The sequence below is a fragment of the Dasypus novemcinctus genome, chromosome 6 (assembly GCF_030445035.2).
Source record: "Dasypus novemcinctus isolate mDasNov1 chromosome 6, mDasNov1.1.hap2, whole genome shotgun sequence".
Taxonomy (NCBI): domain Eukaryota; kingdom Metazoa; phylum Chordata; class Mammalia; order Cingulata; family Dasypodidae; genus Dasypus; species Dasypus novemcinctus.
In genome coordinates this window covers 71,279,149-71,423,327 of record NC_080678.1, presented here as the reverse complement: position 1 = coordinate 71,423,327, position 144,179 = coordinate 71,279,149, and positions in this window count along the sequence as shown.

The following is a 144,179-nucleotide window of genomic DNA, read 5'->3' as shown; positions in this document are numbered from 1 at the left end:
ATATTGTGCTACCATCACTGACACTCATTACCCTTATGTTTTCATCATCTCAAACAGAAACTCTTTACCCCTGAGTTACAACTCTCTCTTCTGTTCTCACTCCCAAGGTCCCTGGTTATATTTACCTTTATATTCATATATGTTTAAATCTTCCGTTTCATAGACAATTCATCTAAGAGAAGTCTTATCACCTAATATAGTTGATATGACATTGCTGAATTCATATAATTTGGTTAAGTGTTTGGTATATGACAGCATTTCTGAAGCATGTTTCAGGAAAAAGAAGGGCTTTAAGTTGCCCTGTGAGAAAAAATTTTCAAAGTTCATGTAAAATTTGAAGAATCTGCATTTTATATTTCTTTCTTGGAAAATCACAGTCCACATTAGCAATTTCAAAGCTCTGAAAATTTCTACAGAAATGAAACCTGCATAGTTTTGTTTAACCCAAAGTTTCTCAAAGTTACTACTCTTAGGACTCCTGTCTTTGACTAATTATCTATTTGCATCTCCCCCAAAATAATGTCTTGTGTATGCTGCAGGCTTTGGAAACTCATGGGTTTAAGAAAAGCTTAGCTAACTCACTCTTTTTATCTCACATCTATTAAGGTAGAAGACGTGAGCCCTATTTTTGTTTAATGTTTCAGGAACTGCTAGGGAAATTCCAGTTGGGAAGATGGCAATTTTATCATTGGGCCCCTGCAAGCTTGAGGTTCTGCGTGGTAGCTAAGTGCTTGGGAATTTTTCAAGATTTTACCCAGTTGCTAGATCCCCCTCTGCCATATCCAACGACCAGACCTAAGCCAGTGAATGACTCCCAGCCCAGAGTACTCTGTACTGCTGAAGGCTTTCCTTTCCAAGCACCCCTGCGCCCAAGGGGAATGAGACTTTCCAGTCAAAGAAGCTGAAGAAAGACTCCTTCTCCAATTTCCTGTTTCATTTGGCGGATGATGTGCCAATCGCTCCTGTAACATCTTAGACTGTGTGATGGTGGAGGCCATTGCTAGAAAGTAGACCTTGTGTTAGATGGAACTGTTCTCTATGTTCTGGGCACAGTTGCAATATGCTTATCTTTAGGCATGCAATAAGGAGCCTTGAGGTTTAACTTATGCTGCCTAGTGCTTCTGAAACAGCTTCCAAACAGGCACTGTATAGAAGCAACCTGAAAACAATGAAGAAAGTTACCAGCTCCCTGTCAAGTGATGAGATATGATCCAGACATGATGGTCATGCTTGTGTGTCAGCATCATTGGTTGTCACCAAACTAGTTGTCTTGAGAGACCCTGGAAAGTCCCACCAGCTCCCATGATAAGGCTAGAAACTTTACCATGGAGAGTTTCATTTCTCTGGGTAAAGCACTTATCACTCTCTTTTATATGTAAATACTGATCATATTGATTTCACCAAAACCTTGGAGCAAACAACTGACCAAATTATTTTCTTTAAGGATAAGAGGCCTTGAAAATGCCGGACCCTGGGAAAGAACTGGGCATAGGAGATACAACAGAGCAAAGGCAAGTGAACTGCAGAGTGAAAAGAAAGTAGATTGCTATGGGTGAAATTGAATACACTTGCATCTCCAGAGAATAAGAGGTGCAAATGTGTTTGTTCTTGTCTCACTGAATTGCCTATAAGTGTATTCTCTCTCTGGTCTTTCACCCTCTTCCCTCAGGATCCTTTTGGTCTTTTTGAGCTATTTGATTTTACCTCAGACTTCAGGTTCCCAGGCAAAGGGTTCCTTTTGGAGCTGGAGGAGCCATGCCATGATCTTTAGGTCCATCCAAGAGAAACAGTGTCTTTGGCTAATACTGACATTTCCAGGCAGGAGCATAAAACTGGAAATTGGTTTAAATTATTTTTGTCTGTCTCCAGAAAGCAGAACTGGGACAAATGGGTAGGAGTTGCAGGGAAGCAGATTACTGTTCTATGTAACACACCACCAAATGTGGAATGATGATGAGCTAGCTCCCTGTCACTGCAGGGGTCTGAAAAGAAGCTATATGACTGCTTGTTGCAGGGACATTCCTGTACGGAGTTGTGCTAGTTCTGTTGACTTCAACTGTTTCTTTTAAATGAACTCTTACCCACAGCCCCAGTGTATAAAAAAGAAGAGTTGCTGTGGTTGAAGTTGTAAACAGGAACCTGGAGGCCTCCCGCTGGTCCCTCTTTCCAATGGCAACCCCTGAATGCTTGACATTTCTTAGACAGCATTTGTTAAACGCCTTACTACACTCCCATAACCTCTGCCTCTTTTTAACTTAACCAGACTCTTCCAGGAAGAGGTGGAAGTGAAGAGCGGGAGGGGAAGAATCTGATGAGAAACCTTTACTTTCACAGATCCACATAATGCTAAGGTGAGGAGCGAGCTCCATGATCACTTGCTAAATATGCAGGCCCCATGCAAGCTGCTTCAGTTGGGAAAAGGCCGTTTGGGGCAGAGTATTGGTCCCACTCCCTGTAAACCTTTGAAAGAGCAGACCCTACCCGCCCCCCCCCCAACCCATTATGAGTTTTTCAAGGCAATTTGATGTAATGGGATGGAGCATCACGCATTTTGGGAGATTGGTGTTAGATATGTTCAAAGGATCATCAGGTTAAAAGGTACCCAAACTTGCCTGGGCCCATCCTCTCACCATAAAAGGGAAAAACCAATCCCTCACAAGCACGTGGTTGATTATTAGCCATGTGATGAAATGTTACTTCCTGTGCAGGACATTCAAAATTCTTGAGAAACTCTTTCCCAATCTGTGCGAGTTACAGTTTTAGAAAATGAAGGCCGTTGTTTTCTTCCTCTGTGTTTGTACTCCCCCTTCCCTCCATTTCCTATTGTGGGGGTTGCAATTAGTAAAAAGCAATTTACCTGTCCTAATAGATTTTTTGTCCAAATACACTTTTCTTCCACGGTCTTTGCATCAAAATTTTGCTTTCCTTTCCAGATAATGCAACTAATATGATTATCCATGTGGGGGCGTGTTTACTATTTTCAGATCACATTAATGTTAGTCATTTAACAATCTGCAATATTTTGAAATGGACATGTCTCACCATATCCCAAGGTGGAATTTTTTTCTCTGCCTGGTGCTCTGGTTGATAAGGACCTCCCATGACCATGCCCTTTAAGAAACATAATCTGTAGGTTGTGAGGTTTGGACAAAAGGCAGCGAAGGCCACACTATCAGTGGATCTCTAACTCTTGCTCAGCAAATGACAGCGTATACTTCATTGCATATTGGATGCTTCCTGAACTGGCGGCAGACTCAGAAAGCCTGAACTGCTCAGACTGAGCAACTGAGACTGAAACTGAAGCCATCAAAGGTGGCTTTTTGGGTTTTCCATTCTAGTTGATCTGATGGATAATGGGGTGCTGTGTCTTTTACTGATTACACATTGGAACAAACGCCTGTTTTGTGGCAGGCACAGTGCACAGGGGTGAGAGTGAAGACTAATAAGATATCATCTTCACCTTCAGGATGTTTTCAGTCTAGCAGAGAGACAGACATGTAAATAAGTGATAGATACAAAGATATACTGCAGATCAGAGAAAGCTCTCTAAGTTCTAAGAGAAAGTTCTCTAAGGGAATGTGGGGGAGGATTGATCGAGGGGTGGGAGAGAGAGGAGGAATGTTAGAGAGGAAAGAAGAGATGATTCTTGGACTGGGGATAAGTAGGCACTGTCTGGGTAGGAATAGGAAGCAAATGAAAATGCACTGGGGCATGGAACAGCATGATGCTTTGGGAGAACTTGAGAAGTTTGATGGCAAAGATGTAAGTTGGAAAGTGAAGATGAAGTGTAGGGGCCGGAACACAGAGCCCCTTGCGGGTCCTGCAAAGGGATTTTTATTCTACCTGTAAGCAGTGGGTTACCATTGTTTAGGTTCTAAGTGAGGTGGTAACTTTTGAACCTTACTTTTTAGAAAGGACGTTTTGGTATCTATGTGAAAAATGGATCTGAAGGTGCCTAAACAGGAAGCAGAAAAACTAGTTGAGAAACTATTAAAATATTTCAGGAAAAACTTAAGAGTTGCAACTAAGGCAGTGGGAGTGTGGATTATTAGAGGCATTTTTAAAAGGTAAAATTTCCAAGACACATAGTAGATGGAGGAGGGGGTGGTGTTAAAGTCCAATAAAGACTCTGAGATGACTCCCAAGTTTCTGGTTTGAGTGACTATAGGTGGTATGGAGAGAAGGGGAATAAGAGCTCATTCAGTTTTGGACATGTAATTTGAAAAGCCTGTGGGTTACCCAAGTGGAGAGGCTGGTATACAGTTGGTTATGTGGGTTTGATGGCTCAAAAGATAAGTCAGAGATGAGGAGAAAAATATGAGAGCCGTTTATACAGAGGTGGTAGTTAAAACCATGGCAGAGGATGCCCATGTCCAGTGAGAATGACAGAATGCCAAGGAAAGAGCCTTCAACTCATTGACTTAAAGCAGAGGCCAAAGCAAGGGGAGCCAGAAAGGGCAACGGTGAAGAGAAGACGATGGGAAAGCCGTGTCACAAAAACATGGGAAGAGGGTCTGAGAAGAAGAGATTGGCCAACAATGTCTAATACTTTGGGATGGGACACTGAGATGAAGACTAAAAGCTGCCCACTGGAGCAGACAAGTAGAAATCTTCACACAGAGTAGCCTCCCTTGGGCAATGGGTGCTGAGGACAGATTGGAGAAGATGGGAAGCACAGGAAGTGAGTAAATGGAGACTGTGAATGCTGGCATTGCACTTAGAAGGCTTGGCTCCAAAAAGGAGGAGAGCACATCACTAAACTATTTAAGCCTATTGATTTTGGCTGAAAACTATTACTCGACTTAAAAAGTTAGTGCAGGGAAGTGGCTGTGGCTCAATCAGTTGGGCTCCCATCTACCATATGGGAGGCCCTGGGTTCACGTTCCGGGGCCTCCTTGTGAATGCAGGCTCACCTGCATGCAGAGAGCTCCCAGCCCGCAAGTGTCATGGAGCGCCACTGGCCGGCAAGCACCACGGAGAGCCAACTCAGCAGGGTGACGCAACAAAAAGGGAGACAAGCAAAAACGCAGAAGAACCCTCAGCAAATGGACACAGAAAGCAGACAGGAAGCAAAAAAGGCCTGGTTGGGGGGAGGGGAATTAAAAAAAAAGCTAGTGCAGACTAATAGCAGAAAAATGGTTGTAGATTTTTAAATAATTGTGACTTCCAACTGTGTTCTAGGCCTTGATCTGGGTACTTTTATTTTAGTCTTGAGTATTTTACTTTTATCTTGCCCTTTGATTTTCCTCTGTGTTTTTGGGTACCCTTGGATTGTTTGCCTCCTCCATTGGAATCCATCTCTGTTGCAATGGGGCTTGCTCTTTGAGGCCTTTTGAAGTCTGGATGCAATCTCGTAAATACAAGACTTTTTCCAAATTTGTGAATAGAAAGTTCTAATAATAAATTACTGAATGTTAAATCTCAGTACATAATATTATTAAACCCTAAGAAATCATTAAAGAACTCAGACAAGCATACTGTCAAAATGAAAATAGGGGTAGAATCAGGCACTGTCAGGGGCGCAGGGCCATGAAAGGTATGAATTTCTTCAGGATGTAGTGGTGCCAGGCATGTCACACAGAGTTAGCCAGATCCTGAGTTGTTTTTAATAACATATCCTAAATCCAGTGTCTGCTAATTGTATTACTGAAGAGTTGTAATCACCTGTTTCAAAGAGCTAGGAGCCTCAGATGACTGAAAAATCGAACTGCAGATGTGACAGTCACACAGGAGACACACCTTCCTGAGTGCAGAGGTGGTGAACTGAAAGAAGTAACAGGCGGAACAACTGTCAGGGTTTCCAACTTCTCTAACTGGGAAGGAGTCATTAGGTGAATAAATAGCGCACTCCCACTCAAACCAGCAGAAGCCAGAATGACCCGTGGGTAGATCAGGAATAGTAATGGAAGTTGTGTTTCCGTGCTGAGTTTTTAATAGCACTTAGGCACTTGGTCGACTCTAGACACTTTGTGAAGTAGGCCAAGTTTAGTTCCTTCAGCATCCTGCTTACCTCCCAGAGAACTGCTTTTCTGTCAAAGCTCAGAATAAGAACCAGGCACTGAACTAAGTACATTGAACATATTCACTTGTTTGTATATTGTAGCCAACGTACAGGTACTATTATTATCCCCCAATTACAAATGAGGAAGCTGAGGCTTGGAGGGTTCATTGCCTAGAGCAAGTCTACATTGCTAGGTGATGTCAAAGCCAATATCCATATCTAGATGTGTCTGATCCTTATGTCTATGCTTTTAATCACTTAGAAATAAGGCTACACCCGTGATAAAATCTTTGAGTTTTGTGCTCAGTTATCTGTTACTATTTCTTAAAATGTTACTCCTCTCAAAGGTTTTTGTGACTGTAGAAGTCTTTAAGAATATCTATATTCTTTTTTTCCTGCTATTTTATAAACTTTATCTTGAAAGAGGTTTTAGATTGCAGAAAAGTTACATCAAAAGTATAAGGGATTCTCATATACTCCACTCCTCCCCTCCTTCATCTTCCCCAATTAATAACATTTTATAATTGGGTGTTACATTTGTTACAATTGATGAATAAATATTGAAGCATTGCTACTTACCAAGGTCTTTAGTTTACATTATGGCTTACACTTAATTCCTATGCCCTAAAAATGCCTACATTCCACCTATAATTCCTGCCCACTCCCCTCATAACGTCTGGCCACCACCATCTTTATAACATTGTTACATATTCTTCCATTATTACAATATTAATAAGTTTACTTTGTCCATGGTTGGATTTCCCCCTTGCATCTGCTTATTTCTTAATCTTGAGGATTTCAGGATGGCCATGCCTGCTCTGCTTCAGATTGAGAGGGGGCTTACTTCTTATGGGGCAGATGGAAGGAACTATTTTGCTTGCAGTTGTAGTTACTGTCCGTTATTTGGGAAGGGGGTTGTCCATCATTATCATTTGTTAGTTGTCCTGAGCGAGTCTGATGATCTGGAGAGTAGGTGTTGGCTGCAACTCTTCTGAGATTCAGGGCTCAACTGACATATGAACAGACTGAAGATTTAAGTCTCTGAGACATATATTTAACGTTAGAGTGCTAATTATAAGCTCAATAAAAGGAACAGAAGAATCATGTGTAGGAAAATTATAAATGAGTCTAACTCTGTTGCAATAAATAGTTTGTCATATATTTCAAGGTAAGGCCCACTGACAGGGTGCTGATTTCAAGGGATTATGTATTTTGCCTAAAGTATCTGGATGGCTCTAGAGCCCTCAGGAGCACTCTTATTTGAGGCTTTGTTCACAGTGGCAGTTAGTGAGATCTGCCTAAAACATGCATAAGTCTAACCTCTGAAATGACCTCCCAACTTATTTTGAAATCTCTTACCTGTAAAAACTCTTCTGTATTTGATGTTTCCCCCTTTTGGTCAAGGTCATTTTCCAAATGCATTGCTGGTTGGTGCTTGGTAATAATCCCTCCGTGCCAGGGGGCCTCACCCCCAGGAGTCATGTCCCATGCTGGGGAGAATGCAGTGTGCTTATTTGCTGAGTTTGGCTTTGAGAGAGGCCACATGTGAGTAACAAGGGAATTTTCAGGAGATAACTCAGGCAATAGTTATTACTAGGCTGTTTCAATTTTACAAGAATAAGGTTACATATATTGATATTTTTTTTTAGGGCTTGAAATAATATATAGCACAAATCACCTCCTGCTTTGATACAAAATACATTCATGAAAACATATGGAAATCAAAGGCATGGCTATCAAACAAGAAACTTATATGCGAGATGGCTAAAGAGTGGGAACATTCCTAGAAAGTTAAAAAATAATTATAAAAATGTTAACTATGCCTTTCCTTTTGGATAATATATATGATTAGAATATATTTCTATATTATATATATATATAAAGAAGAATTTCATCATGCTTTTTAATTTCTTCTTTTTCATCATAATTGAACACATAATCAACCCCTCTTCCATTTAGCACCCAATTGAGGTTAAAGACTTACTACTTTTAACACACCTGAAGATTTCTATTTTTGTCTTAAATTTATTAAATTGATTAGATTCTGCTTATTTTCACTAATCACAGACATTTCTTTTTCTATTTCCCTTTCATTTTTTTGTTAAATGTAATCAAACACTCAAACAATTGTATGAATCTCCTAGTACCAAGATGGCACTGCTGTGAAAATGGAACACTTACACAGTTTCACTATGGGAAAGTTTCCACTGTTCTTTTGTCAGTGGATGGATGAATGTCTGAACCTGCTGTGTGAAAAACAATTTATGAGTATGAGTATCTAAGATATGAAAACGCAGGCTGTAAGAAAGTCGAATATATAAAAGTTAAGGACTACAAGTAGATCCATTAAGCAATTATTTAAGAAGGGCCTATTATGTGCTCAGCTTGTGACTAGATTGCATGTACTTTTAGGATACAAAGGGATAATATGGCTATTTTATTTAGCTGACATAACAATTTAATGGGCACCATGTACTCCTCATTTGGCTGAGTTCCCTCGGTGTCCATCATTTATATCAGACCCATGAATCCCCTTTGCACATCTATCTGCAAAGACAGTGAAAAAGGCTTTGCCATCACCAAGGGGAAATCTTGCTTTTACCATCTCTAGATAGAAGGAAAAACTTGCTTATGATGTCACATTATTTATTTTAAAGAAGGCATTGACTAAACACAATTGTGACCCAAGTGGTGATAGGAATACCTTGAAATCTTTCAACACCCCCCTCATTGATCATTCAGTTTGGCCAAGAAAGACAGCAATGACTGAACATGAGGGGCCTTATGATGAGATTGTGACTTCAGACACTCCCAGTGTTAGGCTTGTGCGAAAAGGAAACCAGGAGGAGGAACTGTTCGCCAGTACCCATTGAGAGAACCTCCTCACCCACGCTTCTATAATTACCAACAACAGTTGCAGCGCAACCCAAAAACATAAACACGCTGAGTTGGCCGAAGCCCAAGGGCTGTATTTATAGCCTTCATCGACCTACTAATAGCCTTAACACCCTCTTTGAAAAAGACCCCAAATTGGGAGCAGGAAAAGAGGAGCCATCTCAGTTGTGAGGTGAAGCAACATCTCTACACCTCCAGTTTAACATGGTCCCTGTATGAACAGCCGCTGAAAACATGCAGGCATTCTGAGAGAGTCACGTCTCAAAATAAACATTTTCCTGGGCAAGCCAGACAAGAACATAGAGCCAAAGGGTTTCCAACTCAGACTTGGAAATTATAGGGTTTAATTGGGAGGTGTGACAGTGGCACGTCATCTTTGCTTGGATGTTTGGCCTGAACTGTGTTTGTTCAGGCAAGACAGGAAGTGGCTGAGAAGTATAATACAGTGGAAAGACTAGGGGCTGAGGAATCAGACAGCCCCACGTTTAGTTGGGTAGTTTTGAACAAGTTTCTTGACCTCCCTGAACCTCAGTTTTCTCTTCTGTGAAATGGGAGTGCTAAAAATACCTAACTTAGAGGGGGGTATTAGAATCATAAGTGGCATGTAGACCCTCGAATGGCTTTTTATGAACATGATTATTAATAATGTATTATTATTATAAATAAGGATCTCTGAGAAACTTGGCCCATATACCCATAGTGGATAATTCTGTCATGTCTTTGAGATGGCTCATCTTATTTTTAAAAAACTATAAAGAGTTGAAAGATATTTTTAGATGTTCTTCTCCTACATAATTGATGTTAAACCTATTTTGGAAAGTTGAAAATAAATTAATTTTCTCTATATTTCTATATTTTCAACATTCCAAAGATAACCTCTATTTATATAGCATAGGTTCCTTTTCTTTGCACAACTGCACTGGTAAATGACATTATATCTATTTTAATGTTGAGTAAAACAAAGCTTTTAGAATTTATCTTGGTCTGTCATTTGATCTTGAAGCTAGAATCAGAAAGGCCATTTTGTTTAGCATCCTGTCTGCTAAAAAAAATACCATGCAATGGCTTGGCTTAAACAATGGGAATTTATTGGCTCATGGTTTTGAGGCTAGAAGTCCCAAACTGAGGCATAGGAAAAGCCAAGGCTTTCTTCTAGAAGACTGTGGTCTCCTGGGGCTGACAGCTAACGATTCTTGATCCTTGACTTTTCTGTCACATGATCGTGCACATGGTGGCATCTTCTCCTTTCTCTTCCAGGTTCCTTTGATTTCCAGCTTCTGGCTGTTTCTGGTAGCTTACTTCTTCTGACTTTCACTCTGCTTATTAAGGACTCCTGGATTAAAACACAACCTGATTCAGCTGGGCCATGACTTAAGTGAAATAGCGTTTGAAGAGATCTTATTTACAACGCGTCCACACTCACCAGAATGTGGACCCAAACCAATAGCATGCCAAACTGGGTACAGCACACATTGCATTCCATCTTGTCCCCAATATCATCTAAAATATCCCTGACACATCATCATCCACCTCTGCTTAAATCCTTGAAGACCTGGGACCCTGAAGACAGTCTATTCCATTTGGGGGCCCACTTAAATGGTTGAGAAGTTCTTCCTTCTGTTGAATCCAACTTGGTCACTCTCTTTCTCTCATTTATTGCTCCTGTTTATCCTTGGGAACAAATGATAATTAACTCTTCCTTCTACATGATGGCCCCTCAAACTTCTGAAGTATGACACTAGGGCTCTCCATGTCCTCTCCTCCCCAGGAGAACATTCTTAGCTCTTGCACATAGCCATAGGAAAACTCCTCATCCCTTGCTCAGTTAGCTTCCTTCCTTCTGTTTGTTTATTTTTTTGTTTGTTTGTTTTTTGAGCATTTTTTTTCCACTTTTCTTCTTTCCTTCCCTTTCTAGCTCCCTTTCCTTCTCTGTAGTGGGTTCCTTCTAAGTTTGTAAACTACATGTAATTTCGTTTTTTCCTCTGTCTCTCAACAACTTTTGCCCCTTTCTTTTCCTGAATACATTTAGGGAATACAGGCCTCGGTTTTGTTTTTATATTAAGCCATGCTCAAAGTGGTTTGGCAGAAAAACTGCAGCCAAATATCATGTAGGATACTCCAAAGGCAAAAACAAATTAGTTTTTAATTGTTCAGCTTTGGGTTTACTATGTGAGTATAGATGATTTCATGTGCACTTTAGTGCATCATACACATTTTCACACGAACACACACAAAATCTTTAGCTTCAAAGTCCTACAGTACAGTCATTATACCAGAATTAAACTGATACTCACTTTAGGAGGGTTCTTCTAAGTTGATCCTGTACATAATAATAGTAACAACAGCAGCAGCAGCAAGGACAGATATTACTTACAGAAAGCTTGCTATCTATTAGGCACCTTGCTAGATTATTTATCTTTTGGGCACAAAAACCTAAGGGACAAATATTATGATCCTCATTTACAGATGAGAAAAATCAAGACCTAGAAAACTGACATATACCTGCCTAAGGTCCCAGGGCTAATAACTGGCCAAAGTTTGGATGTCAGCCTGTGGATGGCTGATCCCAAAGTCCAAGCAACTGGATTGCAAGTTGCTGCAGTTTGGTCTGCTGAAGTTAAGGACAGTCCAGATAGAAAGGGCAGGAGGAACACTGCAAAGATTCAATAAAGTATGTCCTTACCATGTCGAGCTGGAAGCAAGGCATAGGCACCAGGGACAGAGACTGAAAAACTCTGAGAGACCCTGAGAGAGTCCTCAGGGCAGGTGTGAGAGACACAGTCCAGAGGACAAATCTGGAGAGGCTACTGAAAAACAGACCAAAGGAAGGGGCTTATCTGTTCACCTTGAGCATGTAGTAAACACACCCATGATTGGGCTCAATTGTTAATGTCAGCATGTACGAACTAGAGGTATCCATTTCCAACCAGTGGGGTTGATGGTGGGTGCAATAACAACTCATTCTTATCTGGTCTTTAAAGCCTAGTTTGCTAAGGGTTCTCTGGAAAGCTTGGCATTTACCTAGTATGCAGCAATAACTGAGCTTAAAACAAAATTTTGTGAATTAAATCACACTTAAAATGAACTAGGATAGCTATATACTTAATCATATACCACTGTTAATTATTTTGCAAAGTGAAGAATTACTGAGAAATCATTTCCAAATTCCTTTTAAACCCTAAATATAAATTTTCAGATTTCAGGGAAGGTCTTGTTTGTATTCCATAGATTTCCGTGTCTACCTCAACATAGTAAAAACAATATTCTAGCAAAAAGGAGCAGCAACCCCTATGTTAATAATTTATATTTTACTGTTGTTTCCATTTTCAGTCTTTCTCATACATTCTCAAATCTGACATGAATTTAGTAGTTCAAGCTAATATAAGCTGAGTGTTTTGCAGTTTATGAAATTGTTCCCCATAACCACTGCCTTTTAACAAAAGAAAACAATGAGCCTCAGAGAGAACTAACCTAGGTTACCCAGCTAAAAAAATGTTGAGGTCAGGATTTTAATCCACATCTTTTTATCTGGCATATCGTACAACTCCTAAAAGATCAAACACTAGATGATTTTTGAGCTATTTTGAGGGGAATGGTAATTGACATTTAAAGATATGTCTCCTAGCAACCACAGGAGTTTCATGGAGTTCATTTGATCTTCAACAAGATTCACACTCTGAACCAGGCTCCCTAACAAACTCTTGTCCTGTCCATGTTCCAGAGGCCATTGTGCGACACAGCATATCTTGCTATTTCTGAATGGAGAGAGAGGGGAGATGACTAATGGGCATGTCATCAACCAGAAATAGAGAGAAAATTCTTGCCCATTCTCTGATGCTGAACTGGCCAGTGTACAGTCAAACCTCTAGAAGACCAAGAGCAAACCCCAGTTCACAACCCCAAAGGGAAGGGAACCGTGAATTTCCCATGTTTTCTCTTAAACCCTCTTACACCCCAGGTACCATGCTCTTCTAAATAATCAGTTCTTTTCTGTGCAAATCGAAAGAAAGCATTACTTGCTCTTTTAGTAACACAATTTTGGATATTTGAGTATGGCTTTTCTTGTCCCCTCTCTCCTGATGTACCTATTTCCTATTTCTTTGTATATTTATTCATTTATCTTTGTACCAACCCAGTCAGCACAATAAAGACAAGTTTTCTAAAAAGGGAAAATACTACTGCAATCTCACCATGCTAACATTCACCATTTCCATTTGGGGCTCTTTTCAGCAAATTGAGTGTGCACATGCAACACTCTCTAGTTTCACTCTTACTTAGCATGGATAGAATGTGGTGGCCTGCTTTTGTGTTTCACTTAGAATTAAGATACAAATAATTCTCATGCTTTAAGCACACTTTCTAATACTTTTTCACTCATCCTGAAAATGTAAAGGTGAACGTAAATGTAATTGGGACAATTGAAATTTGTATTAATACAGGAGTTAATGCCACAAAGATAAGAACTTTGGGAAAATAAAAGATTGAATGAGGTGAGATTGTCATTTGACTAGGACAGGTACCTCCCTTCTCCACATTAACAGATTACAATACTGGCACAGGGTCATTCACACACAGGGAGGATCCTGCATAAGATGAGAGCACATTCGACAATCAGCATTCAAATCCTGCTATGTGCCAAGCACAGCCAGAGGCACAGTTAATAACTGACCTTGTTTCCTATTCTTGGGAAGTTCAGAACCTAAAGGTGAGGGCAGTTGTTGAAATAAAATTTCAATGCATTTGAAAGGATACCAGAATAGATCCAAGAGAATCCAGGAAGTCTTCCCCAGAGGAGGGGTCACCTGTGGGAGTTTGTTTAAAAATTGGTGTATTTACTACTCTAGGAATATTTTGTTGAATAACATCTGTAGCAGTTTGACATAGTTATGAATTCCAAAAATAGATATTGGATTATGTTTGTAAACATATATCCATACAATGGGATATTATTCAGCAATAAAACCACTTGTAGCAGTTTGATATGGTTATGAATTCCAAAAATAGATGTTGGATTATGTTTGTAATCTCATCTGTACCTGGGCATGATTAAATTATGAATAGGGCTTTGATTAGGCCAAGTCATTAGGACACGGCAAAGGACAGAGTTGAGGGTTTTTGACGTTGAAGTGTTGATGTTGGAATTTGATGCTGAAACCTTAAGCTGGAGCCCCAGGAAGTAAGCCCACAGAGGAAAGAGAAGCAAGCCCCAGACAGAGAGCAACACTGAGCCCAGAAAGAAGGAAGCCCTGGGAAGAGAGGAACCCTGAACCCAGAGAGAAGCAAGACCCTGGAAGGGAGGAACCCAGGAAGCCTGAACCCTTGCAGACATTGGCAGCCATCTTGCTCCAACACATGCAAATAGACTTTGGTGAGGGAAATAATTTATGCATTATGGCCTGGTATCTGTAAGCTCCCACCCCAAATAAATACCCTTTATAAAAGCCAACAGATTTCTGGTATTTTGCATTAGCACGCCTTTGGCTGACTACTATAACTTCTGTGTTCATTTTCTCCATCTTCTATTACCTCCCAGTTTATCTCCCCTCCTTGTTTTTTCACTCACATGGCTCCCATTCCATTGAGGAAAGATGGTCTCATTTCACAGATGGGTGGAAAATAATAGTCTAAACATTGTATGATCTGCCTAAAAATTCTGTCTTTCCCTGGCTTCTACTCTCCCTGGGGGCCCATTAAGTGTTTGTTTTTTTTCATTCTTAAAAGCCTTCTCCCCCCAGTTCCTGTCTACTGTGAACTTCATGTAGAGCAAACAGAGACACAGATAATGTCAACACAGAGCTTAGGGAAACCAAGTGGGCGATACTATCCATAGAATGTTGAATGAAAAATTGCTGTGGATTAGTATATAATTGATGACACTTCCAAGTCTGTGAATCAATTGCTTTTTCTCTTTGAGGCCTTCCCACCTCCAGAGGTCAGAGAAGATGAGCTTTTAATATGCGTTTGCTGACTCAATCTCTAGAGGAATGTGACTGCAGATCCAGATCTATAATCTCTAGCCAGGACATCCTGAAGTCAACCAGGTAGCCTTCATTCTCCTGAAGAGCAATGAGAATACTATCCAGGTGTCTGAGGAGGCAGGAAAGTCTAGAGAGATGAGGCTGGGAATGTTCATATTGACCCCGTCACAGCTCCCACTGGAGTCTCCCAGTACCTGTGCAGCCACCAACACCCACGTTAGCTCATGCTTCAAGTTCCCTCATGGGAATGGTCTATTTCCTTCAATGGCTTTTCTCTGCACAAAGCAGCAAAGGCTAGTTTCACTTATCAAGGCGTCCGGGAGGTGAAAATAACCCATTAGTGTCGACATGTGCCTATTTCCAAGAGGAAGTGATTCAGATGTGTGACTCGGCAAACATAGCTACTTGCCACCCTGCCCACCCCTCACCAGACTCTCCTTCAAAGATCTTTCAGGATGCTCATGAATTATTGAAACTTGTGAATGTTAAATTCTCAAATGGAAAGAGACCATTGTCTTGCTATCTTGCCTGACTCTTTCTACCTGTAAATGACTTTCTGGTGCCAGAGCACTGCCGCGGGGCCTGCTCTGAGCTAGTTCTGCGTCGGAGCTTTGAGTAGAAAAAGGCACAGACAAGCTCCAAATGGTTCCACTTGTGCCCTGCAAATTACCCTCAGATCATTTAGTGATGAGCTGGGAGATATGCTGGGACCCCTTCAGAGGACCTGCACCCATGTTCCACATGTGCAAATGCAAGGAGCTATGCCTCCATCATCTGAAAGTATTATGAATTCTTTGCATACATTTTGAGGACCCATTTGCGTCTAGACCCATGTACTATATGAGAGACTCCCAAAATACCTTCAACACAGCATGTGCATTTTGCATATTTATTGAATTATTTAAAATGTGAAATTACATTGTTTTTTGATTAGTGAATCCTGTTGTTATACAGTTATAACTCAGTGCACGGATACTCAGCAAATGTTACATGGGAGAGAGGGAAAGAAAAAGATAGAGACACATACGCACAGACACAGAGAGAATATGAAATAATCCCGCAAGAAGACACTATTATCCTGATGTTAAAGACAAGTGTTAATTAGAGCTTGGAAGAGCTAATTAACTTGCAAGATGGAAAAGGCACTGTGAAAGTAGATAGACCTGTGGGATTTCCTGGCTCTATCACTTTCTAGTTAAATGATTTTGGTCAAGTTGCTTAATTGCTGTAGGTCTCTTTTCTCATCTGTAAAATATATTCCACATAACTACATGCATTTAATGAAAAAATGTATGCAGGAAAACCTAGCACCACACTTATCACATAGTAAGCTTAATAAATATTGTTGGCCATTATTACAACAGAAGTTCACACCACTGAGTATGTTGAGAAACCAGTGATCAGAACCACCTCTGACCTGAGCCTGCTCTGGTTCCACCGTTGGGCTGCTTCTATGAGGCCACATGTGCAGCCATCCCTACTCTTCCTCTCAGTGTCCAGTTCTAGGAAACCAATGCATTGCTGCCTGCTGAATCACTCCTGACATGGATCCAGCAGTGAACAACATGTGCTTCCAAGGCTGCAGTTTGCCTGAGTTTTTTGCCTTCCCACAAGTTCAGGAGGAAGCTGAGGAAGTCACTGGGCCTGGCCACCAGGATTGCTCAAGAGGAGCCCAGCGAGGACTCCAAGGGCTGCTCCATGCCAGGCTCATCAGTGGGACCTCTACTTGGGGAATAGGGTGAGGTGGGGAGGTGAAAGACCTCTTATAAAATAAAGCTTAGAGAAGGAAATGGGAAACCCAGAAAATCCTGTTCTGAAAGCCAATCCATTCCTGTGCATGTATACCTGTTGTAGGTGGGGCTCTTGGATTAAATTGCTTCAGTTAAGGGCCTTGGATTGAGAAACTAGGGTCTTAATCATTTTACTGGAATCCTTTATGAATGGAGGAATAAAAAGCCACAGATACAGAAGAAAGTGTCAGAGAGAGAGAAGCCTCCAGAAGTTGGCAAACCTGGGAGAGAGAAAAGCCATAGAAGGAGCAGCCAAAGCTGAAGCAAAGAGGCCTAGAGGAGAAGGGGGAGAGAAGCAGACACCACCATATGCCTGATTGCCCATCGTTGAGCTCAGGGAGATAGCCTGGAGGAGAGGGCAGAGACTGGCAGAGCCGCCGTTGTGCCTTGCCACATGGAAGGAGTCTGGGATCATCAGCAACTGACCTTCGGGGAGAGAGTAGCACCTGATGCCTTGATTTGGACATTTCCCCCTTCCTCAGAACTGTAAGCTTAAAAGTTAAGAAATTGTAGAAGACAACTCAGTTTTAGTATATGGTATTGGCGGCCTTTAGCAAACCAACAACTCTTCACCTCAACTACAGGGCCATGGATATGTTCTGAGTCTTCTCCTCTAGCAGCCATGGAAAATACCCAAGGTTTCCCTAGGCTGCAGAGAAAGGCAGTTAAAGTGATCCTGATCACAGGTGGGGTTTGAGGAGAAACAAAAGGATGAGAATTTCTCAAGCCAGAATGACAGTGGCTGATATGGACAAAAGTCTGAAAAGGCAGTTAGAGAAAAGATAAGGAAAGTGGCAAATTATGAAATGGGCAAGAAAGAAACAATGAATTTATCACCTTAAAAATGGCACTGTTAAAAATATGTTCTTTATTATTTCTGCCTAGCCTGTTTCCAAGGGAAGGCTTTGTGGCTGCCATTTAAAACGAAAATTCGTTTGGGGGAAAATGAAATGAGGTATTGTTTACAGGCCCATCCTAAAGTGTGAAGGACATTCCAGTCCTTGGAGATTGGCCCCATGGCTGTTTCCAATATGCAGGTCCCTAAATCCCTAGATACCACAATGCTGAATTAAACCTTGGTAAGTACTTTCTCCAGTCTCATTTTATAGAGGAGGAAACTGAGGCCTAGGGAGGGGAAGGAACTTTCTAACAAGCACAGAGTGGTGTGTATCAGTCAAGGTCCAACTGGGAAATAAAAACCACAGTGAGTGTTGGAAACAGAGGGAATTTCATGCAGGGAATTGGTTATACAGGTGACGGGGATGCAGAGAACCCACCAGTGAGGCAGCCTGGGATTGCCCACAGCAGGAAGCCACCATCATTCCCAGGCTGGAGAAGGAAAGGAAGAGAGGGCAGAATTGCCAGAGCCCAGGGTCTGGACTCCGGGCAGAAGCTGGACGCCCGCTGCTCCTGACCTGTGAGAGTTACCTCCATAGAGGGTGCAAGCTGCAGACTGGGATGCTGAGAGGTGGGAGGAGAAGTGTATTGGCTTCTCCCTTACTCCCACCCTCCAGTCTCCTACCAGTACCTCCCATTGATCAACAGGAGACGTAGTGGGGAGTGTGGGATGTGACAAAAGCATGAGAAAAATCTATGGGCAAGGAGTGAATCTGTGGGCTCAGGCCTATGACTACTACATCTTTCATCTGACGATCCTTTCCTGGGCACCCTCTGGGTATTGCCAACCGTCCAGGATTCTTCCTGGTAGAACACACTCTTTTTGGGTGGCGGTCATCAGAGCCAGACTCTGGGCTTCCTTCTCATATGAAAACTATGGGGGCTGTGTCTTATTTTGCCACTGAATGCATTCCTGAGAAAGGCTTATACAAAATGGAACTCTATTCAGAAATGCAAGTATTTTCTAGAGCATTTGTTTGGATTTCCATATATTGAAGTTTTTTCTTTTTCATTTTGGTAAGACCTTCCCAGAAAATGGCATCCTGAATCTTAAAACTTAGAGTGGAAGTATTGCCAAGAAGTGGTTCCTGGTTTTAAGGCCTTTAGCCTTCTTAAAATAGCCACCAGCACCCCTAAGCTAGTCCAAATCTATATACAATTTAAACAAAACCCATGAACTTGTTATGTAAATGCAGCTTCCCAACAGGTCTCCAACCTTTACCTTCCAAATAGATTACAGCCTCAAAGAGCTCTGTACATAGGAACTCCAGAGTTGACACTTACCAAGGGCAGGGTCGAGTTCCAGAACATTTGACCCGAGGCACTGACCAATGGAAAACCAGAGCATTGTCCTGGAGGACCCCTTGCTTGGCAGGAGTTGACTCTTTAGTTGCTGCATTTCTGGATTGGTATTGGGAGTATGGAAGTAATCAGTGCAGTGGCAATTTGCTGATTCAGAAGTATTTCAATAGTTTGATAACCATTATGATTGTCTTAGTGGATACTATCTGAATAATCAACATTGCCACACGGTTCTTGAAACCAGGGTGCTGACAAAATAGAAAGTCCTTTTGTGTGTCCCAGAGCAGCTTGTCCTAAACTGCTAGTTCTGGGCTTGCCTCTATAATTCTGTTTCCACCCCAGGACCATTACTGGGTCCAGAACAGCAACATCTCCAACTTATGTCAGGTCTCAATCCCCAGCTCACAGATAAGTGGAGCTGGAGTGAGGAAATAGACCCCCAATGCTGTTTGAATGAATGAAAGTTTAAGAAGCTCTCCCTCCCTCTTTGCCAAGATTTTTTTATGTTTTAAAATTTTTACTTTTTTACTTTTTCCCAAGATCTTCCAGAAAAAGGAGAACTTTTGCCCAGACAGAGCAAGTGTGTCACAAAGTTCTGCTTTCACTGTGTGTTAAGTGGAAATGATTAAGCAAGCGAGTAGTAAGAGATTCCTCTCTCCATTTCCTCCGGGTTGGGGGCAGTCCTGCTGTGGACCTGCACACTCAGACTGACAGTACAAACTCTGATGATTTGCGCTGATAACCCCAGGATGCCTTGCTTATCTGTCATCACTGCTTATCCACAGAAGGTTGCTGAAGGAGCCACTTCCTGGCCTCATACGTAGGTGTGAAGATGCTGGTGGGGTGTGTGTGCCCAGGACTGACTAGAAGTGTTTGACGGAATTGGTGGCCCTTGTTCCAAGTGCCTGTGGCTTATGACATTCTGCCTTTGGACTAAGAGATCTGGACGAGGCTCAGAAAGCTTCTGCCCCTACAACTGCGACAACTGTCCCCACCACCTACCCCATTTGCCAAACATTTACTCTGTGCTAGGATAAGGTTTGACATCTTCAGATGTAGTCAGTAGGCCTAAGAGAGCTCATTCCCCCATTTTACAGGGGAGGAAACGGACCAAACTTTCTCAGCTCTGACAGCGTCGTGTGGGGTGACCTAGATGCTGACCTCAGACACTTTCTAGCTGAACTGCCTGGAATTTTGGTGCGTTGAGCTTTAGATCAGGAGTTGGTAGACCTATCAGAGATTCTCAAACCCAGCTGCATTTTTAGAATCCCCTGGGAAACTTTCTAGAAATACTTACAGTGGGGCCTCTCAGTGAAATCAGAATTGCCAATGACGCAGCCTGAGCATTTTTGTTGTTGTTGTTGAACTTCCCAGGTGATACTAATGAGCACTGTAGAACTACTGCTTTGGACTAGTTTTGACCGCAACTATATGATGCGGGGTAGATCATTTACCTTACTTGCCCTAACTGTAAAAGGGACTTCGTGGTGGCAGCAGCCCATCTCCCAGAGGCGGGAGAGGAGCTCAGGGGCTACAATCAAAGAAATCTGGGGTTTTGGGTCTCACCTCTACCAGTAACTAGCCGTGTGACTTTGGGCAAGTGATTTAACACTTCTTAGTCTCGGGTAACAGGTAACAAATGATGTGGCTATTGTGAGAATTAAATGAAATAATTCAGAGTGTTCACAGCTGACACATAGTAAGCACTCAATACATGTTAGCTATTATGAATGTTGGAGAGTTCCCTGAGTTCTATGGAGAAACCTGTCTACACTCAAGACAGATGTAGCCTTGTAATGATTTGGTATTGTTACAGTGACTTATAGTTCTCAAGTCCTCAGAAATGGAAACTAGAGCCTAAATCAAGGAAAGGGGGAAAAAAGCACATATCCAGGGGACTCAAAGCCAAGAGATGTTTTTTGGCAGGAAAGAAGGATTGGTCTGATTGATTTCTTCAGGCAGAATAGTCAGAAACCAGTCAATGAGTAGCCAAATTTCCCTGGCAGTTAAGTGGGCTTAGGTGGAGTTTCAATGAACCCCCTCACACACACAAATCCCTGGGCATTAGATGAATTTAAGTGAAGGCCACCAGCTGGTATGGACAATGCCCTCTGGGATTTGTGTTGGCTGCAAGGCAAGGAAGCTCCAGCAGCTCAGGAATGACGGCGAACCCACTGCCCAAATCCACAATGTGTTGATGCTCTGAGCTCCCCATGGGTATAAAGTGTAGCTACCACCAGCCAAAAACATTACTAAAGACTCTGCAAGGCGAAAGCTAACCAATTGCCCTGGCTCCTCAGAATCCTGGAAATTAAATAATCTGGCCCAGTATAAGAGGCGGCTAAACCCTGTCCACTTGGAAAATGAAGTCCATTTAAGAAACTCCCAGAAGTAAGAGCAAAAAAAATTTTTTTAACAAGCTTGAAACAAGAGAAGGATAAACTCAGCCCTTGTCTTTCTGTGGAGGTCACAAATTTTTTTTTCCAACACAGAACTTGATTTAACCATAATAAGAAAGCTGAGTGGTTTTTCCCTGGGCTCTTGATCTCCTGTTGGCAGGGTTGTATCATGTTGAAGAGACTACAGCATGGTTTCTGTGGCAGCTAAGCTCAGCTGTCTTGAGGTCTTATCCATGGGATCACAGTCTGAGAAACCTCAGGACTTCAAACCATGACACCCCATACTCTAGGAAAAAATGAAAGCTAATGCTACCACATGGGGGGAGGCAAGAATAATAGAAGTTCTCCTCTAATCCAAATTACCTATCAATTCAAAATTTGCCCCTTTTTTAGTGATTTATAAGTCTTAAGCAGGTTCTGAATCACTAGTCCTTGTTTGGCCTGGAATGATTAACATAATTCTCCTAGGATTCTGCTGCAGGAATATTTCAGGGTGGTAAGCAGGACGGGCTATGGTACTATAAGGTGGGCATCCAGATTCCTCTTGGACCCCAGTCAGGATGGGACTCTTTCTTTTCTTTTTCCCTAAAGCTCAGAGCTAGGGAAACATCATCCCTAGTTTCTCAGTTCAGCCATTGTGTTGAAGGATTCCACCAGGATCCCGTGTTCCAACTTATTTGTCCTTCCTTTTCAGGAATGGACTCTTTCTATTAAAAGAAGATACAAGGCTCCAACCACTGCAGAATGGCTGGCAATGCAGTCAGCAAAAAAAAAAAAAAAAAAAAGACCAAAGGCATTCTTTTTTTTTTTTTTTAAAGATTTATTTATTTATTTAATTCCCCCCCCTCCCCCGGTTGTCTGTTCTCTGTGTCTGTTTGCTGCGTCTTGTTTCTTTGTCCGCTTCTGTTGTCGTCAGCGGCACGGGAAGTGTGGGCGGTGCCATTCCTGGGCAGGCTGCACTTTTCTTTCGCGCTGGGCGGCTCTCCTTACGGGGTGCACTCCTTGCGCGTGGGGCTCCCCTACGCGGGGGACACCCCTGCGTGGTGCAGCACTCCTTGCGCGCATCAGCACTGCGCATGGGCCAGCTCCACATGGGTCAAGGAGGCCCGGGGTTTGAACCGCAGACCTCCCATGTGGTAGACGGACGCCCTAACCACTGGGCCAAGTCCGTTTCTCCATCTTTTTATTTTTTAAGATTTTATTTATTTATTTAATTCCCCCCCTCCCCCGGTTGTCTGTTCTCTCTGTCTATTTGCTGCTTCTTGTTTCTTTGTCCGCTTCTGTTGTCGTCAGCGGCACGGGAAGTGTGGGCGGCGCCATTCCTGGGCAGGCTGCACTTTCTTTTGCGCTGGGTGGCTCTCCTTACGGGGCGCACTCCTTGCACGTGGGGCTCCCCTACGCGGGGGACACCCCTGCCTGGCAGGGCACTCCTTGCGCGCATCAGCACTGCGCATGGGCCAGCTGCACACGGGTCAAGGAGGCCGGGGGTTTGAACCACGGACCTCCCATGTGGTAGACGGATGCCCTAACCACTGGGCCAAGTCCATTTTCCCAGGGCATTCATCTTAAAGAAGTCATTTCTGGGTCAAATACTAGACTCCCATCTAGGGCCTTTCAGAATATATTTAGAGAACAACTTCTAAGTCATACCTAATTGATAAACACTTGGTTCCTGAGAGCAATCACATTAGCAGAGACTGAATCTAATGGCTTCAAATAGTACAAAGGGTCCTAAAAGGACAACACCTGGCCTGACCTGACAGCCCTAGACAAGATCAACATGGAACACCTAGAAGAACCTGGAAGAAGAGGAACCACACTGGGCCATGGCAGTCTGTCCCTGTAAATGCTGGCTGGTGGTCCCTGCCAGGCCTTAGTGGGGCACCTCTGAGTTTATATCAGAGCCCACCTGATGTAAATGAAGCCCAACTGTCACTGCCTCTTCCTTTCCGAGTCTTTCTCTGCTATGCACTAATTTAAAACTCTGCCTGTACAAAACATACCAGCACTATAGGTCACTACTGATGGTCCTGCAGGTGGGCTGAAAGGCTATTAGATAAAATCTGTTAGACAAGTTTCTTCTCCTCCTAATTCCTTTTTTGAAATGCCTTCAATGAGAATTTCTTTTCCTGTGATTCTTCCCACAGAAGTTCTCAGCCTGATTCTCACTGTCTCTCTCCACCTCTCCTCCTTCCTCCTGAATGTTTTTTCCCCTATAACCTTATTCTGAAAAGTGGTTTCCCACAATCTCATGAAACTACAGCATCAGGCTGGCACTCAGCCCTCAAGATGCCTTTCTTCTCCAGTAAAGGCTCATCAAAGCACATCCTGACCAAGACAGCTCTCTCCCTCTGAAGGGGTTTCCACATGAGCTACAATGATCCATCAAAACAGGCAGAAATCTTTGCTCTTGGAACTTACTTTTTAGTGGGGCAAAAACAAAATTTTATCATATCTCCAAATGTGTGTATGTGTAAATCATTAAGCAAATCTATGAAATTCTCACTGCAGAATGTGGTTTCAGTCATTCTCAACAAGTCCAGGCATTTTCTTCTGGTTGTTCTTCCCCTGTGAAGTGGGGATGGTTGGGGGTAGGTTCATCTGGGGTGAGTCCCACAGAAGTTTCAGGGAGCATGCAATATTAGGGCCAATCTCTTGTAGATGCAGTACTTACAACAAGCATAGGCCCTGGAGCAGAGTGGCAGGGCTCAGCAGAGGTGACCATCTGGTGACCATCTCAGTGGCAAGGGGAAGACAAACACAGGGAGGGGCTACAAAATAGGGAGTCAAGAAATCTGGACCAGCAAAAGTTAGAAGTGGTGGGATGGGCAATGGGAAGTGGTCCAAGGCAATACTAGAAACAGAGATGACTTCTCAAGCAGGTGTATGAGGTTGAGCAGGTTTGTTTGAGGAGCTTGAGTTTGGGTAACACATTCCATAGCTGAAATGTCCCTTCCCCTCTTATTCTTCCCAATCACTCCAAGTCTTTCTCCCTGAGCTTCATAAAGACAGGGATCTTCTCTGTTTTGCTCAGAAAAGTGCCTTGGTAGCCACTTAATAATTATCAGTGATGGATTCAGATACCATCTCCTCTGAAGCCTTCTCAGCCCACCACAGATTCATAATTTCTTCTTCTGACCCGAAGTCCTTGGTCACCTGCAGGAAGCTATTGCAGTGTGCCTTGGTGTCACAAGCCACAGAATCTTGGCCTCTTATTAAATGTTACTAAATGCTTCAAAGCCACTTAAACTCTCTCCATCTTCAGTTTTCTCATCCACAAAATGGGGACATTCATTAGTTTCGTAGTGAGAAACACATGAATAATATGCTGGGCATTAGTAATTATCCTGCTCTGCCATTTGATGCTTCTTTTGTAATTGCTTTGGATTATTTAATATTTGTAACAATAACAGGAATATCCTTCATTTATTAAGCAACTACTCTGCTACATACTGTTGTTGGTACTTACTTACATTATCTTTCATTGTCAGATGCTCTGTGAGAAGCAGGTGTTATCATCCTCATTTTGTAGATGAGGAAGTGGAAGCTAGGAAAGGCTAAGGGAATCAGTCAGGGTATACCTGTTGTCAGTGCTAGAGCTGGGGTTCAAGTCCTAATCTGTCTGTTCTTTCTGTCAAGCTGCTTTGCTGGCCTCCTAGCTTAGTGTGTAAGGTCTTCTAAACCTTAACTCTCTGTCTCCTACATTATCTCTTCCCTTGCTTCTTTGTATCTAACAGACATCAATATATTTGCTAGTTTTTAACTCTAACAAACAACAACAACAAAACCCAAGAAAACAATACCTGGCTAGTTTGATGATCTGGAAACTCATTTGCTGACTCTGAAACTTTATGATGCTTTCTGCAGACTACAGCCTCTTGGCTCCAAGAGGTCAAGTAAACTAAAAGTATGAATAAACTAAAGAAAATGTTATATTCTTGCATGATAGAATTATAAGAAACAAGGGGTGCTTGGAGGAATGTCCCAGGGCATTTGAGATAACTGTCCATAGGACAAACACTTTCACTGGCTGGACTATAGGTCTGGCTGGGTTGGCTAGATGCTCTGCCTGGCAAGACAGGACAAGAAATAAATCAATTACCCAGTGCAATGGTATGTGCTATTTCTAAGCTGCCTAGCTCATGAGTACTGCACAATCCACCAGCCCACTCTAACTTGTCACACCAAAGGCTGCCTTCTTAGTAAACAGTTGTCCACACTTCTGTTCATTCTGAGTCATCACTTAGTGTTCGAGCTGAAATGCCAGCGCATTCCTTGGAATACACCATGCCATGTGAAACCAAGAGAGGTGGGACTGGGGAAAACTTCTGTGTCCTTCAAAGGAACCCATGCCTCCAGCCAGTGTTCTACAAGGGATGGTTGCAGGGCAGCCCCCTGTTCACGGCTACCCCTTCCTCTAGGTACCCTCTAGCTAACCCACTCTTTTTATAGTTAAGGAAACTGGGATTGAACTGGTTTGGTGACTTGCCCGAGGTGACAAGTGCTATTATGACCTGGCTCCTACCATGTCTACATCACTTCCCACCCCATCCCACACACATATCCTTTTCTCCAATCAAATGAAGTCATTTTAGCACTTGAATGTGCCACATTATTCCTTTTGTCTGCCAAAGCTGTCCCCTAGATCTGGAATTCTGTTTCTGCTGCTCCATGGGTGGTGAACAATTCATTCCTCAAGACCCAACTCAAGTAGTTTTTCCTTTCAGAAACCTTTCCTGACCAGTTGTCATTCCCCAGTAAGCCCCTGCCCTGATGAAGCACAGTTCTTCATTCTGTCCTTTGCATTACCTGTGCTCTGTTTATATAACTGCCTCATCAGCCTGGCTTACAATAGCTTGTTAGAAATCTGCTTTCCTAGGCCATGGAGTCAAGGATCAGTTGGGATTGTCTGCAGCTGCAAGTAAAAGACAAACAAATAGAAAACAGCTAAACAACAGCTTAGACAAAGGAGGGATTTAATTTTTCTCATGGAGCCAGGGTTGCCATGACAACTTTGTGCTATCATTAGGAATCCAGGTTCCTGCTAGACTTCTGCTCAGCACCCTTTATCATGTCACTTTATCCTCATGGCTGTCACCCAGTGGTCACAAAATACCCCACCATATCCACATTCCAGTCAGGGAAAATGATAAGAGTGACGGGTAATGAGGTAGTCACTGAGTTTGTTCCACTGTAGGAGCTTTCCTGAAAGCCCTAGTTAGTGGTCCTTTCTTATAGGCCTTAGGTCAGAATGGGGTTACATGGCCACCCTTAGTGGCAAAGAGAATAGGAGATATAATTATAGTTGTTTGATTGGAAATATTGCAGTTCACAAAACAATCAGGGTTTATTAAGGCAGAAGAGAAGAATTGGTACAGGATAAGTAAAAACAGTATCTACCATATGCAGAGGTTGTATCTCATGTATTTTTTTCTAGTTGGTGCTTAGCATAGCACACAGCACATAGTAGATACTCAATAAATACAATTCTGATAAAGAAGGGAACTGAAGTTTCCTGACCCCAGTCCAGAGCTCTTTGTACTGTGTGACGACACATCTTTGGGCTTTCAGACATGATGTGAAGCCGTCTCATCTTCCTCAAGTCTTCCAGATGGCTGGAAAGGGTTTCAGATAGATGCTGGCTTGCTCTATCTGGGAACACTCAGCTTAGCAATGCCTGTGAGCTAGAAGAAGGGGAAAGAAATGCCCTTCTGGATATGCAAAGTTGCATGTTATCCATGGGTTAAAAAGAACATGTCAAAAAGACACAGGTCAAAAAGAACATGTTGGTCCTACATCACTTCAAGAGTCTCACTACAGGCTTGGAATAGCTCCCTCCTCTTCCTCATTCTGTTGAGAATTCTTCAGCTACAGAACTAGGCCCAGCCTTGGCTCCTCTAAGGCAAGTCACTACTTCTCTATGTTATATTTATTTCTAGCTTTTCATGATTATAAACAACTTTGCAATGAATATCCTTGAAATGAAATCTTTGAATTCATTCTTAAATTTTTTTTTGATTAGGCTAAATTTCAAGAAGTAGAAATAATGAGTGGAAGGGAATGCTCATTTTTAAGGTTTCTGATGAGCATTGTCTAACTGCCAGAAAGTTTTATGCTTTATGCTTCTATCAGTCATGTATAGAAAAGCCAGCCATCTACCAGCAGCAGTTCCTCTCCTTCTGAAGGCATCAATTGTCAGGCAGTCATTCTAAGGGTCTACAACTTCCTTCCTTTCAAAATAATAGCCCAGTAACTACCAACCCGAAACAAAGATGAGGGCAACTGATGCTAACAGGCCTTGATGCCATTACTTGATTATAAGTTTCAATCTGAAATGAATGAGAATCACAGATTCTGTATGTGTCAAGGAGACATTCATTAAAAGCTTGATAAGTGAGCTCTGACATGGTCCCCTGGGCCCAGCTGGAGCCGTAGGGGCTCATTCTTGACTCCTTATTGTTCTCCAAAAAGTCATCAAGTCCAGTCAATTCTACCTCCTAGACACCTCTGTGGTCTGCCTCCTCTTCCTAATCACCTTTTCAGTGCCACTGATCCTGTCTTAGTCAGGTCCTCATCTTTTTCCCCAACCGACTGCCTTGCCATCCATTTCTTTCCTTCTACCCCTTCAATCCATTCTCCACACAGCTCCAGAATGATTTTCCTAAATGCACATGACTGTCACAATCCAATCTCATCCCTTGTTTTTACACCTGTAATTATAACCTAGCACCTCCCCCCAAGTGCTCGATTCCCTCTTTTCCATGTCCAAAGAGAACTTCAAAAGTGTGATTTATTGCCAGGAAGCCCCTTATCCACAATTTCCTATTTCCTTCTCTCCAGGGAACCATAGACTTAGAAACCATTGCAAGGGTAAGGAAATGGGAGACCTCATGCCCTTGTCATCAATTCCAGGAAGCCTAGAGCACACCCTCCTTACAGCCCAGGTGAGGGACCCTTTTACGTGTCCTCATAGCACACTGTCCATACCAGCTCTCTGAGTTGTGCCTGTTTGTCTTCCCATCTTCCTCAACTAGTCTGTAAACCCCTTGAAGGCAGGGGTGAAGATGTCTTCATCTTTCTATCTCTGCAAACTATAATAGTGCCTGACATATACTACATCATTGTTCCATGGGTATCTATTGAACTAATTAGTGAATAATTGGTTTTAGATTGGAGGAAGCCTTAGCGCTGGTTGAGAAAACCCATTGGTAATGACTCTCTCCCCACCACATGTAGACTGGAATATCAGCTTCCCTCATTCACATCCATGTAGCCTGGGTGCCTTCCCTTCAAAGAAAACTCCCTGAAGAGCTATTTTAATCAGTCCGTTTCCATTTTGATAGACAACACCTCTCTTTTTCTGCCCTATCATTTTATTTTTGTGGGAGAACCAAGCCAGGGAGTAGATAATGCAAACTCACACTTGTGTAACATGGCAGTATTTGAGAGCATATTTGCTTCAATAACTATTTTAAAAATTGCTATCACCTATTGAGGAGCTTACTATGTAATGGCCTGATTTAACCCGTTCCATGCATTTTTTTTCTTTGATGCCTTACATAACCCTAGAGTTTATTTTAGTTTCTATAGTGCAATTCTTGCCACTGATTTACAACCAAAAACCTGAGCGGTGAAGAGGTTAGAAATATGGCAAATGCCATTGACATTTATAAACAGCTCCATGCACAATCCAGCTAGTGGCTTCTGTACAGGAACCCCGAAGCTGGCTGGGTGGGGGCCCAACTCAGGCATCCTAAGGAAACAGCTCCCTCTTTAGGCAGACTCCAGGAACAGCAGGGACTCCAGACACACAGCTTCCAAAGCATGCTAAGCACCTACCGCTTGGAAGAACGTTCCCAGGTACCTTGTGGGCCCCTTCGAATAGCTTGACTTAGGGTGGTGGTGGTGGTAGGGTGTGTGTGTGTGTTTTCATTAAGAGCTCATATTTTATTCAGGACTGTGCAATTGAAAATTGGCTTTGGTGACTAGAGTTAAGTTTCACATTATCTCAACTCTGTGACTTTGGAATTTCTGACTGTGAGGAAATATGATTTCTTTTCCTTTTCTCTCCAACAGGATGAATAATAAGGCAGAAGAGGATTTGGAGATGAAAGCAGAGGCTGTGGAGGGAAGCAGCCTGCTCCCCCCCTTGAGGGATACGGTGATCTCTATGAGCCTGATCCCAGGGTAGGGGCCCTTTGTTGACAAGAGCAGATGGGGAGGAGGGGCTGGGGTGTGGGGCCCTCGGAGCAGACCCCTCACAGCACCTGAAGTGCAGCCTTGGAAGGAGGGGGAGTGAGAAGGTCAAGGAACAGAACGGGTCATGACCTGAGCAAATATGAAGGCCCAAGAAGAAAAGCACAGGTGGAGTTTTCCCTTCTGCACTTGAAAGCACTTGGTTAGATGTTCATAGAATCTATGATTTGGAACGATTTTGAGGTTACCAAATCCACCTCCAAATTCTGGTCCTAAATTCTCATCCACAGCATCTGAGACCAGCAGTCCTCAAAGAGTCCATATTTACTTTCTTTTAGTGACAACTTTACGATGTATACACTGAAACGATTTACTGTGTGGAGAGCTCAGAGTTCATAAGGCTATAGCCAGGAAACAGACTTTGCTGTCAGGGGCCCTCAATGACACGGCTTACAGCCCTTTTTTGTACCAGAGTGCAATGCACTTCAAAAACCAGATCAGCAACTGATACTAACTCCTCTCTGAGGCCACCTGGATGGCCCGAGGGTGTCCACATGCCCTTCCAGTGATGCAAACGCGTAGTGGAATGTGCCCTCTTTCTCACTGACACACAGGCTGCGGAAGGTGAGAGTGAACTTTAGACTCTATTGTATATTACTGAGCAAGTTCCTTTTATCTCTGGGCCTCACCATTCCCACCTCTGAATCAAGAGGTTTGACAAGATCAAGTTGTACTCTACAGTCTATAATGTGTCCAGGGTCCAGCCCCTCAACTTGTCTTGGACCACTGCTCCTCTTCTGTGTGCCATATAGGGCACCCAACAAACATTTTGTTTGAACAAAAAATTCACAGCTAAAAACATGTTTGAAAACTGCTGGACCAAATGATACCTGCTGTGATTCACTTATTCCACAAATATTTATTGAGCACTTGCTGAGTGCCAGGTACTGTTCTAATGCCGAACAAACAATGGTGAGCACAAAACAGATTCCCTTGTGTACCATAAGTTATAATTCTATATCAGGGACATTTGACCTTGTACCTTGGACTTAGAGGCCATATCCTCATCCCCATCGGTGACCGGGATCACATACTTCTGCAAATACTTAATGGGCTGCTTAATAGTTGTGCCACTTCCCTGACACCTGGTTGTTGAATATATGGTGTTCACAAAGTCCCAAACACAATTTTCCATTTATTTCCCAAGAATTAGGTCAGTTGACCTGACAAAAGACATGTGTATGTTTTCTTCAATGATTTGCATATTCATAGGAAAATTCTTTTGAAAGGTATAAAAATGTTATCAAGACAAGTAAACCTTACCTGATGGATATTCTTTATTGAAAAGAATATGATTTCATGGAAAGAAATAACAAATGTGTCATAATGATTTGGTTAGCATATTATTAGTGAGGCTACTTGTAGGTATTTTGGGGGAAAAAATAGATTCATCGAGGCCCTGCTCTATGGCATATATTTTTCTGGGTGTGTTCACATGCCTCTTTTGCCTCATTTAATTAGTCACACCTCAGAGCAATCCTGCAAGAACTATTAACCAATTTTTAGAGATAACAAAACTGAAGTTTAATAGCTTTCCGAAGTTCACACAGCTAGCAAAATGTCCAGATTCGAAATCCACATCAGTCTGATTCTAAAGCCTGTTTTTGCTCTTCTCACCACATGGCTCAGCCTCCCTGCTTGCTCAATATCATTTGTTCCTAGTTCTTTGCAATCACCTTTTGGCACGTTGCTGAGTAAATCATTGGAAAAACCAAGTGACATTGTATCATTTCAAAGGTCACTAGTGGCTTCACTCACCCTCTTTTCAACAGTGAAGGAGCAAGCATGTACATTCCCTGCTTCGGGACTCAGGAATTTAGGAATTCCAACAAGTCACCATTCCCCTCTGGCCTGTAGATATTTTTACCTGTTCTAGTTAGCTAGCAAGTTTGGGTTACATTGAGGATACAAAGCTTTTGAAAAATATGATCATATAACAAAGCAGTTGAAGTTTCGCAAAAAAGAATAATAGTTTTTTTTTTCCCTAGATTATCCCATTTGTGTTTTTTCCCACCCAAATAAATCAGGGATGATTGAACACTAGTGAGGTATCTCCTCAAGATCTTCATAATTAAGACTATTCATATATAATTTCCTTGAAAAATGATGTAAAATCCAGATAATGGTGATTAATTATCAAAAACAATTTTCTTACTGAATTTTTCTTTGTAAGCAAAAATAGGCTTCTCTCTTCTAATTCTTATATTAGCGTACATACTCAGGTGACTTCCAATGCAAACATTCTGTTTTTACACTTGAACATTGTCCCACATTGCCCTTTCCCCTCTCCAATTTTTAAATTGCATTGTAAAAATCAATGGGAAAAACCCAGGATAGTCAAAACAATGTTGGAAAAGAAGAACAAAGTTAGATAACTCACACTTAGTAATTTCAAAACTTACTACAAAACTACAGTCATCAAGATAGCGTGGTACTGGAATAAGTATATAGATCAATGAAATAGAATTGAGAGTCTAGAAATAAACCTTACATTTATGGTCAATTGATTTTTGACAAGGAGTGCAAGATGACTCAATGGTGAAACCATTTCAACAAATGGTTTTAGGATAACTTTATCCACATATAAAAGAATGAAGTTGGATGCCTACCTTACACAATATTAAAAAACTAACTCAGATGGATCTTAGACATAAATATAAGGACTAAAACTATAAATCTCTTAGAAGAAACTCAAGAGTAAATCTTTATGACCTTGGATTAGGTAATAGTTTCTAAAAGTATGAGAGACAAAAGAAAAAGAAATCAACAAACTGAATCAAACCGAAAATTTTATATTTCAAAAGACACCATTAAAAAAGTGAAAAGACAACCCAAAAAATGGGAGAAAATATTTGCAAATAAAGGAACTTGATAAGAGAGTTGTGTCCAGAATATGTAAAGAAGTCTTACAACTCAACAATAAAAAAACAAATAACCTGATTAAAAAGTGATCAAAAGATTTGAATAGACATTTCTCAAAGGAGATATACAAATTGCCAATAGGCACATGAACAAATGCACTACCTTATTAGTCACCAGGGAAATGCAAATGTAAAGCATAATGAGATGTCATTTCACATCCACTAGGCTGTTTAAAATTAAAAAGGTAGATTATAACAAACATTAGCAAAGATGTGGAGATTTTGGAATCTTCATACATTAATGGTGGGATTGTAAAATGGTTACATTATTTTGGGAAGCAGTTTGGGAGTTCCTTAAAATGTTAAATAGAGTTACTATATGATTAAACCATTCCATTCCTAGGTATATAAGCAAGAGAATTGAAAATATATGTCCACAGAAAAACCTGTATAAGAATGCATAGCAGCATAATTCCTAATAGTTTAAAAGTAGACATAACCCAAATGTCCATCAACTGATGAGTGGATTTTAAAAACCATCTTATTGAAGTATAAATTACATGCCATATATCCATACAATGGGATATTATTCAGCAATAAAATAATGAAGTACTGAGACATGCTGCAACATGAATAACCCCCCAAAACATTACGCTAAGTGAAATAAGTCAGGGACAAAATGTCACATATTGTATAATTCCCTCTAATATGATATGCTCAGAATAGGCAAATCCATAGAAACAGAAGATATATTAGTGATGGGGGGCAGGGGTAATGGCGAGTGACTGTTAATGGGTTTGGGGTTTCTTTTTGGGGGGTGAAATGTTCTGAAATTAGATAGTGGTGATGGTTGCATAACTCTGTGAAAATACGTAAAACAACTTGTAGCAGTTTGATATGGTTTTGAATTCCAAAAATAGATATTGGATTATGTTCGTAATCTGGTCTATACCTGGGTGTGATTAAGTTATGAATAGGGCTTTGATTGGGCCACGTCATGAAGGCATAAAAGACATGACAAAGGTCAGAGCTGGAGGTTTTTGATGTTGGAGTTTTGATGTTGGAATTTGATGCTGAAGCCTTAAATGGGAGCCCCAGGAAGAAAGCACACAGAGGAAAGAGAAGCAAGCCCCAGGAAGAGAGGAAACCTGAGCCCAGGAAGAAGCCAGCCCTGGGAAAAGAGGAACCCTGAACCCAGAGAGAAGCAAGACCCTGGAAGAGAGGAACCCAGGAAGCCTAAACTCTCACAGACATTGGCAGCCATCTTGCCTCAACACATGAAAACAGATTTTGGTGGGGGAAGTAACTTATGCTTTATGGCCTGGTATCTGTAAACTCCTACCCAAATAAATACCCTTTATAAAAACCAACCAATTTCTGGTATTTTGCATCAGCACCCCTTTGGCTGACTAATACACCACTGAATTGTACATTCAGTGGCTTCAAAAAATGGTTTTAGGATAATTATATAGTATATGAATTATATCTCAAAAAAGCAGCTTTTTAAAAAATCAGTAGTAATATTTTGTAACAAGTATGAGTGAAGCATATATGACATAGCCCAACCATATCTGTCTTCTATTCTTCTTGTGCACCTAACTAGGTTTTCTTTTCCAGAATCCCTTCCACCTAAGTATGGCCAGGTGACTGGGTTCTACCCAGTGGAATATAAGCTAAGTGAAATACATCATTTCAAAGCCTGGCCTATAAAAACTTTCTAATAAAGAAAGCTCCAAGAAAGCAGGGTGATAGAGCCATAAGGTGGATGAAGCCCGAGTCCCTGAATGAATGTGTGGGGGTCAGAGTTCATTGAACTATGACATGAGTGAGGAATAAATTTGTATTGTCTTTAGAACTGAGTTTTGGGGGTTGTTGTTTTTTTTTTTTTAACAACCCTTAACTTGCCCTAACCAATACAATAAGTATGAAAGTTATGATTCAGGATCTCTGAAAATTTTCTTAAGAACCATTTATCATTTTTAACGTATAATACTAACCTTATAGAAATTGAAACATTATTGGAATTCTTTGAGGACAGGCTTTACCCTTGAAAATCTTGTGTACAAAGACAATCAAATTTGTCTGCAAAGCAGTTGGATAAAATCACAAAATGACTGGTATCTCTAGTAGTAGTATATAAATATGAAAACATTTCAATATTTTATAGTATTAACTTCCACATCAACTGGAAGAAGTTCAGATGTGGTATTTATAATTCTTGTAAGGTTGTATACCATTGGCACCCATCCTCACCAATATTCTGCCGCGGTTACTTAATAATTTCCAAAAAATATTCCTAGAAACTTTATGTTTTGTACCCCCAAGTTAGCATCAATAAGGTCATATGATCAGACAAAAAAAATCTTATTAGCAAGTGTTCTGTGGTTCATAATAGGAAAAAACCCATTAGTTACTCATCTAACCCCACAAATTGTCAAAGTTAACAAATTTCATATTTAACTCTAGTACTTTTTAAAAAACCATCTTATTGAAGTATAAATTACATGCCATAAAATTCACACATTTTAAGTGTACAATTCAATGATTTTTTTTGTAAATTTGCAGAGTTGTTGAACCATCTCTACCATTTAGTTTTAGAACATTTCATCACCCAAACAAGATCCTTCACTTTTGTTTGCAATCTCTATTCCTTTCCCCAGCCCCAGGCAACCACTAGTCAACTTTCTATCTCTATGGATTTACCTTTTCTAAGCATTTCATACAAATAGAATAGAATCATACAATATGCAGCTTTCGCACCTGTCGTCTTCCATTTAGTATAAGGTTTTTAAGGTTCACCCATGTTGTAGCATGTAATAATAGCCACCATTTATTGCTGGGTTGTATTCCATTGTGTGAATACACCAGAGTTTGTTTATCTACTCACCAGTTAAAGAGCATGTGGGCTATTTCCATTTTTTGGTAATTACAAAAAAAAAACCCACATCATAAACATTAGTGTGAATATAAATTTTCTTTTTTTTTAAGTAAATGCCTTTTGGGTAAGAGCAATTGCAGGATTGAATAGTAAGCATATGTTTAACTTTATAAAAACTGCCAAACTGTTTTCCAAATTGGCTGCACTATTTTGCATTCCTACCAGCAATGTATGAGAGCTCTAGTTGCTCTGTATTCTCAACAGCACTTGATATTTTCAGGTTTTAAAAAGTATCTATTAATTACTTTAATAGGTGTGTAGTAGTTTCTCGGTGTTTAAATTTCCATATCCCTAATGATTAGTGATGTTGAGCATCTTTTCGTGTACTTATTTGCCATATCTATATATTCCTTGGTGAAATGTCTGTTTAAACCTTTTGTCCATTTTTATTGAGTTGCTCGTTGTCTTATTGTTGAATTGTAAGATTTCTTTACGTAGTCTGGATAGAAGTCCCTTATGAGATATATGATTTGTAAATGTTTTCTCCCTGACTGTAGGTTGTCTTTTCCATATTCTTAATGGTCTTTTGAATCACAAAAATTTTTAAGTTTGAGGTCTATTGGTTTTTTCTTTTATGGACCATGCTTTTGGTGTTTTATCTACAAACTTGGCCTAACCCAAGGTCATAAAAATTTTCTCCTATGTTTCTTTCTAAAGTTTTATTGTTTTAGCTCTTATATTTAGGTCTGTGGTCCATTTTTAATTAATTTTTTATTTGGTGTGAAGTAAGGGTCCAAATTCATCTTTGTGTATCCAATTGTTCTAGCCTTCATTAGTTGGCTATTAGTTGGCTTCAACCATTAGTTGAAGGGATGATTCTTTCTCCATTTAATTGCTTTGGCCCCTTTGGTGGAAATTAATTGGCCATCAGTCTTTTTCTGGACTTCCAATTGTTTTCATTGATCTGCAGGTCTATCCTTATACCAATACTCTAGTATTAACTTTTGAGAAATACCTTTCTATCATAGAGGCAACTTTTTGATACTAAGTGTAAGCCAAATCTATCATAATCGCAAGGCACAATATTTTGCCCAATACCTTGAGTTTCTGGAACAATAACTGCTTTTTTATAGTTCCTTGCACAAAATTAGGTTTGAGCAAGGTGGGAATTAGAGATAAAGTCTAAATGTCTGGAGCTATGACTATGTCCTATTGAATAACACATTATTTCCTATAAACTACCTTTTTTTTTTTTTAAATGTCAGATCTATTTAAGATGTGAGGTTGGTAGAATGGGGCTTCCTGTTGTAGCAGAAGGAAGTTGAAGAAAGTGATGTTCTGGTTACAGAGAGACTTTTTCCTTCCCTTGTACAACCCCACTTTTAAAGACACTTTTATAATAAATTTCTTTTCTGTAACACTGCAATCTATAGGGCTGACAACAAGCTTGTATTATTGAATATAATATAAGAAGTATTACCAAATTTTCTACTTTGAGCAACATTTATATCACTATTATTGACTCTAAGATGCCATTAATTGTAAGATGTGCCATTATTTCATGTATCACCCAGAAAGAAAAGGATTTACAATTAAAAGGCACAAGGCCATCAATTGAAAAAAAGATGCATACTAATTTCAGAGACATAAAAATTGTAAAAATCATGCATCTTAAAACTGATGAAATATTGTACATTAGGGATAAATGTTACTCCTGAATTGTCACATTCCTAAGCAAGTTCTCTGTATAAATGTATTTTCTTCTCCTTTGTTTTGTATATATTTTAACAGTAAAATAAAATTTTATAGTAATTTCAATGATTTTTAATGTATTTCAGAGGACTTTGAAAGTGAGATTACATTTAGACAGCTTTAGACATGTAACAGTACATCTTTGTCTTGATGAATCATTAGCATTTCTTTAACCGCGGGGAATCTCATCTTTTTAATCCGTATGTATCCATACTGTTATGCCTACTAGTTTGTATTTTTATGAAACTATTTATCTAAACATCGGTACTTCTGGAATTGATCAATGATTTATAGCAATCCTGGGAGAGCATTCTTGAAATCTGGGCAATCCCAGAAAATTTGGGAGGTACTCTCCTGTACCATGGCCATTAGTCACTGGCGAGACTGCTAAGAAGCCACAAATTCAGCCCTCTGTGGAACGTACATTCCAAAGTGGAAGAATTGCCAGATGTGAATAGGGATTATCGTTGTCTCTAGGCCCAAATTCCTACTGTAAGGCTGGACTGCACGTAGGCAGTCAGAGCAGTTGCTGCTGCTGTTGTCGGGTCAGCCAAGGAGCATTGAAATCGTCCTCACTACCCCCAAATCTCTCTCTTTCTGGCCTGCCCCAGTGCCTGGTATCACTGCTTTGAGGTGAGGAACTACTCCAGAGAGTCCCTGGATGATACCCATTAGCATATAATTTATTTATTAGTGGAAAATAGGGTATTGCGGGGAGAGAGGAGAGGCTGGGGGTACCAGGTCATCTGGTTGTCATGAAGCTGATACATTCATGCAGTCCACTTTAAAAAAGAACAGGGGTAAGTGGGGAGCAAGAAACATGGGCAAAATTGGAACAGCAAAGCTCTTCAGATCCTGAAGCTGCTCTAGAGGACACCTCAGCGCTATCCCTCATGGTCTGCTTAGACTCCTCATGTCGAATCTGCTTCACTTTGCACATCTCTCTGTTCCATGCTCACCATGAACTAGCCAATCTCCATTGGATCCTCTAGTCCAAGTTCTGAATAAGCCAGAGTTCTTGCCCTACTACATCAACCTAGTTGGGAAGAGCCCTTCCCCCCTGACCACATGATGGGCCACTGGATGGGCCATAGCCAGCCTATGGATGGTCAAATCTTGGGCCAAATGCTACCTTGGACTGATCAGTGGCCAGTCGATGACCACTTCCATCCCAGAGCCGTTTCCCTCAGTAGGGGGCTCCAGCTAGAAGGAGATATTGAGCAGGGTGGACACTGCTCTTGTCCAGAACTGGCACTATCAGAGAGATTGGGGAGGGGGATAATAGAAGAGGCTGGCACAAGGAGAGGAAGCAGTAGAATAGGCAAAGAAAGGGTACCATAGATAAATTATCTTTGAGATACTGTAAGTAAAATGCTTTACAAACCAACAGCTCTGAAGACTCCTTTCAAGACTAAGGAATTTTTACAGGTATGCCATTTTGCATCTGGACAACACATAGCAGCTTGTATTGGACAAAAGTTTTTCTTGTGACAAATGAACATAATGTCTTAGCCTGGGATCCCGCCAAAGCAGAATCTCAGACCAAGTCTTGTCTGCAGGTGGTTTGTTTGGGATGTGATCCCAGGAAGCAGGTGAGGGGCAAGGAAAGCAAACAGGAAAAGAGGAGAATCACTGGTAGGATTCTTTTCGGATTCAGCCCTTGCACTTAATTTCTCCAGGGCCTTTTGAGGAATCTTGTGAAATACAGAGGGAAGCATTGATCCATTGGTCAAAGGGGCTCCACATTTCCATGTTTCCACATGAGTGTAGAGCGGCTATCTGTGAGCCTCCCACCTGCAGGTCAGAGAGGCAGTGACAAGTATAACCACAGTCTTGTTTGCACCTGCAGGAAGCTGGTCCAGGCCTTCAAGTCCAGTGTGGGGAGTAAGAGGTGAGACCACAGAGATTTTAAAGTAAATAAGAGACCTATGACGCATCCAGTCATTATCAGCTATGTTGGTAAACCTCTCTCTTGAGAAGGAAACACATTTTCATTAGTTCCTGGGTGTTTTCTTCCATTTGGCGTGCAGAAATCTTATCTTGATCAATTCCCTTCATTTCCAAGGAAGAGTACAAACCCACACTTTATTTGCCTGTTCCTGTTTGAACTTGGACTCTCACTTAGGAACGCCTCACACATACACACATACACTCATCAGAGTACTCATCACCCAGCCACCACTGGGTGCACGCTTCCAGAAGATGCCATTCACACATAGTCCATGGAATTGCACAGAGCCAAGGGTTAAAAGCATTGGCCCTGCTCAAAATATTTCTCCTGGATTTTCCTACTGACCATTTAGACATCCACTTTAAGGGGGAAAAAAAAAAAAAAAACATTTCCACCAGGAGGTATATATCCTCATATCAGTCCCATGTCCTTTTATTAAAATGCTGCCAGTCTTATTAAAATGCAAGCATCTCTGAATGAAAAGTAATCAGTCATTTTCATTTTGGTAAATGGAAGAATCAAGTTCTTGAAAAGGTGGGAGTGGGGAAGGGAATGAAGGCACTGAGTACCAGGGAAGGACAGAGAATGGGAGAAAGAGATAGCTGGATGGTGCCAAAGACAAACTTCAGTTACTTTATAGTTGGAGCTGAGACTGACCTTCTTCAAGCTAGTTCAGATCTAGCTCACTGAAGCTAGAGCAGTATAATTCCCTAAGAGTTCACGTTCTATACTTGGCATCAATCACATTGCTTCATCTATGCCGTTATGGAAACTTCAGAAGCTACATGTTATGAGAACTTCAAATCGAAGGGTCTTCTCCAGGAAACTCCCCGAGAAAGCCCTTGAACGTCATCACACATGAATATTCAAGGTTTCTGGAGCCATTCATAGTGTCTCAGAGTTCCTTAAGCAGGTTACAGTTTAAGGTCATGCTATTACAGATTCGGAAAGACACAAATGAACAGATAATCATGTACCAAAAGCAGGTTGTTGGATGCAAGAGGAGGTAAGAGCAGGATTAGAGAAATTAGAAAGATTATTTTAGAAACCGAGGAACCAGGCGTGGGCAAACCAAGGCCAAATCTGCTCTGACACCGGTTTTTCTAAAGTTTTATTGGAACACAGTCATTTACATATTGTCTATGGCTACTTTTGGTATAAAGGCAGAGTTGAATAGCTATTACAGAGACTATATGGCTTGTAAAGCCTAAAGTACTTACTATCTGGTCCTTGCATAATAAGTCTGTCGATCCCTAGATAACCTTACCTCTGTGTGTGCTCTTACTCCTGCTTTGCTTTCCTTACAGGGAAGAGATTTACCATTGTTTGGGAATCTCAATGAGGTACCATCTCTTGAATTTTCAACTGATTTATCCCAGAACAGGACAGTGAATTTAGACACACACTTGCCCCAACCTCTCCATTCGAGGACCTCTTCCTGGAAGGGCAGCAACATTTAATCCACCAGTCAGCAGATCAGGAGCATCAGCAAAGTGCCGGGCACAGCACTGGGTACTGGGAACATAAAGATGAGTAAGCCATTCTTGGCTCACATTTGGCAAGTACTAAATTAGGCCATTGTCTTATGTCAGCGGTGGCCATAGAGGCCACACAAGACAATTGTTGTCTGAGGCTTACTCCTTCTTCCCTTGTTCTCTCTCTCTCTCTTTTTTTTTTAAATCTCTCTCCCTCCCTTGTGTCCCCATCCTCCTTTCCTCTCCTTGCTTCCTTTCCTTGTTGCTTCCTTCCTCTTGCCCACATCTCAGGCTTGCCAGTGCCACCCAGTGGCTCTCACAGGCATTACTCAGACTTGCCAATTGCCCTCAAGGTCGGAAATGACTGCGGGTAAGTCAGGGATTGAGGGAGAACTAGAAGGTTCTAGTGAACCTTTGCAATACCGCTCTGGCTGCTTGAAGCACTAATATGAACTTTTAAAGTCATTTACACCTTAGTATAAATGAAGAAACCCAGGATAAGTTTGTTGAGGAGAAAGAAATCAGGAGCGTCCTAAATGATTAAGATTACAGAAGTTACTGCATACTCCTCTGAGCAGAAATTATATTTCAGGGATGTTATTTAGATAGTATATGATTTGAATGTCATAAAATGTGCAATGATGAATTCATGCCTTTAACCTAGTTTATTGAGCAGTCTGAAACTTATGATTATAACATGAAACAATTTTATTTTTCCCAACCACCGCGTTTAACCATGCTCTCCTTAATCCTCTTTCCTGTCATTTAATGGCATCTTAGGTGACTCCAACAGGGCAAAAGGGAATTGCCTCTCAGATAAACCCTGCCCCTGCAAAACCATGGTTGCTAGCTCCTAAGATTCCCAAAGTGCTGAGAGGAGATGAGTTGATTCCTTCTTTCTCCCTTCCCTTGGCCTCTGGCTATAAGGAAGGGCCTGCAAGGGGTTGGGTGGCTGGTTGATTATGGTAGGGTTGGTTATGCAGATGTTCGATGAGTTGGTATGCTTATGGGGGTGGGAGGTGGGGGATTCTGATCCCAACTGTTGACCACTGTCTCTAGAAGGATCTGTACTGAGTGCCTGCTGCTTGGGACAATTCTGGGAAAACAGGGCCCAGGCAAATTTATTCTAAGGCAAGGCAGGTTGTGACGCCAGGTGGCTCAGTTAGGTTTGAGTCATCTTGCCTCTCCAAGTCATCCCAGGAGTCTTTCACCCATACTGGTCATTGTGAAATGATGCTTAAACTGTGACTATATCTTTCTCACCTGCCATGATTATTTTTCTCAAGTTTGAATCTAAGGCTTTGGATTGAATTTCAATAGTCTACCAGATTAGTTCAGGGTTGAATGGAGGTTCAAGGTGGCAAAAGTATGTGTGCAAAAGTAGGAGAAGAGCCTGCTGTCTACTGTCATCAGTGATAGAGTAAACCTCATTTCTGGGCAGAACAGTGGTTCTTCGGGATGTAGAAATGTTTGAATGCTCCAGTGTCCTAAATAATCTCTCCCTCTTAGGTAAAAAATTCTACCACAGTAAAGCAGTGTCTTCTCCTCCACAACCTCTCTTAAAATAAAATTCCCATAGAGGGTGTCCTGTGAAGTCTCTAATCACCAATGTGTATGGCTTCTGAGTTGAACAGTACAGTAACAATGGGCTTAGTCCTTTGGAGCCTTCTCTGAAAACTTTAACGGCTAGCATTTATTTTAACAGTTAAACTCACCAATGCAGTTATCAATTGTGAATGCAAAATTTTAAATACTTAAAATCTAGAACTTTTTTTTAAGATTTATTTATTTATTTAATTCCCCCCCTCCCCTGGTTGTCTGTACTTGGTGTCTATTTGCTGCGTCTTGTTTCTTTGTCTGCTTCTGTTGTCGTCAGCGGCACAGGAAGTGTGGGCGGTGCCATTCCTGGGCAGGCTGCACTTTCTTTTCACGCTGGGCGGCTTTCCTCACGGGCGCACTCCTTGCGCGTAGGGCTCCCCCACGCGGGGGACACCCTTGCGTGGCACGGCACTCCTTGCGCGCATCAGCACTGCGCATGGCCAGCTCCACACGGGTCAAGGTGGCCAGCTCCACACGGGTCAAGGAGGCCCGGGGTTTGAACCGCGGACCTCCCATATGGTAGACGGACGCCCTAACCACTGGGCCAAAGTCCGTTTCCCTAAAATCTAGAACTTTTAAAAGATGATAGAAGCAGGAAAGTTGGTTGTGACTTCTGCTTTTCAACTTGGATTACTGAGAGAAATATTGAGGAGTTCCCAATATTTCAGTACCAACCCATAGCCCCAGCTCTAAGGGGGGGGGGGGGGGAATGAGCAGAAGAGATGTGATGAGCATCTGGTCTCCTCCTTTCTGAATGCTACCTTTTCTTCAAACCCAGCTAAAATCTACCTCCAGGGCTATCCTCCCTCTTCTAAATTCAAAACCCTATCTGCTCAAGTTCAGGACCAGGAATGTCTCTCCTGAACCTAGTAAACCTGCTGATTGGGGTATTGTCCAGATGAGATTTATGGGGGTCCCAGCTGCTGTCACTTCTCCCTGAATAAACAGGCTGCCAATGCTGCCGTGCAGGTCCCCCAGCATTTTCTGATTTCCTCTTATGGTAATAGAGGCCTTCTGTGATGGTCAAAACAATACACACACACAAGAACAGTAAACACTATCTGCACAAATCTTTTGGCATTTAAGCCTTTATTGCACTGTGATTTCTCAAATGTATTGCTTTGCTACATAAGTTTTAACTCATGCAAGTCAGCAAAACCAGATGTGTATCATGTTTATCCACCTACATGTAAATTCAACAGCTTTGGAATCCCCACAGTGCCAGGTTCAGGGCCCGACACATGGTATTTGCTCAATTATGTATTAAACGAGTCCATCAAAGGCATTGCATTGATACCTACTTACATAGACAGTCATGTAAGCATCTTTGGGCTCCTATTCTTTGGCTGCCTCTGAAGGACATATTATATTTAAAAAACTGAAAATATTTGACAGCTAAAAAACTAAAACCTTAGTCTCTTTAGAAATCAAAGTCATACAATCAAAGGCGCTCATTTAGCTGAGGTGCTAATTTCACCTCCCATCACGGCTATACTTTTGCTGTCAGTATTGGAATTGGGTGACAATGTTGGCTGAGGGGTGTGCAGTAATGAATTTGGCCTCCAAAAAGAGGTCTGACCTTTGTCTGGGCTACTGGAAGATAACCCTTAAATCATTGGAATTTCCCGTGACAGGACTGTCTTTCGTTATTCTTAGTGGACCCAGAACCACACCTGACCATTTATTCTAGTGAGACAACAGGGAGGGGTCAGCCACACCTGAAGTCTTAGAGGGGACTCCGCCACACCAGAAAGAGCAACCAGGTAATTAGGGGGGTGAGGATTTGAGCTAGGTCTTATCAGCCTGAGCATCCAACCTGTGGAGATAGGAGGGAGCTAGAGATTGAGTTAAACCATGTGGGATTTGGTTCTATTGATTATGCCTGTGTAGTGAAACCCCAATATAAACTCTGGGCGCAGGGGCTCAGAGAGCTTCCATGATTGATAATATGCATTGATGTGCTGGGAGGATGACGTGTTCTGACTCCCCATGGAGGGGTCACAGAATTTTGCATTTGAGACCCTACCAGACCTTGTCTTTTGCAACTCTTTTGGCTTTGTATCTGTATCCTCGTCACGATAGTAAAACTATACTGCAAATACAGTATTTCTGTGAGTTGTTATTGAACCCGCAGGGGTGGAGGGAACAGCCCCCAAATTTGTAGCCAGTTGGTCTGAAGGGTGGGTGGTCTGGGCCCCCAAGTTTGCGGCTGGTATCTGAAGGACAATCTTGGAGAGGATTGCTTTAACTTACGGGAGTCTATCCTAACTCTAGGTAGTTAGAGTCAGAATTTAATTGACTTGTGTTGAAGTCATTTTGCAGTTTATGTTAGAAGTCATTTTAGAGGAGAGAAGGGACCAGTGAAGTCCCTGATCTGGGGTGAAGGGAAGGGTCCCTGGGGGCCATCTGTGAATCGTTCTGTGATTGGGACTATCAGGTATCAGGAGGGGCTTCAGTCAAGAAAATGAATGTCAACTAGGAAAATATCATAGCTAGAAAACGAATCATTAGGTTTGAACCCTGTTTCAGTATTAAGTTGAACCATATAAAATTGCTGATCTTTAACCCATTTTTAAACTATAAAGCAAATTCTATATGTTTTATCTGATTATTAGTCCCCATAAAGTTGAACACATAGTTCTAATTTCCTTCCTGAATGTGTTAACATTATGGTTCTAATTCCATTTGGTTTGAAAATTTAATCACACATGGTAAATCATAACAATTTTAGTACTAATAGAATGCCAGCTATGAAATACATGATTTACCTTTACAAAGTATATTTCTACTTAGAAATCCTTTACCCTTAAAGTATATATCTATTTAGAAATCTTTCCAGCATATATCCTGATCCTCGAAAGAATTTTTGAAATCATACTCCATCATTGGTTAAATATAAGGTCATTTTAAATGGGAAAAACCATTTTTAGTATGTCCCCCAAATTCTTCTTTCTCTCAATGTTTAATTTTTCTTTAAATGCAGGAATTTGTTTTGTTCTCTTTTCTGTATTTTAATTTTGTGGTATATTGTTCTTCTCAGGACGATTGTGTGCCTTCATCCAACCCATTTCCACCCTTACCATTCACACCAGTATGGCCATATTCACCGTCTATCTTCTCTCCCTAACTGAAAATGAAGATAATATTTATTCACTTTTTCTTTGATGAGTGAGATAACAGCAACCCAATAACACCAAAGAGCACAATGTTAGAGCTGATTTCCTCAGCAGTTGCATCATGGAAGGATTTGTCAGTCCCAGGGCACGTGTCCATGGTTCTGATGATTTGTCATCAGGCTCAGAATGAGGAGTTTTGAGTTCTAATCCAAATTATGACAACAACTAATGGAATGCTTTTAGGCCAATTTATTTAACCCTCAAATACCCTTTAAAATTTGAACATTTAATCCCATAATACTTATACTGAACCTCCTCATCCTTATCACCATTTATTCGTCTATTTTAACCAGTTTAGCTGATTTGCCAGATTCCACACAATTTGTGTTGTATCTCTTTCCAGTGTGCCAAATTCTTCAATTCCTTAGTAAATATGGTGGTTTGAATATCCATCAAGAGCAGGCAGAAACGTCTTTCTAAAAACTCCAGAAAGCAAAGAAAGGATTTCAGTAACAGGCCAATTCCTGAATCAAGGAAAAGATCACTCTAACGTGGAAAGATCTCATGGCACCCCAGCTGGTCCCTGCTGCACCACCTGCCTGACTCAGCGTAGAGTCAGCTCATACTCCCACTAAAGATCCCTGATCCCAGTTCTGGAGGGCACAGAGTAACCCTGTGCACATACTAGAAACGTGTATCAGGCCCAGTCTATCTGGTAGTGACCTGAGGTACTCACCATCTCAGAATGTGCCCTGCACGTAGATGGCAGCTCACCGAGCTCACCTGTAGAATGCTGCAGGAGAGCAGTCAGATCGTGCTGCCTGGGGCAAAGGATTGCTGGGTATGAGACATACAGTGCAGTGCCTGGGATCTGTGAGGAAAGAGTTTTCTGAGGTAGAGGGAGGCATTCGTATCCCTGTAAACAGGGAAATTCTAAGGGATTGAGCATGCCAAAGAGGAGAGGTGAGGCATGTGCAGAAAAGATCAAGCTTTGGCCTGGAGTTAGTCTCTCTACTCATTGTATGGATAAGCCCTGAAGAAGAGCATTCACAGGGCAATTTGCCAAGACTGGGGAAGTGTTTCCTTCCTCCCTCCCTCCTTGCCTTCCTTCCTTCCCTCATTCCTTCTTTCCCTCCTTCTTGTCTTCTTCTTCCTCTTCCTCTTCTTCATTAACTCCTGGTATTCAAGGAAATCTGTCATACTTCTAGCTGGATACAAACATAAGATACAGATGCCTCAGAGGCCAAGTTCAAGCACTAAATTATCAAAATATCCAGGTTTCAACAAAAGATTACAAAACATGCAAAAAAAAAAAAAAAAAAAAAGAGAGGGAGTTTCTTTGCAGTCAGTCAAAGGAGAAATTTAAAGCATTAAAAACCATCAACAAGGAGGATCAGACTAGGGACTTTCCAGCCAAAGACTTAAAAGAAAATGACCCTAAAATACTCTCAAAGAGTTAAAGGAAAATATGGACAAAGCATTCAAGAAAATTAGAAAAGTGATAGAAGAACACTTAGAGAATATCAATAGAGAGACAGAAATATTAAAGGAACCAAACAGAACTGAAGAGAATATAATAGAAATTAAAAATTCCTTAGAAGGGTTCAACAGAAGATTGGAGCTGGCAGAAGAAAGAATCAAAGAACAGAAAGATAAGATGATTGAGATCATTCGGTCTGAGAAGCAGAAAGAAGATTGAATGAAGAGAAGTGAATAGAGCCCAAGGAACCTGTGGGACACCATCAAGTGTACCTATATACACACTGTGAGGATCCCAGAAGGAGAACAGAGAACAGGGCAAAGATAATACCCAAAGAAATAATGGCTGTAAATTTTCCAGATTTAACAAAAGACATGAATATACACACCCAAGTTGTTTAGTGAATTCCAAACAGGATAAACTCATTACCCCATGTTGTAATTAAACTGTCAAATACGGAAGATTAAGAGAGAACTCTGAAAGCTGCAAGAGTGAAGCAATGTGTCCCATACAAAGAAAGCCTCAATAAGATCAGATGCTGATTTCTTATCGGAAACCATGGAGACAAGAAGGCAATGTGAAGACATATTTAAAGTGCTAAAAACAAAATATTGCCAACCAAGAATTCTGTATGTGGCAAAACTATCTTTCAAAAATGCAGAATGAATTAAGACATTCCCAGATTGAAAAATAAAAAGCTGAGGGTCGTTGCCACCACTATACCTGTCCTACAAGAAATGGTAATGGGATTTTGCAAGTTGACAATAATGGCATGGGTAAATACCAGTACTGCTTTATTTCTGATTTGTAACTCCATTTTTTACTTCCCACAGGATCTAGGTGGGAAACTCCTAAAACATAAAATAAAATTAATACTTTTGGATTCATAATGTATCAATATGTAATTTGAGATAATAACTACATAAAAGTAGTAGGACAGAGGGGTATAAGAACATAGTTTATGTATGCTATTGAAGTTTTTAAGGGGTATCAAAGCAAACAAGTTTGTTATAGATTTAGGATATTAAACTTAACCACAAAGAAAATATCAGAGAATATGAAAGCTTCATAGAGACAGAAAGTAGAGTACAGGTTACTGGGGGTGGGGGCAAGGGCATTGGGGAGTTAAGGGAAAATGAGTGTAGGTTTTCTTTTTGGGGTGAAGGGAAACTTTTAGTAATAGATAGTGGTGAGGGCACGGCAACATTGTATATGTGAGAGGGGTTGGGATGGGCAAGTGTATGTTGTATATATGTTTCCATAATTGAAGGGAAGGAAGCAAAGAAGGAAGGGAGGGAGAGAGGGAGGAAGAACCTAAAGATAATGACAATTAAATGCAATACATGACACTGGATGGATCTAAGAATGGATGAGAAAAGGCTCAAAAGGACATTACTGGGTTATAAGGAAAAAAATGAAATATAGAATGTAAGCCTTATAGCAAGGTTAAATTTCTTGAACTTGGTAATTGCACTTGAGGTGATTCATAAGTGAATAGCCTTGTTTGTGGTTTTCGTTCACAGGAAAGGTACATGTAAGTATTATGTGTTCAAGGAGTATGATATGTGCAATCTGCTCTCAAATGTTCAGAAAATAGAGATAGATGATAAATCAAATGATACTGCAAAGGTACCAAAATGCTAAAATTAGTGGATCTAGGTTTCAGGGGTTGCAAGATTATGTTGGATCTTTATGGGGCTTATATTTTTTTGCAACTACCGTGTAAATTTGAAATTATTTCAAAATAAAAAGTTAAAACAAACAAATGAGAACAAGCAGGCAACAACAAAACACATATCTAATAAAGGATTTGTATCCAGAATATATAAAGAATTCTCAAAAATCAATAATAAAGCAAACCCACTTTTTAAAAAATGGGCAAAAAAAATTAAAAAGATCTTTCTTCATCTCTTCTTTCTTCACTAAAGATATGTGTGTGGCAAATAGTCCTTGAAAAGATGTTCAGCATCTTTAGTCATTAAGTAATTGAAAATTAAAACCACAAGGAGCTACTACTACACACCTATTAGAATGACCGCCAATTGCTGTTCTTCTACATTGCTGGTGGGAATACAAAATGGTACAGCCAATTTGGAAAACAGTTTGGGAGTTGTTTATAAGATAAAATATACTTGTCATTTGACCCAGCAAGGCTACTCCTAGGCTTTTACCCAAAATACATGAAAACTTACATGTTCACATAAAAACCTTTACACAAATGTTTATAGTGACTCTGTTTATAATCGTCCAAATTGGAAACAGCCAAATGATCTTCAACTGGAGAATAGATAAACTCTGGTGCACCCACACAATGACATACTTACTAATGTGTCTATCAACTGCAATGAATGTACTACACTAGTGAAAGATGTTCCTAATGTGGGTGAATGTGGGAGGTGTGGGGAGCGGGGCATATGGGAATCCCCTATAAATTCTCTGTAACATTTATATAATCTAAGTATGAAAAGGTGGAATGAAAGAAAAAAAAAAGGATCTTTGGATACATACAACAAAGGTGGTCTTGAATGCACCATGCTAACTGAAAGAAGCCAGATGCAAAAGACCCCGTATTGTATGACTCCTTTACGTGGAGGTTAAAGTTTAAAAAAAGAAAAGGCAAAAGGGAAAGAGGAAATTTCATAGAAATGAACAGATTAGTGGTTATCAGGGCTGGGTATGGGGTAGGAGTATTTAAATTTTGAGTGCTGGATCTGTTCTATATCTTCAATGTGATGGTTCTTATACAACTGTGTGTTTGTCGAAACTTAGAACTGTGCACCAAAAAGTGTGACTATTCCTGCATGTAACTTATACCTCACTTTAAAAAGAGGGAAATATGCAATCTCTCTGCCTCAGTTTCACATTTGTCTAATGCAAATGATGCATTTACTGCTACTGAGGATAATATATAAAACTCACAGGATTTTTGTAAACGAGAAAATATCTGGGAGGGCTTTGAAATACTGCACAGTTGCCAAATCACTGGATTTTTCTATCTTGCTTTTATACTGTTACCTTGCTAAGTTATTTATGAAAGTTTGTCCATTAATTCGCTTATCTTTTTGATGTAAATGATCAATAATCTCCAAATGATGGTGTGTTATTTTAAATTTCTTAGTTTCTTTCTTTTCCATCTTACATCTTCTTTCATAGCTTGTTTTTTTCTATTTTCAGGTGTTGGTTAGGACTGTTGAATAGTAGGTTTTGAAATAGTCTCATTCGTAAGGCATCAGTTTTTTATTCCTAAACTCAATAAACATGTTTATAAAACTTCAGAATTAAATATCATTATTGATGGGTTTTGGTAGATACTCTTTATCAAATGAAGGAAGTTTTTTTCATTCCTGGTTCCCTGGAATGTTTTGTCTTGTTTTGCTTTATTTCATAATGAATGGAGACATATTTTACTGAAAGTTTTCCCTACATCTATGAAATGATTATATCATTTTATCTATTAATTAACATTACTTATTTTCAATCAAACCTTAGAGCTGACCTTTCATATTCCTGCCTTCCCTTCTCCAGTTAATCTGTAATCTATTTAAGGGAATGGACTTTGTCTTTGTTACTGTATCTCTATCACCTACCCTAGGTCTGATTTAAACATAATATTTATCCTTGTAATTTAACTCTCATCTTAAGGGAGAGGAAAGCTCTTAAAATATTCTACGGTGGGCTAGAAGGCTCAGAAGAGCTCCTCTCCCACAGGATTTTTCATTGTTTGATTTCAGGATGAGCCTCAACCCATATAGTCACTTATCTCTCTACTGAAGTTTTGGTTTCATGCTTGGAAACTCATTTTGGAGAATGATTTCTACAGAGTTGATATGAGTATAAATAATTTTCCAGGTTTCCCTAGGTCTTTTGCTCGTCTGTATTCTATATTGATTTACTTATCAAGAGTGAGTGTAGGTTGTACCTAGGAGCTTGAAGATTTATTCCTCAAATTTCAGGATTTGAGGAGAAGAGAGAAAAACATTAGTAACAGTTAGAGACTTAGAGCAGAAAGTCTCCATTTGTAACACGAGTGTCCACCCATGTAGTTGGGGGTTTGGGGCTGGCCACCAGCTTCAGGCTTGCATTATTTGGAGTCTCTTGAGAATTTTTCTTTCAGGGGAAATGGGGGGAGAGTGTATAGTTTAATGGTTGAGAACATGGACTTAATACACACGTAGCCCTACGTTCAAGTGCTGACTCTGATAATTAGTAACTGGGTAACCATGGATAAGTCACTTACCCTCTCTCTATTTTTGGTTTCCTCATCTCTAAAATTAGGTTTTGAAGTAGGTGGGTTTGAGTGTCTGACACACAATAGGCTCTCAAAAGATGTTGGCTATTATTTCAATAGCGGTTGCCTGGGCATAATCGTATGTAATAGAATAGGTTTCTCCATGGAGAGGGCACTTGGAGGATTTTTTATTTTGTTTTGATTTAGATTTCTATCATGAAAAAAATACGTAGGTTTTTTTTTTAATGCAGTTATAAAGATACAGAACAAAGAGGATCATGACTCATGTTTCACAATTTATGTAGTTTATTTATTGTTCCATGTTCTGTAATACTTCAGACAGTTATATAATTTCCCCACACTCGTCAATCCCTTCTAGTATGCCAGGATATGACATTGGGAAAATGGGGAAGGAGAGTTTCTGGGGGAGGCATGATCTGTTATATGGAGAAGGATATGCTTTTCTGACATTACTATCCCATCACGTATGTTGGGGGAGTAAAAAACATCCCAAATGCTGACTGATATTTTCAACTATGGTTGTTCTAGTGCTAAAATTCGACAAGAACTTTAGATAATGTTATGAGCCAGTCTCAGCCTGGCCTATTGTCGGACACTGGATTTTAGTCCTTGGTTGGTCCCAGTTGTCCTGACTTCCTAATCTTTCAAGTTCTTGAAGTCATGGCTGGACTTCCCCACTTCTGTGAGAATAATTTTCTCAGATAATGGTTTTCCTGTGTCACTCCCTTTTCTAAAGGCTATGGTTGTTTTCTCTTATCTACTGGATCAGACAGAAATCATCCATGTTTCCATTTAAGGCCCTTTTCAGACTCTCCTGTTTCCATTCCTTTGCTTCCGACCTACCTCCCTGAACCCCCCTAGCCTCATCTCCCAGTGCACTAGCCGTCTTCCAGCCAGAACCATCTGTGTGCCATTTATCTCCTGTGTAAGGCAGTCCTTATTCCTATCTTTTTGACTCCGTGAGGACTATTTCTCCTTCTTGCTCTTCTCCCTTGTTCCCTTTCTGGAACAAGGAGATGAAGAGAATCTTAATCTCTAGGCATCTTGGGAAGACATCTGTAATTAGGTTCATTTCAACCTGTGTTTGTTTAGAAGACATACTTTGATGTACTTGGATTGGAGTAAGGTTTAAAGAAAAAGCTGAAGTGAAAGGAAAAAAATAGTTGCTAAATTTTATTCTAAAGAGGGAAAGTTCTATTAATTCCATTTCTGTCCAGCTCCATGGTAGTTGAAGACGTAAGTTTGAAGTTGTTGCTGGGATAGTGTTTAGTTGATATTTAGAAAAGTTCAGAACTTACTGCTCTGCTATTTCATTTAAAGCTTCCCTTTGGGAGCAGATGTAGCTCAAGTGGTTAAGCGCCTGCTTCCCATGTAGGAAGTCCTGGGTTTGCTCCCCAGTACATCCTATAAACAAACAAACAAATGAAAAAAATAAAACTCTCACTGGGAAGAGGATGTACCTTAGTGCTTGAGTGCCTGCTTCCCATCACATACAAGAGTACCTCCTAAAAACAAACAAACAAACAAACAAAAAACAAAACAAAAAAAAACCTTTCTTTTAACCAAGTAATAGACCACTAAATGCTGCAGGAGTTTTCCCTTCACCAAAATAGTTTGGCGGGGGCCAAAAACAAAAGCCGATGAACATGCAAATACTGGTTCAGGTAAAACTGGGATGCAGAGGCCATTTCCCCCTAGAGTTCTCAATTTACTCCTTTTATTCCCTAACACACATACCCTACACCTGGATGGTACCACGGTTGATTAGACCATGGGTAGGCATATGATCCAAAAGGAATGGATTCAAAAGCTAGGCCAAGCCAATCAGATTCTTTGAGGGGGATTTGGAATGGAGACCTGAGCAAATGAACCAGTTAGCCATGGGAAGCTGAGCAGAAAGACCATGTAGGATGGGGCTGGAGCTGGCACTGGGGCAAGTCAGAACCACATATAAAGCCAAAGCTGTAGGGTAGCAGAAACCTCGAGCCAGTACAGAACATATTTGCAGAGAGGAGAACGAAGCAGACACACAGAAGAATGTAGATGAGGAACTGTGCTGCTCCAGAAAGAGATGGAGAGAGAAGCTGCCTTTTCTTCTGGAGACTTTTGGTTTGATGCTCAGTTCACAAGAGAAGGGGCCGGACTTCATTTCCATGAAATGGCAACATCTTTCCAGTATTTATTTGAGCTAGCTTGAGTTCTTTTCCCCTTATAACCAACGAAGTTTGAACTGAACCATGTACTCCACAAACCAACTACCCCAAGGAAAGCTACCTGGAAAGATCCAGGGGCTTCTCTATTTGAGACAAGCCCAAGGTCACGATAACGTCAGTACCCAATGATGCTGAGGTTGCACTGGCTGCTCCTGAGTCAGATAATTAATTCCCTTGTCTCAGAGAGGTCTATGCTTGGACTAAATGTTCAACACCACTTTAAAAGGGAGTTTAAGCACTAAAACTTAAAAAAAAAACTTTGGTGTTCTATGTGAATTTTCAATGGCGAGTACTTTGCTTTGCAGCAGTTTTCTTTGGTTTCTAATCTGACGAATGCCAGTTTTAGGATAGTCTGTTTTCTTTGCTGGAAGACAAACACATTTCTGAAAACAAGTTCCAGTCTGAACATCCCTTGAGGAAGAAACTGTTTATTTGGCAAAACAGTGTGTGTGTACCCACATGGGAAATTATACATAGAGAAAAACACCAGACCATGCAGGGGGGAAAAAGTTTTTAAATCCACTAAGGTTGTGACCAGGGCGAAAGAACAGGCTCTTTCTGACCTACTTGGTTTTGATGGCCCTGGAAAGAGCATTCCATGGGGGCTGAGAAGGCCTCAGCATGCTTTCATAGCCCTCTGTGGTCTGTGGTCTATGGTGACTCTACCCAGCCAATCTGCTATCTCACTTCCCAAATGCACCATCTCCTTTCCAATCAGGCTGTTCATCCCACTTTCCCACTAACATACCAAACTTTTTCTCTGCCTGTGCAACCTGTCACGTTTGTCTTGTCTGCTTCAGACCCTTCGCTTCAAGGCCAATCAAGTTACTTCTCCCCCAAGAAACTCTCTGGCTTTGCCATTGGTTCTGTGAGCTTCCTTTTCTTTGAGTTGCTCCTCTAATCCCTTCTCTCTCTGAAGTCACCTGGTGCTTGAAGACAACCTTCTCTTTTAACTTATAGAGCTTCCCCCAGCACTTCCTGAACTTTCTGAATGAGGCTGACGCTAAGAATAATGAATATTCCAATTGAATCGTAATAGTACAGATGGGTAATAGTAATTCCAAAGCATGGCTGATTTGAGGTCAGCCTCATTTCTTGGGGACCCGGGGCACATTAGCCCTTGCTAATTTCTGTGGCCATTTCAGCACATGGAATAAGTTAGTTTAGCTCTTATGGGTAAGTTTTTCATTCCCAGAAAGTAATTTTATTAGTGCCGACTTGAAAATAATGCTATTGTCTTTGGGGAGATTTTTCTTTGAATAGCTTATGTCCTTTTTTCTTTTTTTTATCAACTAATTTATTCTCATAAAAGCTGTATGAAGTAGAGATCATCCCCTATTTTTTAAGACGAAGAAACTGATGTCCAGCAGAAGAGTCTGCCCTGAAAGAAAGTTGGAGCTGAAAGAGAAAGGTTTAGGATAGCAAAGGAACCAGGGAAGCCTCAATTACACAACAGGGACACCAAAGCACAGCTGAGCAGATTGTACACTGTGCACCTTTATGGGAGTGTGCCCTCTGCTGAGCAGTGCACCATCTGCTTGGTCAGATGTGGTGGTCCAGCTAAGAAAACCTGGTCTGTGATGAAGTGAAAATTAATGCTGCATACTAAGGAAGAGACTGAAGGATGCTTCACTTTAATCCTCTTCTTTTTTTTTTTTAAAGATTTATTTTTTATTTATTTCTTTCCCTTGGCCCCCCTCCCCCCCAGCTGTCTGCTCTCTGTGTCCATTTGCTGTGTGTTCTTCTGTGTCCACTTGTATTCTTGTCAGAAGCACCCGGAATCTGTATCTCGTTTTTTTTGTTGTTGCGTCACCTTTCTGTGTGTGTGGTGCCACTCCTGGGCAGGCTGCACTTTTTTTGCACCAGGCGGCTCTCCTTATGGGATGCACTCCTTGTGCATGGGGCTCCCCTACGTGGGGGACACCCCTGCGTGGTACAGCATTCCTTGAGCACATCAGCACCGTGCGTGGGCCAGCTCATCACACAGATCAGGAGGCCCTGGGTTTGAACCCTGGACCTCCCATGTGGTAGGTGGATGCCCTATCTGTTGGGCCAAATCTACTTCCCTTAGTCCTCTTCTTGACACCTAATGTAGAGAGCGCACACTCTCTTTTTCGTCTTACTTAAGTCACAGGATGCCGAGAGTTCATCAGGCCTATCTCCCAGTTCCTACTTAACAGCATTCTCATTTCCATAGAAGCGCCAAGCCAAGATTTCTTAAATGGTTAGTCTTTCAGACACTTTGGTCAGTGTGCAGCCTGTGTCAGAAACAGAGGGACCACATCCCTGAGAGTTTGGGGCCAAGATCTATGCATTATAGGCTTAACTCCTGACACATTTGGCATCAGTTGAAAAAAACAAAAACAAAAACAAAAATCCTCCCACTGTCTCGGGAGACCTCGGACAGGAACATACAAGGCAAAACATTTTAGTTGTAGACAAGAAAATGCTGGAGAGTCAGCAAGCGATGAGCTGGTCAGGAAATATCCACTTCCTGTGGATACTCCCAAAGTTCTCCCACTCTGGCCAACCACAGATGCAGATGATACAGCAAACAAAACCCTCTACCAGGGCTGCAACAGTGGCTACACTGCTCTGGCTCAGTCAGCTCCAGTCAGCTGTGCCATTGGCGCCCCCTTGCCCATGCAGAAACTTCTGGGTTTCTTCATGAGGCAGGAGATGTTCAAAACAAACCAACCAGAAATATTTGGGCAGGAAACTTAGAATTCTGGAGACCTGTAAGGCTGAGGCTGAAGATAAAGTTTCCCACTCTGCCAGGCTCAAACAAGGAATTTAGATTGACTTTACTTGGGAAAAAAAAAGACTTAAAATAAATGTTTTACATTTTATTATGTTTGTTTTTCAATACTATAGTATAAGAACACCATGATTTACATTCTCTCAGATTACAACATATCTCTGAAGTTTGCTGCTTTAAGTGAGAATTAGTATGCTAGTCCATTTACCAAAAGCACTGTTTTCGGTGTAAATCAGACTTGTCTCTTAAATTAAAACAAAAAACAAAAAAACAGCAACAAGTCATGTTAAGATACCTTGCCATGAGTGAAAAGGGAAGTATGTTTTCTCTGACAGACTGACACAAAATCGAGAATTTAATATGAATAGTGAGAGGATGGAAAATGTTTTCAGAAAGACTCCTATTGCTCAGTACCTCACAGCCTGCAAAGGAGTAGAAAATAAAGGGAACTGGCCCACTCAGAAATAAGGCTGAGAAACAGGATCTTTGATTCCACGGGGAAGTCTTATGCAAGCAGAGGGTATGAACAGACGGGTTAAACTGGAAATAGATTCCAAACCAACCAACTTGGTTTTTATTTTTTAATTTTTTTTTAAAGATTTATTTTATGCATTCCCCACCCCTACCCCATTGTTCACTATCTGCTGTCTGTGTCCATTTGCTGTGTGCTCTCCTGTCTGTATCTGCCCATCTTCTCTTTAGGAGGCACTGAGAACCAAACCTGGGACCTCCCCTGTGGGAGAGAGATGCGCAATCATTTGAGCCCCCTCAAACCTACCCCCTGCTTTGTTGTCTCTCTCATTGTGTATCCTTGTTGTGTCATCTTGTTGTGTCAGCTTGCCATGCCAGCCTGTTGCACCAGCTTGCTGTCTTGTTCGTCTCCTCTAGGAAACCGAACCCAGAACCTCCCGTGGGGTAGGAAGGAGCTCAATTGCTTGAGCCACATCTGCTTCCCCCAACCAACTTAGTTTTAAGCACATACTACAAGAGGATACTCAAATTTAGGGTCTCCGCCTCAAAAACTGCTTGTATTTTGGACCTTTGGCTAACCAGGAAAACAGAAAACACTACAAGTATTTACAATAGGGAATTGGTTACTCAGATGATAGAGGAGCTGAGATACCAAAGGAGGACAGCTCAGTAACCCAGAGATTAACACCAGCTGGTAGACTCTGCGGTTTGCCAGGCTGGAGGGACAGAGGCAGCACTTCCAGAGTCCAGGGGCTGGGCTTATGAGGCAGAAGAAGAACCATGGCAGGGCTGTCCTGTGAGAGGTGGAGCCATGGGGGAGGCACAGCTGTTTCTGGAGAAGGAGTTCAAGACAGAGAATGCAGGGGAGAAACACCCTGACTTACTCCTGCCTATATCTCGTTGGTATCTGCCTTTGACTGCACCCAGTGAAAGGCCATCAATAGAGGAGCCTGGGAAATGCACCTGCAGGCTGAGTCCTGCCGAGAGGCCAAGCAGGGCAGGGGGAGGGAGGGTAAGGAATGGATCTGAAGGCAAATAGGCCCAGTCCTGGCACAGTGAACATGTTTGGATCATTAATATCTTTGACCACAGTGACCTCAGCTCGTCCTCGGCCAGACCATAGCAAATCAGTCACAAGCCACAAATGCTGACTGGAATCAGATTTGGGTGAACCTCTGCCTCAACCTTTCACCAGCCATTTAACCCTATCATGGGCCTATTTTAAGGCCCTTGTCAGGAGGTACCTTAATTCTTTCAGGAGTCAAGGGACTGTAAGACACACAACCTGTCTCTTCACAGAAGCCTCGAAATTGACTGACCTCATACCTGTTCCCTGGGGAGAGCCCAGAATCTCAATGGCTCCATGGCCAAGTGAGTAGAATTTTGTCTGACTTTCACTTCATCTGCGGTCAGCTGTGAGGAGACCTGTTAGATAAAGACTCTAAAGCCCCAGGGCAACCGGATTGAAGCTCTTAGTGCCTCAACACCTCACTATTGGCAATCCTTCAGTCTGAATATTTCTCTGAGTGATGTCACAGGCCCACCTTGCTAAATTCAACCTTATCAGTATTATCAGTATTATCAAATCAGGGGCTTTAATGTTCTTTACCAACCATGTGACCTTGGACAAGTTACTTAACCTTTTTAAATCTGTGTTTCCTCATCTATACAATGAGAGAAAACATAGGATTATTGTGCGGATTAAATGAGATGACATCCACTACAGCACATGTCTTCGTGCCAGGCCCATGAGCAGGACTCCATAAATGTCACTGCTAACACGTATCAGTCAGGAATCTTCTAGTTGCAAGTGACAGAAATCCACCTAACTTGGCTTAAGGAAAAAAGAAAAGGTCTGATTTCGGGAGCATCTGGATCTAGTTCATCCGAGGTCCTCACTAGGTGTTCTCCCTAAATCACTTGGCTCTGTTGTCCTCTGGTCATTTCAGTTTTAGGCGGACTGTGCCCATAAGATGGCAAGATGGGTGCTGAAACATCCTCCAGCTGAGCAGCCAAAGAGAAAGAGAGCTCAAGAGTTCCCTGAAAATCCTGGAAGAGTGTTTCCTTGACTTAATTTGGATCCCGTGTCCAGCCCTGAATCAATCATGGTAGCCAGCCTGGGTCCATGTAGATTAAGAATAAGGGAGCATTAAGTCTCTGATTGAAAATGGATTGGCTGTGATCAGGAGGAGGAATAAATATTAAGCAAGAACAAATGATTTCCCCTACAGTGGAATGGTTATTATTACATTTAGCATTTATTATTTACTAATAATTCTGCCACCACCTCTACTATTACTATACTGTGCAGCTAGTACAAAAAGTTGCAGGATGATTCAGTGAACAACTAGGCTAACAGGTAGTGAGAAGGGAAAATCATAAAAAAGAATACAGCATAAAAGGAAATAAAAGGACAGAGCTCTTCAGATAAGAGATCCTATAAAGCAAAGACAGGGTGATTAATTCTAGGGGGTGATTTAAGTTTCTTTCAAAAACAAAAGCTATTTAAATGGCAATGTGTAACACATTTTACAGTTCCTAATTTAAAAGCACTTGCTCATGATTGTGTAACTAAACCTGAATGTCCAAACAAAGCATGCATCTTGTATGCTGTTCATCAGCATTGACACAGCTATCTATGAAACAAGACAGCAAAATTTCCTGCATGGAAAACTCATATCCACAAATTCCTTATGGCAAATACAAGTCAGAAATATATTCTCCACATAAGGAACCTCATGATATTGGAAAATCCTAAGCAAAATAGGTATGGCATTGAATTTCTGGCAGAAAGTTCAGGTGCTAGAACCCACAGTGAAGCATCGTTTGACTCTTTGGCAATGCTGTAGTATCTGCAACAACTTGTTTACTCTAGGACAGTGTGGTACCCAAATATATAAGTATATACCGAATTATATCATGAAAGAACAGTCTGAACTTGAATTCTAAAACCATCTACATTTTACACACAGTATGCTCAGTCAACAGAATGATCTCTTCAAGCTGTGCTGCATATAGCATTGGAGAGATTTTGTACATTGCTGCATATAGCATTGGAGAGATTTTGTACATTACCATCTATAAAAGCTAAATTACATTCCAAGAAATGTGGTTTTCTGTTTAAAAAAAAAAAGTTAAAACTAAAATGCTATAGGATTTGCTTAAGGCTCAGCCTCTCCATTCAAAACAACTGGTTAACTGCAGGTGAAACCGGTTACTTGAGCCATCTGGACGTTTCACCTGAAGAGCTGTCCATTCCAGTTGGCTAAAGTCCATCAGAACATCAGGACTCAGCCGACTGAGTCAAGCAAATTGTTCAGCTTCAGTATAAGCAGAATTTATGTTCTCCTTTTTTTTTTTTAAGACTATGCCATGACTCTACCATATATGCTTATGTAACAATTTTCAAACAAGAAAGAACATATATCTAACACTTTAGATAGTCATCTCGCGGGCATTTTATCTGTAGAGTGGTGCTCTTGGGAAGCCAGTTGAGTTGTATTGTGAAGTCTGATAGACTCACCAAATGGAGAAAGAATAATACAACCTTACCTTGCTAGAATTTATCATATTTTTCAAACTCGAAATGTAATAATTCTCTCAACTACCCCACTAGCAGGTAGGGCTGACATCTGCTTCTGTGCCTGTCCACTCCAGCATGCTCGCATCTATAACACAAACAGGATGAAAACATTCTTCACCTCTGTTGAGCAAAGTCATTTGGTTTTTAAGGCTTTTTTTTTTTTTGGTCTTTCATATTTTGAAGGGTGGTGTACATCAGATTAAAAAACATGGTTCAGGGAAGCAAGAAATCATTCCACCAAGTGTTTATTAAATGAATCACAAATTCATTCAGCATGACTGCTTACCCAGAGGAATGAAGGCAAAATGGTAACAGGCCATGAGCCTCCAAGTATCTTCAGCTTTAGGATCTCCCTGGAAAAGGGTCACAAGTGTAATCATTTTCAGCTGTCCCTGCCTTACTTCCGCTGTCGATGGAAATATCCAGGCTGGATGAATACACTTTCTGACTAGACTCTGGACTGACCTAGACAGCTTTTGGAAATTCAGGATATACTTTTCCTAAAGCTTCTTAATTTTTCCCATCCCACCCTGATTGAACACATCATTTATCCCATTACAGCATGTAGAAAGAGAGGGGAGGGAGAAGCAGACAGGATCTGAATTTAGGATAAAAATTACTTGGTGAAGTTATTATTCTCATCCATAACATATGACAATTGTCATGTCAGTTAGCTGATTCCAGCACAGAATCACCCAGAGAGATATTAAATACTATTTTTCATACTATTTATCTTGAGGGTCCCAAAGAGACATGTACACCTACATTTAATAACTGGTGATCCATAACTTGCATGTTTCCTAGAAATGTTAGGATATTTTGTCAAGTCCAGTTAAGCATTGTTTCACTCGCTACACATGGTAAGTTTTCCTCCTTCACTTACATTGGAGTGGGTTTCACGGATTTACTTAGACTTCCTCAATGTCTGAGAACTGTCTGGAGACTAATTCTAAAGAAATCTGTGGATTTGTAATTTCCAAAGTAAGTCTATTCTTCTTTTGTTGGGTGACAGCTACTTCTTTAATGGAATCACTCCCCGCCGGGCTCTTAAATGGGTCCAGCCCTCTCTGATTTGTAACTCTCTTTGAACTTCAGATGACTTGTCATTTCATGGGCCAAAAAACAAAATTGTTTTAAATGTGAGTGGATGCTAAAGTCCCAAAGACTTTCAACAGGCTACAGCTGCCCTAGCTGCTGACATCAGCAATGTGGTTCTTATTATACAGCTGGATTTCAGACTGTGTTACTTTCCAAGTATCATTTCCACTTTGTGTGAAGAACATGGATTCAACGTAGTTTCCGGTGAGCTAATGGATGAGATTTGGAATGCAGCTCTCTCTCAGCCATTGCTACAAATTAGCACAATGACCTTGGTCCACTAATTCATACCCAGGGTCTAAGAGACAGTGGAAGAATCTGACTCTTACCTATTGGAACTGAAATTACCTTTTGGTGGTTAATGCATCTAGCTAGCCCAAATCTACTCGATAAATGAGAACTTTCTAAGGCAGTAGCAAGAGGAAAGTGCAAATGCCACCATCAACAACAAAGAATCAGCGCATTCAGGTTGAAACCAACTATTTTATCTACCCAGCAACAATCAGCTTTGAGTCAGAACTTTTAGGGAAATGAGTGTTACTTGTGGGTGGGGTAAATATACAGCCTAAGGAGTTCATCTACTAATAAAGCCCCCTGAAAACTCACCTCGTTCAGGAAATTCTAATCCATTGGGTCCATCTCTGGACTCCTTATAGGCACCACCACCTAAAACCTTCACAATAGTCCTGTAAGGTAAGAAGTTTTATTGTGCCCATTTTACAGACGATGAGACTGAGGCACAGAGAGGTTAGGCAACTTGCCTAAGGTAACACACAAAGTAACAGGTGGAGCTGGGACATAAAAACAGTTCTGATCAGTGTAACCACTCACTATACTGCCTTGGCAAGAGCATAAAACACCTGTCTCAGTGGTTTTAAAACTGAGAAAGAAGTAGCCATTGCTACTGACTCGCTTCCTGAGTGTGCCCTTTGTGGCTTCCTTCTCCCTCTCCACGGACCCCTACTTGCTGGCCTTTTAATGACATTTATATTTTCCCTTTGGTGAATCTCCTTTGGAATTTTACCTCATTTTCTTCGCATTTGTGGGATACGTATTTCGTATCACCAATGAAGTATCCACTGGTCTATGTTTGCCTCCACCATGTCAAGTTGGAAGGAGCTTTTGTGCCTAGTTTTGCTCCTCTGTGAACCTGGACCCGTACTGCAGCCTCATGAGACCTCCTGCTACAGAACAGCCTCTTGTTGCCAACCCCAAGACTTCTTGGCCTTCCCCAAGCATATTTCTGGTCTCTTCTTCACACAGGAAGTTAAGACTTCAAAGCAGAATCTAATTTTGTGATTTTTATGCCCTTTCAGATGAGCATCAAACATTTTTGCTCTTTTACAAACGTGTCTAGTAAGCTACTATTTCTATAAAAAAGGAGATGATTTTACTTAAAAAGGAGATGATTTGACATGGATGTGTCTAAACATTCTCCAGAAGGTTAAAGAAGAAACTAAAAGCAGCAGTTACTTCTGGAAAATGGGAACAGAGATGGAAGATGGGAACTGAGCAGGTGGGGGATGGGGTGGAGGGGGGACGTCTCACTGAAGACATTTTCTTGCTTTTTGATGTTCGAAATACAGGAACGTATTGATGATTAAAAAAACAGTTGGAAAAAAATGCTCTTTTACCTCCAAGGGCAACCAGAGGTCACACTGTCACCACAAGAGTAGTCAGTTAAGAGCTAAGTTAGTCTAGAGACAAATTAGTCACAGGCAGTAAGTGGCAGTTAAAGACCTGTATAGGGTTGTTACTTACTGCACACACAGCCCATGTCAAACCAGCAAATGATTTAGGAAGCCAAGGTAACCAGAGACAGCAAAGTTTCCCAAAACATGTCCCATATTAATAGGCTCTCAGATAACACACCAAAACAGAAAGCAGGACTGCTACATGATTTCTTGGAGCCTTTAATATGCCAATGTGTATTGAGACCTTCTGGGAAAGAAGTTGAGGGATGGGTGGGAGAATGTTTCCTAAAGATATTGGACAATAGGAGCTCCCTTTCCCCTACTCCCAACTTTTTAAGGAACATCTTACAGGATTAGTGTTCTGTAGAATACATTTCAGAAAAAGCAGATTGTCAGGAACCTTTCCAACACATTTTACATGTTGATCTTGTATCCTGCCACTTAATTCACTTATTCACTCTACTAGCTTTATTGTGGATGTTTCAAGATCTTCTATACATAGGACCATCATCTGCAAGTAGGGAAAATGTTACTTCTTCCCTTCCAGTTTGGGTGCCTTTTATTTCTTTTTTCTTGCCTAAGCCAGATATGGGACTTTAACTTTACATTAGGGCTCACTGTGCTGTCCAGTCTTTGAGGTTTTTTAAAAACATTTTTATTCTAGTACATAAACCTAAAAATTTCCCGTTTTCGCCACATTCAAATACATAATTCTGTGGTGTTAATTACATTCACAATGTTATGCCACCATCCCCATCACCCATTAAGAAAGATTTTCCATCACCCTAAACAGAAACTGTACCAATTAAGCATTAACTCCCCATTCCCAATAACCACCCTAGCCTCTGGTAACCTGTATTTTACTTTCTGACTCTATGAATTTGCTTATTCTAATAAGCATTCACATCAGTGAGACCATATAATATTTGTCCTTTTGTGTCTGGCTTATTTCAGTCAACATGAGGTCTTTAAGGTACATCTATGTTGTCACATGTATTAGAACTTTATTCTTTTTTACAGCTGAATAATATTCCATTGTATGTATATATCTCATTTTATCCATTTGTCTGTTGATGGACACTTGGGTTGCTTCCGCCTTTTGGCAATTGTGAATAATGCCTCTGTGAACATCAGTGTGCAAATGTCTGTTTGAGTCACTGCTATCAATTCTTTTGGACATATACATAGGACTGGTATTGCCTGGTCATAAGGTAATTCTATACTTAAATATCTGAAGACCCATCAAACTGTTTTCCACAGCTGCTGCACCATTTTATAACACCACCAATAATGAATGAATGTTCCTATTTCTCCAAATCCTTTCCAACATTTGTTCTCCATTTTTTAAAGGAGTAGCCATTCTAGTGGGTGTGAAACAGATTCTTATTGTGGTTTTGATTTGCATATCCATAATGGCTAGTAATGTTGAACTTCTTTTCATGTGCTTACTGGCCATTTGTATATCTTCTTCAGAGAAATGCCTATTCAGGTTTTTTGCCCGTTTTAAAATTGGGTTGTTTGTCGTACTGTTTTTGAGTTGTTGGCTTTCTTTTTATATTCTGTATATTAAACCCTTATCAGATATGAGACTTCCAAATATTTTCTCCTGCTCTATAGGTTGTCTTTTTACTTTCATGATGAAATCCTTTGATGCATATAAGTATTCATTTCAGTGAAGTCACATTTATTTATTTTTACTTTTGTTTCTCATGTTTTTTGGTGTAAAGTATAAGAAACCATTGCTTAACACAAGGTCCTGAAAATGCTTGTCTACGTATTTTTCTAGAAGTTTTATTATTTTGGTTCTTATAATTAGGTCTTTGATCCATTTTTACTTTATTTTTGTAAATTGTGTAAAGTAGGGGTCCACCTTCATTCTTATGCATATATGGATATCCAGTTTACCCAGCACAATTTGTTGTATTCTTTGCCCATTGAATGAACTTGGTCTCTTTGTCAAAAATCAATTGACCACAGATATGAGAGTTTATTTCTGAACTCTCAATTTAATTCCATTGGTTTTCATATCTGTCTTTGTACCATAACCATGCTTTTTTGTTAATGTAGTTTTATCATAATTTTTAATATCAGGAAGTGTGAACCCTCCAACTTTGTTATTTTTCAAAGGTTAATTTTTGCTATTTTTGGGCCCCTTACTCTTTCATATAAATTTTATGATTGACTTTTCCATTTTTGCAAAGAAGGCTGTTGGAATTTTGATTAATTGGGATTGCATTGAATCTATAAATCAATTTGGGTAGAATTGACAGCTTAATGATATTTAGTCTTCCAATCCATGACATGGAATGTCCTTCCATTTATTTAGGTCTTCTTTGTTTTTTTAAGCAATTAATTTGTAATTTTCCTTGCACAAGTCCTTTACATCCTTGGTTAACTTTATTCCTAGCTATTTGATTCTTTCAGTTTCTATTGTAAATAGAGTTGGTTTTTTTAAAAATTTCTTCTTCATATTGTTCATTACCAGTCTATAGAAACAAAGATTTTTACATATTGATCTTGTACCCTGCCACTTTGCTTAATTCATTTATTAGCTCTAGAAGCTTTGTTGTGGATATTTCAAGATTTTCTATCTATAGGACTGTCATCTGCAAGTGGGATAAGTTTTACTTCTTTCCTTCCAATTTGGGTGCCTTTTATTTCTTTTTTCTTGCCTAATTGCCCTGGCTTGAACTTCCAGTAAAAATGCCCAATAGCAGTTGTAACAGTTAGACAACCTTGTGTTCTTCCTGATCTTAGCGGAACAACTTTCAGTCTTTCACCATTAAGTGTGATATTAGCTATGGGTTTTTCATATATGCTCTTTATCATTTTGAGTAAATTTCTCTTTATTCCTAGTTTTCTAAGTGTTTTTTTTAATCAAGAAGCAGTTTTAGATTTTGTCAAATACCTTTTTTGCATCGATTGAGATGATTGTGTATTTTCCCCCTTTGTTCTGTTAAAGTGGTTTATAATGTTAATCGATTTTCCTATGTTGACCACCCTAGCATACCTGGAATAAATCCCACTTAATCATGATTTATAATTATTTTAATGTGCTTTTAAATCCCTGTTGAGAATTTCTGCATCTATATTCATAAGAGATACTGATCTGTAATTTTCTTTTTTTGTGATATCTTTTTCTGAGTTTGGTATTAGAGTGATGTTGACCTTATGGAATGAGTTACGGAGTGTTCGCACCCCTTCAATTTTTTGGAAGAGTTTGAGCAAGATTGGTGTTCTTTCTTCTTGGAATGTTTGGTAAAATTTACCTATGAAGTCATCTGGTCTTGGGCTTTTTCTTTTTTGGGAGGTTTTTGATTACTGATTCAATCTCCTTGTTTTTTGGACTGTTGAGATCTTCTATTTCTTCCTTTTTTGTGTTTTTTTTTTTTTTTCCTTTATTAGAGAAGTAGTGAGCTCACAAAATAATCATGCATAATGTGCAGAATTCCCATACATCACCTCTCCCTCAACATCTTACATTGTTGTGGAACATTTGTTACAGATTATGAAAGAACATGATCAGACTATTACCACTAACATTGGTCCATATTGTACACTTGGTATATTTTTTCCACACACCCCATTGTTAACACTATATATAGTAATGCACGTTTGTTACAATTCATAATCTTCTGTTTCTTCTTAAGTCAATGCAGGTAGTTTGTGTGTTTCTAGGAATTTGTCCATTTCGTTAGATTTTTTAATATGTTGATGTACAGCAGTTCTCCTTTTTACTTCTGTGGGGTCAATAATATCCATTTCATTTCTGATATTAGTTACATGTGTCCTTTCTCTTTTTTTCTCTTCAGTCTAGCTAAGGTCTTGTCAAATGTATTGATTTTTCAAAGAACGAACTTTTAGTTTTGTTGATTTCCTATTTTTTTAAAATTCTGTTTCATTTATCACCTCTTTTCTTTGCATTTTTAAAAATTTCTGCTAACATAGTAGAATATAGTTTACTCTTCTTTTTCTAGATCCTCCAGTTCTAGGCTTACATCTCTGATTTAAGATCTTTCTTCTTTTTTAATGTAAGCCTTTAGGGCTATAAACTTTCCTCTCAGTACTGCCTTTTTTACATCCAATAAGTTTTGATATGTTCTGTTTTTAACTTTCATTTGCTTTAAGATATTTCCTAATTTAACCCAGGATTCTTATTTGACCCATAATTGCTTAATTTCCACATAATTGTGAATTTTCCACTTCTACCTCTATTACAGATTTCTAGCTTTTCTCCATTGTGGTCAAAGAAGATACACAGTATGATTTCAATATTTTAAAAAGTGTTTTGAGAAGAACCAGCATGATGGCAGCAGAGTAAGGAGCTCCTAGAGTCAGCTCCTTCTACAGGGCAGTTAGCAAACACCCAGAGCTCTCTGGAGCTGGCTGAAGCACCTGTTTGAGGGCTCCAGGAGACCAGAAGAGCATCCTGCAACATCCTTGAAGGAGTGGAAGGAGACTGCCTGTCAGCAGAGAAGACTCGTAAGTAGAGAGCTCCACACCACAGAGGCCAGTGCCTATCCTCCACTGGAGATACAAGCCGCCTCGGGAGCTGTTCTGCGACTGGAATTGAAAGCTCCACTTCCCCAAAATGGGGGAGGAAGAGACGGTTGGGCACCAATTTCAGCTATGATGAGGAAATTCTGTAGGATACAGTATGATCCTGTGGACAGCTAAGGTTTGAACCTATCCGAGGTCAGAAAGAGGCCAGGAGATTCCATCTTAACTCCACGCCTGACATGAGGGGAAGCGGGGTGGATTGAAAATCCCAGTGCTGGTGGAGACCAGCTTCTTCCCATCCAGATCATATTGCAGGTCTAGCCTAGGCACCATGCCACCTCCAGCAGGGATGAAGCTATGGGGACCTGCACCAACCTCTCCGGGAAATTACCGGTCAAGTCACGGAGGCTGGTGATCATCCTACTCTGGCGGCATAAGCCGCCCCAGGAACTGTTCTATGATGGGAATTGGAAATTCCATTTCCCAGAAACAGGGGAGGAGGAGACGGTTGGCTGCCGATTTCAGCTACTGATTGGGAGACTTGGCTAGCTAAGAGATAACCCTGGGAACAGCTGGGGTGAGAACCAGAACAAGTCAGAAAGAGGCCAATAGCCACCATGCTGACTCCGCCCCCAGCCTGAGGGGAAGTCAGCCTGACAGTTTCTTTTCTGCACATCAGCCTGCAGCCCACCTAGGCTTTAGCCCTGCCTCAGGCAGGGAAGAGGCTGAGGAGCCCTGCAGGTAACTGCAGGGAACTTGGGCTGGCATAGACAGAAAATGAGAAGTCAGCATAGATTGCTGCCCTTATCTGCAGCTCCATCCCTGCCCCAGGTAGGGGAGAAAGGGATTTGAAGCTTCATCAGTCTCTCTTGGCAACTACAGTCTGGGCCTGCACGTGGATTATTCCATATAGCTGTGACTCTGTACCTACCCCTGGCAAAGGAGAAAGGTGGAAGAAGCTTCACTGGTCCCTGGTGCAATAAGGGCAGCTTGAGCCGACACAGCTTACAGCAATAACTACATGCTTGGTTCTTACTGCATAACCAACAAGGGAGAAATGACAGGAAGCCGTAAACTAGAGAGAAAACTGCACCCAGAAAAAAATACTCTAGTAAGCCAGATGCGAAGACACCAACAAAAAATTACAATCCACACCAAGAAACAGGAAGCTATGGCCCAGTTAAAGGAACAAGAGAAGCCTCCAGATGACATAAAGGAGTTGAGACAACTAATTATAGATGTTCAAAAAAATCTCAATAAATTCAATGAGATGACTAAAGAGATTAAGGATACTAAGAACACATTGGATGAGCATGAAAAGAATTTGAAAGCTTACACAGAAAAATAGCAGATCTTATGGAAATGAAAGGGGCAATCAATGAAATTTAAAAAACATTGGAATCATATAATAGCAGATTTGAGGAGGCAGAAGAAAGGATTGGTGAGCTTGAAAAAATGGCCTCTGAAAGTGAACATACAAAAGAACAGACGAAGAAAAGAATGGAAAAATTGAACAAGGTCTCAGGGAACTAAATGACAGCAAAAGATGTGCAAATGTACGTGTCATGGATGTCCCAGAAGGAGAAAAGAAGGGAAAAGGGGCAGAAGGAATAGTTAAAGAAATAATGGTAGAAAATTTCCCAACCCTATTGAAGGACATGAATACCCCTGTCCAAAAAGCACAACATACTCCCATCCGAAAAAATCCAAATACACCAACTTTAAGACACATACTCATCAGAATGTCAAAGGCCAAAGACAAAGAGAGAATTATGAGAGCAATAAGAGAAAAGCAATACAGAACATATAAGGAATATCCAATAAGATTAAGTGCTGATTTCTCACCAAAAACTGTGGAGGCAAGAAGACAGTGGTCTGATATATTTAAGATACTACAAGAGAAAAATTTCCAGCCAAGAATCTTATATCCAGCAAGACCGGTCTTTCAAAAATGAGGGCAAAATTAGAATATTCACAGATAAACAGAAACTGAGAGAATTTCTAAGCAAGAGACCAGATTTTCAGGAAATACTAAAGGGTGTGCTTGAGCCTGAAAAGAAAAGACAGGAGAGAGGGGCCTGGAAGAGAGTCTAGAAATGACGATTATATCAATAAAAGTAACTAAAAATGTCAAAAGAGTGGTGAAAATAAAATATTACAGATAAAACTCAAATAGTCAGGAATAAACTTAACCAATGATGTTAAGTACTTGTATTCAGAAAACTGCAACTCAATGTTAAAACAAATTTTAAAAAGCCCTAAATAACTGGAAGAACATTCCATGCTCATGAATTGAAAGGCTAACTATCATTAAGATGTCAATTCTACTCAAATTGATATACAGACTTAAAGCAATCCCAATAAAAATTCCACCAGCATTAAAGAAAAAATTGAAAACACGATCATTAAATTTATTTGGAAGGGTAAGGAGTCCTGAATAGCCAGAAACATCATAAAAAGGAAAAGTGAACCCTCATCTCCAGACTTTAAATGATAATACCTACCTATAGTGGTAAAAACAACATGGTGCTAGCCTTAAGACAGACACAATAGACCAATGGAACCAAATGTATGGTTCAGAAACAGACCCTCACAGGTATGGTCAAGTGATTTTTGACTAGCCTGTCAAACTCACACAACTCAGGCAATCCATTCAACACATGGTGCTGAAAGAAATGGACATCCCTAGCTGAAAGAAGGAAATAGGACCCCTATCTCACACCTTATCCAAAAACTAACTCAAAATGGATCAAAAAACTAAAAATAAAAGAAAGAACCATAAAACTTCTAGAAGAAATCATTGAAAACTTTCTTCAAGACCTGGTGGTAGGTGATGGATTCTTAAAAGAGATAATAGAAGGACTGAGTGGACCACTGATGTTTAATGTATGTAGAAGTTTTAATTAGATTTACTGTAAAATTGTGGAAATATATAGAGTGGATGGTAACACACAGTGAGTAACAGCTAGTTTATAAATGGGGATGTGACTGAAAATGGTAGTCTAGTTATGTAACTGCCAATTGACAGAAAGCTTGAGAATAATCTAGGAATTGGATAGCAGAGTAAACTAAGAGGTGGGTGAGAATCGTGGTTGATGGTAGGTACAAGAATGTCCTTTGTAGCTAGAACAAATGTATATCACTACTGCAGGGTGTTGGGAATGTGGAGAAGCAAGGGAAAAATACAGCTGGAGTGACCTATGGATTGTGGTTAGTAGTAATAATGTAATATTCTTGCATCTATGCAAAAGATGTACTGTGTTGATACTGAGGCAGTATGGAAAATGTGAGCCAAATGTACACTATGGACATGGCAACTATGGACATGGCAATAATCAAATGATAGTATTTTATTTGTAGCAAATGACATTCCACATTGTGTTGTGTTGATGGGCAGGTGTTGTTTGGGAATTCTGCACATGTGCATGATTGTTTCATAAGTTTACAACTTCTGTCATAAAAAATAAATTTAAAAAATAATAGGGTGGGTTGGGGAAAAACACACTAAATGTAAGATAAGAACTATGATTAGTAGTAAGATTTTGATAGTGTTTTTTCATAGTTTGTAACAAACGTCTCATGACAATGCAAGGTGTTGGTGGAGGGTTGATGTATGGGACCCCTGTATGATGTCATGCATGTTTGCTTTGTAAATTCACAACTTTTACTATACACTTAATTGTTTAGGTATTTTCAGATATAAATGATATAAAGATAATAATAATCGGATTTGTTAGGGGAAAAATACTTTGTTTAGTAGTAATATTTTGACAATGCTCTTCAGTCATTAGTTTAAAAGGTTTAAAAACAATGCAAGTTATTGGTGGTAGGGTGAGATGTTATATATGTTTGTTTTGTAAGTTCACAACTATTACACATTAATTGTTTATGTATGTTTATGTAGGAGTGATGTATTTCAATAAATTAAAAAATACATAAATATAAAAAAATAGCAATGACAAAAAGAAAAAAGTGTATTGAGACTTGTTTTGTCACTTAGCTTATGGTCTATCCTGGAAAATAACCCAGAACACTAGAGAAGAACATATATTCTACTGCTGTTGGGTAAAGTTTTCTACATATGTCTATTAGGTCTATTTGGTTTATAGGATTATTCAAGTCTTCTATTTCTTTTTATGATTTTCTGTCTAGTTGCTCTGTTATTGAAAGTACTGTATTGAAGCCTTCTATTGTTAATATAGAAATGTTCTATGTTTCTCCCTTCAAATCTTGTCAATATTTGCTACATATATTTTGACACTCTGCTGTCAGGTGCATGTATATTAGTAATTTTTATGTCTTTGCTTTGACCTCATTACTATTATATAGTGATCTTCTTTGCCCCTTATGACAGCTTTTGACTTAAAGTCTATTTTATCTGATATCAGTATAGCTTCCAAACTCTGTTTTGGATACTGTTTGCATGGATAATGTAGGATTTTCTTCTGCCATTTTGCTATTTGGTCTTTGTAAATCCTATACCATTTTTCTTTCAGTTTTCTGTTAATGCCTACATTCATATTTATTTGATTTTTTATAATGTACTATTTCAAGTTCCTAATCATTTCCTTTTGTATATATTATTTTATATATTTACTTTGTGGCCACTATTATCCCTAATCCATAATGATCATATTTGATTTGATAGCATACAGAAACATCATTTTTATAACCCTCTGTCTTTCTACCTTTTTGTTGTACTTGTTAAACAATTATGTCTTTATACATTCTATGCCTAAAAACATAGATTTATCATTACTTTTTATACATTTGAATTTTAGAATCTGTAAGAAATAAAAACTAGAGTTACATATAAAAAATACAGTACAATAGTTTCGGCATTATAATAGCTCATATGGTTACTTTTACTAAAGACCATTACTTCTTTATGCCACTTCGATCCATTGTCTGGTGTCCTTTCCTTTCAGTCTGAATAATTCCCTTTAGCATTGCTTTTGGGGCAGGTCTAGTGGTGACAGACTCCCTAAGCTTTTGTTTATCTGGAGATGTCTTAATCTCTCACTCATATTTGAAAGACAGTCACATTGGATATGAAAGTTTTTGTTGTCAATTGTTTTCTTTCACCACTTTAAATATTTCACCCTGCTACTCATTTGCCTCTGTGATTTCTGATGAGAAATTAGCACTTAATCTTATGGACTGCCATGTACATAACATGTTGCTTTCCTCTTGCAGTTTTCAGAATTTTCTCCTTGTCCTTCATGTTTGGCAATTTGACTAATATGTGTCTGGACATGGTTCTCTTCATGTTTATCTCATTTGGGATCTCTTGGTCTTCTTGAATGTGTCTATTTGTGTTTTTAATTAAATTTGAGAAGTTTTCTGCCATTATTTCTTTCAATATTCCTGCTGCCCCTTTCTATGTTTCTTTTTCTTCTAGAACTCCTATAATACATAATACTTATGATGCCCCACAGGTCTTTTAGACTCTGTTCTTTTTTTTTTTCCTATTCTTTTCTTCTTTCTGCTCCTCATCCTGAATCACTTCTATTGTCTTGTCTTCAAGTTAACTGATTCTTTCTTCTGCAAACTTCAACCTGCTACTGAAACCCTCTAAGGAATTTTTCATTTCAATTTTTGTCATCTTTAATGCCAGTATTTCTGTTTGGTTCCATTCTAAAATTACCATTTCTTTACTGAGATTCCCATCTTGTTCATTCATAGCTTTCCTGAAACCATTTAGTTCTCCTCTGTGTTTTCCTTTATCTCCTTGAGTATATTGAAGAACATTTTCACTAAGTCTTTGTCCAGTATATCCAAGGTCTGTTCTTTGTTGACGGTTTTTAAAAATTTTTTATCTTGCCCCTTTACATGGGCCATCACATCCTGTTTCTTTGTTCATTTTGAAATTTTTGTTGCACACTTTACCTTTTAATATTTTAAAGTGTTAACTCTGGGATTTAGTCCCTGTGCTTTCTGTTCCTTAAGTTTGTATCCAGATAGTGATATGACAGAGATTTATTTGAATGCCAGGAGCTAGGAAAAACAAACAACCAAAGCAAAAAGCACCCTTCACAGTCTTTAAAAATTGGATCTGTATTGCCAGGACTGTCCTTCACAATTTAGCTTACCTATCAAGATGATCAGCCCAAGGCAAAAGTGGAGTGCAGCGTTCTCTCTGTCTTTTCTGAGCCTGTGTCTTTTCCAGGCTTGTGCTCCATTATGGCCAGAGGGATTCCCCCACTTACAAAAATTTGAATGTCCCCTCTACTCCCTATGAAACAGACTTTCTTCCCCTCCCTGGTGCTCTATTGTGTGTCTTAAAGCAGATAATCCTTTGCCCCTGACCTCTTTAACTTAATTGTTTCATACAGTGCTTAATTGTTAGTGACTTGATTCTGTCTACAGAGGAAGTTCTGGGAGGACAAGCCGGAGATGAGTTTCTTGATTCAGGCTTTCAGGCTGCCACACAATAAATTGGCATCAACATATAGACACTCCAGTATGTGCTCTACTCTCTCCAGAGCAGTGCCAGGGACCAAGGTCAGAAACCCACAATGAGAGTGCAGGCTAGCTCCGTACCACTCTAGGGAGGGAGCTGAGGAAGAACCAGCAAGTGCACCCCAAGCGTCTTCTACAAAGCTGCATTTCCCTGATCCAGCCCTCACCCAGTTACTGCCACCTTTAACCATTATCTGGAGCTTTGAGAAAGATGGCTGTGCCAGTTTTTGCTAATTATTCAAAGATTCTGTGGGTAAACAGCACCCTGGAGTATCTTACACTACCATCTTGGTTGAATGGAAATCTCACTGTTTCCAGGAGCCCAGGCACTCACATGGCTACAAGGGCCACCCCATTATTGGCCACTCCAGTCCAAGCCTAGGCAGTCAGCCTAGCCATGCTAAACATCTGCAGAGGTAAGGCTTTCTCTCTTCATGGCGTCATAAATTCCATCTAATCCTGTTAACTACATCTTAGATTGAAAAATTATCCTTATGTTACAGAGGAAGATATAAAACTCAAAAGTCAAGTAACCTGTATAAGGAAAACATAATAGATAGCATGGTCTATAGATAGTTTTTGATAGTGGGAAATAATGGAATCATGGTTTTGTTTTTGTTGCTGTTTTTATTGTTGCTATTGTTACTGTAGAAGGCAGTATTAGTCGTTCGTAAGTTTATTAGTCAGGGTTCTCTAGGGAAACATAATCAACAAGCGATATCTGTTGATAGTAAGAGATCTATCAGTCTCTTACACAGTTGTGGGGATGCACAAGTCCAGGTTCCACAGGCAGGCTGCCACCAGGAGCTCCGATGAAAGTCCAATGATGATCCTTGATGAGTTCTGGGAGATGCTGGCTGTCCAAAGATGAGCTGGGAAATTCTCTTTCAGTGCTGGAATCACTTCCCCTTTTAAGGCATTCAACTGACTGGGTTAAGTGTCACTCATTGCTGATGGCAATCTCCCTGACTGATGTAATTATAAACATCTATCTATGATTTACCACTGCAGTAAAGTCAATGGTGGGTGACTAAAGTCTATAAATGTCCTTGTATTACAGTTAGCCCAGTGCTTGGTTGACCAAACAACTGGGCACAATTACCTGGCCAAGTTGACACTATAGCCTAACCATCACAGTCCACCCCTTGTCAACTCAGCAATCATATACATTACCTTAAACCATACTTAGTCTCTAAGTAAAAACAATAATAGACATGCATATATATATATATATTTCTGCCTAACAATGTTCAACTCTCCGGCATACAATGGAAACACATTAATTCCATACAGAATAGAGTGCAAGTTTGTGGGCAATATTCACTCTCAAACTTGACATCCTCAAATATTATGACATGAAACAGATACAACTTGTTATATGATAAGGGGAAAGTTTGGGGAAGAAGACAAATTCGTTTTGTGTACATATATACAATCATCATCATATTGAAACAAGGAAGAAAGATTAATGACCAGTATAGTCCTCCTTTCTGTAACTGGTCATGTGGTCAAAGTTCATATTTATCACTACCTTCTTCCACTACCCATTCCATGTTTCCATTACTCTCAGCAAGCACTTCAGCTGGCTGTGGTTCTTTGCCTGGTGGGGTAACCCAGACTTTCATTCCTGAAGTTTCTGAGCCATTGTTAGGCTTGCTTGGATTGGTTTGTTGAAGTTTTCCATTGACTTTTATTATAGTACATGGCAGTACTAGAAGATGCCCTAGAGGATCTCCTGTATTCCAGACAAACTCTTCTTTACCCCCATTATGTAGATGCAGTCCTATTTCCCCTTGATAGTTGGGATCAATCACCCCAGCCATTATAGTAATTCCCTTCTTTGACTGTTGACTCAGAGGTAAAAGGAGCCCAAAGTGGCCAGGTGGCAGTTTTAACTTCCAGTTCAATGGAATCATTGCTGTGTTCCCTGGTGACAGCACTCCTCCTTTTGGGACTAACACCTGTAGACCAGCAGAGTTTGAGGTTGCAGGGGCAGGAAGCAAAAATTTCCTTTTTGGGTCACTAGGGGTAATAGTGAGTGATGCCACTCCCATTTCCACCCCTTGATTCCTGGACCCATGGATCCTAGTTATAGGAGAAACAGCATCATAGAGTGGACATTGATTTAGAGCATACACAACCTCCTGGAGAACATTGCCCCAGCCCTGCAAGGTATTGCCACCTAGTTGATGCCATAATTGAGTCTTCAAAAGGCCATTCCACCATTCTATCAATCCAGCTGCTTCAGGGTTATGGGACACATGGTAAGACCAATGAATTCCATGGGCCTGTGCCCACTCCCACACATCATTTACTGTGAAATGGGTTCCTTGATCTGAAGCAATGTTGTGTGGAATGCCATGGCAATAGATAAGACATTCAGTAAGTCCACGGTTGTAGTTTTGGAAGAAGTATTGCATGCAGGAAATGCAAACCCATATCCAGAGTATGTGTCTATTACAGTTAAAACAAATTGCTGCCCCTTCCATGCTGGAAGTGGCTCAATGTAGTCAACCTGCCACCAGGTAGCAGGCTGGGCACCTCGAGGAATGGTACCATAGTGGGGTCTGAGTGTGGGTCTCTGCTACTGGCAGATTGGGCACTCAGTAGTGGTTGTAGCCAAGTCAGCCTTGGTGAGGGGAAGTCCATGTTGCCGAGCCCATGCATAACCTCCATCTCTACCTCCATGGCCACTTTATTCACGAGCCCACTGGGCAATGACAGGAGTGACTGGGGAAAGAGGCTGAGCATTAGTCACACAGTGGGTCCTTTTATCCACTTGATTATTAAAATCTTCCTCTGCTGAAGTTACGCTCTCGTGAGCATTCACATGAGACACAAAAATTTTCATGGTTTTTGCCCACTCAGGAAGGTCAATCCACATACCTCTTCCCCAGACCTCTTTGTCACCAATTTTTCAATCATGTTCCTTCCAAGTCCCTGACCATCCAGCCAAACCATTGGCCACAGCTCATGAATCAGTGTACAAATGTACCTCTGGCCATTTCTTCTTCTAAGCAAAATGAACAACCAGGTGCACTGCTTCAAGTTCTACCCACTGGGAGGATTTGCCCTCACCACTGTCCTTCACAGATGTCCCAGAAAGGGGCTGCAGTGCTGCAGCTGTCCCCTTTTGGGTGGTACCTGCATATTGCACAGAAGCATCTGTAAAACAGGCCTGAGTTTTCTCTTCCTCAGACAACTGATTGTAAGGGACTCCCCAAGAGGCCAAAGCTGTGGGCTGGGAAAGAAATGGTAACATGGCAGGGGTGGTGACCGTGGGCATTTGGTCTACTTCCTCATGTAACTTACTCATGCCTTCAGGACCCACTTGAGCCCTATCTCGTATATACCACTTCCACTTTAATATGGAGTGCTGCTGTGCACATCCAACTTTATGGTTTGGTGGGTCAGATAATACCCAGCTCTCTTGGTAACTTGATCGCCCATGGTTAAGCATTCAGTCTCTACCAAGTCCCAGTAGCAGGCCAAAAGCTGTTTCACAAAAGGGGAGTAGTTATCTGCAGAAGATGGTAGGGCTTTGCTCCAAAATCCAAAGGGTCTGCATTGTGATTCTCCTACAGGGGCTTGCCAAAGGCTCCAGGCAGCTTCTCTATTTGCCACAGAAACTTCCAGTACCATTGGATCTGCTGGATAGTATTGCCCAACTGGTAGTGCAGCTGGCATAGCAGCCTGGACCTGACACAGAGCTTCTTCTTGTTCTGGTCCCCAATCAAAACTAGCAGTTTTTCTGGTAACCAGGTAAATGGGCTGGAGTAGAACACCCAAATGAGGTATGTGTTGTCTCAAAAATCCAAAGAAACCAACTAAGTATTGTGCATCTATTTTGGTCAGAGGAGGAACCAGATGCAACAGCTTATCTTGAACTTTACAATGGATATCTTGACATGCCCCATATCACTGGACACCTAGAAATTTCGCTGAGGTGAAAGGACCTTGTATTTTACTTGAATTTATCTCCCATCATCTCTCATGCAAATGCCTTACTAATAAGTCTAGAGTCTTTGCTACTTCTTGCTCACTAGGTCCTATCAACATGATATCCTCAATATAATGGACCAATGTGCTGTCTTGTGGGAGGGAGAGATGATTAAGATCCCTGTGGACAATATAACATAAGGCTGGAGAGTTGATATACCCCTGAGGCAGGACAGTGAAGGTATACTGCTTGCCTTGCCAGCTGAAAGCAAATTGTTTCTGGTGGTCCTTACTAATAACAATTGAGAAAAAAGCATTTGCCAAATCAACAGCTGCATACCAGGTACCAGGGGACGTTTTATTTGCTCAAGCAGTGTTACCACATCTGGGACAGCAGCTGCAATTGGTGTCACCACCTGGTTAAGTTTATGATAATCTACTGCCATCTTCTAAGATTCATCTGTTTTCTGTACAGGCCAGATAGGAGAGTTGAATGGGGATGTGATGGGAATCACCACCCCTGCATCCTTCAAATCCTTGATGGTGGCACTAATTTCTGAAATCCTTCCAGGAATCCGGTATTGCTTTTGGTTTACTATTTCCAGGTAGCAGCAGTTCTAGTGGCTTCCACTTGGCCTTTCCAACCATAAAAGCCCCACTCCACAAGTCAGGGATCCAGTGTGGGGATTCTGCCAGTTACTGAGTATGTATTCCAATTATGCTTTCTGGAACTGGGAAAATAACCACAGAATGGGCCTGGGGACCCACTGGACCAACTGTGAGACAGACTTGAGCTAAAACTCAGTTAATCACCTGACCTCCATAAGCCCCTACTCTGACTGGTGGACCACAGTGACGTTTTGGGTCTCCTGGAATTAATGTGACTTCTGAGCCAGTGTCTAATAATCCCCAAAATGTCTGATCATTTCTTTTTTCTCCAATGCACAGTTACTCTAGTAAAAGGCTGCAGATCTCCCTGGGGAAGGGTGGGAGGAAGATTAATAGTATAAATTTTGAACAGTTTAATAGATCCTTCCCCAAGGAGACCCAGCCTCATCCTCTTTCAAGGGGCTCTGGGTTTGTAAACTGTCTCAGGTCTGGGAATTGATTAAGGGGCTGTGATTCTCTGCATCTGTAATTTGAGTTAGGGTTTTGTTCATTCGACCCTGAACTCTTCTGTTTATACAGATCCCAAAGAAATTTAGTAAACTGTCCATTTATTTCAATTCTAGGTACCCCATGATGTATTATCCAACACCATAACTCTACACAACTCAGTTTGCATTTTGAGTGCTTTTTTGAATCTGCCTTTCATTGCAGTAGCCACTCCCGCCTTGACTTTGGCAATTAACTCTTACCAGGCTGACATCCGATCATCCCCATAATGTTTAAGGATTCTAATTCCATCACAGCCCTCCCTACAGTAATATCTAGACTATCGAGTAGAGCAACCACAGAGCTCTTCAGGGAAAATGGAGTTAGTCTTACAAATTTTTTCCTCACAGTCTGGTTAAAGGTGTGTCTTCTGAACATTCCTGGGGTGGGTGGGCAGCTCTTAAATGGTAAATCCATTCTAGCATTCCAATCTCCCTAAGCCTTTGAATTCCCTCTTTTACTGTGTTCCAGGGCAAATTGGGCATCTCATCCTAAGACATGCTGGGCCATCTTTGGCCCATGTTTCAGTCAGCCACCCAATCAAACTGTTAGAGACCTTTCTAACCCCTCGAGCTACAGCGTTGAATCCAGAATTTCTGCTTAGTGGTCCTATATCAATAAATTCAGCCTGGCCCAACTTTATATTCCTTCCACCATTATCCCATACCCTTAATATCCATTCCCAAACATATCCCCCTGATTTCTGTCTGTATAAGTTGGAAAATTCATGCAGTCTTTCTGAGTATACCTTACTTCCTCATGGGTCACACTTTGTATTTCACCTTTGGGGGCTTGTTGTGATTTTAGCCTTGCAAGCTACTGACCTCAGGGCATTCCCTTGCATTTTCTTCTGATGAGACTGGATTAATCTCTTCAAGCAGGGGTTGGAAGGCAGTTTCCTCAGGGCAGACTGGAGGCTCCACAGTGCATGTTGGAGTTTGGCTGGTATGTGCCTCAGGGCTGGGAGAAGGTCCAGATTCCCTGGGACAGGTCAGAGGCTGGGGAGGGCAGGCTTCTGTTTGGCTGGTACCCACCTCAGGGCTAGATGTTGTTTTAGACTCCCCAGGGCAGGCTGGAGGCTGGATGATACAAGGTTGACAGGTATGGCCTGGACAGGGCAGGCCATGGCAGGCTTATCTGGTAAAGTCACAGCAGAATTCAGGTTCCAATGTCTCCATCAATATTATCATCATCCCATATGTCTCCATCCCAATTCTCTGGATTTCACTCTTTTCCAATCAATGCCTTCACTTTAACTGCAGAAACCCTGTGGGTTACTAACTAGTGTATGACTGGGAACAAGTTACTTAACTTCTTTATGCCTCAGTTTCCTTTCCCATTCAATGAGGAGTTTAGAATTGCATTTTCTAACGTCTCTTTGAGTTCTTTGATTCTAAATAACATTGTGGAGAATACTGGTTTACTTCAGGAATAGAGGGAACCTTGCTAACCTCTCAGCCCAGCTCCTCAGGAATCTGCACCAACATTTGCTAAATATGTACTTCTAAATGGTCCAGTGTCCTTAAAATGTTCCAAGAAGGTCCCATAGTCTTCTATTCCCTTTCAGTTTTTCAGAAATGAGTTGAAATATTTGGTCTTCTCTTGGGGTTCCTTCCATTCTCTTTGCTCTTATGAGTTATTCTTTTATCATCATTTTATTGGGCTTTTGGAAGGCAGGGAAAACATTTGGGCCAGTCAACCATCTTGAACTGGTACCTCATCATTTGATTGTTGAGTAGCATTGCCATATCCTATAAGGCTGGTGGTGGGTCTATCTCATCTTACTGTCAAATACACCCCACACAATAATTAAAGTAGCTGTCCTAATAAATGGTGTGGTGGTTTGAAGCTATATGGATCCCATAAAACATATTCTTAAATTTAACCCATTCTTGTGGATGTGAACCCATTGTAAGTAAGATCTCTTGATGAGGTTACTTCAGTTAAGGTGTGGCCCAACCCAATCAGTATGGGTCTTAACCTATTACCAGAGTCCTGTAAAAGCAGAATAAAATTCAGACAGAGAGAAAGAAAGTCACAGGAAACAAGAAGATGAATGTTAGAGGTTTGCAATAATTAACAAGCTGTAGCTCAGTTTCCCTTGATATGCACTGGGGAAAGGCTAACCCCATCCCCCATAAGCCTACATGTCTAAGGGCATGGTGCTTCCCCACAGGTTAAACAAAGAAACCACAGAGAGACAGGAGTAAAGGGAAATGGAAACCTTCCCTACCTGCATATCAGAGAGAGATAAAATCCCTACAGATCAAAGAAACATCTGCTCATACAGCAGAAACCATAACTCCCTAACCCACTATCTTCTAGTCACTATCAGGGAAAATTTTCATCTCTAGGGCTTCCTATTGGTCACTGCACCTCACTCGAACCTTCAACCCTCTCCCACCAACTATCATTTCCCTGCCTAGGAAAGTTTTGTATAAATTCAAATACCTCCCATTCCAGGAATAGGCTGAAGTCTCTCTTTAGACCCCCACTATGCTGGTGGGGGGGCTGAAGTCTGTTCTTCAGATGCCCTCTATGAGGAGAGCTTCCCAATAAATTCTTTCTCTGCCTGTGGTCACATCAGTCTCCGTGTCCCAGTAAGCACCATTTTTCAACAATGAACATCAACAAAACCTGGAAGAGAAGGCAGAGACCAGGAGGCACCACCATGTGCCTTTCTATGTGACAGATGAGACGAGGATTGCCCACAGCCAGGCCCAAAATGCCTTTGCAAAGAAAGCATGGCCTTGTTGCTTTGACTTGGACTTTCTTTTAGTCTCAAAGCCATGAACAAATAAATTCACATTGTTTTATCCAATCCATTTCATGGTATTTACTTGAGCAACTCAGGAAACTAAAACAAAGGAATACATTTAGATTTATTTATTTGAATTTAGACAACTGGTTTCTTTAAAAAAAGATGTCACTACTGTCCTTTCGATATTTCAGATATTACTTGCCAATGTTTTAAAATATACACATTCCCATCCTCCCATTCTAGAGCAGAAGTAACATCTCAAATTTTGGAAGCTATAGGAGCATTTCTATAACTAACCTTTGGCTGATATCAGTGGTTCTAAAATTTTAGATTGCATCAGAAGTACATGGATGGCTTTTTAAAACCCAGATAGCTGGGTCTCACCCTCAGATTTTCTGATACAGTGGGTCTGCAGTATGGCCTGAAAATGTTCATTGCCAGCAAGTTCTCAGGTAATGCCATTGATGCTGTTCCTAGGCTATGCTTTGAGAGCTACAGGTCTACTCAAAATACAATATTTAGGTATAGAAAGTAGATGAATAATTAATTTATTTAATAAATATTTGTTAAACACCTATTCTGTGTCAAGCACCATCACAGACACCAAGTACAAGGGAATGAATAAAACAAAGGCAGTCCCTTCCCTATCTTTGATGATCTTTTCTGATGGCATCTTTTTCTGAAAGATATTCCCTTCCCTATCTTTGATGGCCTTTTCTGATGGCATTTTTCAGTTTTTAACTAGAGGTTCATTCCCTTCCTTGTACCTCCTGATTCTCTTACCCAGAAAGCTCCTTCTCCACTTTCCCCTTCTTCTTCTCTCCAACAGATTCAGGTCCTGCCTATTCCTCAGCTAAACCTCTCTCTCATCCCCCACCCAGCCCTCAATCATCTTTTCTCCCTCCTTTCTTCCATAGCAGTTAAGAGTTCCTAACCCATCATTTACCCTTTACTATACACAGTTCTGTACTTCTATCTGATTCTTTTGTGCTTTCACTGTTTGGAGCACCTGGAAGGCAATGGCCATGTGCTAGATCTCTTTGTAACTCCAACCTTCAGGTCCTTGAACAGGGTTAGAAACACTCTAGGAGGAAGCGGACTTGGTCCAGTGGTTAGGGCGTCCATCTACCACATGGGAGGTCCATGGTTCAAACCCTGGTCCTCCTTGACTCGTGTGGAGCTGGCCCATGCATAGTGCTGATGTGCTCAAGGAGTGCCGTGCCATGCAGGGGTGTCCCCCGCTTAGGGGAGCCCCACACGCAAGGAGTGTGCCCCATAAGGAGAGCCACCCAGCACAAAAGAAAGTGTAGCCTGCCCAGGAATGGCACCACACACACGGAGAGCTGACACAACAAGATGATGCAACAAAAAGAAACACAGATTCCTGACAACAACAGAGGCAGACAAAGAAGACGCAGCAAATAGACACAGAGAACAGACAACCAGGGTGGGTGGGGGGGAGGGGAGAGAAATAAATCTTTAAAAAAAAACCAAAGAAACACTCTAGGAGTTAAACATAAGCTTGAGAAATTCACTTAGAATCCCAAACTCCCTTTTGGAGGAGGTAGGGTAGAGTTAAAATCACCACCAATAACAACACTAGTCTGACCACATGGTCAGACTGTGGTAACTGGGGTGGAGTAAAGGAATTTGAGACCAGAAAAAAATGAGTGTTTGGTTTAGGGTTTTACTAACTGGGAAAGAGCCAAGTGTGGTTAATTTCTCCCTTCAGTATGGAGTTCATCTTCTAAACAGGGTTCATGCCTAAAAAATGTAATTGTGGTCTGAATGAACTTGAGGGTGTTACAGAGTCAAATGACCACTGGTGTTTTCTTGACTGGTATTTCTTATTTTTTCTGAAAATTAGCTCTGAGCCAGTTAGAATAAATAGGCCTGAACTTGTGTTTTTATTTCAATTAGATTAACTGGGAAATATTTACCACAATCTTGTCCAAATACATTAAGATAACAATGAAATCCTGTTAATTCTGAAATAGATTGTTAAAAAGAAATAGAGGAAAAACAGTTTAAAGCTGGAGCATCTTTGAGGTCCTCCAAGAATAACAGTCTCAATAGTAGTTAAGTGTGTGGACCCTGGACCTGATCTAATCCAGTTTAAATCTTTACTCTGCCACCTTCAATCTGTGTGATTTTGGTAATGTTTGTTCATGTCGCCAAGCCTCAGTTTCCTTATCTATAAAATAGGGATAAAAAGTATCACCCATTAAAAGAATTAATAGTAGAAATAAATTGCGGGATAATGGTGTGCATTAAACTCCTAGTTTAATCCCTAGCACATAGTTACAGCTCCATAAATGGTAATCATTACAGATGAGGAAACTGAGGCTCAGAGAAGTTAAATGAATTGCAGTAATTTAGGGACAGAGTTAAGACAAGAACTTAGGACTTTTGAATTCCAGCCCGGTGTTCTATTCTGGGCAACTTACTGTTTACCACTTGGTCTATAATTTGGGTTTTCCCACTATATAATTAGTGAAAACTTGGATAGTGAACCAGGATCAATTATATTTTCTTACCTTCTGTGAAAATGGAGTTGAAATTCAAAATCCATAACCTACTTATGAAAGGGACTATCTTCAAACTCTTTAATAGTATCATTTAATAAATCAACCACCAACATTATTTGTATACTAGGTATAAGTCACTCTCAGCTGTTTAACTGAAAGGACCTAGTCTTAGCAACACTTGGCTAAGCAACTTTGAGTTATGGTATGCATTTATGAGTTGTGGCATACATTTGTTGTAAAAACTGCATTATTAGATCATAATTAGAATTTCAGTTATTAGATCCCCTCTAGTCACACAATCCTGGCAATACCACTCCAAAATTTCCTAATAGGAACCATTGTCTCTTATTGAATATGAATGAGACCAAACTCACTGCCTTTACCACAGCCAATTCTGTTTTAAGCTTTCGGATGGTCAGAACATCCTTCAAACTGTCAGATGATCTTAAATCCAGCATATACATGGCACTTAATATATTCAAGAATTTGCTGTCATCATTGGTCAATCTGAGAGTGCCTCATACTTTTTGGTAACAGAGCATGGGGAAGCTATGCTTTATTTATTCTGCAGCACAAGCAAAGTCAGATTCCAGGTTGTTCACCTAGTCCAGATGAAAGCCAGTTGCTTTTGCTGATGGATGTGATTTGTCACAAGCCACCCAGAAGAAAGGGGCTTCCACTCTGAGCACGCGAAATCCATCCACCTAGTACTTACTGAATGCTTTCTATGTCTCTGGCACGTGCACTCTCTCATTTACTTCTCCTAAAGTAAAGCCGTGATGACAGGACATGCCTATAGTGGCACATGGAAGTGTTCTGAGACACATCTAAGAGCCTGGCCTGGAAAAAGAAGGGAGAGCCCAAAGTCTTACTGATGAGGAAAAGCTGGGCTGCCACAGCAGGGTGCCACTCCCTCTCACCCTGAATCAACAGGAGCAAGGGTAGACTCCAAAGGTGAGCCCCTTCACCCCCTTACTGCCCAAATATCTCCCCCAAATGGGATGGATTCAGGCTTTGAGAGGTCTGAAGCTTATATGAGTTGGAGACCTTTTTTAAGAAAAAGAATACCAAGACTTCTTACATTTGAAAATTTCACAACATGTGACCATGTGAACACATTATTAGTGTCCCTCCAAGAGAGGGGCTGAAATGTGAGCTTCACGAACTTCATGATAAATCCACTGCTAGTAACATTATCACAGCAAATTGTAGTTGGAAGTAGCATTTAAATGGCATCTGGGATCTCAAACAACCATTCTCTTTCTAGGGCACTACCCAGTAGTATCCATCCCCACTGGCACTTGCTTTCAAGACCTATAATTCAAGCTTTTCACTAATTTAGAGTGTCCTTTACCTCAATTAAGTCAAATTCCAGAAATTGATCATTTTTATAATTATCTGAAACTGATTACCACTCATCCCACACATGCATTTTCTATCTTTTACTGAATATGTCACTGATGGAGGAGAAATGGGCTTGGGACACCATTTATTCCAAGCAAACTCTTTGACCTTATTGTCTTGGGCTTGAAACTGATGTTCCCAGCCATGGCAGTACTGAAACTGATAGTCTAGTCATGTAGGGGATTTTCCTGACTCCATGTCTGTCTCCCTGTGGCTGTTTATTTGTACTGCTGTCTGCTTCAGTTTGGGATACTGACCTTATAAGCTGCTTCCCCAGCCCAAACCTGTAGCCAGAGAACTGGGAGTTTCCCTCTGGCACTCCACACAGCCAATTGGAAGGAACTGGCTTTTGATTCACACTGTGTAACAGAACTGGGGGGTGGGGGTGGGGGCTTCAGCTTGAGAGAGCAAAGGAGAGGGAGAGGGGGAAGAGAGGAGTCTTTCTGAACCAATGCCAAGCCAGCTGTGGCTCGCTGGACAGCTGAGTCATAGACGATCAAGCAGTTCAGTTGGAAGATACACTGTGTATGCTAACTCAAGAGTTCCGGCTGGAGTGGGGGACAGTCAAGGAAAAAAGGGAGAGGGTAAGAGAAAAAAGTCACAATTTAATCTCATATAGCCATTTATTCTGATATTCACTGTGATTAGAGAGGAATGACAGAAAATCCGGCTACTTCTACCAATAAGACTCCATCCTCATGTGGCTAGTCAAGAATCCCTTAGAGAAATCTAAGTGTCACTATTTTATTTTTAATACATAAATTACAATAATTGCTAAAAGATGCTGGCTGCTGCCTCCTTACTGGAACTGGCTAAAGGTTGTCTTAAAATGTTGGCCACTGAGTCACAAGTTATAATCAGCTGTGTTGTGGCCAGATTTGGCAGACCCACTAGGTACAAGAAGGTCATTATAGAAATAATTGGGGTGACGATTACATGTTGAAAATTTGTCCAAAATGAAAAAATAATCTCCAAAGGAGGACAAAGGAGTTCTAAAAAGAATCTAAGGAACATAGATATGAACATAATTGACCACCAATATCCTGGGCAGGAAATGCATTCTGGGTGGGAGAATAAAATGTGTTCACTTGCAGTGGAGTCTATTCTTTTAGTCATCACTGGTTCATGGTATTTGTGAAACCTGAACAATCTACATAGAATCTATCAACCACCTGCTATCACCCATTAGTTCTGCTATGTCTGTCTTGTCTACCTGAAGGTTGAAGTAATCCCTGGGCCTGCCACAAACAATGCGTATGGAGTAACCCAAAAAGAATGGAGGAATCCAAAAGAAGTATGGAGTAATTGAAAAAGAAGTCACAGGCCACACTGATAGGATTTCCTGCAAATCCATCCTATCCAGACCCAGTGGGGAGCAGGCTGAGCAGTGATCCTTTTATTCATCTCTTACTACTTTTGGTCTCATTCCCACTGAGTTGTTTCTCTCCTTCTAGACACAGACTAGACATCTACCAGTTTTGTGTATGTATGTCTGTGTGTGAGTGCATTTGTGGAATCAGGAGATCAGCACCACTGCCTTCTCTCTGATGCTGACCTGCGCAGGCACCCCCTTGACAAAGACCTGCAGCTGCCATGGACCTGATTCCACTCTCCCTCCCCAACTCCAGATCTCCTTTTGCTCTAGGCCAGGGGTTCTCAACCTTTTTTGTTCCATGGACCCTTTTGCCAGTCAGGTGAAAATCATGTACCCCTTACTAAGTCCACACTATACTGTGTATTATTTAATAAAAATATCACACCTGCAATAACACATCCCACAAATATAATGTTTTTTTGAATTTCAGTTCAAGCTCATTGACCCCTTGCTAAGAACCCTTGCTCTAGGCTTATGGTACTCCACCTTGGCTGCACTTTAAAATCACTGGCAAGGGGGGATTAAAAGTAAAGATACCAGGGCCCCATGACTCCCCTCAAATTCTAGATAGATCCTAGATATATTCTAAAGTGTGCCCCAGACAAGAGCCATCAGTAAAAATTTTAAAGCTCTCCAGGTAATTCTAATGCGGCATCACCAGCTGATGGTGCCTCAGTTGCTTTCTTCCTGAGGCCACGGCAGTGTTAACAGTGTCTATCATGTAAAGGGCTTATAACTTTTAGTAGAAGCTCTTACATAACACATGGAAAATGTTGTTTAATAGTAATTTCTGGTTAGCATAATTAAATTCATTTTCACTTTGTTCCCTTCCAAGGAGGAGGCACAAAACATGGATTCTGGTCTAGACTCGTCCTTTATAGCCTGGGACAAGTAACTTATATAACTTACAAAGAAATATAATTCCAAAGAACATTCTAATAAAATTAATTGTTTAGATAATTTCTCTAGGTCATCTTTCAGCTCTCGGCTATTAGGTTTATAAAGTCCAATGACTTTTATCAGCCCTCAATGACAATTATTTATCAGTTGTGGGAACTTGGATGACTCATTTTTCTTCTCCAAGTCCCCCAGATTCCTCACATGAAAATTAGATGAGCTGATCAGACTAGATTTTTCCAATCTGTTCTGCTGAGCCCTATTAGTCTAAGGGATATTCCTTGAAAAAAGGGTTCCTAGGAGTGGTAGGTTGAATTATGCACCCCAGAAAAAAAAACATGTCCTTAATATTAATCCCATTCCTGTGGAGTTGAACCTTTTGCAAATAGGATCTTTGAAGATGTTATTTTTAGTTAAGGTGTGGTCAACTGAATCGGGATGAGTCTTAATCCTATTACTGGAGGTCTTATAGAAAGAAAGTCATGGAGAAGAGCCAGAAGCAGAAAAAGTTTCTCTCCTTTGAATTCTTAACAACTTCCAAATCTATTAGATAATCTCCAATAAATACAATCATGGTTCATCAATTGCAACAAAGGTACCACACCAATGCAAAGTGTTAATAATAAGGAAAATTGTGTGTGTGAAGGGGATGTGATTTTTCTGTAAACCTACTTCTCTAATAATTAAAAAATATACCCCAAAAATGTGATCATGGGTTCATTCCTTTATCAACCAACACCCCAGTTATTAATGAATCCTTTGCTAAGGATGAAGATGAACAGGAGGAATGGGATGCAGGCCAGGCCCTGAGAGGGAAAATATGTGTTCAGAGGATGGGGGCTCAGGAGGGAGAACAGAAGAAGGGGGTGGCGCTGGAGCCAACCCCTACCTACTTCACAATAAGGTCAGACAGAGCTCAGATCCACACCCGGCCTGATCAGGGTATTGTGCAACATCCCCTGGGGAAGGGACGGGGGTGGGGGCTAGGCAGTGGCCAATTTAATATCATCAACCCCAGTACACTTCCTCTCACCATTAAAGGAAAAAGAACAGGAGCAAAAAACGAGAAAGCAGCATCCATTACTACACTTTCTAGAATTCCAATCCTGGCTGGAAATGATTTTGGGGAAAATGAGATGATGCAAGTTCAGCTCAGCTAGAATCACCCTCATTCCTTGGCTCCTCTTCAGACAATGAAAAGCTTGAATCAGGGATTGAATCTATGTCCTCTCTCTCTTTCTCTCTCTCTCTCTGGAGCACTGGCTCTTAACCCCTTTTAATCATGATTTCTTTACAGCACTAATAAAAGTTATGAATCCTCTCCCCCTCAAAAAATGCACAAATATGAAGATTTTGTGTACAATCTTAGGCAATATGTTCACCCCCTAAAACCAATATTCATGGATCCCAAATTATGAATGTTTGCTCTTTAATGTCTGAGAAATGTGTTGAGGTCTTTGTTTACCTGCCCCATATATCACTAGGTCACTCTGTGGGGATTAGGAGAAGAAAAGTATGACCTAATGGCCTGTGGTACCAGGAATACACCCAGCCAATTCTCTCTGCTTGGGGTCAATGCAAAAAATGGACTGGATCCACGTAGTACATAGGGTGAGGAACAGAGCATGCAAAGGAAGTTCAGTTCTGTTTTATCCACCAGATTTATTGAACATCTACTGTGCCAGCCACCAAGTTAGATGCTAGGTCATGCAAGATGAGTAAGGCACAGTCAGGTCCTGGAGGCACTCAGGGTCTGCTTGGTTTCTGGGGTAGTTATTGATGACCACATTAGCAATTATCTCCCAAACTTAGTACTTCAAACAACAAACAATTATTGTATCTCAATTTCTGAGGGCTAGGTACAGCTTAATTAAGTGCTTCTGGCTCAGGCTCACTCATGCAGTTGCAGTCAAGCTGTCAGCCAGGACTGCAATTCATCTCAAGATGCAACCAGGACTGGAGAATCTGCTTCCAAGCCCATGAACATGGTTCCTCGCCATACCTCGTGGACCTCTTCATAGGCTGCTTGAGCATCCTCATGACATGGCAGGTAGTGATCCAAGACAGAGAGAAGCAGAGAGTGTCCAAGACAGAAGCCACAGCCTTTTTAATAAGCTAATTTCTAAAGTAACACTCCATCACTTTTGCAAGTCACTAGGTCCAACCCATACTCAAGGGGAGGAGGTCCCACCAGGGCATGAATAGCAGGAGGCAGGACTGCTGGGGCCATCTTAGAGGACACCTACCATCGTTGCAGACAGAATTTCAATGTGATACAGAAACAATATAAGGGAGGCATGCCTTGGCTGCTATGGGAACCAGCAGAGGAGCCCAGCCTAGGGGATTAAGGAAGAAGAGTAGGTGGAAGAGTCCTGGTAAAGGCAGGAGGTAGGCAGGCAAAGATGAAGTCATGAAGTTTCCAGGTAGAAGGTACTGCATGAACAATTAGAGATCCACAAAATTTCACATACTGTTTTTGCCTGCTGAGAATACCCAGTGGCATGAACTCCTTTGTTGACATTTGTTAAATGAAACTTTCTCACTGATAAAATGAAAAGACTTGAATGAATACTGAAAATGAGAAAATGAACCCTTCATTTTGGGTTGGTGGTATATGCATGGGTTTATCTAAGACATTGAAACCTCATCTTTTCCCACTCCTCCCCACCCCTCCCCTGCCACATTCACACTGCTCTCTTCAATCTAAAGACTTGCCTCTCTTTGAATATGCAAGGATCCTGAGAGTCCCTCTGCATGGGATGGCTTCCCTTCTCCCTCCTCACTTTGGACGTTTTCTTGCCTAACTTCTCTCAACTGAGAGATGACAAAACTGAAGTCTTTGCTGGCCCTTTCAGTCTGAAGTAAAGGTCCTCATGTTTGTGCTCACACCACCTATGTCTACATCTATCATGGCACTGACCACTCTGTATTATCATTATCTGTTTACTTGTCTGTGTCAACCTTGGTGAGTTCTACAAGAGCAGGAATTGGCTCTTGTACCCTCCCAGTTGCATATCCAGTGATAGGCATATAATAGGAGCTCATTCTATTATTATAGAAGGGAGGAAGGAAGGGAGAAAGATGGAGAGGGAGAAAGGAAAGAAGGGAGATACCCATGAAGTTCTTTACAACAGTTTAAAACTTAGGATTGAAAAGTGGAGAATTAAATGAGAAGGGTGATCTGGCTTTACAACACAGGTAGTCTTGCTGTGTGATAGCGTGGACAACATCAGAGCAATGTGGGGAAGTCATTGATCTATGTTTGATTGTTTTCTGTAATATTCATGTCCTTGAATAATCAGGAAACTGGGCTTGTTTAAGGCCTGTCAAAAAAGGGGAAAAATTAGTTGAAGTAGTTGAGTGGCCCAGCCAGTGAGATAAAAGCTACTGGAAAACTAACAGATGTTTGCCTAGTGGACATTTCTGCAGTGTTTTTGCCTCCTCTCTCCCTGGTTCTTCCTGGGACAGGAAATGAAAAGTGAACCTTCAAGAGGAAAGTCAGAAGGAGATGGGCACCCACAGGAGAGCCTGGCGGATGTGTTGTGTACTGACTCTCAGTCAGAGGAGGAGTCAGTAAATAGGTGTCCAGAGTCGACTCCCCTGTCACCGTTGTCTTCTTTAGCATAGATCTGCTATTTCTTTCCTCCCAGCATCCACTCATACCTACTGTCTTAGTTTCCTGGGGCTAGCACAACACATACCTACTGTCTTAGTTTCCTGGGGCTACCACAACAAAGTACCACAAACTAGATGGCTTGAAACAGCAGACATGTGCTGTCTCACAGCTACGGAGACTAGAAACCTGCCAGCTATATGGGAGGATATCCTTTCCTGCCTCTTCCTCATTTCTGGTGGTTTGTGGCAATTCCTGGGTTTTAATCTTGCCTCAGTCACCAGTTTGGTCTCATCTTAATGAATATCATCATCAAATACTCTAAAGGAGGTCACATTCAAAGTCATAGGATGGGAGGTTAGGACTTGAGCTTGTCTTTTTGGGGGGACACAATTCAACACATGACACCTACTCTGGCAACCAACACAATGGTTTTTCCTTTGGGGAACTGTACATTCAAACTTTAAATTCTCAGTTTGTGTGATTATGGTGACCTGAACCATGCCCCTTCTCTAGGCCAACCAGACCTGGCCAATCAGTGTGTTTCAGCCTCTCTGTCATAGTGATTGGCTTTCAGGTGCCATAAGACTTAAGCCAGGCCAATAAGTGCCAATTCTGAGCTTTTATTGGAATAATTGGAAAGAGAAGCTCTTTTTCCACTTGACTAGAAACCAGGAAGGTATAAGCCTAGATCTTCTGGACCCCTTAAGTGGAGAAGGCAGGTCTGAGAGTGGAGCCAAGATTGAGGGATGCAGAGCAGAGGTGGAGAGCTATCAGGTCCTAAAGACACTGTTTGAGCCTGTGCAGCCACCTCTCCTGAAGTTTTCTAGGCATTTTCTGTTTGGTGAACTTTTGAACTTAAGTTCACCAAATTTGGACTGGGTTTCTGTTCTTAGGAATAAAGGCGTCCTGTTTGCTACATCCCACCACTCTGTCTTTTATGAATTGTTCCCTCCCTCTCTCTGTTTTATTATGTCAAGAGTATTTCCTTGGAATCTCCAATAAAGCTATGTTTTCATTATGGAGTATGGATAGGAAAGTGATGTGCAGAGTGACCATTCCTGGAGTGTGTCTCCTCTTGGAGTGTTGGCCTCACCCTGAGGTGTGGGATGTTCAGGAGTCCTAAGGACTCCATGGAAGGCAGGGAGGGAACAGGGTCTTCTGCCCATCGATATTCATATACCAGAACTTCAGTTAAGGTTAACTTCTTTGCTCACCCACACTGGGTAGCCTGTCAATCTGGTGTGTAGCATAAGATATGCCATTGTTTGCAAATCTGAAAAATAAGAAAAAACAAGAGTGTACTTAAGAAGACAGAAAGATAGTAGAAGCAGTTAGTAATCAGTCAGAGCAGGAACATCATATAAATAAAACAATTTCTAAAACAAAAATTAAAATTTTTAAAATGATGCTTGAGTTATTAAGTAATCTTAATTAAATTTAGTTTATTAAGTTTAAGAAAGCACAATATATTTTAGGGCTATTTTCATCCACTCTAGCTCTGGAAAACTGTTTGAAAATTTAGCATATAAAGGGTTAAGGTTCATCTAGAAAATGTGCTTATATGCAACACCTCTTTCTCGAATAATGCCTGATAAATGGAACACTACTTCATGGGGCAAATTCCTTCTCAAACATGAGTTCTTTAAATGATCCTTCTGTATGTCAGCCTAGGAGCACTGGGGCCGCCAGTTAGCCCTGGGACCGAATGCTAATGACCAGTGGCAAGGCAGTAGTGGAGTATCTAGTATTGGTTGACCAAGCCTAGGTTTTTTTTCTCTCAGTCAAACACCCATCTCCCATCTGGGTGTTATAAGGCAGTGCCCCCCATTCCACAAACACCAGGAAAGTGGGCCTCTGAGAAGTGTCATGCCCAGGAGTAGTACATCTTGCCACATCCTATGGTGCAGCTAGGTAAAGGGCCATTAGCCCTATTTAAGAACAAGGAAATTATGAAGGGGGTTGCTGAAGCCCACACATCTAGTCTGAGCAAAAGCCCCAAATGGAGACTCAGAAATTCCTGGCTTTAACAAATGGACCTACTGCCTCTCTGGAAACCCTACTGCCAACCAAATGGTGACCAAGGCCTTTAACACTCCAAGGCAGACTACACGTCAACCAGCACCATCTAGTGGAAGAGAAAGTTTAATCAGCTCAGAACATCTCTCAACACTTGTAGGGTTGTTTATTCACTCAACAAATGACTTGTGAGGGCGAACTCTGTATCAGGTGCTGTGCCAGCCAAGTTGTAAAGCTACAAGGAACGGAGATGAATATGCCACAAGCTGAAAATATTATGACCTATGGAATGCTGCAGAAATTTGGGGAAGGAGAATTAGAAGGGATTCATTGTTCATCAACCATTACTGAGATATAAATTTTTAAATTAGGAGTCATATATGAAAGGATTTATTGCATTTTAAAAGTAAAAGTCATGTTTAAAATGCAATCTCATGGGCACAGAATAAAAAAAGAGAAGAGCTGGAAAGATTTAGAAGCACAGCCTGGATTCTGTTCTGCCCATCCTCCTCTATCCCACGGCAATTTCTTTCCATTCAGTAGAAGGAGCCATGAGGAGTTGTTGATGAACAAGTGATCAAATTATACAGGGCTTATCTGGCAATTTCCTGTTGAAAGTTGTACCCAACCCTTTAACACCAACCCAGAAAAACTGTGATTACTGCCTATAGCTCTTTAATTGGGGTAAGCATTTTGGAAAATTTTAGAACAAGGATAATTGCTAAACAACTCTTATCTCAGACACTGTTAGGATGGCCTGCTTGATTTCTGGTTTTGAATTCCCAAGAATTTACATGTAATTAGGACTCTTGAGTACAAATGAGCAAAAGCCTCATTGGAGCTAGCTTAAGCCAGAAAGAGAGTTCATTGAAAGGTTTCTGGGCTATTTCATATAATCAAGGAAATGGCTGAATAACCAAACGTGAGAGTGGGAGAGGTACCTCTGGACCTCAGGAATAGTGGGTACCAGAGTCTTAAGCAGTACCTAGATTCTCTTGCCCCATCCTTGTCTCTGATCTCTCTTTGGGTCTCTTCCACTTTTTCACACAATGAACCAGCTTTTCCTATGTGGTGGGAAATGTGATCACTGATATCTCCCAAATGTCTCCCCTCACAGCTTCTGTCTCCTGAGAGAGGGTGATGTGCTTTCCTCAGCTCTAATTTTTAAAATTCCAGAGAGGGACTGACAGATCAACCTGGCTGAGGTCAGATGCCTATGGGATGCTGTGTTGATAATGCTGAGGATACCCCTACAAATTATAAAACACTGGCATTTTAGAATCACTACTTCAACCTCCCATTAGGCCTCATACAGCCAATTCTTCAAGCTAAGGATCTTATTTCATTTTTGGACTCTCTCATAGATCTCCTATAGACCCTAGCCCACCTAGAATCCAGTAGGGTTGGGTCCCTTGCCAGTGAAAACCAAAACTACCTGTATGGAACAGAGATCAACTGCTAAAGGTGCACTCCACACCCATATTTATATTGGAGAAAGAGATAGTTTTAAAGTGAAGAATGTAGACCCAGAACTGAACAGGATCTTAATGCTGCATTAGAATAGGAAGGGCAAACGTGTGGGGATAGTTTCTTTCTTGGCTTTTCTTTTCCACCAGGGAGAACCAGAGGAAGTGGAGTTTTACCTATGCCCAGGCTCCTTGGGTGGTAAGAGGGAATATCTTTGGAGGTAGGTCCCAAGAGTTTGGTTTGAGAACAGTGAATCTATGTTTTCCTTGTGGCTGCATGCCCATCCTTAAGTCATGTTTCAGGGTTCCAGAATCATCGTCTACACAAAGGATAACCTTACTTTGATCATATTTTCTCCTTGCCTGGAAAGTTGGAATACTTTTCCTCTCACACTTTAATCTGGACACTTTTGCAACCAAATAAGTACAACTTGGAAAAAGAGTTCTTGACAGTGACTACAAGTGGAAACAATGGATTCAGTCTCCAAATAGTTGAATTAGTGTTTCTTGTCCTAGTTTTCAGCTAGCATGGGTAACTGGACCTGAAAGTAAGTATAATATAAGATAGCATTCTAAATTGTGACTATGATTTGACAGGGTATAAAAGACTCTGAGGCAGGAAGCGGACTTGGCCCAGTGGTTAGGGCATCTGTCTACCACATGGGAGGTCCACGGTTCAAACCCTGGGCCTCCTTGACCCGTGTGGAGCTGGCCCATGTACAGCGCTGATGCGCGCAAGGAGTGCCCTGCCATGCAGGGGTGTCCCCACATAGGGGAGCCCCACGTGCAAGGAGTGTGCCCCGTAAGGAGAGAGCCACCAAGCACGAAAGAAAGTGCAGCCTGCCCAGGAATGGTGCCACACACACGGAGAGCTGACACAACAAGATGACACAACAAAAAGAAACACAGATTCCCATGCTGCTGACAACAACAGAAGTGGACAAAGAAGAACACACAGCAAATAGACACAGAGAACAGACAACTGGGGGAGGGGAGAGAAATAAATAAAAATAAATGTTTAAAAAAAAACAAAAGGCTCTGAGTCAATATTAATTTTCTCCTTTTTATCCTATTTAGATCAGGATTTCTCAGTCAGTAATTGCTGTGAACCCAGAAGGGTTGAAGGTGAGAGGAAAGGAGATCAATTAAGGAAAGATATGTAAGAGCCCAAAGTATGGGTACCCAATTTCACAATCATTTTGAGTAGTTATTAGATAGATAGATAGATAGATAGATAGATAGATAGATAGATAGATAATCAATGGATAGATAGATAGATGAGATTTAAGTGCAGCTCATGCAAGAATTGAAAGGCATTAATGCAAAGATAAGCACCCTTGGTGGGAAAAGATGGAATCATTAAGCCAGTAGGGTGATGGAATAAACTAAAGGAAAACAGAGGGAGTCAGCAGGAAGAGTATTCCAAGAAGCAGGGCAGGCCACATCACAGGACACTTGATAAAAACCACCCACAAAACTGAAATTCTGTCTTGGGAAGGATTGTAGTTCAGGTGGATGAGAGGAAGGGGTGGAATCATGGACTCAAGTATGTGTTAGACCACCTAATAGGACAATATTTGTGATTATTTAATTAAGTGTTGCACTGCAAACCCTAATTTTCTTCTGTAAAATAATTGCTTTTTGATAGTGAAGAGCAAAATTTTCAGTTCTTTAGTTGGTAGTAAAACCAGACTTCTGGATCCAGCATTTAAAAAAAAAAAAAAAAGAGCAGCTGCAGTGATAACTTAAAATTGACTCTTTGAAAACATAAATTCATAAAACCTACCACATTATTAAAAATGATGGACCTGGTTCTTTGGGACAACAGACATTCACATTTTGACACAGGATACCCTAAAACTCTACCACATTTTCTCTTAATCAGAATTTGGTCTGTGCCTGGAATGAAAAAGAATTCTTCTTCAAATAACCTTTTTATAATGTGTTCCATGCAAGGATGCTGAGGAGATTATTTCAGTAAGGCCTTAAAAGTAGCTGGCTGAAGGGAAGACGTAAAGAAAGAAGAAGAAAGAAACATAACCTTAGGAGGGTAAATTAGGAATCATTGCATCTACATTATTAGAATTACCTTCTGTGGTAGATTGAATTATGCACTTCCTCAAAAGGCATGTTTTTAATCTTCACCCCCATTTCTGTTTGAACCCATTTATAAATAGGACCCTTTGAAGATGTATTAGCATTTGTGAACAAGGTCTTCTAAAATCCTCTTTAAGTGTGGCCAAACTGAATGAGGGACGACCTTAATGTGTATGACTAGAGGCCTTACTAAAAAGGAAATTTCAGACACAGCCAGAGGAACCGGAAGCCAGAAGTCAGCGGGACCCAGAAGCGCAGACACAGGGGGAGAGATATGGCCACATGACAGGAGGCAGAGGGGCGGGCCAAGCAGCGCCAAGGATTGCAGACGGCAGCACCAGATGCTAATAGACTTTGGGGAGAAAACATGGTCTTGCTGACCCCTTGATTTTGTATTTCTAACCTCTGAAACTGTAAAACTGTGAGACGATAGATACCTGTTGTTAAGCCAGCCGGTGTGTGATATTTGTCATGGCAGCCCTGGCAAACTAAAACGCCTTCCAAATTGAAACTTTTTAAATTCATTAATTAATTCAACGAATACGTACTATGAATAATTGTGGCAGATACAAATATGAAAAGACACACCAGCACTTCCCCTGCCTTCTAGGACTACAAATGATATTATGAAGGACCAACCCGTTTCACCCCTGTACTAGTCAGGAATCATTTGACTGCAAGCAACAGAAACCCCCTTATCCTCATAAACAAAAGGAAGTCTCTCTCTCTCCTCCCCCTCCCCGCTTAATCTCTAATTTAGCTCAATCTCTTTCTCTCTTTCTCTCTTTCTCCCACCACATGGACTTTAAGTTCTGCTCCTCTCTGCTATAGATTCATTTTTCTCTCTCTTCCTGGCCTTATTCTTTTATTTACAGGCCTGGCCTGTGCTTTCCCAATATTCCCAATATTGGCACCTCAGTTTTTGAAACTGTAAGATGTTATAGTTCTAGCACCTGCTGCTGACTTATTCTCTTTGTGCCCAATTTCAAATCAGTAAAGAAGAGATTCTGATAGACTCAGTTTAGCTTAGGTATCTTTTCATGCATTCCACAAGTATTTAGTGGGCACCTACTATGTGCGAGGCACCATTCAAGGCCTTGGAACTATGCAGTGGACTATGTCCATGACCTCATGTGCTTATGTTCATGGGCAGGATGGAGCAGGGTGCAGCACAGAAGAAGTTTTAGTTGTAAATAGAACTAAAGTTACATGCATTCTTCATGGTTATTAGTGCCATGAAGTAAGAATAAAAGTGGGTAGGAAGTTGAGAGTGAGAGAGTTGTTTAGAAACATGTCTTTTAGGAGGTGAGCATTGAGCAGAGACCTTGAGGAAGCAAGAAAACCAGCCTTAAGAACATGTGGGGGAAGAGCTTTGTAGGTTTAGGAAAAATGAGCAGAAACACTGAGGCTGACAGGGTGAGCAAGAGGAAGAGTAGTCCCAAGGGAGGACAAGCCCATGTATGCTGTGATAAAGTCTTTGGGGAGCCACTGGAGGAATTTGAGCAGGAAAGAGACATGATCTGACTTTTATTTTACAGTGATCACTCTGTTTGCCTAAGAACAGACTGTCAGGAGCAGGAATGGGAGCAAAGGACCAGCTGGGAAGCTATTGCCATAGTTGCAATGAAAGATGAGGGTGGTTTGAATGAGGGTGGTAACAGCGAAGGTGGGGAGAAATAGTTAAATTGAGGATTTCTTTTAAATGGCAAAAGCCAACAAGATTTTCTAATAGAATTGACATGAAAGAAACTAAGGAGAATAAGTTGACTTCAAGGGTTTGGGTCCGAGCAAGTAGGTAAACAGTTGTGTTATCTATTGAGATTTGGGCCCACCAGAAAGAATAGGTGTGAAAAAGAAAGCAAGAATTCTATTTTATTCATGCTGCATTTGAGATGGCTATGAAATATCCAAGTGAAGAGTCTGGGTAGGCAACTGGATATTTATGTTGGAGTCAGAAGAAGCCTTGGCAGGAGGTGTATATTTCTGAACTGGATGAGATCACCTAGGGGATGAGTGCAGGGAGAAGGAGCACTTGGCCTCAGCCCCAGGACCCTCCAAACGAGAAGGCAAGAACAGGAGGAGGAGTCAGCTAAGGATATGGATAGAGAGCTGCAGATGAGGTGGGAGAAAGCCAGTGGAGCATGGAGGAAAACCTCCAAGTCGAATGAAGACAGAGATTAAGGAAGATGCGTGTTAGTCTGTGGCAAAAGCTGCTGCCTATGCAGATACTCTGCTCTCAAGGAGGTGGAGCATAACTCACCACCTCTGAAGTGTGGGCTGAGCACAGTGACTTCCTTCCAAAGAGAACTGTATAGAAAGGGGAGAAAAAAGAGTGACTTTACTGTGGAGAAATCTGACAAATACGACCTCAGCCAGGTGCTCCAGGTTAACATCATCAGCAATGCCATTTCCATAGCATCCATCCGCGATAGGATGTCATGAGAATGGCACTTCACCTCTGAGGCCTTCCTTCCCCAAACCCATAAGCCCTGTATAACCATAAGGAAAACATCAGGCAGATTGAAATTGAGGTACCTTTTATAAAACCTTGACAGGAATCCTCAAAACTCTCAAGGTCATCAAAAATAAGGAAAGTCTGAGAAAGTGCCACAGTCTAAAGAAACCTAAAGAGACATGATGACTAAATACAGTGTGGTATCCGAGACAGGATCTTGGACACGATAAAGGGTGTTAGGCAAAAACTCAGGAAACCTGAATTAAGTATGGACTTTAGATGGCAATGTATCAATATTGGTCTACTAGTTGTGACTAATATACCTTAGTAATATTAATAACAGGAGGAACTGAGTGTCTGTTTTATGCAAAGCCTCTAGCAACCTTACCAGTGTGCCCTACTCTGGAATTTGTGCTCCTTAGTATGATGGAGTTGGACTCAGATGTGACCTCTCTACACAGGCCTCTTGTGTCACTTTCACTGAACCTGTGGTGGGTGCTGGGGTGGTATATGCTCAGGAGACTTGAATCTCTGGACTATCCATGTGCCAGCTGGGCCCTGAGCCTCAGAAGAGTTGTAACATCTACTCTCTGGTCTGTTGAACTTACCCATGTCAGCTAACAGGGAAATGAGGAAGGTCAACCACCACACCAGGGAACTGGAGAGAGTCTACAACTGCAAGCAGGAGTATCCCATCCATCAGTCATGTGGGATCTAAGTCCCCTCTCAATGTAGAGGTGGACTGGACATCATCATCCCAGTGTCCTCAGGATAGAGGAATAAAGTAAGGATTAGAGTAGATTTACTAGTATTCTATTATAAAATTATTGTGACTCTAGCAATAGAAGAAACTGTATCATTGATGTAGAAACAGTGGCTATTGAGTTGCTGAGGGCAGGGAGAGGAAAGAAGAGGTGTGATATGGGGACATATTCGGGACTTGGAGTTGTCCTGAATTATAATGCAGGAACAGATTCAGAACATTGTATATCCTGCCATAACCTACTGAATGGACTAGGGGTGAGTGTAAACTACAATGTAAACTATAATCCATGCAGTGTAGCAGTGCTCCAAAATGTACTCATCAAATGCAATGAATGTGCCACACTGATGAAAGAGGTTTTTGATGGAGGAGTGAGGGTTGGGGGATGGGGAGTGGGGTATATGGGAACCTCTTATATTTTTTAATGTAACATGTTGTGTGATCTGTGTATCTTCAAAAAAAAAAAAGAAAATAATAAAAATATATAAAAATATATATTAAAAATAATAGACTATGAAGAAAAAATAATATAAAACTATTCTAAAATTAAAAAGTTTTATTTGAAAAAAAAAAAAGCTTCTGACAGGTTGAGTGAAATGGTTACTGAAAACTGATGATTGGATTCAGCAAGGTGAAGTTTATTGACAACCTGAATAAGAGCCCTTTGTGCAAAGTGATGAAGTCCAAATTCTGATCACAGTGGATTTCAGAGAGAAAGGGAAGACAAACTTCTGAGGAGTTTTGCTATAAGGAGAGCCAAAAACTGGAGCAAGCGCTGGTGGGGCATATAGGGTCAAGTGCAGCTTTTTGTTTTTTTAGGATGGGAGATATTTTAGTATGATGGGAAAATTACTTCTGCAGAGTAGAAAGGGGATAATGGCAGGAGAAAAGTCCTTGAGTAGATGAGAGGAGACAGCAGGGCACAGGGGAGGGGTGGCTTCTATCTGTTGTAAAAGGAGGGAGAAGAGAGTGCCTGGCATATGTGGAGACAGGTCAGAGGAGTGTGAAGTCTTCCAATTGCTTCTATTTCCTTAGTGAAAATGGAAAGATCATCAGCTGAGAGGAAGGAGGTGTTTTAGGAGGGAGGAGATGTAAAGATAACTGTAGCCCCTGGACTGCTAGACTCTTTTCAGCCCTCATCGTTTTATTATTGAGCCTCTGTCACATATTTCAGAGAAGCCAAGGGAGTAACGAGTTGTATTGGAAAGGGCACTGGACTGGGAGAAACCTGGATTCCAGTTCTGCCTCTGTTAATTACTATGTGACTTTATACAAATATCTTGGGTACTCTGCGGATTCATTTCTTCACCTTCAAGTGAGGTACCTGGACCACCTGACCAAGAAGGTTCCTAATTCCTCAGTGCATTGTGCATAATTAGAGCACATCAGCTAATATTTACTAAGCGCTTGCTGTGCACCAGGCTATCTATTAAGTGCTTTGCATGGATTACCTAATTTGATCCTGACAACAACCCCATTATCTTCATTTTATAGATGAGGACACTGGGGCCAAGAGAGTTTAACATGTTGCCCAAGATTATGCAGAAGTTTGGGTATAGAATCCAGGCTCTTAGCCCCCACATACCACCCTCTCATTATGATGGAGTCCACAGACAATGTGCAGGCTCTTCAATGCTTCCAGATACATTAGACATGCAATCTGAAGACTCCGATAGAATTTGCTTGTACATGCAGTTGGGTCCTATTTTATTTTCAAAAGACATGCATTTTTGCTATGACAGCCTCATTTATTTCATCCAGCACTGAAAGTCCTGGCTTAAGTTGCTGAATATTTTTAGTACTATTCAGAACAGATTTTTTTCTCCATCCTCTGCCACATGGTCATCTTTACTCCATCTTCTTCAAACAGCATGTGGATTACCTGTTTAAACGAGACAAAAAATTCACAGAGAGGTTACACTTAACCTGGGCCACACAGCAAAGCAGTGATTGTGCTGAGAACAGCATTTCAGAAAGGATGAGAGAAAGTAAACTGCAAATGGATGACTTCTCCAAAGTTACTTCCCTTTTGGGAATCTCTTTATAGAGAACATTAAGAAAATTGAAATCTGTTTTCTTTAGAATTGAGTAGTTTTCAAAGTTTATGCCATTAGTTAAAGAACAAATGTACTTATTCATTGCATGTTCAGGATAAACAATTGCCTAGTATAAAACTCAGAGCACACAGGAAATCAATTCTCTTCTTCAAATTATAGGACAACATTGATGTTCAGATAATTGATTCCAACTGACCGGCAACCTTAACTTACTGAAATGGCTGCACTGTGTCTGTTTGAATGATGAAGAATCATGTAAGTTGGCAACAGCTCTGTCAAACAAAACCCACCCCTGGGTGCCAGATAATGGGCAACAGAGTGTCACATACACGGATTCAGCCCAATCTATTTGGGCCAGCAGGACTAAATGGTTAGAACTGATATTTAATCCAGTTCACTAATGCATGCATTTATTCAGGAAACATTGTTTGAATGCCTGCTATATTCCAAGTACTTCTCTAGGCTCTGGAGAAACAACTCTAAGTATAATAAAGCCCTTCTCTTATGGAGCTTACTCTCTAAGGCATGTAGACAAAAACCAAGCAAACAGTTATGTAACATCAGACTGTGGTAAGTGCTATGAAGGAAAATGGCAAGCAGGGCAAGGGTGATGGAGAGTGGGGAGAACAGGGGATGATGGTGCTATTTTATCAAGGGGGTTATGGGCCTCTCTAATCAGGTGATGTTAGAGCAGAGATCTGATTAAAACTATGACATGATTAGAAAAAATGTGGGTTTTAGTTACCATATTCCACTAAGCTAAAGGGAAGGATGGGTCTATTTCAGAAATTAGTTTCAAGAAGGTTTTTAAAGAAACCTGCAGTTAACTAGAAAACCCAGTTGGCCAGAATTCCTTCTAACACTATTTCCTAAGCACTGCAGTCAAAGGATGATAACGATATATACATTTCAGTATTCTTTATTGTCTACCCAGAGACAACATTCTATTGTTGAGGAAAAAAACGTGATCTTCAAAATAATTGAATAGAAGGGACTGTGTAATTGGTGGATTCGACTGAGAATCCCAACTCTATGTTGCTGTAATTTTGAGACATTGGTTAACCAACTTAGGTTTCAGTTTTATGGAACAATGATTTTGAAAAAAGAGAGACCTGCTCCTTGGACTTGCTATGGGGTTTAAATCAGATGCTATATGTAATATCTGGACATATATATAGTAAGTGCTTAAGAATATGTTAAATTTATTTGCCCAAGGTTTCTAGAGAAATCCTAATCCATGAATAGTATCACAGAGTAATGTGACAAACATAAAATTTTACCTCCCTTCCCAGCAACAGGATCAGAAATTTTAGGATATCCAGGTAACCAGTGGATTGAATGTCCTTAAGATTTATCGAAATGATTATTCTATGACATTGTCAGTGTCAGTCTCTTATGTGGACTATTTAAAGTCTTTTATTCCACTAAATATCAGGTCAGCAGACAATAATGAGAATGAGTACCACGTCTGGAATTTCTGCTTCTGACACTGAGTCTTAAAACCATAACAGCCAGTCAAGCATGCTAGGCTTGTGTTTGGAGACAGCCTCTCATTATCTTCATGAATAACACTCCACACTGGATCCAGTGGATGGGTATAATGGGATGGACACCCATGAGTTTCCAAAGAGTACAATGTTTTGGGAAACTCACTATCTACTTCATTGGATTTCCCTAAAATTGAATGGATGGGACCCACTCAGTTTCATTTGCAAGTCACTTGTGTATTATTCTTCCCCCTATTACACATTTGCAGCACTAGGATTAAAGGAAAATTCCTGCATCCTGTCCAGTACTTAGTGCTGCATGTGGTGGTTTCTTTATAATATATGAATGGACTATTTTCTCATTTCTCTTAGTTATTTCAGGAGGCTCATGGTGGGAGAGCAACGGGGTGCCCATTATCCTGCCCTTTCCAAAATTACTTTTGTTTTCCATGAACAAATCTAGCAAATAGGGGTTGAACCACCATTAAACACCGTCATGCTATCCTTATCCCAAAACTTTTCTCTAAAGGTTTATACCATTTTTACAGATGTGATCTCAGGCTTTCTCAAAATGGAATGTAAGATCTTGTTCCATTATTAACACTACTTTTAACATGTCCATGAACTATACTTGAGCTGATATTATGTGCACACCTGGAATAAACCCCACTAATGCAAAATTCTGGAAATTTTCTTTAAGCCAACAGGCTTGGGAGGGCAGCCAGCCAACCCTGGGAGAACCAGAGCAGCTGATATTTGCCTGAAATTTCAGAGCCCCTGGTGTGTTTGGCAACCATAGCCTAAGTGGACATGTCAGCTCTGATACCCAATACCAAGTATCAAGTCAATAGGAAGCACTGAACCCATTTATCAAATGGGCATTTTGATATAGGGATAGTAATCAAATCTGTATAAAGAGGACTATTGCTGAAATGAATATAGGTTTTAAATAATACTTTGTATCTCACTATATAGTATCTACAACACTTTCTAGGCTATTAGGTTACATAATCTCCATAAGTCAGTGTGGAGGAAATTATCATCTTTATTTTACAGATGAAAAAAATCAAGACTTAAGAAGTTAAACATTTTGCCCAAGGCCATACAGCTAGTAAATGTCAATTGGAACTAGGCCCCAAGTCCCCAAAGCTCAAATCCCCTACTCTCCTCCCTCCACTAAAGTCTTCTAAATCTTGTACCCTGTAGATATACTAATTAATTAGTTTATTAAATCAGCTACCTACTTTTTCTTCTTATGCTATTCTACCTTACCACTAAATTCCAAATTTTCGGGTAGCTGATGGGCCGTGAATCCTCAACAAACTTCTAAAGTCCAAATTTACTCCAATTGGAAGAGATGGGAAGGGTATTTTCAGACAACAAAAATTACAGCAGAGCACATATATGTCTGGGGCTTAATGACAAAAGAAGACACTCTGCTAACTCTTTCATTCTTTTGTAAGATTTACATAAAAAGATCCTGTGATCATGGATATAGGTCATGTTAAATTTCACCAAAAATTTATTAAAGTGTACAGTCTAAAATGTAAATCATAACAGAACCATGGTTAGTAGCTATGTTTAAATATCTGTACATCAGTTGCAGCAAATGTAACATCCACAAGTGAAAATATCATTGCTGGAGAAGTGGGAAAAGGGTTTGATGTTCAGTATATGGGAGTCCTCCATATTTTATATGTGATTTTTCTGTGACATGAAACTTTTTTTAAGACATAAAAAAAAAGAATGTAGACACTGAGGAAGAAATAGAAGACATTGCCTTGCCACTGTACATCTGTACATACAAGGCAACACTTATTACAGTGATGAAAGGCAAAATGTCAAAAAAAATTTTTTTTAGGATATTTTTCATTTTTTTAATATCCCAATTTATTTTTTATTCTATTTTAGCTTTTCTAAATTATTATGTATTCTATTTCCAATCTTTAAACCTATCGTTACTATTTAATTTTCCTATTAATTGAATTTGGCAATATATTAGACTTCATTTTTTAAGAAATTTTGGGTCAGAGAGGGGTTCAACTATGGCAGGGGAGGAGCACTGATGTGGGGTATCATTGATGGGGAATGCATGGGTGGGAAGATGTTCTCCAGAGCATGCATACAGAGTATGTTTGGTTGTTCCTTGGGTATTGACATAGTGGGTAGAGTTTCACACGACAAGTGAGGGAGTGTTGAGTTCCCATTCTGGGGAACTCTGTTGCATTACCCAGTGAAGCAGCAACAATCTCCCAAGTGCAAGGGCAAAGATCAGTGAAGAAAGATAGTCCAGTAATGGGCCCTTGATACTGATGACTATGCTTATGAGCCTGTGTGATTGAAATTTCAACTACCCTAGAGCTGCAGGGTGCCTAAGAGTTACCTCCTGAGAGCCTCCATGTTGCTCAAATATGGCCACTCTCTAAGCCAAACTCAGGATGTAAATGCATTACCTTCTTCCCAGCATGTGACATGATTCGCAGGGATGAGCCTCCCTGGAGCTGAGGAATTACTACCAAGAACCAGCTGGTAATGCAACTAGAAAAAGACCTTGAATAAAAGGGGGAAATGGTAAAGAGAAATGAGTATATATGGCTAAGAAACTTCAAAATGAGTTAGGAGGTTATCAGAGGGGTTACGCTTATGCATGTCTCAGCGAAATCTGAGACGGCCAAAGTAGATACAACCCCAGATAGTGGTGTTCTTGAGGGCTGTGGAGACACCCAGGCCCTATGGTCATTACAGATGGCTCTGGAGTTCAGTGCCTTGCCAGTGGGCCCTACTTTGGAATTTGTGCTCCTGAGTGTGATAGAGTTGGACTCAGATGTGACTTCTCTAAACATGCCTCTTTTGTCACTTTCACTGAACCTGTGGTTGGTGCTGCAGTTGCTGTATGCTCAGGAGACTTGAATCTCTAGACTATCCATGTGTCAGCTGTGCCCTGAGCCTCAGCAGAGTTGCAACACCTACTCTCCGGTTCATTGGACTTTCCCAGGACAGCTAACAGGGGGGTAAGGATGGTCAACTGCCACACCAGGGAAACAAGAGAGTCTATGCCTGCACTCAGGAGAGTCCAATCCATCAGCCATGTGGGATCTAAGCCCCCTCTCAATTTAGAGGTGGAGTGGACATCGCCATCCCAGGGTCCTCAGGATGGAGGAATAAAATATGAATTAGAGTGGACTTACTGGTATTCTCCTATAAAATTATTGTGACTCTAGCAATGGAAGAAATTGTATCATTGATGTGGAGACAGTGGCTATTGGATTGCTGAGGGCAGGGAGAGGGAAGAAGAGGTGTGATACGGGGACATTTTTGAATTTGGAGTTGTCCTGAATGATATTGCAGGAACAGATGCAGAACATTATATATCCTGCCATAACCCACTGAATGGACGGGAAGAGAGTGTAAACTACAATGTAAACTATGATCCATGTGGTGTAGTCATACTCCAAAAAGTATTCATCAAATGCAATGAATGTGCCACAGTGATGAAAGAGGTTGCTGATGTGGGAGAAGAGAGGGGGGTGGGAGGGGAGTGGGGGTATATGGGAACCTCATATCTTTACATTACATTTTGTGTGATCTATGTATCTTTAAAAAAAAAGATAATAAAAAGGGAGAAAAAAACTTAAAAGCCTTCCTATCTTTAAAATCCTCCATGGTCATCACAGATCATAGTGACAGCCCCTTTCTCTACCATCCTTCAGCATTTATAATCTAGACCATTTACTTGGTGTAGCAGTTTGATATGGTTATGAATTCCCAAAATATGTTTGCAATCTGGTCTGTACCTGAGTGTGATTAAGTTATAATTAGGGCTTTGATTGGGCCACATCATTAGGGTGTTGAGTCCTCACTTCTTGGCAGGTGGGGATTCACAGATAAAAGACACGGCAAAGGACAGAGTTGAGAGTTTTTGATGTTGGAGTTTTGATGTTGGAGTTTGATGCTGAAGCCTTAAGCTGGAGCCCCAGGAAGTAAGCTCACAGAGGAAAGAGAAGCAAGCCCCAGGGAGAGAGGAACCCTGAGCCCAGGAAGAAGCAAGACCTGGAAGGGAGGAACCCAGGGAGCCTGAACCCTTGCAGCTGTAAGCAGTCATCTTGCTCTAACACGTGGAAATAGATTTTGTTGAGAGAAGTAACTTGTGCTTTATGTCCTGATATCTGTAAGCTCCTACCCCAAATAAATACCCTTTATAAAAACCAATCAATTTCTGGTATTTTGCTTCAGCACCCCTTTGGCTGACTAATACACTTGGTATTTCATCATTGCATACCACGTTTATTATTGACTTATTGTTATTGTTGTCTCACTATTATTTAATTTTCTATGCATGGCTTGCCTCCCAACTAGACACTAGGCTTATGGAAAGAAATCAGGAGCCCTGTTGTCTACTTTTCTCAAATCTTTATATTTAAGGTAAACTATAAGAATATTTATAAAATCTGGAGCAGGGAAAATATATGTGAGAGCAGTGGTAATTGCCCACCCACTCTCCACTTCTTTCTGAGGAACATTACCCAGATTTTATTGGGTAGTCATTTGATACAGAAATGGCCAATGAGATATAAGGGGATTAATTATTGAAAAGTTTTTGTTTCCTTTTAAGATGGACAGGAAGATTAGAACTTGCCGATTCCATCTGTTCTCATTCTTCCTGACCTGAATGTGGACAAATGACCTAGCAATAACTTTCATTAGATTGTAAAGACATCAGCCAAAAATGGTAGATCAGAAAAGTAGAAAGAAAAAGCCTGTATCTTTGATGACATCAATGAACAGCTGGGCCAGCACCAGCAATCACTTCCCTCTACTTTTATTAGTGAGATACTAGGTTGGAATGTTTAAGCCATTTCTCACTTAGACTATATATAAATTTAGTTGTACTGAAGTTGAACTACACATTTTTCTTCGAGCTTTCTAAAAGGTAAGAACAACAATATAAAAGAAATAATTGACCAGTTTTCATTTGTTCTTATTCTTAAGGAGAAAATACATCAGTTTCTCAAGGGAAGCGCTGATTTTCATAGAACTTACTTAGTTCTTAAAGGAATAAAAGCTCAGTCATGGTCCCTTAGAGACACACCGAGTTGTGCTGGAAAATACATTCAAATCATACTCCGATATTAAATGCAAAATTTCCTATGGCTGTTTCTTGTTGTATACTGAGGATGTAATGCCAAACCCTAACTCAGTGAAAACAATTATACAAGAGAAATAGGGTGATTTAGAGTAAATAGTTTTTTTGTTGGCTTTGAAGTCATATAAATTATAAATAACATTTTTTTTATTCCTTCACCTAAGAAATTTTGACTCATGTATGCGATGATACAATCAATGAAGAGTAAATATAATTCCCTTATGTTATTATATCCAGAGTTATGTAGGGTTTATTTTTTGTTTTGTTTTGTTTTGTTGTTTTGGGTTTTTTTTTTGTTTTTTTGTTTTTTTTGAGGTACTGGGGATTGAAACTAGGATCTTGTACATGCAAAGCAGGTGCTCAATCACTGAGCTACATTTGTTCTGTGGAGTTAAATAGTTTAAAGTTTCACAATGGACACAAATCACTCAATAGAAACTTCCCAAAATATTGCTATGGAGAAAAGAGGTTTTAGGGATATGAATTCATCTGTTTCACTGGTCTTTTTTGATTCCATCAACCAAATAATTGCTTAACTCTGTCTTTTTCCTGGTTAGATAAAGACCAAAGAAACTCTTTTTATTAATCTATCAGACAAAACCAGCTGGCCCATTGCTGAATTAGGGAGAAAGGAAATACTGACTCAATCCATTTGAGCAGAGAGCAGCGTGGGCAGGGAGGGTCAATCTTACACATATTTTCTTGCATAATAGTTCCAAACCTCTTGAGACTAGATGAGTGGGAGAGAATAGATTGCCCTTCTGAAGTAGCAGCTATCTAGGAGGATAGGAAAACAACCCTTTGGTACAGGAAAAAGAATGGAGAGCAATGCCTTCTACACAGACCATCATTTGGCCATTTTGGTATCTGTGCAGCACTTGGGAGTTTCTAAGCCTTAAGAATTCGAAATCGTTAACACAAAACTGAAACCAATCTTAGCCTTGGCGTTTTGTCTTGGGAGCAGAATTGGCCCTGGGGTCCATAAGTGACTCACTGAGGAAATACTTGGGCATGCTGCACAATATGAGGGCAATATATTAACAAAAGGCAAACATGTATTACACAGAGAAGAACAAATGAAAGGAAAATAAATTAAGGAGTCAAGAAACCAGAGCAAGGCTCATAGCAAGAGGAAGATACCATTATCCTGGAAGTGAGACACCAGCACTTTGGAAACAAAACGTATGTGCTAGAGTCATCAATGAACTTGAAATGAGGCTTAAGAAATACCCACACCAGTTTGCTTTCACTTCCTTTTGTGCTTGCTGCATGCCAAGTAGTTAAATATAAAGTATTCTAAAGGATGTAAAAACATTTTACAAATTAAATGTTCTGAAAATACAGATTATTGTCATTGTTATTAGGGAAGAAGAGACCACCATGTTACTCACATTATGATCTCTAATAGTCAAGTATTTTGCCCAGAAGGAAGCTATGAAGCCTGGAATAAAATTTTAAAAAAACAACTCAACAATGTTTCAAATTCAGATTTGGTTATAGCCTGCTACCAAAAAGAATCCCTTGTAACGTCTGTCAGAATTGTGGTATCTCAGGTAGGAGATTGATTGCACATTTTTGCACTATTCCAGAGGGCAAAAAAGAATCTTCTGAGCCTTGGTCCACAGTCCTTAGACCATGGTTGGCAAATAAGCAGAGTTTTGACCTTCTCCTTCCCAAGCACATGGCAGACATTGGTAATCAGACATTGCTAATCTCATCAGCACCTTTAGAATTCATGTCAACACAGACTTCCAAGAAGCTACAATCCACAGATCATAGTTGGAATATTGAGCTGAAACCTAATTACCGTCTCGGCCCTACACATTTTAGAGTGCTATTTTTACTTATATTTTAATATATTTATTTTTGAAAGATACATTTATCACACAAAATACCACATTAAAAAATATAGGAGATTCTCAGATGTCCCACTCTCCATACCCCCCACATTTCCCACATCACCAACTTCTTTCATTAGGGTGGCACATTCATTGCATTTGATGAATACATTTTGGAGCACTGCTACACTGCATGGATTATAGTTTACATTGTAGTTTACATTCTTTCCCAGTCCATTCAGTGGGTTATGGGAGGATATATAATATCCCACATTTGTCCCTGCAATATCATTCAGGACAATTCCAAGTCCCCAAAATGCCCCTATATCACACTTCCTTTTCCCTCTTCCTGCCTTCAGAAACTCTAGGGGCCACTGTCTCTGCATCAATGATATAATTTCTTCCATTCCTAGAGTCACAATAATTCTATAGTAGAATACCAGTAAGTCCACTCTAGTCTATTTTAAGTCTCTTCCAAGACTGCTTGAAGGAATGGCTCCAACTCTATGAAACACATAAGAAACAGATATCCATTTAAAGAATAATGATGATGATGATAACAAACATCAATGGTGATAATAATTACAATAATAATAACTTCCACTTGTAGTATTACTGTGCTCCAGAATTGAAGTGCTTCTCACACTCATTATCTCCATTTTACAGATGACAAAACTAAGACAAAGTTAAGAACTTGCCCATATCACCTGATTTAAATCTAGTTCTCTATGACTCCAGAGCCCACACTGTTAACTACACCGGTAACTGAACTCAGGATACAACCAGGGGCTATATAATGTGATTAATTAGCCACATTCATTTAGATCCTTCTGTGAAATGGAGAAGGAACTGTCCCCCTCCTTTTCTTGAGGGAAGCTGGTGGTGGTGTCTACTTCCTGAGAAGCTAACATTTGTTGGAAGTTTACTGTTACCCTAGACAGTGCAGAGAGAAATCCAGTCATCTCAGACTTCAAAGTATTTATTTAAACTTAGCAAATTTCACACAGTTTATACAAAGAGACTTTTGCAGGAAATGACGATGTCATCTATTTCTCATCTACCGTCATACCCAGACCCTAGGGCATGGCCAATTACCACAAAGACTGAACATTTGCAGATCTCAGGCAGGGCAAAACAGCATTCTATGCAGCGGGAAAACCAGTCAGGCTTTCTGGGTTACAAGAGCTATTTTAGTATGTGTTCTTGCAGAAAACGAGAGTTTTATACAGACATTAGAGAATATTCCATTCTCGGTCATATCTGGGACATGACTTGAGTCTGGTCTTTCCGGAAGCATCATTATGGACATGGGAACATGGCCAAGGGAAGAAAAAACAAAACTTTACAGTTTTCCAAGTCTCATTTGTGGTGAATAAAGGCAAAATTAAGACAACCAACTTCAAAGTGATGACACATCCCATTTTATCACTAAAACCCAATATCTTTAAGGATTTCCTGCTTTTTGACAAAGGTCACTCAAAGTGTAATAACAAGAGAGGGCATAGAGAAAGGCCAATTAACAAGTCATTCTCTTTTTATTGAACTTTGGAAGGGCTAGGCAAAATTCTTATAAAGGGGAAAAATTGTTCTTAGCAGCTTCTTTATAGGGGCTCTTTTTTAGAACTTCTGTTCTTATTTGTACTCTTTTCCTTTCCCTGTGCTCCCCCCATCTCTGCCCTGCAACACACCCATGGACTCTTGGCTGTTTCTAATCCCCGTTTTTGACTCTGCTGTAAGGCTCCCATCAAAACTTGTCTCTCTTAAGTCTCTTTCTCTCTGGCTCTTGCTCTTTCTAAAAGGCCAATAGTTTAAATCTAGCAGAAATATTAATCCAGAATTAATAATCTTGATATTTTTAGCAGCATGTCAGGTCTGACGGAAGAATGAGTTGAAGTAAGGAGAAAAAGCTTTCAGTGTTTTACCTAAAAAAATCAATCAATTGGGCAGGTGGCCTCCTCTCCTTGTGAATAAGGTAGCCCTGATCCCTGACTTACAGGAAAGTACTGGTCTTCCAAGCCATACATTTACAGGGCATTGAATTCATAAACCCAAATGAGGAATGGCACAAAGCAACAATTCCCTAACAAAGCAGACCTTGAACTGCATCCCATCCCAACCAGATACACCTCTAACCGGAAACCATGCACTCAGCTAACAGGCTAGAGGCAAAAGTCTCTACCAACCCATCACCACCACCACCACCACCACCACCACCACCACCACCACCACCACTGGGCGCCAGGGCAAGGCAGCTGCTGTGTGTCTGTGCTGCCGCGTGGAAGGCAGCAATTTCCTTGGCACAGAGACGTTTGTGGCTTGAGTGGCAGTTGAGCCATTGAAAGGAACTATCACAAGACCTGCTGACATCATTACTTGGAAAAGACCTTCCCCAGTTTTAAAAAGCGGCCATTCATTGTATTAAACAACATCACTTGAACAATCAAGGTGATCTATATGTATGATAATAGCCCGGGTGTTTTAATTGCCTCTACTGCTTCACAGGTGCCTGAATGCTGCAAGCTAAGCAGAGCTGATATGCTCAGAAAGGTTATTACACAGGATTTTGTTCTCTGCTCCTCTCCTTTCCTCTTCCTTCTTGTTGCTCTTATTCTTTTTTACCATTTTTTGCATGTGAGATCAGATACTTTTTTGCACTATTCCAGAGGATAAAAAGAATCTTCTGAGCCTTGGTCCACAGCCCTTAGAACATTGTTGGCAAATAAGCAGTTTTGTCCATATTGTACCCTGCACAACACAAGGGCACTATATTATTAACTTGTCTGTAAAGTAGAAGTAATGTGAGTGTGAGAAGCACCTCAGTCAATTTCTGGAGCATAGTGAGTACTAACAGAGTGGAAGATTTTATTATCTTGTGAAGAAAATCAAGCTGAATAGGTGTTTTTAAAGTATACATGGACATCTACTCAGGAAGTATTCATTATGCAATGAAAATGAGAAAAAAACTGTGGGGGGGAAGGGAGTAGAAGGATGGCTGTTTTGTATCAAACAGACCTAAATTCCATTTTCTTCATCAGCTTCTGTAACTAAATATGAATCCTAAGGACTTGTGTTCTTTGTAGAAATACTAACATACTGGCAAAAGAAAATATGTTAAACCTTTCACAGAACTGGTGTTACTTCTACGTTCCAAGCATACTCTAAGGCTTCCTGTGGTTACATTTCTTGAGCATTTTCTATGTGCTGGACATTGCCCCAAACACTTTACCTGCATATGTCAAAACTTTATAAAGGGGAAGCAGCTGTGGCTCAATCAATTGGGCTCCCATCTACCATATGGGAGGTCCTGGGTTTACGTCCCAGAGCCTCCTTGTGAAGGCAGGCTTGCCCATGCCCGCAGAGAGCTGACGGCCTGCGACCCCATGGAGAGCTGGTGCAGCAAGATGACGCAACAAAAAGAGAGACAAGCAGGCACAGAAGAAAGCACAGCAAATGGACGCAGATAGCCAGCAAGCGGCAAGGGGGTGGTAATAAACCTTTTTTTAAGTAAAAAAAAAAAAAAACTTTATGAAGAAGACACTACTATTAATCTCATTTTACAGATGAGGAAACAGATTTAGAGAGATTTCAACGCTAGAAGATGGGGTGGAGTCAGAATTCGAATGCAGGCATTTTGAATCCAGATACCACCAAACATAAATCCTTGGATAATGCCTTGTTATGAAACCTCTTCTACAGTTCAATTCAGGGGACCTGCATTTAAATCCCAGGGTTGTCTCTTATCAAATGTGTGTGCTTTTGTCAAGTCTTAATCACTCTCTTCTAAAACAATTTTTTACACTCAACTGATAATTCTTTAAATTCTGCCTCTTTTTATGTTTCACAATTTGTTGTTCCTTTTATGAGTGCCATTTCTTCTTTTATACAGTTCTATGCATTTTAACAAAAATATAGATTCATATATCTACCACAATAAACAGGTTACAGAGCAGGTCCATTACCACTCACTCACATTCCCTGTGGTGACCCCCTTTGTAGTCATATCCCCTCCCGTCCCTAGTCTTCAGCAACCACTGATCTGTTTTCCATTGCTGCAGTTTCGTTTTCACTAGAACATCATATAAATGGAATCATATAGCATGTAACTTTTAAGAATGGCTTCTTTCACTCAGCATAATGCCTTTGAGATTTTTCCATGTTGTTGCATGTATAAAGAATTAATTCCTTTTTATTGCTGAGTAGTATTCCATTGTATAGATGTACAACAGTTTATTTATTCACCTGTTGAAAGACATTTAGTTTGTTTCCAGTTTGGGGCAATTATGAATGGAGCTACTATAAATATTCATATATAGATTTTTATCTGAACATCAGCTTTCATTTCTCTAGGAGTAAATACTTAAGAGTGGGATTGCTGGATCATAAAGTAAGTGTGTATTTAACTTTATAAGAAACTGTCACACTGTTTTCCAAAGTGGCTATACCATTTTGCATTCCCACCAATAATATATGACAGTTCATTTGCTCTGCAACTTGCTTGGCAAGTCAACACTTGATATTGTCAATATTTTTTATATTAGCTATTCTAATAGGTATATGGTGGTATCTCATCATGGTCTTAATTTGCATTTCATAATAGCTAATAGTGTTAATTGCTATCTGTATATCATCTCTGGTTAAGTTTGGTGAAGTTTGGTGAAATTCAAGTCTCTTGTCTATTTTTAATTGGGCAGTTTGTTTTCTTACTGTTGAGTTTTGACAGCCCTTAATATGTTCTGGACACAAATTCTTTATCATATATATGATTGCTCAGATATAAATTGTGTTTTCATTCTCTTAACAGTACTTTTTACTGAGCAAAAGTTTTTAATTTTGATGAAGTCCAGTTTACCCATATTTTCTTTTATGGACCATGGTATTGGGGTCATATCTACCAATTTTTGCTTTGCCTAACTCCAGGTCAAAAAGATGTTCTCCTATGTTTTCTTCTAAAATTTGTATAGTTTTGTATTTGATACTTAAATGATGCTTTCTTAATCTTTGTATATGGTAGGAGGATTATGTTGAGGCTCATCTTTTTGTATATGTGTCCAATTGTTCCAACCACTTATTGAAAAGACTACCTTTCCACTATTGAATTGTATTTCTACTTTTGTCAAAAATCAATTGACCATATTTATGTACATCTATTTATGAACTCTCTGTTCTGCTCTGTTGATCTGTCTATCCCTTCACCAGTACCACACATCTTAATTAGTGTAGCTTTATAGTAAATTTTAAAAATAGGCAGGGTGAGTCCAACTTTGCTCTTTTTCAAAATTGTTTTGGCTATTCTAATTCTGTTGTCTTTCCATACAAATTCAGAAGCAGCTTTTCTGAATTTACCAAAAAAATCTGAATATGATTACATTAAATCAATAGATCCAATCCATGAATATATGACTCTACATTTATGAATTCTTTCATCTGTATTTTGTAGGTTTCATCCTACATGTTTTGCAGATTTATACTAAAGTTTTGCTTATTTTATTTTGTCTTGTTTTCTATTTTATTTGTTCATCATTAGTATATTTAAACACAATTGACTTTTGTGTGTTAATTTTGTATCCTGCAATCTTACTAAATTGAATTTTAGTTTTGGAAGTGTTTTGTTGTTGTTGTTGTTGATGTTGTTGTTTGATTTTGTAAATTCTATGGAATTTTCTATATAGACAATCATTGATATTTTCCACATAGACAATGTCATCTACAAATAGGGAGAGTTTTATCTCTCCCTTTCCAATCCATATGTGTTTTTTTTTCTTTTTCTTGCCATTTTGCTTTGGCCATAACCTCCAGTATAATATTGAATAGAGTTCGTGAGAGGAAACATCCTTGTTTTGTTGCCAGTCTTCTGATCTCAGAGGGAAATCCCTCAGTCTTTCACCATTAAGGATGATGAGCATTAGTATATTTGTGGATGCCTTTATCAGGTTAAGGAAGTTTAATTCTATTTCTAATTTGCTGGGTGATTTTACTATGAATAAATGTTGAGTTTTGTCAAATATGTTTCTGCATTAATTTATGTGATTACCTGGGTTATTTTCTTCTTTGGTCTGTTCATATGGTGGATTACAGTGACGATTTTAGATTATTAAAGCAACTTTGCATTCCTGGGATAAACCCCACCTAGTCATGGTGTTTTATTCCTTTTTCATAGTGCTAGATTTCCTTATTAGTATTTTGTTGAGTATTCTTACATCTGTGTTAATGAGAAATATTGGTCTGTGTTTTTGTTTGTTTGTTTGTTTTGGTACTGTCTAGTTTGGAAATCAGGGTAATGGTGGCCTTGTAAAATTTCTTGAAATTTTTTGGAAGACATCATGTAAAATTAATGTTATTTCTTTCTAAAATAAAATGTTTGGTAAAGGTAAAATCAGACAGTAAAACCATTTAGACTTAGAGGTTTTTTGTTTTTGTTTTTCTTTTCTTTTTTTTTTTTGGAGGACATTTAACTACGGATTCAATTTAATAGATATAGGAAAATTCAAGTACCTATTTCTTTTGGGGTATGTTTTCGTAGTTTGCAGTCTTCAAGGAAAGGGTTTATTTCATGTAAATTGTCAAATTTATGAGTGTAGAGTTATTTATAGTGGTTCCTTACTATCTTTTTAATGTTTTTTGTTTGGGGATTCTATGATGCTATCTCCTCTTTATCCCTGACATTCCTGATATTGATAATTTGAAAATTATTTTTCTTCTTTGTTAGTCAGCTAGAAGTTCATCAATTTAATTGATCATTTCAATTAGTGGCACTGAGATTCTCTATTATTTTTCTGTTTTTATTATTTTATTTCTGTTCTTTATTATTTTCTTCCTTCTTCTTGCTTGGGTTTATTTTTGCTCCTTTAGCTAGTTTTGTAAGTTTAAAGTTTAGATTATTTATTTGAGAACTTTATTTTCTAATATAAGCATTTAGTGCTTTATATTTCCCTCTGATCACTGCATTAGCTGAATCTAAAAATTTTGATATGCTGCATTTTCATTTCATTCAGTTCAAAATATTTTCTAATTTCTCTTGAGACATGCTCTTTGACCTATGGATTATTTAGAAGTGTATTGTTTAATTTTCAAGTGTTTGAATATTTCTTCAATTATGTTTCTGTTATTAATATTTATTTCTTTTTTAATTCCATTATGGTGTGAGAATCATCATTTTTTTATTTCAATATGTTTCAACATTTTAATGTTTGCCTTATGATTCAGAATTGTCTATCTTGGTGAATGTTACATGTGCATTCTGGTATTTTGGGGTGGAATGTTCTATAAATATCAATTAGTTTCATTTGGTTGATAAGGTTTTAATTTTCTGTCTAGTTCTATTTATTATTGAGAGTAGAGTGTTGAAATCTCCAATTACAATTAAGGATTTGTCCATTGATCCTTTCAGTTCTATCAGTTTTTACTTCATGCATTTGAAACTCTGTTGTTAGGTGCTTGTGCGTATAGAATAGTTATATTTTCTTGTGAATTGACCGTTTTATCATTATTTAACATACCTCTTTTTACCCTGTCAACTTTTCTTGCTCTGAACTCTACTTTGTCTCACATTAATATAGCCACATCAGGTTCCTTTTGATTAGTGTTTATAAATTAAATAATTTTCCATCTTTTTACTGTTAACCCACCTATATCATTATATTTAAAGTGACTTTCTTATAGACAGAATTTTTTTTATTATTTTATTTTATTTTTTATTCTTTCTGACAATCTTGCCTTTAATTTGTGTGTTTAGACCATTGACATTTAATGTAATCATTGAAATGTTTGGATTTAGGTTTACGATTTAGGTTTACCATTTTATTGTTGTTTTCTGTTTGTTTTCTGTTTGTTTGTTTTTTCCCTTAATGCCTTCTTTGGAATGCTTGACTATTACTTAGAATTCCTTTCTAATTTATTAGGTTTTAGGCCATCTCTCCTTATATGAGTTTTGTGGTTGCTGCAGAGATTAAAATATACATATTAACTAACTTAGTAGAGAATTAGTATTTTACCACTTTAAGTGGAATGTAGAAACCTTAATGCCATATAGATCTCTTTACCTTGCTACCTTAATAATGTAGTTGTTATCCATGTTACATCTACCTATTTTGCAAGACCCTAAGTCAGTGCTATGGTTTTTGCTTTCAAAAACATAAAGAACTTAAGGGAAGAAGAATAGTTTAATATATTTACTATATCTTTTATATTTCTGTTGCTCTTCCTTCATTAATGATATTCTAACTTTACATCTAAAACAATTCCCCTTCTATTGAAGAACTTTTTTTAGTATTTTATTTGGAGCAGGTCTGCTTATGACAAATTCTCTTAGCTTTCCTACTTTGAGAATATTATTTCACCTTCTTTCTTGACAGTGAAATATTCACTGGATATAGAATGTTTTCACTGGATATAGAATTCTGAATTAATGATTCTTTTATTAGAGCACTTTAAAAATGTTTTATCATGTCATTCTGGCCTTCATGTTTCTGAAGAGAAATCTGAAATCACTAAATCCTTGTACCTTTATATGAAATGTGTTGCTTTTCTCTGGCTGTTCAAAGGATTTTTTTTTTCATATTTAGTTTTTAGCAGTTTGATTATTTTATATTTGTACATGAATTTCTTTGAGTGTATTCTATTTGGGGTGGGCTAAGCTCTTTGAATAAAAAAAATATTACTTTCACCAAATATAGTGACTTTTCAGCCATTATTCTTTCTATTTTTTTTTTTCTTTCTTTGTGATCTTTCTTCAGTCTCCCTCTGGACACTGATGGCACTGACATTAGACCATTTGGTATTTCTGACAGTTTCCTGAGGCTCTGGTCATTTAAATAAATTTTTTCCTCTCTTTGGTAAAGATTAGTTGACTTCTGTTGATGTAGTTTCAAGTTCACTGACTCTTTCTTCAGTCATTTCTATTCCACTACTGAGTTCATATAGTGATTTTTAAGTTTTGAACATTGTATTTTTCAATTCTAAAATTTCCATCATTTTTTAAACCTTATATTTATTTTCAGAGTCATTCTACTTTTGCAGAGTCATTCTACCTTTCTATTTTTTTCAAGAGCCTTTGCCTTTTTTTATCGACAATTCCCACATTTATGTCATCTCAGATTTGAAATCTGTTGATTGTCTTTTCCTTATGAGTTATTTCTTTATCTTTTCTTTTTATATGCCAAGAAACTTGGGATTGAATCCTAGACAATTTGCATATTATGTTATGAGACTCTGAACTTTGTTTAAATGCTGAGGGGACTGTTATTTTGTTGTTGTTGTGGTTGTTGTTGTTGTTTTAGTAAGTAATTGTCCAGCTTAGATTCAGGCCATGAGTTTTTACTTTATTTACATGGACTGTGTTCCCAGTGTCAGTTTAGTTTCAAAGTATTTTCTCTGCTATTCAGATTAGTTCCACACAGGCATTATCCTGTGGCCATTCTGGACCTGAAAGTGGTCTGTCTTGTAGCCAAATCTTCAAAGCTTATGGTTTGCTCAGATCCACACAGGTACACATCTGAGGTATACCCATACATTCATATACAATGTTACTAGATAGCTTTTTCAATTTCCCTCCTCTCTGTAATCTCAGCAAAACATCCTAGTTCCCTAGAGGTCTCCTTTCACAGGCCTCTAGCAGAATATTGAGGTTTTATTTTCCCAACTCCGCACTGTATGTTTTATGACTTTATCAATGTCCTTGGCCAACCCATGGGAGGATAGATTAAAAAAATAGAGCAGCCCCTGCTGTTAGAGTCATAAATCCGCTGGTCAGAAAAAAGGGTTCCCACTCTCAGAATATTAGGTTTCTGCTGAGCTGCCACAGTAGTCATTGTACCACTGCCAGCATCTTATTGCCTGGAGGTTGGGAAGGGAAAAAGGGAGACAAACCAGGGTGTTCCCTCCACTGTCTCTGACCCATAGGATCTCCCTTCCTTTTCTCTTAAATCAGAAAGCTAGAGCTTCTCTTGGATCTCTTTCTGACAGAAGCCAGTGTTCACTTTCAGGTTTTGAGCTGCCTTTGAGTTCAGGCTGGGTGATACTGGAGGGGAAAAAAGTCATAAACTCCCAATGGTTTAACTGAAGTTTTAATTTAGAGCTCATTCCCCAATCTACTTCCTAAAATTTACTTTTCAGAGTCTTTGCATAACTGTCCCATGCATTCAATCAAGATTTAAAGTTGCATTTAGTAGAAGAGATGGGGTGGAATGTGCTTACTCCCTCTTCTTTGGTACTGAAACCCTAACTATTCTTTCTTTTTTTTTTTTTTTTATGTATAACATAACCACATTTATTTAAGAATGTATGTCAATATCAAATGGAAAATTTCAACAATGCAAAGCCATAATTACTTTTGCACCAATCTAATATTTCTCACAAAGTTTTTCTAGTGACATTTGCAACCATATTCAAACCCTCCCCAAAATCTACTAATAATAATTGCCCCACATGCAAGGAGTGCGCCCCATAAAGAGAGCCACCCAGTGCGAAAGAAAGTGCAGCCTGCCCAGGAATGGTGCCGCACACACAGAAAACTGACACAGCAAGATGACGCAACAAAAAGGAGACACAGATTCCTGTGCCGCTGACAACAGAAGCAGACAACAAAAAACATGCAGCAAATAGACACAGAGAACAGACAACTGGGATGGGGTGGGGGGGAAGGGGAGAGAAATTTTTTTAAAATGTAAGAGTTTCCCATATACCCCACTCCCCGCCCCCCACCCCTGTTCCTCCCACACCAACATCCCCTTTCATCAGTAAGGCTCATTCATTGCATTTGGTGAATACATTTTGGAGCACTGCCACACTGCATGGACTATAGTTTACATTGTAATTCACACTCTCCCCAGTCCATCCAGTGGATATACATTGTTTTTCATCTGTTTCTGCAATATCATTCAGGACAATGCCAAGTCCCAAAAATGCCCCATATTATACCTCTTCCTCCCTCACCCTGCCCTCAGCAACTCCCATGGCCACCATCTCCACGTCAATGATACAATTTCTTCCATTGCTAGAGTCACCACAGTTCTATAGTAGAATACCAGCAAATCCACTCCAATCCACATTATATTCCTTCATCCTGTGGACCCTGGGATGGTGATGTCCACTCCACCTCTAAATCAAGAGGGGGCTTTGATCCCATATGGCTGATGGAAGTGATTCACCTGCTTGCAGCTGTAGACACTCTCGGTTCCCTGGTGTTGTGGTTGGCCATTCTCACCTCCCTATCAGCTGACCTGGATAAGTCCAATGAACCGGAGAGTAGGTATTGCAACTCTGCTGAGGCTCAGGGCCCAGCTGGCACATGGACCATCCAGAGATTCAAGCCTCCTAAGCATACAGCAACTGCAGCACCAACCACAGGTTCAGCAAAAGTGACAAAAGAGGCATGTTTAGAGAAGTCACATCTGAGTCGAACTCCATCACATTCAGGAGAACAAATTCCAAAGTAGGGCCCACTGGCAAGGCACTGAACTCCAGAGCCATCTGTAATGATCATAGGACCTGGGTGTCTCCACAGCTCAGGAACACCACTATCTGGGGTTGTATCTACTTTGGCTGTCTCAGATTTTGCTGAGACGTGCATAAGCATGACCCCTCTGATAACCTCTCAACTCATTTTGAAGTCTCTTAGCCGTATAAACTCATTTCTCTTTACCATTTTCTCCTTTTATTCAAGGTCTTTTTTTAGTTGCATCACCAGCTGGTGCTTGTTAGTAATCCCTTGGTGCCAGGGAGGCTCATCCCTGGGACTCATGTCCCATGCTGGAGGGAAGGTAATGCATTTACATGCTGAGCTTGGCTTAGAGAGTGGCCACATTTGAGCAACATGGAGGCTCTCAGGAGGTAACTCTTAGGTACCCTGCTGCTCTAGGCTAATTGAAATTTCAAGAACACAAGCTCATATGCATAGTCATCAGTATCAAGGGGCCATCTTTGGACACCATCCTTCTTCACTGGTTTTTGCCCTTGCACTTGGGGGATTGTTGCTGTTCCATTGGGGAATGTGATAGAGCTCCCCAGGATGGGAACTCAGCACTCTCTCAGTTATCATGTGTAACTCTATCCACTATGACAATACCTAACGAACATCCAAGTATATCTATATACCCTATATGCATGCCTTGGATGAATTTATTTTCAAGGGAACTCCAATTTTTTTTTTCACCGGGAGTGAATTCATAGCACAACTGTTAGTTTCATTGGTTGTCTTTAGTCTTCCTTCCTCTGTGGATAAAATTAATCTTGGGGTCAATTCTTTTATTTATTGCATGACCCTAAGTAAGTTACTTATTTAAATTCTCTGACATGGCATTCTTATCTGTAAGAAAGGAACATAGGTGGAGGAGTGGCAGCGATTAGTAATTATTTACAAAGTTGTTGCAGTAGTCCTGGCAAAAAATAAAGGTGGTTCAAACTGAATTGTAGTGGTGGTGATATGGAGAGCCTCTTTTGCTATCCTCTATCTCATATTCATATTCTATGCATCCTGATATTCAAGATGAACATGAGGGTGTAGATTTTTGTTTTTAAAAAGAGCTACTCTTTTAGTTCTTGTTTTCCTGCTGCCTCAAAATAACCACAATCTACATTATTTTACTTTTCAAAGAGGCAGAGCTTTAATTTAAACAGGATGTCTAGGTCTTACAAGGCACAAACATCCTCACCAGGAACAAATAAATGACAATTTCAGTGGTTGTGAGAAGGCAGGTCTGGGGAGAGGATAGTGGCATCTGAGCTCTCCAAGGGATGCTGGGCGAATGAGCAAGACAGCCTGGCCTGCAGCAGGCCTCCTGGGCATGTCAAGGTCTCTGATGCAGTCGGGTCCCTGGCCTCACTTACTTTCTGAGTCGGAGTAGTATATCACCAAGAAGGAGCCCAGGCTGGAAGAGACCCCTGGCAGGGTCGGCGGACTGTCTTGGGGGTCCTCTCCTGACTGCGGCCTGTGGGTCTTGGGGGGTGTTGCTGTTTCCTGAGAGCAGTCTTGGGGAGATGCAGGCCTGTCTTGGGCTCTCCCCTCAGGCACCGGTGCGTCCTCAGACTTGGGAGTGTCAGCTGCGGCCTGGGGGCCCGGAAGCTGGCAGAATGGACCTGGGGTTCTGGGCCAACTTCGGAACGCTGCTGGCTTTGCTGCTAATGCTGGCACCGGGGCCACGGGGGATCCAGGAATGGCTGATGATCTCTGTGCACTTGAATTTCTGCTTGTCCTCATACAAGTCCAGGATTAATGGAACTTGATACATTAAATTTTAGCATGAGGAGGTGGGTTTATTTATTCTACAGGAGAGAATTCTCAGGGGTGGGAAGAAAGAGGGATGGGAACTGAATTAGTGTCAAGTAGCTAAGGGCTGTCTGGAAGAAAAGGCACTAAATGTACTCTAAGGAAGCAAGAAGGCACAAAGGGAATAGGAAATTCACTATAAGAAGTTGATTGGGCTCAAGACCAGGATGAACTTTATTATGATTTAAGCTGTCTAAAAAATGAATGGGCAGTAACAGGCATTGTGGAGTATTGGCTGTTGGAGATGTTCAATCAGATGAATCTTCATGCGACTTCCAGGCTTAAGAAATATCATTAGTTCTCCATTTAACCAGTATGTATGCTTAAGCTTCAGTTGTGGGGACACAAAGACTTGAACTTTGAGCAGATGATGGTTCTTGTGACAGTAGATAAGACTTCAGGATTTTTCTCCCTTAAATCAGCTTGGTTTTTTTTTCCCACAATGTTTTCCAAACAGAACTAAAAAGGATGTGGAACAAGTCTAAGTCAGGGGCAGCTATTTCTCAAGAATTGTTTTTGCTCTGTCCTTGCACCTTAAGTTTCTTAAAGAATAATTTAAGTGTTTACTTAAAAGTCAGGCATGTGCTCTGGACTCTGTGTGCATTATCTTATTATATTCTCACAGAAGACTTTGAGAGATATTATTATCATAATTTTGCAGATGTTAGAACAGGGCTTGGAGGATGTAAGACTTAACATCTTTTCCATATATACTTAGGATAAGTCTAGTTGTATTAGAGTGGGTGGATTAGAGAACACTGAATAACAGAGTAGGGATTAAAGGGCTGTAGGAGAGGGGGATTTAGGGGTGTCTTAAGGAAGAGAAAGGCAGTCGTGATTCAGATGAGGGGAAGATAGTAGATGAGAGAATCCAAATGATGCAAAAAATATGGAAAGAGTGAGTAGGGACTCAAAGACAAATTTCACTTGCTTCACAATTTTGCCCTTGGCAGACCACCCAGGCTAAACTGGGTGTTTCAACTGGAGACAGCAGAGAAACAAAACAAGTGCAAAATTTACTGGCAACAAGGAGGGAAGGTTGAACCTTGCAATGGGAACATCTATTTTCATAGATTCTCACTTGTCTAAAATCAATTGAAAATAACTTGGCTCACAACTTGAACTACCTATAACACACTGATTCTCACCAGCCTGTCAAACCCTTCTTTTGATAAATAATAATTCTTTCATTTGCCCAAGAGAACTTAGTATGCGCTTAAACACAACCGTGACTCTAATCATACACTTTCATTAACGGACCTGACCATCTCACACATTCTTTAGTTAATCTTCCCATTAGGCATTGTTAATCATGAAATACTGGTGTCTACCACATTGTGTTTGACCATCGGACAATGTACACAAACAAATCTTTTACATAAGAGTCACAGATTGGATTTACTTTTGATTATGAACACTATTCAATCATATCCATTGGAAGAACCTCATATCCTGCTAATGAGCTTGCATCAAGAAGTTAACAGTGATAAAATGGACTTGCATCAACAGACTCAATATCTTTGATCAGACTTTTCTTTCCTTAGCAATCAGATGAAAAGAAAACTACCTAACCACCTTTTGTATAGCTTGAGTCCTCTCCCATTATACAGAATACAGTAATAATTTGTGATTAACTAAATCAAAAGCTATGATGAAATTATCAGAAAGGCCCATTATCCTTACAGCAATCCAGAAATCTAAAAGTATCATAAATTACCTCTATGGAACATTCACAATGAGATTAAATGAATAGACTGAACTCAACTGAAATAGGGTTAATAAGGTTTACTTGGGGTGTGTGGAGAAGGGAGGTACCTGGAGTCTGAAAGTGAAGCATTTTCAAATCGTTGGCCAAAAATGTTAAAAATTATTATGAGGCTGTCAGTTTGCCACATGCGATGTACTTGCTAACTAAACCGGATATTCTAATGACCAATTATTCACCGGGACAAAGAATAAAACTTAAGCACTGGAGATAAAAACTACTAATTAGTTCTGTAGTTTAAATAAATAATGTTCCAAGGCTACCAAAACCTTTTCTGTGCAAAATAGATCCTATGGCAACTAAAATCTTAAGTCTAAGACTAAGGTTATTTCTCAGCAGCAGTATAGTATGCCCAAAAATGTAAAGGGCTGGGAGAGTGGTCAAAAAAGAGTCACTGAGTCCCCAATACATTCTAGACCCTGTTATATGAAATCCAAGTAATATATAACTCAGGATGTTAGGATTTAGTGATGGACCTCTGATAAATATTACCATGTTATCTATGCTAGATGAATACAGAGTCAAAAATAAATCAGTGGCCAGGGACAGATCATGGGTCACTAGATAGGTCAAGATGACAAGGTCAGGGTAAACTAAGGGTATGAGTCAGAGTACATTAATTGTTTTATTTACCAAACACTTATCAAATGTCCACATGTCCCAACACTGTGATAGGCTTCAGGGAAACAAAGATGAGTAGAACACAATCTCTGCTTGCCAACATTGAGAAGACTGTGAACAAATAATGATGGCTGTGTACCAACTACCATAGAGGAGGGAACTCAGATAGTGCAATTCTGCCAAGATAGGTCAGGGAAGCCTTCCTGAAGGAGGAGACATTTAAGAAAGGAGGAAGAGGAGTTTGGTACTCAAAGAGGAAAAATGAAGAAAGAACTTTCTGGTGCAAAGGGAACAACATGTGCGAATGTGAACAGGACAGGAGGACAACTCCAAGTACTATATTCCACAATTTTTCACATCTTGACATCTCTGAAGTTGGGATATAGCTTTTAATTGATGACAAGTCATACTTTAGTTGGCTGTGAGTTTTTACTGCCCCCCTTATTAGTGAAATATAAAATAACTGTGTGTCTTACAAGCAAAGGTGCGTTAGAGTGGGTGGAATATGGTTGTCCACTTTTAGCTTGAGCACACAGAGGCATAGTAAAGTCATGCTAAAGAGGAGACCAGAAAGGTAGCAGGGCTCATACTGAGAAGGATCTTACCCTTTTTCCTCTAAGAACTGGGGTGCTTTGCACATTTTAAGCAGATTTTTGTTCCAGATCATTCCTGAGGTGGAAAGACCTGTTAGAAGGCTAATGATAAAAACTGTCCAGGCAAGAATTAATGTGGCCTCATCTACAGGAGTAGCAATGGAAGCAGAGAGAGAAGACACGCGCAGGAGATATTTGGAATCAATTAGGATTCATGACAGACTGAATGGAGGACAGGGGAGCAAGCAAGAAAAGCCCAACCTCAGCATGTTACTTTGTGAGTGCATAGATAATTAAGAGCCATTGAAGTTTCTTGAGGAGTGGAAAAACATGTGTTGGGGTATCTGTCTACAAAATAAAATGCTCTAATGGGGCATTATTGAGAGATAAATAAAGCTTTGCTTAAAGTTTACCTTTCCCTCACAACTGCCATGCTGTGAAGGAGAGTCTGTTTGATTTTCCATTGCCTCCCTCATCATCCTTCCTGCCAGTTAGTTCTGTTCTGAGTATAGCAGCTAGAGGTGCTGGAGTAAACACATGGACTAGAGGGGATTCCACATTCTGTGTGCCTGGGCTAACTCCACTTGAGCTATTTATATGCATTCTGAAGATGAGACAAAATTCTATGTTTTTATATATGACATTAGGTTACTCAATATTCTTTACGCCATATGAATTGGCCGTAACAATTTACCTCATTTTTGTGTGTGGAACATTTTTGGGGGTAAAACGTTTGCATGGAGAATTCCTTTTCTTACTTATGTAAATAAAACTATAATTTTCCTTTCTCAAAAAAGTCATATTACTCATATTTGAAATATGGGCGTTTCAATATTAAAACTCAATTTTTCAGGATTTAGAGAGTTTTTTTCACGCCAAAGTTGTCAAAGCACATTTTTTTTCCTGGCCAGAAAGTAAGCTGTAGATGATGTCTGATGGGAGCTTGATGGGACCCACCATTAGAACAAGACAAGGACATTCAGCTCCACTACAAAGGTACCAGATACTGTGGTTTGGTTTCCTAATTTGGCCAAAGGATTAATTGGAAAAACAAAGAGGAGAAAAGAAAATGCAGACTGGCTCCAAGACGAACGCTTGAATGAAATGTGCAATGTTCTCTGTTAGCGACTACTCAAATAAGTGCTTGAAACTTTCCTCTAACGTCTGGGATTTCTACAAGCCCAGGTTGCTACCCATTTGTATCTTCATGTTCTGTTCATTCATATAGGCTTTCCTAAGTGCTAGGCCCTGTTATTATACATGTATATACACATACATATATATAATCTTATCTGGTAGGTATTGCTGTTTTTCACATTTTAAGAATGGGGAAACTGAGGCACAGATGATTAACATGCCCAAGGTCATACAGACTAATTAGAGGTAAAGTCATCTGAACATTGGCATTCTGGCTCCAGGGTCCATGCCCTTAACCATTATGCCTGGGAATTACTTAAATTTTAAACCCGAGAATGTGCGTGTGTTTTGGGATCACTCCCCATTATCTTCACCCATTTCTATTTACTTTTCAAGGCTAGATTCTTCTCATTTGTTATTAATCCAGTTCTTCTCAGCACCTTCAGTCCTCTTCTCTACTGCTTCCTCAGTTTCTATTCCCAAAGCTCCTTCCCATTAGCTTGTATATACATTCAAATGATCTACATTCTTAAAAAACAAAATCATTTGGGGTGCTTAAACTCCCGTCCTCTCTCTTCCCTTTCTTCACCACCAAATTTCTTGGAAGATTAATCTATATTTACTCTTCAAGGACCTAAAGTCTTGTATCTAATTCAAGGCTGTACTGCAATCACTTCCTCAGGAGCCACCTAAAGATTCATAATCACCACCATCCAGTAGCTCTTCCCTAGCTCTTATCCAAACATCTGTGTTGCATTTGACTGTGGAGTCATCCTCTCCTTGAAATTCCCTGCTCCCTTGAGGGCTACAACATGGTGACCTCTTGTTTGAGCTCCTTCCTCTCTTCCCACTCCTCTCCCACTTTCTGTGCTAACGTTGTCCTCCTCCTCCCCTTGCTCACGAGTGGGTGATCTCCAAGAGCATACCCTTAGTTCTCTCCTCATTGCTGCACTTCTTTCCTTTGATCTTGTCTACACCCACAACTTAAATTATGACTTCCCTTTGCATCTCTATCTCTAGTTCCAGCCTCATCTGCTTCTAGATCTATATTTCCAACCTCCTGCTGAACAACTCTGTCTGGTGGCTCAATATATTTCAAGGTAAACCCAGGTGTATCTCCCAGAACTCCTTCTGCACATGGGTTGGTCTCATGACGATTGAGGATCTGGAATAAACACCTCTAGGTTCAATCCCATTTTAATTCTGCCCTTAAGAACCATCAGTATAAATGGTGAGTCATTGCTTCTAGCACAGTGAATGAAAAAAAAATTTTAACAGGGAATAGGAAGTGTAAACATGAGTCAGATGAAGAAAGAAAGAACAGTTCATATTTTATGTCAGCTGTATAATGACTAACCAAGGCATATTTTTGTATATCGCTGATATATTCATTCCTTTCCCTGTCGATGGTTTTATCAATTCCACAACCTCTTAGATTGTCCCTTGAGGTTCCTCTGGGATCCCTGCAGATTCAAATTGAAGGGTCTTCACCCTTTCAAACAACACATATGAGACTCTTCCCTCTTCTTTGATTAAGATAATATGCAATGGATCAGAACCTTTATTCTGGCAGCAAGATTACAGCTTGGGAGCATACCAGAAAAAAAACTAGAAAATGTTAGCGAACTATCTCTTTTTAGCACAACTGAAAGCCCTAGATTAAAACTGGAAGGAGATCCTTAGGCAGAAGAAATACATTAAAATGGTCTCACCCAAACAGATAGTCCTCTTTGTGAGCCTCTCCAAAAATGGACACTTATGTGTTTTTCCTTGGTAACTCGTCCCACCAATTAATCAACTGTTACAGATCTTCAGCTAAAAGAAAAAAGCTTAATTTACTCGCAGAAATATTTAAATGCATTTTGGTCTTATATCTAAAGGATAAGTGTAGCAGTTTGATATAATTGATGAATTCCAAAAAGAAATATTGGATTTTGCTTGTAATCTGATCTGTACCTGGGCATGATTGGATTATGATTAGGGCATTAACTAATCCCACCCTTGGTGGGTGGGGACTCACATATAAAAGGATGGCCATGTTGAAGTTTTGATGTTGGAGTTTGATGTTGAAGACTTAAGCTGGAGCTCCAGGAAGTAAGCTCCCAGAGGAAAGAGAAGCCAGCCCCAGGAAGGAAGGAACCTTGAACCCAGAGAAAAGCAAGCCCCAGGAACATAAGAACCCAGGAAGCCTGAACCCTCACAGATGTTGGCAGCCATCTTGCTCCAAATAGACTTTGGTGAGGGAAGTAACTTATGCTTTATGGCCTGGTATCTGCAAGCTCCTACCCCAAATAAATACTCTTTGTAAAAACCAACCAATTTCTGGTATTTTGCATCAGCACCCCTTTGGCTGACTATTGAGCCAATATGGTCCCCTCAGTCATTTCCTGATGTGTAGTAAGGAAGTTCGGCTCAGACCAGGGAGGAAACTATGCTGAGGGCAGTATAAATAATAAGTCCTAGAACATAGTGGGTCCTTTAAATGTACAAGTGGGCAAAAAGGGCACAAAAGAAAGAGAAGCAGGGCAAGAAGGGCCAAAGGAAGGGACACAGAAATAATGTAGATTATCAAGTGCCACAGGGAGGGCTTTGGACAAAAGGGGCATTATGAGTTTAAGAAACCTCCTGTTAAGCAACTGGTATGGGCGCCTGGTCAGTAAAGAGAGACTCTCTCTGAAGTTTCCTTTCTGGGGCCTTTTCCCCAGTGAGGGAGACCCAGACCATGTGTGGCCCTTCCTCTTACCACTGCTTAGCTACTTTGCATGTGGTTTTCCTGATTATGCTGCTCCCACCTAGGATGGGGTCTTTGCCAGGGAAGCCAGGAATGCTATTTCCATTGAGGTACATCTTTATCTATTCGGTCAGCATCTGGCTAAATTCTTAGCTACACTCACTTTTTTTTTTTTTAACAATAATAAACTTTGTTTTTAGAGAAGTTTTAGATTTACAGAAAAACTACGCCAAAAGTATAGGGAGTTCCTATATAACCCCTCTGCCCTCATCCCCCACACACATACTTTTCCCTATTATATTAGCATCTTACATCAGTGTGGTACATTTGTTACAATTAATGAAATAATGTTTGAAGCTTTGTGTAGCAGTTTGATATGGTTCATGAATTCCAAAAATAGATATTGGATTATGTTTGTAAACTGGTCTTTACCTGGACATGATTAAATTATGATTAGGGCTTTGGGCCATGTCATTAGGGTGTTGAGTCCCCATCCCTTGGTGTGGGAGGACTCACACATAAAAGACATGGCAAAGGACAGAGTTGGAATTTTGATGTTGGAGTTTTAATGTTACAATTTCGATGCTGGAGTTTTGAGCTGGAGCCTGGGAAGTGAACACACAGGAAAAGAATACAGAGGAGTAGAGATGGCTCCTTAGACACAGCAGAAGCTCCAGGGAAAGGGATGGAACCATTCACCTCAGCTGGCCTTATGGAGAAAGCTCAACAGCTCAGCCAGGAGAGAAACAGAGCCCCAGGAAGAGAGGAACCCAGGAAGCCTGTACTCTTGGCAGGCGTCAGCAGCCATCTTGCTCCAACATGTGGAAATAGACTTTGGTGAGGTAAGTAACTTAAGTTCTATGACCTGGTAACTGTAAGCTCCTACCCCAAATAAATACCTTTTATAAAAGCCAACAGATTTCTGGTATTTTACATCAGCACCCATTTGGCTGATTCTCTGAAGGCCTTAAAAGGGGAAGTGACTTCAGCATTCAGAATTTCCCAGTTCGTCTTTGGACAGCCAACATCTCCTGGAAATTCATCAAGGACCTTCACTGGACTTTCATTGGAGCCCCTGGTTACAGCCTGCCTGTGGAACCTGGACTCATGCATCCCCACAGTCATATGAGAGACTCATAAAATCGTATACTATTGACAGATATCTCTGTTGATTCTGTTTCCATAGAGGACCCTGACTAATACACCTTGCTACTAGCCAAAGTCTATAGTTTGCATTATGTCTTATACTTTGTGCTGTACAGTTTTATAGGCTTTGACAAATATATGCTGTCATGTATCTGTCATTGCAGTATCATATAGAACAGTTTCACTGCTCTCAAAATGTCCTGTGTTCTACCTATTCATCCCACCCACTCCCTTCTGAACCCCTGGCAACCACTACCTTTTACATCAATGTTACAAGTTATTCCATTAACACAGGATAATAACTATAATAACAATAAATCTACTTTATTGTTACACTCTGTGGTTACACTCCCCTCTTCTGTTTGATCATTCCTCAATCTTTTTTTTTTTAAGATTTATCTTTTTGAAATCTCTCTCCCCTTCCCTGCCCACCCCCCACCCCCAGTTGTCTGCTCTCTGTGTCCATTTGCTGTGTGTTCTTCTGTGTCCACTTGTATTCTTGTCAGTGGCACCGGGAATCTGTGTCTCTCTTTGTTGTGTCATCTTGCTGCATCAGTTCTCTGTGTGTGCGGTGCCTTTCCTGGGCAGGCTGCACTTTTTTTCGTGCTGGGCGGCTCTCCTTACAGGACACACTCTTTGCATGTGGGGCTCCCTATGCAGGGGACACCCTTGCGTGGCAGAGCTCTCCTTGCATGCTTCAGCACTGCACGTAGGCCAGCTCATCACATGGGTCAGAAGACCCTGGGTTTGAACCCTGGACCTCCCATGTGGTAGGTGGACACTATCCATTGAGCCAAATCTACTTCCCTCATTCCTAAATCTTGAGGGATGTGGGATGATGTCCACTCTTAACTGCTTCTGGCTGAGAGGGAACATAGATATTATGGGGCAGATGGAAGGAATTTTTTGCTTGCAGTTGTAGATACTGCTTGATTTGGGGAGATTGAACTTGTCTATCATCACACTTTTGTAAATTCATTTCACTGATTTGCCTATAATCTCACTTCTCCTAGTTAACTGTAATCTCTTTTACACTTCCTATAGATGTTTCCTTTGACCACCTGGAATGAGATTGTCCATTATGCAAGTGCCTTGCCCATAGCAGACACTCAACAAGTATTTGTTGAATGAAAGAAAGAAAAAATAAAGTAATAGAAATCCTGATAATACCATCAGTCATGTTGACACCCTTGTCTGCTTTCTCATCAAGTGTCAATCAATTCCTCATCTTTGGCCAACTTTTCACAGGGAGGGTTTGGGTTCTAACTTGCTGTCTATATACAAGATTTTCTGCTTTCCTTTTTCTTTCTTTCTTTTTTTTCTCAATTCAACACTCAAAAAACTCATACTGGAAAATAAGGGGCCTTTTCCATAACTCTCTGCCTTCTGGAAATGCTTCCGGGGTAAAGAGCTGCATCCATCCTCTGGATGCCCAAGATGTTTCTGTCTTCCTTCCAAAGAGAAGGTCAAGGTTGGCCATTCATCCAGGCTCACACCTTCCAGAGACCAGGCTTTGCCTCCTTATTCATAGAAATATGTCTCATCCTCCTCAACACATCACTGCTAGAAATATGAAGGAAGGGCATGCAAAATAGTCAACAAGTCTAGTTGGATTTTCCTGATCTGCCAGCATGAAGTTGAAAGGCAAACAGTGAGCAGTGTCTGTGGTTGTCCTTGGGTACCTGTATCCAGCCAATGGGCAAGACTCCCAAGAGGCCTCAGGAGAGGACTTCACTCTGGCCCTAGTTCTGTTACCAAAAAACTGTGTGGTCTTGGATAAAGAACTTAACTTCTCTGGGTCTGTTTCATCATCTATGAAAAAGGCATAAATGTTATCTCCCCACTAAGAGCATAGGATTTCTGTGAAAACAAAATGATACAATTAGAGCCTGGTGTAAATGAAGCAATAGAGATCTGGAGAAGAAAAATGATTGGCCCAACTTTTTTCAAAGTCATGCCCAACCTAAATGCCAGGCTGCAACAGTTCTGCTCTGAGGGTTCCAGACTACCAGCTATTTTCATAATTCCATACCTGTGCCTGAAAACACTAGGAAAACGATAGAGTAGTAGGTGTGATATTATTATATTTACAGTACATATAATGATCACTGGGGATTCCTGTTTTGCTATGATTATGACTGGCTTATTTACTCTTAAAGTACTTCTTTAGAAATAATGAAATTTATTCTTTAAAAACCTAAATGTTTATGCTTCCTTTTATTTTTTAAATAGTAGACAATCAAAACAACAACCCAAAACAATATCTTTCTTCTTAGGTTATGAAGTATATTTCTTCCCTCCATAAGTTTATCTGTATGGAGATATTATGGTTTTAAGGAGACCATTTCTATATCACTTACCTTCTTTTCTGAGCCCTCCAGGTCTTTGGGCTGAGTCCACTGAAAGATGGGCAAAGAGCAAAGGTGGAATTTTTGATGGAAGGGTGATCCAATGGGAAAAAAATCTGCCAGCATTCTTCTGGGGTTTGCACAATTATTAAAATGAGAAAAAGGGGACAAAACATCTGGGGATGATAAGGAGGAAATAAGAAAACTTGGGTATTAAAAAAAATACTGTTGTCCAGAAAGGAGCATAGCACTTTAAAACAGATGTTTTTACTTGAAAATTTCCAGAATGGAACAAATGAGAGGGCAAGAGCAAGATAGAGAACTGGAACACAAGGAAAACTTACAAAAGAACCTGTGGCCCTCAAAGAGTTAATGTTGAACATTCTCAGATCCTTCATCTCTCACTTTCAAATTCTATTCCTTCCAAAAACACGTATTTGTCTATACCATACCTCCAATGCAAGGAGAGGTGTGCCTGGTAGCAAGGAAGCTCCTGAGATGAAAGCATACTGACAGAAAACATGAAGGCAAATTTCCTTTAGCAGGAAATGATTCTGGGTTGGGAAACAGAGGGTGAGATGAGTGGAGTCTAAGATGCTCCCTGGAATGACTAAGTTATAAGCGCAACTGATGGTCCAAGTTGGAACAGCAAAAGTCATTGCTTTTTTCCTGCTCTTTGCAATTACCTACTGAATTACGTACCCCAGTTTGAACATGTTCTTGGTCTTAGTCTTCATTTGGATAGGTAACTTATCCACCGTGGATAAGATCTCTTCCAGATGTTACTTCAGTTAAGTAGTGGCCCAACTGAATCAGACTGGGCTTTAATTTAGATTTCTGGAGCCCTTTATAAGCAGAGTGAAAGTCAAATATAGAGAAGTCACAGGGAGCAGCCAGAAGTTGGAAGTCAGTGGAACCCAGAAGAGAAAGGAGAGGATTCTGCTATGTGAGAGAAAAGCAAGGAACCCCCAAGATTGCTGGCCAGTCAGAAGATACCAACACTGAGGGGAGGCAAGCTTCTAGCCTCTGAAACCATGAGCCAGTACATTCTCCATTGTTTAAGCCAACACATTGTATGGTATTTGTTTTAGCAGCAAGGAAACTAAAACACCTATCCTGGGAGTTAAGCATGTTCATTGTGAGTGACAGTCATCATTGAAGATAAGATAAGGAACATGCAGAGCTCCAACATTAACCTAGGCCTGAAGGAGACACTGGCCATGCTTGCTCTCTGTGTACACTTGTAGGAGGGTACACACAACTTTAAAAATTCAGAACAAGACTAAAGAAGTCATTAAGACTCTAAGACAGTCATGGATACAGTATAATAATAGTTTCTAATCCAGCTCACTACCACTCTGCAGCTGTTGGAGAACTTTAATGACATGGGCATATTTTCGTATTTATCAATGAGGCAGTTCTTTCACGTTTTAATAAACATATGCTCCTTATCAGTATGCTGTCCAATAGAGATAAAATGAGAACTATCTATGTAATTTAAACTTTTCTAGTAGCCACATTTAAACAAGTAAGAAGAAACAGGCGAGATTAACAATATATAGCCAATATACCTTAAAATTTCAGCATATAATCAATATAAAAATATCAATGTGAAATTTTACCATCTTTTTTTCACTAAGCCTTCAAAATTTGGTGTGTAGTATATATTTACAGCGTATTTTAGTTTGGACTAGTCTCACTTTAAGTGTTCAATGGCTACACGTGGCTAATGGCTACCATATTTGACAGCACAGGTCTAAATTATCATGTTTCACACAATGATTATCCCTTTTACCCCTTATTTTCCATAACTTTGTTGCAACAACTGCTCATATAATGTTTTCATCTACCATATCATAGAACACAGTTTATACGTATTCTCAGTTGAAGCAAAAATAAATTTTACACAATAATGACAAGTTTTTTGTATTTCTGTGAAAGTCACAATGTATCAGTCTGTCCTAACTTACCTGTTGGGAACAACTGGTATAGTGAGGGAAGGAGGAACAAAGGAAGAAAAAAATGTTTCTAAAAGAAAATTCAACCAAAAGTTATCAGACTGACTCTCTAACGGACTCAAGAATAAACTGTCAACTCAGAGCACTTTGGAGTATCTAATCCAATGTTCCACATTTAATAGAGAAGGAATCAGAGACCCAGCAAAGTTAGGGTTTTATTCAAGGTCACCCAAAAACTAGTGCCAAGGTCACCCAAAAACTAGTTGCTTAATGTCTAATAGAACTTGAAGGTTTAGTGAACAGGAAAGTTAAAGGACCAGGAAATAAAAAAGATAGATAAATAGATAAATAAATAAATAGAAAGATGGATGGATGGATAAATAATACCATTATACTTATTTTAGGCTTAGTTATGTAGTATGAAAACTGGCTGTAGCATTAAATACACTTCATCCTAAATAATTTCATCTTTTATCATTGTGATGTTTTAATGCTCTTAATTGTTAGTACATTTACTGTGTATGTAATATTTACTTTGTAGTTTAGAAATGCCCCAATGTTGAAAGAAAACTAAATTAACTATGGATATAGAGGTTGAAAGAAAGTGTTTTGTCTTCTGGTAGGATAGTTCACATTTTTGAACTATAGCCAAACACTTAAAGAACATACATTTGCATTCTGCATTTAATATAACAAACAACAGAAAACACAATTTAGGTCCACTTCCATTTATTATTTTGCTTTTCTGAAGTCAGTTGTATGTTGCCTTCCCATCTCCTTTGTTTTTTCCTCCGGGGTGGTGCCTAACCACAATGAGGCCATAATTGGAGAACATAGGAGGATTGATTTGAAAATGTCATGAATGTTGTTAATAAACTCCCATTGACATCAAAGATTCATTAATTCATTTTGCAGGAATCAAGTTCACCATGTCTAGGCTATATTGTAGGGAATGAAGCTAAATGGCTGAAAAGGCAGATAAAAGGCACTTTTGAACATTTTACTTTTAAAGTGAAATAGCAAAAGATGTAAATCTCAGTGTTGGAGTTGCCAAAGTACATTAGGCCTTTACACATACAGCATTTCAGCTAAAAAGCTCTGGAAAAAAATTCTTTGACAACAGGAGAATTTTTTTTACTCCCTAATAATCTCGGTTTCCTGCTAAATCTTCAGTCATAATTTAATCTCTGCAAATTACAATAAATTTGTGTGATCACAAAAAGGAAATAAAATTTCATATTCCTTAACTCATTCAGTCTACTTTAAAAGATTATTTTTATAACTGATATTTAATCAACTCGATTTTCACAGTTGATTTCAATTAGATAAAATTACTTTTTATGGAATGCATAAAAGAGCAGAAAGGTATAAAAACAAACTCTTTTTGAAGTGGATAAAGTGCTACCCACAACTTCATTAGATATGTTTTTCCATTGCGTACTATTTATTAAGCAGCAAGTCATTAGTCCAGATCATACATGGTCTGCAAGTCAAACTTCCATTGTTTTTTATTTTGCCATGTGATTATTGTTAGTATTTCATTTGTCAACTGAGAAAAATCTGAGTGCTGCAAGACACAAATGGAGATTCAAAATTATGCCTCAGTTAATCTCTGCATGAAATTTACAGTCTAAGGAGTCAACATAAATGTACAAAATACGATGAGTAGTTTATAGAGTTATGTGGCAGTTTCAGAGAAGAGTTTTCAATGTGGACTAAGGAAATCATTAGAGAATTATGGAAGCTCCGTGTCATAAAATGCTTCTTAAAATCTAAAAAAGAAAGAAAAAACTTCATTTGAGGACAAAAGAACTAGAAAATTTAAAAATTCTTACACGGTCTGGAGTTTTTTGTTGGAATGAGCTCCTTTTGGGCTCAATATCTGAACAGGTACCTAATGGTCACTTACTGTCCAGCTGGTAGCTAAGTTAATGTGTGGTGATAAGCTTTTACCCACACACAGATTGGGATTCAATCAGCTTCAAGCGGGCAGGGACTTTGGCTAGACCTCTGCAGTCCACAATCCATCCTGAGCCCCTCAGACCACAAGCATCCCAAGATTTGTGCACATTCCCAGGGGCTTGCATTTTCTTCCTCATGTCTGATTCCAAGTTCCTCTTTCTGGGGTTTTCTGAATCCCATTCAAGCCTCACTTCCATGGTGTTTCACTTCTCTCAGCTAAGCCAGGCCCTGAAACACCCAGATAGAAAATCTGGTCCCTTTTCACTGGTCTCCTCCAAAAACTCACTCACACAAGGCAGGGTGAACATTATAAAAATTCGGAGATATATATGTAAGGGTTTTTTGCCATAGCAACACAGACTTAAAAAGCATTTGGGGAAAGCAGATGTGGCTCAATCAGTTGAGCACCTGCTTCCTACACGGGAGGTTCCAGGTTGGGTTTCCAGTGCCTCCTAAAATAAAAAACTAGTGAAGCAAAAACAAAAAGTACTCAGGGGGCCAAGCCAATGTAGCTCAGTGGTTGAGTGATGGTTTCCCATATACAAGGCCCTGAGTTCAACCCCCAGCTCCCCAGTACCTCAAAAAAAAAAAAGCATTTGGGCATCTTCTTTATTTGTTGCCAGCACTCTCTCTCTTTTCCTCTCCTCTATCACCAAATTTCTGCTCATTTCATTTGCAAAGCAGTTTTCTTATCTCCGGCCATGCCAGGTTGACAGCAGCCTCAAGCCATCTTTTCTTGATGCTTCTCTATACAAGGAAAGTTGGTTCAGATGTTGCAATTTTTTTTTACCCCCACTTCATCATTACCATATGAATGTCTAAAAATGAGTGCAGAAAATAAAATTATTTTAAAATTTCTCTGAATTAAAATGGATCATATGGATCATTGAATTTTATAGAAAATAATGGAGATACTATAATTTTTAGGCTATACTAAAATTTAGCTTCAACTCATTAATTTCTAACACATAGTAAAAGAGAAGGCCTCTAATTTTTAGCTACAAGAAAAGTCTTTCTGGACTTTATATTCCTAAAACATACAGCGCTCAAATTTTACTCAAGTAGTGCTTACCATAAACTAGGTGCCGGACAAGTACTTTTTAAATGAAATTGAAAAACCAACTGAGCATAGGGAAGGAAGGTTGTCACAATTTGAGAGATGAGACTGTGCTCATTTCTAGGCCCAGACAAGACCTCTTGAATAGGTCAGCCCAAATTAGTAAAACAAAGGTCCTCAGCCAGACAAATCAGACTGACTCAAAGTGATCTCCCTTATTTCTCTTAACCAATTTATCTGGAGAGGAATTGTTTTTATTTTTTCTGCAGCTAACCCACTATATAGGTAATCATGCTCATTCCAATATATTGTATATTCAAAGGAAAACTAAATATGGCTTGTATCATTAATAGCACAGTAACTACTCCAGAAGTTAGGTTCTCTTTTTCTTGAGGCCCCCAAGAGCAATTTCCAATTAAACCAACTGCGAAATCCACCACTGCTTTAGTGGTAATTTGGCTTCTGAAAATGGCATTTTTTACTGGAACAGATATCACTAGTGAACAATAGCAGCAGGTGTCCTGTGACAAGCTTGACTTGTGGTTGCATTCTTGAATGGTCACCAATGGACAGTGACTTTCTCTGGTAACCTGAAGTACCCAAATTTACATGCCAGTACCTTTCTCATCAATAATCCATCTTTAGAAAAAGGAAGTTACTGTCATCATCAAGAGTTGAAATAAAAGTCCACTTTGTCATGTTACTATTTCAAGAGGGCATTGTTGAAAGATAGCTCAATAATTTGCCACCCGTGACATAGCCGATATGAAAAAAATACACAAATATTGCAAGCTCTAACTCTTAAGGTAGGCTATTGTACAGTAAATCTGAAGACAGCAGATTGTTAAATAAAAAGGGGAAGGGTGTCATCCCCAATGCTCTGCTGATAGAAATGAAATGATCAGAGACAGGGAAAGGATTCCATTTTTGCAGCAGGGAAAAAAGCTAAGCTATTAATCTATCTGTGGCATACAAATTACAGAAGGTTTGGGGTTGTTCATTTAAATATTTAAAAATCTATTGTGCAGTTTTAATTTCCACCATAATATACTACCAGGAAAACACAAGAGCAGTTTTATTTTCCATCATAATGTATTACCAGAAACATACAAACAAAAACAAAACAACTAACAAGGCTTTTTAGAAGTTGAGAAAATTTATAGCAATCAAAGCTAGCCCACGGTTCACCAATCATTGGTATATAATTAATATACAATAGTAAAGGTGTATCATTAAGATCAATGAGAATACCAAGAAGCTTGTCTTTATACAATACTAGATTAGGCTCTAATCTCTCTCTCTCTCTCTTTCTTTCTCTCAAATAGAAGTTCATGGCATAGTTCAAAGAGGCTTTTGTGCTAAATAGACCTGGGATAGATCCCCAAACTTGCCACTATCTAGTGATAGGTATCTAGGCCAGTTACATTAGCTCACTGAGTCTTAGTTTTTCATACAGAAAATAAAGATAATCATCATGATCATCATCAGGATTATACTAAAGATACTTACTTTACAAATTCATAAAGATTAAATCAGCTTTAATGTGAAAGTCTACTACAAAGATGATATCCAGCAGGTGCTTAAGAAACTTTCTTTCTTTGCTCCTTGAAAGACAAATTAGAACCATAGCACATTTTTCTTTAATCAGCAAGTTATCAAAGAGTACTGCCTCTACACATCACTTAGAGATAAGGGGAAAGTATCACTTTTGTAGAAAGGTAAGACAAACACATTCATTTAATACATATTCATTTAACATATATGCAGCCCCACATAGCTGTTCTCTCATGGGGAGCTTTTGTTATTGTTTTGTACAAATTTTGAAGCCTGATTCAGCAGTCATAGCCTCAAATAGTAAATCCACTCAACAAAGCATTAGCAAGCAAATTATATTTTATAGATGCTTTTGTGAAAAGAGAAATGAGAGGGCTTTAAGTAAATACCATACAGAAAACATCCTCAATAAAATCCTCTTTGAACCTTTCTATTCTCCCCCAAAAGTCTTCTTTAGATACCGGTTACTGGATCTCCTCTTTCCATAAAAATATTTTCCACTATAGTACCTCCAAAGTCTCTGCTATTGCTCCGGACAATTCAAGTCAAACCCCAAAGTGGTATATGTCATATAACAAAGCAAAAGCTTATGTAAGTAATCAGGCCATCCTCCTTGGAGTTAAGAAATTACCTATGATTATCCCTGCATGCCTTTTAGTGTGAGGGTATTATCCTCAAACCCAAATGGTTTATCCAATTACTGACCTAACAAAAACAAACATTTCTGGCTTGGAGGATTAAGGAGGGAAATTCTCTGCTAAGAAAAACATAAGATTTTATCTGTATGTTTAATTTTATCATGCAGTCACCATAGCAAGTGCCATGGAAGATTCGAGCTTATAAAATAATACACAGCATGTGGGAGATTTACTAATGGTCCATTTATGATTCTCTCTATGAAAGGAAAGCAGAGAGTTCTATATATTGGGCATTTCCTACACAACGCTGTTATGATTAGCTCACCTTTGGGAAAGGAGATGAAAAAAACAAGGTAATTGTGTTTTGGGTTAGAATGTACTGATTTGACATTAAGTGAATCAAATGTTTGATTTGGTCAATGAGATCTGGCCATAAAAATGTTCTAAATTACTAGTATTTGCCTCCCTAGACAAGTTAAACAGCTGACCCAGTATTAGTTAATCTTTCGACTTCTTGCATAGGTCATGAAAATAAACCCAGTGAGAGAGAATCTCCACTTCTGATGTAATTGCCATGGAGGAATGGGCCAGGTAGACAGCATCTGGGAAGGGAGTGTTAGGAAAGCCTGGGATCAAGGTCATCTCTGAAGCAGCTACCTGACTCAGAATGTAAGGGATCACATTATGAAAATCTTCCAACTCTGGGCCAAAGGGCTCTAGTCAGTGGCAAATGGGAAGGGCCACTATGAGTTCATGAAGATAAAGGGAAGTGATGGAATTGGTTCATCATGAAGGTTGCTTTGAAAACTTTCTACAAAGTAACCAGGGGAGAAAGGCAGGGAGACTGGGTGTGAGGATCAAGATTGGGAAGAGTGGAGACAGGAATGGATGTACAAATGTTGAGAACTGCTTGGAGTAAAGTTTCTAAATAATTTGTTGATTGATCATATGTAGAGGGAGATGTGAAAAAAGAAAGAGTTAAATACAACTTGGATTTTGTTCTCATCGAGTTCCTGAAATAGCAGTAATGTCATGTATAGAAATGGGGAACTTTGAGGTGAGAGGCCAATTTGAGGTTGGGGTTAGACAAAATTAGTCAATCAAGAAATAATTAATGCCAACCACTGAGCAAAAGTGCCAAGAATACAGCAATGAGCAAGCACGACATGATTCTTGTCCTTGTGCAGCTCACAGACTGGGGGAAAAGACCAACATTATATAAATAATTACAAAGAGTTAGCTAAATAATAATTGGTGTGATAAGTTCTATAAGGGAGTGAAAAAAGAATCAATGTTTTGTGTCCTAGTTTCAAAGTTAGACGTCCAAGGCCCTTATATTTTGAAGTGCTAGAGAAGAGATTGCAGAGCAGGCAGCTCTCAGGCCTCAGAAATCACCCGTATTCATAGCAGCATTAATAAGAGCTAAAAAGTGTAAACAACTCAGATGTCCATCAATTGATGAATGGATAAACAGAATGCGGTATGTCCATACAATGGAATATTACTCCGTGGTTAAAAGACATGAAGTTCTGATATATACTACAACATGGATGAACCTTGAAAGCATGCTGAGTATAAGAAGCCAGTCTTAAAGGCCTCCATATTGTATGTTCCTTTATATGAAATGTTAAGAATAAGCAAATCTATCAAAACAGAAAGTAAATTAGTGGTTGCCGAGGTGGGGCTGGGGGTCAGTGAGGGATGGGTGATTTGGGAGGTGATGGCTAAGGCTTGTGGGGATTTTTTTTGGTGTTTTTTTTTTTTTTTTGAGCAGTGAAAATATTCTGTAATTGATTATGGTGATGATTGCACGATTCTGTGAATATATTAAAATCCATTTAACTCTAACACTTGAATTGGGTGGATTTTATATATGTGCAGTGTATCTCAATAGAGCTGTTTAAAAACAGTTTACTGGGAAGCAGACTTGGCCCAATGGATAGGGTGTCTGCCTACCACATGGAAGGTCCATGGTTCAAACCCCGGGCTTCTTTGACCTGTGTGGAGCTGGCCCATGCACAGTGCTGATGCGCGCAAGGAGCGCCCTGCCATGCAGGAGTGTCCCCCGCGTAGGGGAGCCCCACATGCAAGGAGTGCGCCCTGTAAGGAGAGCCGCCCAGCGGGAAAGAAAGTGCAGCCTGCCCAGGAATGGTGCCACACACACGGATAGCTGACACAACAAGATGACGCGACAACAAAAAAAACACAGATGACTCAACAAAAAGAAACATAGATTCCCAGTGCCGCTGATAAGGATAGAAGCTGTCACAGAAGAACACAGTGAACGGACACAGAGAGCAGACAACTGCAGGGGGGGTGGGGTGGGAGAGGAGAAAAATAAATAAAAAATAAATCTTTAAAAATAAATAAATAAATAAAAACAGTTTAGCCTGTGTGGCAGAATAAAGAGGTGAGCTATAGGAGAGAAAATATTTTAAAAACACAACTGAGTTCATTTTAAAGTTCACTTATACCCAAAAGTGATCAACAATAGGTATAATTTATGACCAGTCATCTTCTACCCTAGCCATGATTTATGATTTCTCACAATTATCTAAACAATGAGGTTGAAATATCAGATGGGTAAGACAAGCTGTCTCTCAAAATTGTGAAAAAACATCAGTTGCTAGAGATCAGAGCATAGTATATTTGATCATACTTAGGACATTTGCTCAGTCAGCAAGTCTCCTAAACCAGGCTATTAGTTTAGTTCACTAAGTTGTAAATTCAGCTTCCCTATCAGCACTCTACAA